The following is a 142,258-nucleotide window of genomic DNA, read 5'->3' as shown; positions in this document are numbered from 1 at the left end:
GGGGGGGGGTAATATAAAACTAGAGGGGAAGGGTAATGAAATTGAGGTTCATGGAAAGAGGGGGCTGATGGAACCCTGAAGAGGACCACGCCGCACCGCAACACTTTGTTGCAGATCTCACTTGTGGATTTGTATCACTACTGAAATCTGGGCATTTGGCATACTTTTGTTTGTGTGGCGTGTCATTTCAGTTGCACCATGCGAGCGACAGCTTCCTGGTCCTTACCACAGACGGCATCAACTTCATGGTGAACAGCCAAGAAATCTGTGACTTCGTTAGCCAGTGTCACGATCCCACGGAAGCAGCTCACCTTGTAACCGAGCAGGTAGGCGTTTCTGCCTTTCCAATGGAGAAAACACCACCACTGTCCAGTTTTGAGCAAAGCCAGTTAAGTCTGCTTGATTCTTTTTGGGTGGAACAACCTCCTACAAACTACCGTATTTTTTTCATCCCATAGGACGCTCCGTCCCATAGGATGCACCTAGTTTTTTTGGGTGGAAATAAAGGAAACCCCCCCCTTTATTCCCCCCCCCAAAAAAACCTCCCTGCTGTCCCCCGAGCTTGTGGGGCTGGCCGATGTCTGCCCGGCGCACGGGGCGCTCTGCTTTAGGGTGTGCAGGGCGGCAGGCTGCTATCCGCAGCGTGGGGAGCCCTGCGGTGAACTCCTGCAGGGCTCCCCACGCTGCGGATGTCTGCCCAGCGCGAGGGGCGCTCTGCTTGAGGGCGCCCCTTGCGCCGGGCGGCAGGCTGCTATCCGCAGCATGGGGAGCCCTGCGGGGAACTCCTGCAGGGCCCCCCACACTGCGGATGTCTGCCCGCGCGAGGGACACTCTGCTTCAGGGCGCCCCTCGCGCTGGGCGGCAGGCTGCTATCTGCAGCCTAGACAGCCCTGCGGGAACTCCTGCAGGGTTGCCTAGGCTGCGGATGTGTTCCCTAAGCGCTGGGCGCTCTGCTTTCAGCGTGCCCAGCGCTCCGGGAAGCAGGCTGCTATCCGCAGCCTAGACAGCCCCGCAGGAACTCCCTCAGGGCTGTTTTCCTGAAGCCTGGAGAGTGAGAGGGGTCGGTGTGCACCAACCCCTCTCGCGCTCCAAGCTTCAGCAAAAGCCTGCATTCGCCCCATAGGACACACCCAGATTTCCCCTTCATTTCTGGAGGGGAAAAAGTGCGTCCTATAGGGCAAAAAATACGGTAGTGATGAGACAGCGCAGTTTGTTAAAAGTATATGGCGGTTGTGTTCCTGCAAGGAAAATTCTCCCATTCGATTTTATTGTCTTCAACAGCTAATTGGAAGTTGCTGGTGTAACTCAGATACAGCACTTTCCTTTCAGTTGTGCCCTTGCTCAAGGACAGCAGGGACCCATAGTCTTGCTTCACTGTCAGATATAAAGAGTTGCTTTTGGAAAGCAAATGCTGAAAAAGTCAACAGAACTGCTGCTGCAAATGTTTACGTGCTGGGAACTGTTCTCTTACTCAAACCGAGAAGATACTAATTTTGAGCAACGCAGGCAGTCAATGGATGTATTTTCTACCATATCTAGTCAGCTGGAATCCAAAAAAATAAATCCATACACGACTGTCTGCATTGTTTTATTTTATTTTTTTGTAATATTTTTATTAATTTTAGCACACAAAAATTTTAAGACATACCACACAAATTATTATACATATATCCTTATTTGGACTTCCTTCAGCATCTCTGATACCCTTCCGTCTTAATTATTTCTCCTGCAATTCTTAACTTAATATTGCCTTTACATTTTCTAACAAATCTTTTCTTTCTTTCCATTTTTATAATATTTCTTAAATTACTCCTCACAGAACTTCTTGTAGTCCTACAAACGTAATCTGATCATCGCAAATACTTTTCAGATAGTAAATTTAGTCCAGTCTTCGGCAAACCTCTGGTCCCGCCGATCTCGGATCCTTCCTGTTAGCTTGTCTAATTCTGCGTAGTCCAATGTCTGCATTGTTTTATTTCCCCCCAAAATCTGAAGATCACTGTTCCCCACATTTATTGATAGCGTAACTTAGGAGTAACTGGTGTGGGGCTCCCTTGGTTGCTAATGGACTCCAGTTCCCATCAGCCCTAGCCAGCAATGCCCAATGGTTAGAGGTTGTAGGAACTGCAGCTGTTTTTACCTAGTGGCATCCAGATGATGGTGAACAAAATTGTGATCCCCCCCCCCCATTATGATGATTGTTATTAAACAGTATCCACCCCGTGTTAAAACTTCTGTGGGCTATTTTCTATCCTCCCACACCACCCTGTGATGCTATTGCCCCATGTTGAAATGCGCAGACTTCTAAAAGGGTTCAACATGCAGAAATGTACAGAATGGCTGAAACTGGTGGGTAGCTTTTGTACCAACCCCCATTATCAATCCGTTCCTGTTTATTAATAGTCACAGACTTCAGTTTCTAGAAAGTATATACTGATAACAAGATTAGGTTCAGATCCTGATTTTAGTAGTTTGTGAAACAGACCACCTCAGCGCAAGGTACTTTATGGATTGTCCAGTTTGACTGATCCATCTAAGTCCATTTTATTTCTCTCCTGCTCGTCATTCACAATTGGGAAACTTGTGTATATATGCATACATTTCCTCTTTTGACAGAAGTGGATAAAATTTGAAGGCGGGGTAAGTCCTCAAGTGTAGGCAAAGCCTGCCAAATCACAGGCAATGAAGTCCAATTGTTTTTGCTCCTTTGGGAGGTGCTTGGAATGGGAGGTTATAATGTAGCCACAATTTGGGGGGTGGAACTTCCTTTGAATTTGAATTATCTGTGGAATACATTAAATGCTTGTGGACACCAGTTCCCATCAGCCTCAGGCAACATGGCCAACGATTGGGGTGATGGGAATTGTATTCCAGCAGCATTGGGCAGGTCACAGTTTCCCCCCATCTCTGATTTTGGTAGGATTTCAAAACTCCAGATTACCTGCATCAATCTGTAGTTGAAAGAATACAGCAGAACAGGGTGAAGGGCTAAAGCTTTGTGCCTTTTGCAATCTCTCCCTCAGGCCATACAGTATGGAGCGGAAGATAACAGCACTGCCATCGTCGTGCCGTTTGGAGCCTGGGGCAAATACAAGAACTCTGAGGTCAACTTCTCATTCAGCCGGAGCTTCGCCTCGAGCGGGAGATGGGCCTGAGTCGCTGCTGCTACGAGGAGATGTGGACTGGACTGTCCTGTAGGAGGCCTCGCAAGGCAGAGAGCAGATCTGTAGATAGTTGCGTCCATCTCTCTCTCTCCCAGCACCTTGTGCTTTCTGCCTGGGTAGAAAACCATCGTTAACTTGATGTTGCCTCTTTAACAAACACGTCTGCTACTGCTTAATCTCAGAGCCAGCGATTTTCGCCCCCTTGGTTCAACGTAGATAATTCTGTCCGGTTCTTTGGCACAGACAAGATGCTGGCTCTTTGCACCTGGGCGACACACCCTCTCAAGGGGTTTTTAACCAAGTGTTTCTTATGCACAGCGTATGTTTTTAGAGGATGAGAGAGAGAGCGAAGAGGCTAAAGGGGCTCTCTTAATTTGCACAGTGCGAAAGGGAGCAAGCGCACAAGGAGAGAAAAGGTGGTATTTCATCTTCTCCGCTCTCACAAGTCTTTCCTTCCCTATTTGAACAGAAGTAAGAGAAAGCCGGGAGATTCAGAGGCAGTGTGGCTGGCTGTGCTTGGCTTTGCTCAGCCTGCTGGCAGCAGGTTAACCACCAAAGCTGACTTTGGTTTTGGTTAGTCCAGTTCTGGAGAGAAAGGGATCTTGGTCTCAGGGCTAAGACTCCGTGCAGTGGAAGTCAAACAGCAAATATCAGCTGTGTGTATGTGTGTAATGTCCTGTCCTTAAGTCCAATTTCTCATAAGCAGAATGTGGCTTTTACACTTGGGCTGAAGCCCATGTCTATTCCTCTGTCTGCGGGTTTATAATTGGAGAACCACGCCATATCCCTCAAGGCAGAAGTGGACACAACACTAACAGGGATTGTGGCAATCGTCACATTTCTTCCGAAAGGCGGAAGCAATGTAGGTTTTCTGTATTTGTTTTTTCTTTAAATATACCAATACTACGAAATCCCCCTTTAAAAAACAAACAAACTGCTTTTCAGGAGCTAAACCCTTTCAAAGAACATCTTGTTCTTCAGTTCTTTTTTAGATGTTACTTCTCTTTCAGAGCCACTGAAAAATGCTGTCCGAGACGCACAGAGTTAACTTGGATGGGGACATGTTGCCCAGTGGGTATTCAGTGTTCAGTTGCACAACGGTTGAAGTTCCTAAGGGATTTCTCTCCCTCTCCCCAAGTTAGCAAGAAGTTGAGAATACACTTCGGAAGGGAGATTTTTGTAAGGGAACGGGTAGGGTTATATTTGGACTTGCCACTCGTCTTAATCAGAATTTCACTTTAGAAGCAAATGGTGGAGGGAAGCAAAAGGTTTAAATGAGGTAAATAGAGTTTCTCCAGGAAATTCTACACTCCCCCACTTCAAATGTACCACGGGGGGACCAAGGGAACAATCAGCATTCCTTGGCAGGACTTCAATAAGTCGCATGTAATCGAGGAATTCCACAGGCCAAGAATATGATCCAGAGTGTAGTGTCACAGAGACCATTCACACCTCTGGATCATGGGTAAACAACATGGCAGCTGCAGGTATTGTGGACTGCAGATCCCATAATCCTGACAGTTGGCCATGTTGGCTGGGACTGCTGGAAGATGGAGCCCCAGAACACCTGGTATATACTGCTATATATACTGTCAGTACTAGAGGCTGTCCACAATTGTTCTTCATTTCTGACGTAGATACTTTGAACATAAATACTTGGAATTGAAAATGACCACCCCAAAACAGTAAGAGCTGTTTCACAGTGGGACGTTCTCCCTGCAAAGGTGGTGGACTCTCCTTCATTGAAGGTTTTTCAAGCAGAGGTTGTATGGGCCTTCAGACATGGGTGCTTTAGTTGAGATTCCTGCATTGCAGGGGTTTGGACTATAGATGACCCACAAGGCCACTTCCAACTCTACAATTCTGTGATTCAATGAAAACCCAGAATTAAGCCGCTATAAAGTTACCTGGCACTGAGGTGTAGCAGTGCTGAGCTCTTTTAGCTGAACCCTGATCGCAATGTGAACCCGTGGACTTGCTGCTTGATGCCAGTACTATAATTAGAGCCACGCCTTTTGCATAAATCATTCCAGTTTCACTTCTGCACAGCTGTTCACAAAGCTTCCTTTGGCCATGTACCTGTTGAAAACCACAAAGTACTTTGGAAACGGTGCCCTGGGTCCTGTTCTGGTGTGATCTTGTGTGTATTCTACATGTTTGTATATATGATATATAGAGAGAAATGATATATCTACTTTATAAGTAAAAGAATATGTTAAAATATTTGCATCCAGTGCTGTTTTGCTTAGTCCCTGCAACGGCACATATGAAAACGGTTTCCTCCTTTGCTACTTCCCAGATTGTTAGGACCTGGGCTGAGAAAGGGCTAAAGTGTATGTCCCTATAGAGTCAGGGTGATGTATTATCCCATATATGAGGAGAATATTGACCTCTCTCTCAGTTGGGGTTTGTTGCCCTTGGAGATCTTGTTGTATAAAAACAGCAACCTTTTTGTGTGCGTCCAATTGATGCACAGCTGCTGAAGCGTGGGTCATTTGGGATCCGGAAGGGTGGGCTCATGCTTGCTCCATTGACATGCATGGGGGCTAGGAACAGAGAGCCCCCCCCCAAATGGTCACTGCCCGGCGACCTAGTTCTGTGGCCTTGTGTTAATACGATGATCCCTCATTGGCTGGGATTGTTCCATTGGCTCAAAGGCTGCATTAGAAGAAACATTTGTCACAGTCCCAACAAAGCTTCTGCCACCAGCACTTAACAGTCTTCTAGCGCACTAATGTGTACCAACACAACAACAAACATACCTATGGTCACGTAAAGTATACTCAGTAAACACACAAGATGTAACCGGCTATGTTCTTAGATGAATAAGGTATACCATTCATTGTATCAAATCATAAAATTCAACAAATGAACAAAGCAGAAGACCCAGTAGATCAGATCATTCTCTAATCAGTTTTTGCATAAGGTCCATCTGTGTAATTGTGTCTTTTCCACCTGTCTGTTCATAAGGTCCAAACAGTCCACATGAAAGGTTATTACAGTTCCACAGAATCCTTTCACAGAGTCTAAAGACAAGGATTTCCGGAATATTGACCTTGTTTTGCCATCCTGGGCTTCATCAGTAGTTAAAGCTCTAAGTAATACAAATAAATACAATATCGTGATCTCACACATTTTTCAGCAAAAATAATATAAAACCATAAATAACTGTACATACCATATGTGATATTACAGGACAGTGGATCTTATGGCATAGTAGTAGCTGCGGTAAGCAGCAACTATTACAAAGTAGGGTTATATGGAGAAGCACAATATTGATTTACAGGTGTTGGCAATCCACAGGTATAGAATATCTGTGTTAAAGTGACCCATATGGCACAGCAAAAGTAAAACAAACTTAATCCATGTTCAGATGTTATACATATAAACATTAATACAAACTCATACATCAATGTAAACAATTTTTGGATCTAAAGTAATAGCAATCCACAAATGCACAATTTTGTACTCAAAATTTTATACAATGAATAGTATACCTTATTTTTATCTAGGAACGTAGCCAGTTACGTCTTGTGTGTTTATTGATGATTCACTAATGTGTACCGGCATGTCATGGAATAAATGCAACAGTCGCATTTCCCAAACTGCTTGCGCAGAAATAACCACTAGTGGCTACCTGCAGAGAGGCATTGACTGTGCTGTATGCAAACTGCGCCTCGGGCTTTGTTTTTGTTGGATGAAAATGCCTTTTCTTTCATTGTGTGCCGGAAGAACGTTGCCTGTATTTTGCACAGAACTTGGAGCTTTGGTGTATGCAAATGGGTGGTTGATTTGGTTACAAGAGATTTGATCAAACTAAATGTTGGCAGTGGGGAGCAAACTTATTCAACCAAACTGAATTAATAGGTGCTAGTTTTTAGGGTGGGTGAGTGGGTTTCTGAGATTGGGGATGGGGGAAGTTCAGTTGCTTTTGATATTACTAAACCATAGATCCTTTTATCACGTTGCTGAATGTACTGGAGAGAGGGAGACCCTCTCCTGGGGTGTCAAAGTTGGGAGGTTGCAACAGTGGCGTAGCGTGGGTTGTCAGCACCCGGGGCAAGGCAAGTAATTTGCGCCCCCCCCCCCGCTGCACTGTCCCTCCCCCAGATAGTCCCTCGCTCTCTCTCCGCACCGCACCGCACGCCTGGCACCCTCCCCTCCACAGTGGGCGGCGACCCGGTGGCTCGGATCGGATTCGCACAGCCAGCACTGCAGTGAGAGAGAGAGAGTGAGCCAGGTAGGGGCAGAGAGCTGCGAGTGCGAGAGCCCCCCCCAGATGTTGCGCCCGGTGCGGCTGGCCCCCCCTGCACCCTCCATGCTACGCCACTGGGTTGCAATGCCTCCCCAAAGGCGAGATGACAATGTAAGGAAATTCCTGGATATGTAGAGTGTGACTTGGCAGCTTCATGCATCGTAACTGACTTGTACTGAAGTGCACTTGTGTAAATTGTGTTGCGTGAGAATGTAGATATTTGAATGTTGATTGTACAGGTTCTTGGGGGGGGGGAGCATGCAGACTTGTTGGGTGGTCCAAATGCAGGTTCCCCCCTGTTGCATTTTTGCAGAGGCTGTTGGCAGACCATGGTTAACTGTTTCCGCACTGGGGCTTAATGAGAAACGCAGCGACTCCCTTGCTCTCTGTCAGGAATGTCTGCCGAAGGCAACAGCACGGTCTGCTAGCACATATGTTTAAAACAACAACAGCAGTGTGTACGATTATTAAAGTTTCTTAATGGTCGCTGTGATTGGATGTGGACATTTCTATTGTGGATTCTGTGGCCCAGCTGCTGCATCATTCTAAACAGTTGCTTTGTTTAAAAAAATTATGTGGAAGCAGGTTGGAGATGGAAGAGTATTTTAATAAACAGCTTGCTCCTAAGGGGATTTGTCTCCTTTCGTTTTTTTCACCTGCATGTCCTTTGATTCGAATTACACGGAATGGTAGGATTATTATTCTTTTGTATTTTTTAGATTTTTCATCATACAATTTAATTAAAAAAAGAGAAATAATACACAACAGAAAAGAAACATTAAATCATTATACATTAAATCATTATACAATATCCAAAAAGGAAAAAACATAAACAAAATAAAATAAACCCACCACCCTTTTTAACTTCCCTCCACTGCTACTCGTCTTCTTGAAAATCAATTTTACCCTTATCATTGCATTCTGATTGTTTTTATTTTCTCTATATACATACATACAAGGGATGCGGGTGGCGCTGTGGGTAAAAGCCTCAGCGCCTAGGACTTGCCGATCGAAAGGTTGATGGTTCGAATCCCCGCAGCGGGGTGCACTCCCGTCGCTCGGTCCCAGCGCCTGCCAACCTAGCAGTTCGAAAACACCCCCGGGTGCAAGTAGATAAATAGGGACCGCTTACCAGCGGGAAGGTAAACGGCGTTCCGTGTGCTGCGCCGGCTCGCCAGATGCAGCTTGTCACGCTGGCCACATGACCCGGAAGTGTCTCCGGACAGCGCTGGCCCCGGCCTCTTGAGTGAGATGAGCGCACAACCCTAGAGTCTGGCAAGACTGTCCCGTACAGGCAGGGGTACCTTTACCTTTACCTTTTATATACATACATATGTCATTGATAATTTATTGTTTTGATGCATTTACATTATTAATCTAAGCATATTAGCATGTCTTTTTTAGAGCAATGTTTTGTCATATAATCATCAAAGCGTTGTGAGGAATGGTAGGATTTTTGTGGGGCTTTGCCATCTGGGAGTTGGGCTGGTGTGCCCATTGGACCTTTCAGGGAAAGACAAAACAGCCTACGCAAGCTCCTGGAGAATGTATTCACATGTCTTTTTAGGGTGCCAAGCAATGGGTGGAAGGCACAGTTGGTTGTGGGTTCTTGTAGGCCTTGGGCTACTTTCCCTTCTAGCTGTCAGAATGGAAGACGTTTAATGGAAGCTAATAATGTCATGTAGGCCAGTATGAGCCAGTTTCATTCCTAGGGTACTTGTGTGCTTGGAATAAAGCTCTTGAGGGCCTCATTGCGATGCTGAGTGGAAGATTTCCCAAATATTTAGCCTGATCTTTTATTTCCCTTCTCTTCCCTTCCCTCCCCTCTCCCCTTTTATGAAGATTACCCAGTCTGAGACCCCACAGCTAATTCTCCCCTGGCCTCTCTGGCCCAAGTAGGACTAATTCAGCCAGCTAGCCCTTGGGATTATCTAATGCTTATTAGATGGATTTCCCCTAAATTGATTTCTGAACATTCAATTTTATTGTTATTCATCTTTTTATACTGTATTTTATGCTGCTTTTACAATTAAGTGTTTTAATTTTTTTGTTAGCCACCCTGAGCCTGGTTTTTGAACCGGGAAGGGTGGGGTATAAATAAAATTTATTATTATTATTTATTATTATTATTATTTATTATTTATAGGAAGGGTGCCATATCTTAGTTGTGGAGCATGCAGAAATCTCCAATTAAAAAAGATTGGTGGAATCTGCCCCTTGCCTGAAGTCTTCGTGATCTGCTTGGGAGATTTATAGAAAATTCTGGACTTTGTTTATTAGATTTATAATCGTAAGATCTCAGGATGGTTCACAGAATTAAATACAGAATAAAAACAAGTAAATGAGTAGAACAAAACAGTAACCCCTCACCCTTCCCACAGACACATTTAAAATGCTGTAGAATATTAATCAGCCCAAGTCCTGGCTGAAGAGGAACATTTTCGCCTGGCTCCTAAAAATATATAATGAAGGCGAACCTCCCTGGGGAGGGCATTCCACAAAAAGGGAGCCACTACAGGAAAACGGCCTGTTATCGAGTTGCCACCCTCTGGACCTCACATAGAGGAGACACACAAGGAAGGGCCTCAGAGGATGAACGCACAGTCTGGGACAATTTATATATGGGGAGAGGCAGTCCTTCAGGCTAGGTGGACCAAGTCAAACGATTGGCTCAAGTCTGGTTCCGATGACATTGGATACCTTTTGAGTAAATCAAGGAGTGTGGTGGAGTCTCCTTCTTTGGAGATCTTTAAGCAGAGGCTTGACAACCATATGTCAGGAGTGCTCTGATGGTGTTTCCTGCTTGGCAGGGGGTTGGACTCGATGGCCCTTGTGGTCTCTTCCAACTCTATGATTCTATGAAATCATGTGTCTTCAGTTAAATCCTTTTGGGAAAGTCTGGCAGAACTGTGCAAGTTTCTTTTTTTTTTTTAATATAATTTTTATTCAGTTTACAAGAAAGACAAATTAATACAATTCAAACAATTTATAAAACCATTCTCTCATTTTTTGACTTCCCTCAACTTGACTGATACTCCTTCCCTTCTCAATTTTCCACACATTTCTTAGTTCTTATCTACTTCTTAAATTAAATCTGCTTTCAATCCATAGTTTTAACTTTCTTTTTTACAAAGCTTCGCTAAACGTTACAAGCGTTATTTGTTTTTCACCTAAATTATGCATATATTCTGAAAATTTTTCCCATTCTTCAATAAATCTCTGATCTCGTCGATTCCTAATTCTTCCTGTCATTCTATCCAGTTCTGCAAAGTCCATCATTTTCATTCTCCATTCTTCCAGTGTTGGCAGTTCTTCTTGTTTCCATTTCTGGGCTAACAATATTCTCGCTGCTGTTACTGCGTACAAAAATAATTTCCTATCTTTCTTGTTTATCTCATTTCTCACAATACCTAGCAGGAATGCTTCTGGCTTCTTAACAAATGTATACTTAAACATTTTCTTCAATTCATTATATATCATTTCCCAATAATTTTTAATTTTCTTACATTCCCACCACATATGATAAAATGTACCTTCTTTATCTTTACATTTCCAACATTTGTTACATCCCTTGTACATCTTAGCTAGTTTCACTGGTGTTAAGTACCACCGATACATCATTTTCATCACATTTTCTTTTATAGTTGTACAAGCAGTAAATCTTAATCCTTCTCTCCACAATTTCTCCCAATCCTCCATATATATGTTATATCCAAAGTCTTTCGCCCAGTCAATCATAACTGATTTTATCTCTTCATCTTTTGTGTGCCATTCTAACAATATGTTGTACATTTTAGCCAGAATTTTATAGTCACTGTTTATTATTTCTTTCTGGAATTTCGACTCTTTCTCCGCAAAACCATTTAACTTAAGCTCTTTTCTAAACATTTCATTAATTTGGTAATAGTGCAGCCAGTCATTCACATATCTTTTCACTTCTTCATATGGCTTCAACGTCCATTTACCGTCTATTTTCCTTATTAGTTCTCGGTATGTTACCCATTCCCCACTCATATTCGTCTTTTTCACACATAATACCTCCAATGGTGACAACCACCATGGTGTTTTTGTCTCCAACAGATTTTTATATCTTTCCCAGACTTCTATCAATGAGCCTCTTATGGTGTGGTTTCCAAACCCTCTATGTACTCGCTTTTTATCATACCATAGATACGCATGCCACCCAAATCTATTGTCAAATCCTTCCAAATCCAACAAATCAGTATTTTCCAATTTTATCCATTCCTTTAACCAGCAGAGGCAGGATGCTTCATAGTATAATTTCAGGTCCGGCAGGGCGAAGCCTCCTCTTTCCTTCGCATCAGTCAATATCTTAAACTTTATTCTCGGCTTCTTACCCTGCCATATGAACCTTGAAATTTCTCTTTGCCAATTTTTAAAAATCGCTGCCCCCCTGATTACTGGGATGGTTTGAAACAGAAATAACATCTTTGGTAGCACATTCATTTTAATTATTGCGATTCTACCCCAAAATGAAAATTTCATTCTTCCCCACACCTCTAAGTCTTTTTTAATCTTACTCCATGTTGGAATATAGTTATTTTGGTATAAATCTATACCTCTTGGGGTTAACCAAACTCCCAGGTATTTAACTTTCTTAACCACTTCTATTTCTAACTGTTGCTGCACTTCCTCAATGACTTTTAAGTCCATGTTTCTGCACATCATTTTTGTCTTTTTTTTGTTTAGGCGGAAACCCGCCAATTGTCCAAATTGCTCTATTTCCTTCCAAACTTCCCTTGTAGTGTCCGTCGAATTTTCCAGAGTTAAAACCAGGTCATCGGCAAATGCTTTAGTCTTATACTGCTTGCTTCCTAACGTTATCCCTTTTATCTGTTGGTTATTTCTTATCGCTCTTAACAAAACTTCCAGGACCGTGATGAATAACAGTGGTGAAAGCGGACATCCTTGTCTTGTACCCTTCGTTATTTTTATACTTTCTGTCACCACGTTGTTAACTATTAATTTTGCTCTTTGGTCTTTATATATTGACCCTATCCCATTCAATAGGTTTTGTCCAATGTCCATCATTTCAAAGTTTTTTAACATAAATTCCCAAGAAATATTATCGAAGGCTTTTTCCGCATCTACAAATATTAACATTGCTTGCTTATCAATCCTGTCATTCAAATATTCCAAAATATTGATTATGTTCCTAATATTGTCTTTCATTTGTCTGCCAGAAAGAAAGCCTGCTTGGTCTTCATGTATCAACTCCATTAACAATTTTTTCATTCTATTTGCCAATATATTAGCAAATAATTTATAATCATTATTTAAAAGCGAAATCGGCCTGTAATTCTTAACCTGGGTTAAATCTGAATCCTGTGCAACTGTTTCAGCCTGCAGGAGAAGAGAAGACAGAATATGCTCACAGTCTTCTCAGCAAGAGGATCCACTATCTAGAGGGGTGGTAGGTTGAACAGCTGAGGCAAATAGAGTCCATTGCGAGTCTGCAGTAAATGTTATACTGGATGTTTAACCACAAATCCCTTGCCAGGATCTTTTTTCTGCAGCAGCCAGAAGCGTCAGCCAAATGGGCCTGTAATTGAAGTCAACAGTCTTCAAAAGCATGTCATGGTGACCTGTATCACCCATGGGACACAGCCAGAGAAATGGGCTGCAGGTCATTGCTTTCGGAATGAACTCAAGTTTATGCAACGTGGGTTTCAGGAGTTGCAGTGAAAAGTTCAGACCAGTGGCATTGGCGAGGAAGCCAAATTGCTCTTGCTCTCGTGGCAGGTGCAGTGACCCATAAATGGATCTGTATCCTTTCCAAAATGCTCCTGTCAGAAGATACCACTGGCTATGACACACTTGGGAAAGCACCTGCCCCATCTTGTCACACGTACTTTAGTAAGGCGGTTTTTCCAGGCAAGGCTGAAGGCAACCATTTATTTCAATGTGGATTTATTGGCTGAACTTGAATAAGGGGTCTTACTGTATGCGCCATGAGTGCAAAAGGGATATGTCATTTCTGCTCTGGAAGTGCAAAATACCAAAGCACAGGCATATAATAATAGTTGTCTACTGTACTCAGTAGGGACGCGGGTGGCACTGTGGGTTAAACCACAGAGCCTAGGACTTGCTGATCAGAAGGTCGGCGGTTCAAATCCCCGAGACGGGGTGAGCTCCCGTTGCCCGGTCCCTGCAAGGCTTCATGAGGTAAGATGGTCAACCTGCATTTGGGCTACACCACTGGACTGCAGGAAGGCTCTCACATTTTAAAAATACACTTTAAAAAGCTCTCACTTTTTAAAAATACAGGACTTTTTTCTGACGAAAGCAGCTCCTAGGCATCCTTGAAACTTCATCGTGCCGTGTGAGGAACAAAAGTATTGCAGCGAGCACCCTTGTTTCCATATAAATAATAGCCCACGAGGGCTTTATTTTGGGTAAACAGACTGCTTAGTAAAATACCAAATCCTTAAACAACCCATATATTCGGAGCACGACAGAAGTGAGAAGAGAAGTCTCGAATGTAAGAATATTTTTATTTGTTTGCAAACAAGCGCTTGTATTGTTGTGTGCACTTTAGGGGAAAGGGACTGTGGCTCTGTGGTAGAAGCATCTCTTCTGCACACTCTCCATGCTCATAAGCGCACTGGCCTGGGTCATGTGAGCCGGCAGGGAAAAGTTGGAGGACAGATAACTGTTTTCTAAGCACTGGAGAGCTGGAACAGATGGCCCTTCCCTCTGGGCATTGACAAGCATTCCTCTCAGAATACTCTTTCTATCTTGCTCCTACACAGCAGCTGAGGTGGAACAGAGCCAAATGCAAACAGACCACCAGTGGGGACTCTTTAAGTATACTTATCTGACTGTCAACACTATGCTCAGCCACCACCACTCTCCTGTCCAGTCAGAGCTTTTGCCGCCTGCCCTGCCTCTTTCCTGCCTCCCAGGCTTTGGGTGCCAAGCAAATATGGCTGCCTCAAGCCAAAATATACTTGAGAGGAAGAATGATGGAGCACACATCGTCTCCACATTAGCACCCATGGCCCTTTATTCTTTTTTTAAAAAATCCATAGGATTCCTTTAAACTTTTTATCTCTTAGGAGAGTAAAGGGAAAGGGATGTATTTGCTAATTCATCTAATAATAATCATTATTTATTTACAGGCAACTCCCAATTTATTCAGAGGTTACGTTCCAAGGCACCGTGTGTTTAAGTGAAATTATGTATAGCTGAAACACCATGGAAAAGGCCAAATCCACAGTGTGATCAGCTCCGGCCCAGAAACCAATGTCCCCACGTGTGGATCCAGAATTGGTCTCCACAGTCACTTACGGACTCATTGTTAAAACTGTGTTTATGGAAGACAATCTTACTTGGCTACGGGTGATCGCCGCCGAAGAAGAAGAAGATTATTATTAATTAAGATTTGTATACTGCCCTTCATTCATAGATCTCAGGGTGGTTCACAACATAAAAATAAAACACGAGTAGCAACAGCACACAGTTCCAACAGGAGATAAAGCCTGCATGTAGTGGAAATGTGGTTTATCCAGAGAAAGTTAAGTCACAGATATGTTACACAGAAAGCAGTCAAATTCCTACGCATTTTATAAAGGTAAAGGTACCCCTGACCATTAGGTCCAGTCGCGGACGACTCTGGGGTTGCGCACTCATCTCGCTCTATAGGCCGCGGGAGCCGGAGTTTGTCCACAGACAGCTTCCGGGTTATGTGGCCAGCATGGCGAACCAGAGCAGCGCATGGAAACGCCGTTTACCTTCCCGACGGAGTGTTACCTATTTATCTACTTGCACTTTGACGTGCTTTAGAACTGCTAGGTTGGCAGGAGCAGGGACTGAGCAACGGGAGCTCACCCCGTCTCGGGGATTCGAACCACCAACCTTCTGATCGGCAAGCTCTAGGCTCTGTGGTTTAGATCACAGCACTACCCGTGTCCCATACGCATTTTATAACCACCTTTAATTCTTTTAATTTCATTGGGACCAAGGGAGAGTTATCTTTTCATTCACATGGATATAGCTCCCTTCAATAGGAAACATACCTTCTCTTGTGCTAGGGATCGGTACTAAGCAATAGTGTAGAAGGGAGGGGAAACCCCATCCCTTGTTCATAATTCTCATGATACAGCACAGTAATCTTTCAACGCCCAGCAATATAAGAATAGATGCTTCCATCTAGCGGCTATAATGGGAACTGGGAGTTTTGAGTTTCAGCCTTCAGCAGCAGCAGGTGATGATAACATCAGGCTTTCCGACTGGTGAGGGTCACGATCCCTGTGTATACACTGGGTGGTATTCAACTCAGTGTTACTCAGAGTAGACCGACCAATGAAATGAAAGGGCCTAACTTAGCCATGCACATAATTTTTTTTAAAAAAAAAGTTTTTATATTTTTCAAATTTATACATTTCATTAATTTTACAATCATTTTAACATTTCAAAGCTTGACATCTTTCCCCCTCTTTCTGTAGTTCCTTAAATTTATTTTTTAATATCTTCTGCATATCCAAATTCATTTAATTATCTAATTTAAATACAAACTGTTATGCAGGTTATTACAATAATCCTGCCAATGTTTTTTTATCTGATTGTACTTTATCTGAAAATTTTCAATAAACCGTTTTCATCATATTATAAAAGGTTTTGTTATCTTGATTTCTCATTCTTCCGGTGAGTTCCGCCATTTCTGCATGTTCCATAAGTTTTCGTATACATTCTTCCTTTCCTGGGACTTCTGCTTCTTTCTATTTTGGGGCGAGTAGCATTCTTGCTGCTGTACGTAGTAGCATACCTAACTAAATTTCTATACAATTTAGGTACTTCTGTCCCTATAATTCCCAAAAACATATGTGTGATGGGATGAAGAGCTGCTTGTGTGTAAATTGCAATCCCTCAGAGTTTGAACCGCTTCTCAAACCTCTGCCTGTGACGGAGCCCCTCCAGCATGGCTGCGTCAGTCGCTAGCAGAATCCGAAAGTGGCTGCTTTCGGAAACGTTTCCAACATAAAAGCTCCTTAACGGAAACACGTCTTCTGGACTCTCTGCGTGACAGTTTCCGCCGAGGAACGGGTGTTCCTATAGGGGGCCCTGAGACTTCCCCACTGTTTTCACTGGAAGCATCTCTGAGCCATTCCTCCGACTCCCCTTCCCTTGACGTTCCTGTTCGCCCCCTACTGGTTCCCTCTTCAGGTGTCAAGTCTCTCTCTACCTCAGAGAGCCTTGGCACCTCCTGACCTGCCGATGGCAGTTCCCTGACATCCACCTCCCCTCCAGGGCCCCCTTCACCCCCTCCCGTCTCCTCCCCTACGGGTTGTGAGGAGGTAAAACCCCGGAAGGAACCTTCCTCATCGTCTGAAGTTTCGAACACCTTTCTCCACTCGTTGTGGTTCCTAGTCTCTCGGTACTCCTCGTCATCTGAGTCCGTTCCTTCTTCCAACTCCGACTCCGCGAATCCTTCCAGTTCCTCTTCCTCGTCTGTGGTGCCGAAATACTCCCTTCTAAACCTTGCTACCGGCTGTGGTTTCCGCGGGAATCTTTGGTGGAACGTTTCTGTTAAAACCTCGTCATTGACCTCCTCTGCAGTCACCCAGGTGTTTTCTGACTCCGGTTCCCCTTCCCACGCCACTAAATACTCCACCTGATTGCCCTTCCACCTGGAATCGAGGATTTCCGCTACATGGTTACTGCTTTCCCTCTCCTCCAAGACCGGTCCCCTGGTGTGCTCCTCTTCACCTCCCCCCTTGTACGGTGACAGTAATGACCTGTGGAACACTGGATGCAATTTCATGTGGTTGGGTAACCGGAGTTTGAAAGCCACTGGGTTGACCTGCTGAATGACCTCAAAGGGTCCCAATCTCTTGGGTCTTAATTTCTTACAACCCCCTTTGAACGGCAACCCTTGGGTGGACAACCACACCTGATCCCCCACCCTTATGGTTTCACCTTCCCTCCTGCTCTTGTCTGCCTGCTTCTTATATTGAGCCTTGGCCCTTTCTAAGTTGAGCTGAAGCTGACGATGGATCGCTTCCATCTCTTCTACAAACTGTTCGGCCGCTGGGACGCTCCATCTCTCGCCCCCCTCCCCCGGGAATGCCCTGGGGTGACACCCGTAATTGGCCAAAAAGGGGCTCATCCCTGTGGACACATGCTCCGCATTGTTGTAGGCAAATTCTGCCAGCGCCAGCTTTTCGACCCAATCATTCCCTCTGTCATTGACATAGCACCTCAGATATTGTTGGAGGATGCCATTTGCTCTTTCCGCCTGCCCATTGGTTTCAGGATGCCGGGCCGTCGAAAAATTGACTTCCACGTGTAGCAAGCTCATGAGCTTCCTCCAGAACCTGGAAGTAAATTGTTTCCCGCGGTCCGAGACAACCCTCAAGGGGGCGCCATGCAGCCGGAAGACGTGTTCTACAAACAACTTCGCTGTTTCTTCCGCTGTGACTGCATGTGAACATGCTACAAAGTGGCACATCTTAGTTAACAGGTCCACTACTACCATGATGGCCGTCTTCCCTTTGGATTTGGGCAGATCCGTCATAAAATCTATTGATACCGCCTCCCAAGGCCGTTCTGGCGTGGGTAGTGGTTCCAATAACCCTGCCGGCGCCCTTCTTTCCCCCTTGGCCCTCTGGCATTGGTCACACCCTCTTACATACTCCTTTACATCTTCCCTCACCTTGGGCCACCAAAACTCCCTGGTGACCATCCACATGGTCTTGTGTTGTCCAAAATGTCCCGCCGTGGGACTATCATGCAACTGCTTGAGTACCCTCCCTCTCAATTCACCTTCTGGTATATACAGTGCCCCTTTGTAATACAATGCCCCATTTCTTTCTTCAAAACCCTCCGGGCTCTCACCCTCTCCCCTGAGGCCTCTGAGCTTATTTTGGGCATATTCGTCAGTTTCCGTTTCTTCTACCAGCTCTCGTCTCCCCACCAGCGCCGCCCCACACACCCAGCGGTCCTCAGGAATGACATGTCTTTCTTCGCTTGCCCCCTCCCCTTCCAAGTACTCTGGTTTGCGTGAGAGAGCGTCCGCCCTGACGTTCTCTGGGCCTGGTACATAACAAATCTCAAAGTGGAATTTGGAAAATTCCTGTGCCCATCTCACTTGCCGTTGGTTGAGTACTCGAGCTGTTCTCCAATACTCCAAATTCTTGTGGTCGGTGCACACTTGCACCTTGTGTTGTGCCCCAATCAATAAATGTCTCCACCTCCGGAACGCTTCGTGAATGGCAAGTAGTTCCCTGTCATACACCGTGTAGTTCCGCTCGGACTTATTCAGCTTCCTCGAGAAAAAGGCACACGGTCTCCACCCTGACGTATTTCTTCCCGGCTGAAGGAGCACCGCCCCCACCGCTCTGTCTGACGCGTCTGTCTCCACCCTCATGGGCTTCTGTAGGTCCACATGCAGAAGTTGTTCTTCCGAAGCGAAAGCCCTTTTCAGTTCTTCAAAAGCTCTCTCCGCCTCCGCCGTCCAAACAAATTTCTTCTTGCTACTGAGGCAGTCGGTGATGGGCGCCGTCAAGTGTGCAAAATTCTTGATGAACTTCCGATAAAAGTTCCCAAACCCCAGGAATCTTTGCACATCCTTCTTGGTTTTCGGTGTCTTCCATTCCAGCACCGCCTGGACCTTGCCTGGATCCATGGCCAATCCTTGGTCTGACAGGCGGTACCCCAGGAATTCCACCTCCTTGGCATGAAACTGGCACTTCTCCAGTTTCACCCACAGCTGATTGGCTTGCAGCCGGCCCAACACTTCTCTCACGTCCCTCACATGCTGCTCTTCATTTTCCGAATACACCAACACATCATCCAAAAAGGCCACACAATTCTTGTAGAGCAACGGCCCCAGGACGTGGTTGATGAAAGCTTGAAAACATGCGGAGCCGGCTTGGAGACCGAAGGGCATTACGAGGTATTCAAATGCTCCCAAAGGGGTGAACATGGTGGTCTTCCATTCATCCCCCTTCCTTATTCGTATCAGATTATACGCCCCCCGCAGGTCCAGTTTTGTAAAAATCTTCCCCTTCCTCACCCTGGTCAGAATGTCATCAATTCGGGGCATAGGAAAGGCCAGGGGTTCCGACACGGCGTTCAGGGCCCTGAAATCCACTACAAGTCTCGGCTTATCTGTGTTTTTTTTGTCCACAAAAAACACTGGGCTGCCCCCCACCGCTCGGGACTCTCTGATGAAACCCCTCTTCAGGTTTTTGTCAATGAACTCCCTCAGCTCCTGCATCTCCCTGTCTGACATGGCGTACAGCTTGCCCACTGGGAGTTGAGCCCCCGGGAGTAGGTTGATTTGACAGTCAAAGGGTCTATGCGGCGGCAGTTTGTCCGCTTCTCTTTCGCTGAATACGTTGCTCAGATCTGCATATTGCAGAGGCACCTCCCCTTGCTTCATTACCTCCATCCCAGCTAAGGTGATCTTGGCTCCCCCTGGATCCTTCCCCTGCTTGCAGTGTTCCAGGCAATGCGCCGACCCAAAGGAGACCACCCTCTGGTGCCATCCCACTAGAGGATCGTGAAGTGCCAGCCAGCTCATCCCCAAAATAATGGGAGCTCCTCCCAATGTGGCCACATTGAACGCTATCCTCTCGGTGTGTCTTGCCACCCTCATTATCATGGGAACAGTCTGTTGGTTCACTTCTCCTCCCAACAGCTCTCTGCCGTCAATCGTGGTTACCTGCAGGGGTTTACTTAAGGGGAGGGTTTGTATCTGGTGCTCAGCTGCGAACTCCTTACTCATGAAATTACAGGAGCTGCCTGAATCCAGCAGGGCTTTGATCTGTAGGGGGTGTCCATTTGGCAGCTCTAGCAACACCTCTATCACTAGAGCAGGCCTGGGAGGTTCTGGTGCGGGCACTCTCACTGCTTTTGAGCCTGGCTGCTGTGCCCCGACGGCAGCCAGGCGTTGGCTTTTACCTGCTCTGTGCTTTCCTCCTCCTCTCCCCCAACAGCTCCTGCCATGCCTTGCCATTCCTTTCTCCGTGGACAGACTCTGGCAAAGTGTCCTGGCTGTTGGCAGAGATAGCATTTTTTCCCGCCCTTTCCCTCTTTCTTCCGCCCTTCACCGATGTTTGAAACTGTGCGCGCACGCGCTGTTCCCACTTCCATCGGCTCTGCCGGCGGGAAAGGCTGCTCTGGAATGTCTGGAATGCGGAGCTCCCTCCAACGTTCTCCTTTCCCCTCCCGCTTCTCCAAAGCCCTCGCCTCCTGGCGCGCTCCAATGGCTAGCGCGGCTTTAGTCAGCTGGTCCATAGACTCTGCTCTGGGGTTCCGGGAAAGTTCATCTTTCAAGGACGAAGACAGACCCTCTTCAAAAGGCATTTGAATGGGCTCAGAAGCCAAGTCCCACCCCAATCGATGAATCAACATAGTGAACTCAGTCCAGTACTCACGGACAGTCCGGTTTCCCTGTTTGCAAGCCATTAACTGCCTTCGCACTCCTCCCTGCTCAATGTCACTGGAAAACATCAGGTCCATGGCACGAAAAAACTTCATCGCGTCCTTTAGGATCTCATTATTTGCTGCCATCAAGGGTCTAACCCAGTCCTTCGCCCCTGATTCGAGGTGGCTAATTACAAAAGCCACTCGCGATTCCTCATCAGGAAAGTCATCAAATTGCAGATTGAGAGCATATTGCATCTCTGTCCTAAAGGCATGGTAATTCCTGGGGTCCCCCCCAAATTTCTGCACCAATCCTGGCATCTTTCTGTTGAGTGGGGTGGCTTTCTCCCTCCCCCTCTCTGCATCCTGAGCCCTCCTTTCTTCCAGCCTCGCCGTCTGCAAGGCAAGCTGGATTTCCAACGTCCTATACCTTTCCTCCAGGCTTGGACCTCCAGCTGCCCCTCCGGTTCCTGCTGGTTCGCTCATGATGCCTCTCCCTGGCACAAGCTAGCTGTCGATGACTTTCGGATTGCTGTGATGGGATGAAGAGCTGCTTGTGTGTAAATTGCAATCCCTCAGAGTTTGAACCGCTTCTCAAACCTCTGCCTGTGACGGAGCCCCTCCAGCATGGCTGCGTCAGTCGCTAGCAGAATCCGAAAGTGGCTGCTTTCGGAAACGTTTCCAACATAAAAGCTCCTTAACGGAAACACGTCTTCTGGACTCTCTGCGTGACAGTTTCCGCCGAGGAACGGGTGTTCCTATAGGGGGCCCTGAGACTTCCCCACTGTTTTCACTGGAAGCATCTCTGAGCCATTCCTCCGACTCCCCTTCCCTTGACGTTCCTGTTCGCCCCCTACTGGTTCCCTCTTCAGGTGTCAAGTCTCTCTCTACCTCAGAGAGCCTTGGCACCTCCTGACCTGCCGATGGCAGTTCCCTGACAATATGTTATAAGAAAAATACTGCTCCCTTTCCCTTATGGGGTATCTAAGAGCCTGTAAAGAAGGCTGATTGCCAAAGAATTGGTGCTTTTGAATTATGGTCCTGGAGGAGACTCTTGAGAGTCCCATGGACTGCAAGAAGATCAAACCACTCCATTCTGAAGGAAATCAGCCCTGAGTGCTCACAGGAAGGACAGATCCTGAAGCTGAGGCTCCAATACTTTAGCCACCTCATGAGAAGAGAAGACTCCCTGGAAAAGATCCTGATGTTGGAAAAGATGGAGGGCACAAGGAGAAGGGGACGACAGAGGACGAGATGGTTGGACAGTGTTCTCGAAGCTACCAACATGAGTTTGACCAAACCGCGGGAGGCAGTGGAAGACAGGAGTGCCTGTAACAACTAAACAACAACAACAAGAGCCCGTACAGAGTCCTTGAGTAGTTTTTCTATTGGTAGGAGAAAAGAACAGAGGCCAACCAGAGAAAATTGAGAAGCAAGGCAGCTAGTAAGCCTGATCTTTATTAACTGTTGCAACAGGGTGTTCACAACCACATGCAGGAGGCAGGAGGGACCCAGAACAGTGGTGCACAAACCCTAATATAGACTTTTGAAGTTGCCCACCCTTTAGCCAGAGACCACCCTCCAAAACATCACACATACATCACAGAAGGAGGCGGGCTACAGTAGAAATACATCACAAGGGGCCGTCTACAATACAAATCCTGTCTGGCAGGATACTGATAATGGTCACTTGATTGCTTCACCTGGGCAGCCTGGCCATTCCTCTTGAGATGCTAAATAGCTCACCCTATTCATATACCCTTAAGACAGGTAAGCAAAAGACAATGGAGAGTCTTTCCCATTACCTTCCTCCTTGCAGAGAAATATCTTAAGTCAGTTTGGGAGAGCCAAAATGGTTTCAGGACTGCTCTCCAGTACTATTTCAGACCTGCGGTTCGTTTACTCATGTATGTGTTTGCCTTGTAGATTTTTGAACATAGGATTTTTATATATGAGACCTTGGAATTCCTATAACACCTAATTTCTCTTTGTCTGCTCTGAGTAAAACTCAGCTGAATACCAGCCACTATACTTTGGAAACTAATGGTTCGTTATGTGCCCAAAAGGTACTTAGGCCTTGTCCACACAATACCTCTGAAGCACATTTAAAGCACATTATTTCCTGCAAAGCATTCTGGGCGCTGTAGTGTACACCTCATGGCTTCCTGCAAATCTCCCCTCTCACCTCCCGCAACTCACCATGTTGTAGCTGCATCTGCTGTAGGTATTCCTCTCACAGACATGGTGGACCTTGATTGCTGGTCCCCACTGGAACTCATGGTGTGAATGATGAAGGTAACTGATTGGGGCATTTTAGTGATTTTCACCTGGACACTGTTTCTGACCGCTGTCACATCAATGATGAGAAAAACTTCTAGCCTGAGCTTCTGTGTGTATATTTGGAAGCAAGTCTGGGATAGCTCAGCTGGTAGAGCATGGGAGTCATGGGTTTGAGCCCAACATCGGGCAAAAGATCTCTTCATTGCAGGGGGTTGGACTAGATGACCCTTGTGACCCTTCTGATTCTATGTCCCACTGTGATCAAGAGGCTTTACTCCCTAGAGCAACCTTCCCCTACCTGGTGCCTTCCAGATGTTTTGGATACAAATCTCATTGTCCTGCCAATCTGAGGGCTTACCCTTATCACTTTACCTATTGCCCTGCTCTTTCCAGGCATAGGTAAAGGTAAAGGGACCCCTGACCATTATGTCCAGTCACGGACGACTCTGGGGTTGCAGCGCTCATCTCGCTTTATTGCCCGAGGGGGCCGGCGTACAGGTTCTGGGTCATGTGGCCAGCATGACTAAGCCGCTTCTGGCGAACCAGAGCAGCACACAGATACGCTGTTTACCTTCCAAACAGAGCGGTACCTATTTATCTACTTGCGCTTTGACATGCTTTCAAACTGCTAGGTTGGCAGGAGCAGGGACCGATCAACGGGAGCTCACCCCATCGCGGGGATTCGAACCTCCAACCTTCTGATCAGCAAGTCCTAGGCTCTGTGGTTTAACCCACAGCGCCACCCGTGTCCCTTTCCAGGCATAGGCTCCTGCATAAAAGTTCTGTGTTGGTGTTTTTTTGCCTCCAAGCTTTCCTACCCCCACCCCCTATTTAGCGCTGAATCGTGGTTTTCTGCAGATTGCCATTTGCTCCAACTGAGCTTTAGAGAGTGGATTTTTGCAGGGGAAAAGCTCTGGAGTGAAAAGGGGGAAAGGGACATGGAGATTTAAAGTGTGGACTGTGCTTGGAAAGAGTGGAGGAAAGGAAGTGTGGATAAGCCCTAAGTCTATAAAACATTTTACACCAGCTGTAGCTTCTGAACACTCTTCAAGGGCAGCCCCACGCGGAACACATTGTGGTAATCTAAAAGGGAAGTGGGTGGCACTGTGGGTTAAACCACAGAGTCTAGTGCTTGCCGATCAGAAGGTCGGCGGTTCGAATCCCCGCGACAGGGTGAGCTCCTGTTGCTCGGTCCCTCCTCCTGCCAACCAACAGTTTGAAAGCACGTCAAAGTCCAAGTAGATAAATAGGTACCGCTCCAGCGGGAAGGTAAACGGAGCTGCTCTGGTTCACCAGAAGCAGCTTAGTCCTGCTGGCCACATGACCCAGAAGCTGTACTGGCTCCCTTGGCCAATAAAGTGAGATGAGCGCCGCAACCCGAGAATCGGTCATGACTAGACCTAATGGTCAGGGGTCCCTTTACCTTTACCTTTAAATGGGAAGTGACTTTGGCATGCCTCAGGCTAGCTGGTACATAGGCACTTCATCCTCATCCTGACTCTCAGATTGTTTTTCTTACTCATTGCTAACACCCAGTGTTCACTTTCATAAGATACTCAATATTTTTCCCCCAGTGAGTGTAATGGATTAAAGCTGCAGTCCTGGGAGCAGTTCCGACTGAACTCATTGGAGCTTACTTCTGAGTAGACATGTGTAATACAGTGGTACCTCTGGTTATGAACTTAATTCGTTCCGGAGGTCTTAACTCAAAACCGTTCTTAACATGAGGTGCACTTTCGCTAATGGGGTCTCCCACTGCCGCAGCACGACTCCCACTCACATCCTGGGGCAAAGTTCACAACCAGGAGCATCTACTTCCGGGTTAGCGTTCGTAAGGAGGATGGTACGTAACCCGAGGTTCCACTGTATAGTATTGCACTGTAAGGAGTCACTAATCTCTTAAAGGAACTTTATACTAAATAGTGGAGCCCGATATGATTCTATACCTCCTATGTTAGGTTGGCCGACTTTTAAGAGCACTATCTTGGCTTCAAATCTTATGCATTACATGAAATTAGCATTTCATATAATGCTAATTGGTTGGCACTCAGAACAGTTTTCATAGCTCAGTCATGCCTTTCGAGGGAAAAAGCTGTTATACAACGGACAAATCATCATAAATGCCTGATGCAAAAGGTCAAACTTATATAACTAGCTATTGATGGGCACAATCCATTTTTATTACATGGCTGTATAGTTATGGTTATACAAGTGGCTGTCATGCATATCTAGCAGAAAAGAATGCTGCTTTATTAACAGGGAGAAGACTATCTTCAGTTCTTTTACAGAAAACCGTGCCTCTTTGTGACACATAAATGAAACTGGAATAACTGTTACTAATTCCATGAAGTAGTCATAACTGAGGAGGGGATTTGATTATGTTCAAAACAATATGAAAACCGAAATGCATTCATTCTTCAAAAGTCACGCTTCTCTGAATTTTGCAATCTAGTTCTCCAACCAGTGTTTGCAGAACGGCATATGTCAGGCTGTAAATGTGCATTAAAATGATGATAGTGAAGCTAACATGCAAAAAACCATGATGTCAGGAGAAATTGCTTGCACAAATTTGTGACATTAGGAGAAAATTGCCTCTGATGTGGGACTACAATTCCCATCATCCATGCTGGCCGAGAGTTGTAGTCCAAAACGTTTGGAGGAGCCCAGGTTGCTTTGTGCATTCTGGAGGCCAGAGGCCTAGTTCATTTACTTCCATATGTTCCGGGTTCTGTCAATCCTATAATTGGCACAGACTTCTTGGGATTGCAAAATTCCTTATTCATATGGTCCTGGTCCTCTTACCTGCTCTGGGACACCCTGCTAGGTCCTCCTCCTGCATGGAGGAATGTTGGGATCTGTCGTTTTTGAGAGAGCATGTCCCTCTTCTCTCTTGTCTCTCAAACCACCAACTCCATCTTGCAGAAGCTCCATTGTAGCATTTGGGGAACACCCAGCTCACTGTTCAAAGCATTGCTTATTCTCATCTTGCTTGTGTTGGGCTCTAGCCCAATCACACGGGATCTGGACACAGAGATGCAGGGAAAGAAGTCTGCATAAGCATCCTGAAGGAGGATGGTTATACATTCAGCCTTAATTTCCCCTTCACAGTTGCTGCCTTCCAGCCTGAGGACCTTCAGGCCATGTCCTGCTGGGGTCCTCCTGGCTTAGCAACAGGATGGAATTGGGTGTGTGATTGAATACCAGTAAGTTCTTCCACGCATCCTGGGCTACTCCTGCGGCACTATCAGCTCTCAGACAAGAGAAAGTGTGCCTCTGGGCTCGCCCTTCCCTAAGCAGACCTTTCACCCCTCCCTTAATTGCAGCTGGAAAGGGGAGGGGTGAGCTGCCTCCTTTACAAGGCCCTACAATAGGACTTGCCTGGGAGACAGAGAGAGGAAGTGGGAGAACCTAGCTGGCTCTGTGGATTAGCGCTTTATGCCACAGAAAGTGGTCCCTTGGGTGCCCCAGTCAGGGGGAAGACTTTGCCTTCTTGCAAGCTGTTCAAAAGACTAGAATTGAAGCTTCACCGGACAGCGTTTCTTCAACCTTCTCTAGCTTTTAATATCCTTATCTGCTGCTGCCTCTTACGCACAAAAGGTAAGCCCAAAGTTGACTTCTGAGAACAGTTCTCCAAAAAAGCTTTCTTGCTTTTTAAAATTTTATTTTAAATGTGGGGCTTTTCTCCCTCAAGCACACCATGGGTGAAGAAGGGAGAATATTAACTATGCGCTATAGTTACACGACCGAAACAGAACTGGTGTGTTTCACAGCTGCTCCAAGCTGATAGCAAGGCAGAAATTGGGGCGATTTGGACCTGTTGCCTATTGCCTTTGCAGATTATTCCGACTCAAAGGTAGCTTTTAATCTGAGAATGGGATTCACAGATTGAGGTTAAAAGGAAACCGAGACTTAAAACCAGCCTCTAAGGCGGAAAGTGGCAAATACAGGAGGGATCCACTACGTTACTCAGAATGATGGGAATATATAATTGGGTGCAAATGAGTGTAATCTGGGCAGAAACAGAAGTCTTGGTGATTGAAACCTATTTAGAAGTAATATGAGCATTAGATGGATTCTGAATTTTTAAAATCTTGGATGCAAATGCTCCTGTGTTAGGGGACTAAGAAATAGAATCATAACAGAAACTCTTGAATTGTCAATTCACAGTTCTTCAAAAAAAATATGAGCCAAACAACAGCTATCCTTCAAAATCTGCAGTACTGTGAATTTTATGGTGCCCTTGTTCACCCAACGAAGAACTTATTACATGTAGGGTAAAATGTGCGTAGAAATGCATATGCTGCTGACAACGGCAAAGAGAAATGTATTACGTTGCTGTAAATTCCTTGCAAAATGTGCACAGTAGGCAAGATTGCTTCAAAATTTACTTTAAGAGAAATGTGCCCTAAAACGCTGATTTATTTTTTGGTGAGGACTTTTCACATGAGAAATATGACAAAGAGTGGGGAAATCAGAGAAACAGAAATCGACAGGATTTACATATTCTTTTAAGTATAGGAAAGATTAGTATTTTTCTTTTTAATGGACTGGTTCCAATTTCTTTAATGTCAGAAAGAATTAAGCAACTTCCCTTATCTTAAGCGCTTATCTAATGTATCTTAAAAATAAAATCAATGGGAGGGCAGCTAAGCAGCATAAGAGATATTATTCCCCCTGCTCCCCTGAATTAGTTTAAGAATTTTTTGGCTAAATTATATCTGGTATATTGCGAGGGAAACAACTTGGATTTTCTTGGAAATGCAGGCTGCTTTCTCAATATATATATATATATATATATTTGTTGCTTAAATAATGTAGACATTAAGTGTAGTTTTAACTAGCTACCAGGAGTGTCATTTAAATGAGCTTTTGCATTTTTAAAAGTTGGTAATTCAAACATAAACATTTCAGGGACTTTAAATGTATATTGAATTTGAAAACGACCCTTCTGTTTTCAATTCCCTGTAAACAACATTCAAAAGTAACACACACAAAACTAACAGCAATGCTCATGAACTGTTTGTAGGTTTCCCAAAGGAAAGTGTTTGGCTGCTGGGAGAAGACAATGCTAGATTGGATGGGCCATTGGGCTCATCCAGTGGTTCTTGAACTTTTTTTCCTGGGTCATGCTTTCAGAATAAAAAATTGCTTACCACACTGAATTTTTTTATTGATAAGAAATACATGGGAAAACAAAAACAAACAGCTCTTCCCAGTCATTGATTCATAACATAGAACACAACTACTTTGTAATATGATCGTGGGACACCCAGAAAGCATAAAACGATTATTTTTGAACTGCGCTACACTGAAATGTTTAAATATTTCTTTGTTTGCTCCTGCCGCACCATTTGAGAACAGCTTCCTTATATCCTATGCATGTTGACCCACATGTACTGTATTTTTTGCTCTATAAGACTCACTTTTCCCCTCCTAAAAAGTAAGGGGAAATGTGTGTATGTCTTATGAAGCGAATGCAGGCAGCGCAGCTATCCCAGAAGCCAGAACAGCAAGAGGGATTGCTGTGCAGCGATCCCTCTTGTTGTTCTGGCTTCTGAGATTCAGAATAATTTTTCCCCTTGTTTTCCTCCTCCAAAAACTATGTGCTTCTTATGGTCAGGTGCGTCTTATGGAGCGGAAAATATGGTAAGTCCCACTGTTTTCAACGGGGCTTTCTCCCAAGAAAGTGTACACAAGGTTTCAGCCTGAAAAGCATTCTTAGTATTATATGAGAAAACTCCATTTAGCATTGCTCCCCACACCTCCAATATTACATCAAAATGTATCTGTAGTTTGGGCAGGTGTAGCAGTTTTTAATAGGCCATTTAAAATAGCTGAGAGCAGGACCTGTCTTGCCTGCTGCTTCTGTATATTTTCAAAGGGAGAGGTGCTATATGCTGTTGAAATCTGATGTGCTTTATGCACACATCATTCTTCTAAATACTTGCATTACGATTAATGCAAAAAAGGTATGTGGCCCTTAGTTATGCAGGCTGCAGTCTTTTACTGTTTTGTCTAAGGGCAACCAAAGCAGTGCCTTCTCCAATATGCTGATTCTGGTCTCTGATATCCTCTGTTGAGGTTCTGCTGTTGACTTATAGTGGCGACAGTGAAGGCCTTTTCTGTGGAACCATCATTTCCCAAGGCTTCCAAGGCTTTATATGTCATTGACTAAGCCTTGAATTCAGACTAAAAACAAATGGGCAGCTGCTGATGACTGAGGGATAGAAGGGACTGTCAGTCTTGGTTCTCTTAGTTCTGTATTTTTGTCCCGTTATTAAATTAAGTTATCCACATTTTGCAGCAATTTGCGATCGGAAAAATCCTTATGGAAATTCACCTGCATTTTAGTGCAAATTTCTCCTTTAACAGCAGTTTTCACTAATGTACACATTTCATCATTTTTTTTTGCACACCTTCTCCTAATAATACTCATTTCCTCCTAAAAAAAATGTTTGGTTGGAGCGCTGCATAGCAAATTTGGACAAGTGTAAATTTCGAAACTTTGTTTTGGTTGGATAGCTGTGTTTTGCTTGTCATCTTCATGAGTAGCCCTACATAGTGTCTGTTGAAATAACTGGGCATTTTCTCACTGATCCGCCACTCCCATTTCTATACTCATTTATTTCATTCACCCTAATTTCAGTCACCTTTAGGCAGCAAACTTGCAGGCAGTGTCTATATTTCATATCTTACATAAAGCGCTTCAGTGCCTTCACTACAATAAATGAATAATACTAGGGTACAGCATATTTTCTCAGTATTGGCACTATCCAGTAAACATTAGACAATGAAAGCAGCAGACTAACATCTCTCAATGAGCTTAGTGGGACTGATTATCACTATTTTGTGGGATTCGATTGTGTTCCTACTGGAAATCTATGCTTCTGCAACTAAAATGGATTTAAGTGCCCTGATGAAACAAATCCATGTTTTAAAAATGACCTTTTTGCAAGAAGGAGAGTGATGGGGAAATACACTTAAGAAGTGTGGGATACGCACTGATTTGCAAAAACTTGTATAAGCTTTGTGCAAACAAATTGGGATGAATGCTCGCTGCCATATAACCTCCCTGTTATTTCTTCCCTGGAATTCCTATGGAGAAATAACATTCACTGCATCAATATGACAAACTCTCTGGTTACAAAAGCTATAGCAAGTCAGAATCGATGGGATAAACCTCTAGGATAGCACCCACATAAATAAATATCAAAGACAGAGGAACTAAATCAGTAAAATGTCTAGGGATATGGCACAAATGATTCAATAGAAATTATGAAAATCAACCAAGAGCTATTATATATTAAAAAACTGAGAAATATTTGGAATGTTGGAAATCTCTCTGTATATCCTGGATTGATAGGATATCAGTAATTAAAATGAATATGCATCCCTAAACCCTGTTTTTGCCCATAAATATTCCTCTATTCAAGGAATATTTATAAGCAAAACCAATATTTCCCCCTTCTTTTATTTTCTAAAATTTGCAGATAAAAATAGATTAAAGTGAAAACACATTCCTGTTATCGTTTTCTTTAATAATTTTAGATAAATAGCAAAAGCGCTTATTGAACTTTATATAGTCAAAGAACCCACATAGAATAGCAGCAAAAATCATATTCCTTAAAAAAAGTAGAAAGAGGAGTGGTTGTTCCTAATACTGTATTCTGTTACCAAGCAGCAAAATATAGCTTCTCTTTAGGATTCGTTATTTCCAGTAAAACAACAGAAGCAGAAAAACAATTCTCCTGAATAAAGAATTTAAAAGTCTGTTAATGAGGGGCACCTTGGAGCCACCTGAATTTTGTTGCTTATATTGTCGGTGTTCATCTTGTGGTTCACAGGGATAAAGCACCTCTGGAAAGATGTCTCAGAACCCACAAGTTGGCATCCCCATGTCCGAGACCAGTACAAATGGCATCCCAGGCAAGAAGCAGATGAAAGCCAGCACAGTCACTTTTCACAACATCTGGTACAGAGTGAAGACAAAGTCTGGCTTCATAGGTTGCCGAAAAACAGTTGAGAAAGACATTTTGAGAGACATCAAGTACGTATTTCTCAGCCAGAATGTGCACTCACTTTCCATATGTGTGTATACTTTGAGAGGGTCCCCTGTGTTTCTCCTACATTATCTTAGTAATCCTTACAACAGCCCTGTTTTGTAGGCCAGTATTATTATCCCCATATTACAGATCAAGGGCAGTGCCTGAGTTCATGAAGGATGGGTGCCAAATATTCTGATAAACCAGCCACAACCAAGTTCCTTATCTGCTGGCCTAGCGTCAGCGAAGACCAGACCCTGCGAAATCCACTGAGAACTTGGGTGATATAAGTTAGGAAGAGGAGACGGAAACGGTTTCAGAGTTCATTGCACTATCCAAAGCCCTTTCAGTGGACAATTTTTGCCTTAGAAAGCATAGGTGGAGGAAGGGTGGCCATTTGGCAGGTACGTGATGGCAGTGCTAACAGATCTTCTGCCTAAGATGGCATGGCAAACTTTCTGTGGGAATCGCTGGATCTAAAATGGCAGCCACCGCTGTGGAAATCTGCCAATGCTCGCTTATTGACCTGTGTCGGGAACAAAAATTGATCAAGCAAACACGGCTGTGGTTGCAAATGGTGCGTAATTGACTGTGAAGTTCAATGCTACATGAGAACAGACAGTAATACGACTATGAATAATTAACCGAATTATATTGTTCCCTGTGTGAAAGGTAACAGGGGGCCACACCCTACAGAATATTTGGTAGCTTGCCCTTAGATAAACTGAAATAATGTGTTATGAAAGCAGTCGTTATTAACCCTAGGGACCCATAGGCTTGATTTGTAAGTTTCAGGGATGCCCCATGGATCCGTGATCAGTGCTGGATTAACTCTAGGCACCCCCCTCCCACAACATGCGTGTGATTGACTCGCGCATGACCACATATGCATGCAGTGCTGGGAATAAATAAATCGATTCAGACTTGGAATTGGCAGCAGAGCGCTGGAGAGTCCTTGTGGAGCCCGAAGAGTACTTCAGCGAGGGCAGAAGAAGCCTTGAAAAGACCGGAGGCACAGCTGGAGGGAGAGAACTTAATTATACCACATTGTGCTCCTTGAAGTAAAGGTGCAATACAACTGTAATAATAATAAAGTATGTATGTATGCTATCTTGAAGGACAGCTTGTCCAGATTGCCGCTGTAATGTTAACTCGCAGGGGCATTTTTGAGACTATTGTACGGATGCACTTTTTAAGGCCTTCAGCCTTTTCAAACCCAGGCTTCGAATCAATCTGCAGCTTGCGTTTGACCAATAGATGCAATGTACTGAAGGCGAAACAACTCACAAGAAATGTGCTGTTTTTGTGTTGCAGCGGTATAATGCGGCCTGGACTGAACGCAATCCTGGGGCCAACCGGCTGCGGCAAGTCTTCGTAAGTTTCGTGGCAGTGAGCAAAAGCAGCTACATGTTAACTTGGCTCCAATTCCTACCCTTGACTAAAAGAAAGCCCTCCAGGCAGAAAACATGGCTTCATATATTGAAGCCCAGAAGGGGTTCATAGTCTGGTCTAAAATAATTTTGCTGGAGGATCAGCCTCTTTCCTGCAATTCTGGTATAATGTTGTGAGCATGTCCTCAGTTACGTTTCTCAGTGGGACTAGCTAAACGATGCTGATTATGCTATTATGGTCTTGACAGAGGCAGACAGAGGAGCAGAGCAGTCTATAAACTGAGTCAAGACATCTGTGTGAACAAACTGCAAGTTATGTCTAACACACAGGGCTGGATTCATCTACTCTGTTCTGCTAGCAGAAGCCGGCAGAATGACTCCGGCTAAAATAATGGGGATTCTTTTCTTCCCCGTACGCCTCCTATACACACACACACACACACACACACTTACTCATGGAGGACTGGGAGACTGCCCAGAACAGCACTGGAGGGAGGAGAGATCATCCCATTGGTTAATAGGGTGTGTTAAAATTTTCAGCTTTCAATTTCCCCAAATGAGTGGTGCTAAAAAGTTGTAACGTGGCTTGGGAATTCAAAAGATATTTTGGTTAAATGAATAGAAATTAGTTTTTTTTCTTGGGAAGTAGAATGATAGGTTTCAGGAGCCAACACCATCGGCAGAGCATGAGGCTCTTAATCTCAAGTTCGTGGGTTCAAGCCTCACGTTGGGCGAAAGATTCCTGTGTTGCAGGGGGCTGAATTAAATGACCCTCGTGGTCTCTTCTAAGTCTACAATTCTATGGTTCTATGAATTTGGTGATCTGTGCTTTTTAAAATAAAACTCTTAAATGGCAGCCACACCAGGGAAAAGCACAATCAGATCAGAACCATGGGGGGGGGGGATTTTACTCCTTTCCCTCCATACCTTGGGCCTGATAAAAATCCTCCCCAGCTACACTTTTGCACTGGAGAGAAACTTTCCTCTTGTCCACATAGCTGCTTTTGGAAAGGGTTGGGATGAGTTATTTCCACTAAAATTGTGCACAATCAAATCCAGTTTGACTCCCAGTGTGCTTTAACAACAACAAAAAGTTGTGTGGGTGGGTGGGGGGAGTCCTGTGTGATGTAGTTCTGCCTTTTTCTTTTAGACTACTGGATATTTTAGCCGCAAGGAAAGATCCCCGTGGCTTGAGTGGAGACGTTCTAATCAATGGAGCCCCTCAACCTGCCAATTTTAAATGTATCTCTGGATATGTTGTGCAGGTAAGCCACCGATAGTCTCTGACTCTGTTTATTTTACCCTTTACAAAATTCAGTGTTAAAATCAGGATTGCCCAGTGTGACAGTGGCGTAGCGTGGGGGGTGCAGGGGGGGCCGGTCGCACCGGGCGCAACATCTGGGGGGGGGCGCGCTCGTGCTCGCAGCTCTCTGCCCCCTGCTAAAATCCACGGGTTAGGGGGCGCAAATTACTTGCCTTGCCCCGGGTGCTGACAACCCACGCTACGCCACTGCAGTGTGATGCATAGTCCCAGTTTGCTTTATGCAAATGTTGCAGAGCATGAAATAGAGAAGGTTTGCCTGGAGCTCTGCATGTGATTTGTGGCTTTGGTATGTGAACTGGAGCTCCTGATTTGAGGTGCGTATCTATCTGTTTCCTTTGGATTTGTCCAGGATGATGTGGTCATGGGGACCTTGACTGTGAGGGAGAACTTCCAGTTCTCAGCTGCCCTCCGATTACCGAAGACTGTGAGGGAGCAGGAAAAGGAGGATAGGATCAACCAGATCCTCAAGGAGCTGGGCTTGACAAAAGTGGCAGACTCAAAGGTATCATCATTGCTTCTCCAAAACTATGTCCCACACTTACTAAATTATGGGAGAAAAACTATATAAGACACTACAGAAAAAAATTAAGATTTTCAGAGGTGAATAGTCTTTTGGACAATATACCGATTGCATTGAAATTGACAACAGGACAGTGAAAATGGATTCTACATGCCCCAATGCTGGCCAAGAGATTGATACTGATGGATTAGAAGAATAGAGATACGATTCCTCTTAATCAATAATAATAATAATAATAATAATAATAATAATATATCTTTATTGTCATTGCCCCCTTCGGGGACAACGAAATTACTTGACTGCTCCATAAAAACACTAATTAAACAATACAGTATGATACAGCAAGGGAGATTAGTTGACTTTCAAAGTCCGGGCTTCCCATTCAGGGCCGATATCGCTCTGGAGAAGAAGCTGTTCTTAAGACGGCTTGTTCTTGTCTTCATCGTCCTGTATCTCCGTTCCGACGGCAAAAGCTCGAAGAGACAGTGACCAGGATGCAATGGATCTTTTATTATGTCCAGTGCCTTCCTATGGCACCTTGTGGTATAAATCTGCTCTAAGGTGGAGAGTGGGCAGCCAACAATGCTCTCTGCTGCCTTAACAACCCTGCACAACCCCATCCTGTCCTGGGTAGTACAGCTTCCGTACCACACACATAAGCCATAAGTGAGCACGCTCTCAATGGCACAGTGATAGAAGGCAAGCAGCAGTTTCTGTGGAATATGGTTTTTCCTTAGTATTCTCAGAAAGTACAGTCTCTGCTGCGCCTTCTTCACAAGCCCCCTTGTGTTGACACTCCAGGACAGATCCTCTTGTAATTCAATGCCCAAAAATCTGAACGTTGTTACCCTCTCCACACAGACCCCATCAATCAAAAGTGGCTGGACATTGCTCTTCTGTCTCCTAAAGTCCACCACAAGTTCCTTTGTCTTCCTTGTGTTTATGAGCAAATTGTTAGCTCTGCACCACTCTGTCATGGCTTGACAACATGATAACACTTGCAAAATATGGATAGCTTATAGATGCAGACTATCTTTGAATGCAATATTGAAATGAGTTTACACAGAATATATTAGATTATTGACAATTATATGTATATTAGGATAATAAGAATATACACATTTGTATATCAATGTATGGTAATGTAAGGGTTTTTTCGTTCTCACTTTCTTTTCCCCTTCTCTATCATCATAAATGAAATTCTTCTAATGAAATATTAATCTTTATTATTTTAAACGTTTATTTATATGGCACCATCGACGTACACAATATCGCTCAAGTTCTCGTTTTGCATTAGGTTGGAACCCAGTTCATTCGTGGCATATCGGGGGGAGAGAGGAAACGGACCAATATCGGCATGGAACTGATTACCGATCCTGCAATCTTGTTCTTAGATGAGCCAACCACTGGACTGGATGCCAGCACAGCCAATGCTGTCCTGCTACTCCTGAAAAGGTAATTGCTAGAAAAGGTACTGCGTGTCTTTGGCTGTGCATGGGATGAAATAATAGCGCTTTCTTCAGCATCGGTGCAATGAACTGTGATGCCCAAAGTATGGTTCTTGTGTGAGCCACTGGGATTTAGTGGATAAGGCTGGGATTGGGATGGAGAGACCACCTGTGTCCAGAGTTTTACTTAGACATGTTATTTATGCTAGGAAACAACAATGCTTGCAATAAGTTACCTGAACCGGGGTAGGTGACGTAGACGGAAAGGCAACCTATTCTTCCCTTCCTGATTCCTTCTTAACGAACAGCTTGTTGATATGTAGATTGTTTCTCATGCTTTACTTCTTCAAATCAGTTATTGTTAACTCTTTGATTCCATGTTGGCCACATGTAAGCTTGAGCTGACATGTGGCTTTGTTTGCCATAAGTAATAAACCTTGCTTTTGTCTTTCAACCAGCCATCAGTCTTACTTGACTATTAAATTCTGCACTTCACTGCAATATATACCAGACACCACAATTTATTTAAAATTATTTATGTGCCACTGTACATACAATGTATTGCAGGGATTTCCAAATGTAATAATAATAATAATAATAATAATAATAATAATAATAATAATAATAATAATTAATACCCCGCTCATCTGGCTGGGTTTCCCCAGCCACTCTGGGCGGCTTCCAACAAAATATTAAAATACAATAGTGCAAAATATTAAAACACAACAGTAAACCAATACTTCTCTAAAACCAGTCAAAAAAGTAAAAACAATATAGCAAAACAGCCAGAAAACAGAGGATGTGGTAGTCAGCTTCAGCTTTAAAAGGCCAGATGGGACAAATAGTTTTCTGCAGAAAAGTGGCAAGAACTTCTCTTGGAAGGTGCAATTGCAAAAACGAGGGCCGAACCTAGCTTCCCCGTGAGATGGTATCCTGAGCAGGGCATCATTGGAAGATTTTAAGTGCTGGGAAGTTTTGTATGGAAGGAGGCATTCCCCCTAGATAATCGAGACCCAAACTGGTTAGACTTGCATGGTGAATTTGGGTCAATCACTCCCTCTGAGCCTGCCCCACCTCACAGGTTTTTGTTGAGCTAGGGGAACCCATTTGTGCTTTCCAGAGGTACTTTGGGGGAAAGTCAGATACCGTACAGTAAATAAACAAAGTTTTGTTAAATAGGTTTAGTGTTTTTCAGAGAATCAATCTTGGATAAAGTAACAGCACTTGATTTTTTATTTTGATTTTTTTTGGAATGTTATAGTTCTTTGATGGGACTTACAATACTCCCAGCCTCATAACAAGACAAATGGGGAAAGTACGGTGATAATAAATGCAAACTGTGTAGCTGCTGAAAGAGTGGACTAGGCCTCGTGGACTAGGTCCCCTTTTTCTCCCCTGCGGCTCACCGGACATTAGGGAATTGTAGCCAGCCTTTAACAAGCCTCCTTTTCCTGGAGGTGTGCAATGCATTCATAATCTCTTCCTTCACAGGTATGCAGTTGAGCAGGTATTATGGAAGTGCAGAAGCAGGCACACTTCAAGAAGTACTAGCAACCTAACAATATAAAAAACCCTAACCCCACTCCCATGCCGTTTCTGACAGCCTACTCCCAGGTTTACCTTGCCATGCAGCAGAACCAGGGTTAGAAACTGAGATATGAAAGCTAGGAGCTAAACGGCACCTTAAACCTAGGTTATGGGAGCAACAACGAAATGTCTAGGGGCGCTTTTTAATAAGAATACAAAGCTGAAAATGAATGAGCTGCAGCTAAAATTTTATGTCCTTTTTTCACATGGTCTAGTCCTTCCCCTGCCCACTCCCCTAATATTCTTAAGAGGGGTCTCTTCTCTAGCCTTCAGAGAGCAGCTGGGAGGCAGGAAAAGGTCTTCTTTTCCTTCCACTCTGCAGTTTTAATCTGAAATCATAGGCACAGTACTGCACCCAGAGCTCAGAAACCACTCGTGCTCATGAAATTCCCTGTCACAAAATGCGCCTAGAACAAAGGGAGTTTCAAACACTCAGCAGAGCTGGAAAAAAGGCAGAAGCTATCTGCTGGGCCAAATGGGGAAGTGAAATCAGCTTCTCAGGTAGCTAGAACATCAGTTCAGTGCCCATTATGCAAGTAGTCATAGCTACTGGGCTACGGAGAAGCAGTGGCGTAGCGTGGGTTGTCAGCACCCGGGGCAAGGCAAGTAATTTGCGCCCCCTAACCCGGGGCAAGGCAAGTAATTTGCGCCCCCCCCCGCTGCACTGTCCCTCCCCCAGATAGTCCCTCGCTCTCTCTCCGCACCGCACCACACGCCTGGCACCCTCCCCTCCACAGTGGGCAGCAACCCGGCGGCTCGGATCGGATTCGCACAGCCAGCACTGCAGTGAGAGAGAGTGAGTGAGCCAGGTAGGGGCAGAGAGCTGCAAGTGCGAGCGCGCCCCCCCCCAGATGTTGCTGCCAGTGCGGCCGCGCCCCCCTGCACCCCCCACGCTATGCCACAGCGGAGAAGAGAAGAGGTGGGGCAGCACACAGAGAGGTGGTCTCTTCACTTTGAACAGCCGTATGTTGAGAATTTTGGCCTATGATGAATTGCAGGGGGGTTTTTTTAGCTTGCAGATTTTGAATGAGTAACACTATGTTTTACAAAACCTTAAGCCGGTTGACACCTTTCTTACTGCCTACTCTGTTCAGGATGGCCAGGCAAGGGAAAACAATCATCTTTTCCATCCACCAACCTCGCTACTCCATATTCCGACTGTTTGATAAATTGACCTTACTGGCAGCAGGAAGGATGCTTTATCATGGACCAGCTCAGAACGCCATAGAATTTTTCAAATCCAGTGGTAAGGTTTCAGAAGACTCTCTACTGAACATAGCGGGGACTGCTATATGTGAGCATATATCCCCGTTGTTGTTTTGTTAAAGTCAGCTCAATTTGGCTTTGCCACAGGGGAGCCGGTTGATGTATTTATTACAATACCCTAGTCTTGAAATTACCAAAGCATGGACAGCTGCAGGCTGTTTGATAATCTGGAGACATTTTTTTTTTTTGGGGGGGGGGAACAGTTCTGAAGATTTTGAATACACGATCCCAAGTACTTTGCAATACATTTTCACCACCTGCTTATTGAAAGACCTGCAAGCATTTTATTTCTTTGTAGGTTATGAGTGCGAACCGTACAACAACCCTGCTGACTTCTTTCTGGATGTCATTAATGGAGACTCGACGGCTGTGGCTGCAAACAAGACTGGTGAAATTGAAATAGGTATGCAAAACACAGTTTCTTTGTTAGAGTCACTGCCCGGTGTTCTGTATGAAGAGATGCATTCTGCGTTGATTAGCTTTGACATAGAGAAATCACACCTGTACGATACCATACAGACCACTGGTTTGTATAGTGCCGGTGCCAGCACAACAATCTATTCAGAGATCATACCCATCTGTTGTGCAGATTATGGCATTCAGCTGTGCATCAGTGTGCATTCAACGTACCACCTACCTCCCACTGGTACTGACACACGGTGAAGTCTCAGCACCTACAATCCGACAGAGCATAAGACCCTTAATCTCAGGGTCGTGGGTTAGAGCCCCACGCTGGATGAAAGATTCCTGCATTGCAGGGCATTGGACTAGACCCTTGTGATCGCTTCCAGCTCTGCAGTTCTATGATTCTATAAATAACTGTTGGAATCAGAGCAACAAAGGGCTGGTTTCAAACCAGCCTGACAAGGAAGCTCAAACCCTGCCCAGGCAGCAGTGAAGTGTTGCTGAGCTACCACTGCATCCAGACCCGTCACTCATGCTAGCAGGGGCATAAGTAGGCATAAATCCCTGTGGGAGCCTGGAGTTGGTGCAGCAATTGGACCTGATGCTGTCAAATGATGGCAGTTGGGTTGGCTGGGGAGCTAGCACATCCTGAGCCTGCTTAGCTGGTCCCTGCCTCATTTTGGTGCTTTCTGTATGCTGCTGCTGGTGATGTGGACCTGCTAATAGTTCTTCTGCCCACTCACATGCTTGGAAAGGGGGAAATGCCCTTATAGAGTGACTCTGGTGTTACTTTGTGGTTGGAAGACACCAAAGGCCTCCACTCAATCCAAAACCACCTCATCCTGGCACAAAGAGGGTTGGGATTGCAATTGAATGGCTTAGGACCAGGATACCTGGAGGACTGGCTCCTATCATACAACTCTGGTCATTCCTTTAGGGCAGTGGTGGCCAAACTCGGCCCTTGGACTACAATTCCCATCATCCCTGACCACTGGTTCTGTTAGCTAGGGATGATGGGAGTTGTAGTCCCAAAACATCTGGAGGGCTGAGTTTGGCCACCACTGCTTTAGGGTCAGGCTGAACATGGGACAGGGTCTTCTTCTCTGTCACCATGTCCCAACTTCAGGATATCACCTGAGAGATCAAGTACATGTGAAAAGTATCTCGGTGTCTTAGTTGACCACAAAATGACCATGGGCCACCAATGCAACATGGCTGCAAAAAGAAGTTATTCCAGTCTTAGGCTGCATTAGCCGACAAATTCATGGAAGATCTACTTATCAACAGCTACTAGGCATGATGGCCATGCTCTGCTTCCACAGTAATGCTTCTGAATGCCAGTTGCTGGAAATTGCAGGAGGGAAGAGTGCTCTTGTGCTTGAGTCCTACTTGTGGGTTTCCCATGGGTATCTGCTGAGAACAGGATGTTGGACTAGGTGGGCAATTGAGGCTCTTCCTGTGTCCATTTCATTCAAACAGTGGACCAAACTGAAAGTGAAGAGCAAAGCGCCTCTTTGGATGGTATGAACCCTAGTCCACAAAAGCTTATGTCATATAAAGTAAAGGTAAAGGGACCCCTGACCGTTCAGTCCAGTTGCGAACGACTCTAGGGTTGCGGAGCTCATCTCGCTTTATTGGCCGAGGGAGCCAGCGTACAGCTTCCGTGTCATGTGGCCAGCATGACTAAGCTGCTTCTGGTGAACCAGAGCAGCGCATGGAAACGCCGTTTACCTTCCCGCCAGAGCGGTACCTATTTATCTACTTGTACTTTCGAACTGCTAGGTTGGCAGGAGCAGGGACCGGGAGCTCACCCTGTTGCAGGGATTCGAACCGCCAACCTTCTGATCGGCAAGCCCTAGGCTTTGTGGTTTAAACCACAGCGCTACCTGCGTCATATAAAGTACTCAGCCTTTATGTTATGCTACATTTTGTGTTTTGTGCTCTAGCTCAACTCCGATAGATCCAGAAGACCATGCTAAATGTATTTCTCCATCTCTCCAAAGATAACATTGACGAACACATCAGTCGTGATCAGACACTGGCAGAGAAACTGGCAGAAAAGTATTCCAGTTCCACTTACTACCAAGAAACCAAAGCAGAATTAGAGAGGCTGTCTTTGGGGAGCCAGAGGGAGACCTCATTCCGAGAAATCACCTACTCCACTCCCTTCTTTCACCAGCTCAAGTGGGTCTCTAAACGCACATTCAAAAATCTGCTAGGCAACCCTCAAGCCTCCATAGCACAGGTAATACCAGTCATTTAAAATGCTTTCTTCATTAATCTACACCCCAGTGATACAATACTTGCATTGACCTGTGCAGCTAGTGAGTTACTGCTGTGCACATGTTGATTGCACAAGAAATAACCTTAAGCTGTTGGGGGCTTCCAGGTGTAGAGAATGGCAGAAATAACAAATGGATACCAGAATGCACCAGTGTTTTTCCATAGATGCTGGAATATTTCACCCGGAGCCATGATGACCACCCACATTTTGTTTTGGGGATGGTAGTTTGCATGACTATATTGGAAGATGCTCACCTAAACCATTTCTTTATTTATGAGATTTGTTTCCCTCTCTTTCCATTAAATATTGCAATGGAATTAAAAGACAGAACCAATAAAATGAAGCGGTTAAAATAACCAGCATCTAAACCAGTAAAAACCAGCAGCAGAAACAAGAGGTTCCATGACATTCACACAAGCCACTAAAATTCGTAGGGGAACGGGTATGTTTTGAGTTGCCGCTGAAACAACAGTAGTGTAGGCGCAGTGCTATTTTTCTAGAAAAAGAGGCGGCAGAACTCACCACGAACGCCTCACTTGTTTTCTTATAATGGCAATGGGGCCTACCTGAGTGGTGCCAGAATTGAGTTCCAGTGGGAAAAAGCCCTGTGTAGGTGTCATCCATACCTCTGGGGGAAGAGCATGCCGAAGCCTGGGGGGCAAACACAGAGAAGGCCCTATCTTGTTTTACCTTTGTCTGTGTTATTTTGAATAACCAGAAGTCTCTCTCTTAAGTTTCTTGTTTTCTGTCTCCTTCCACCTTGCCACAAGGTTTTCTGTTCATAGACTTTAGAATAATAATAATAAATTAATTAATTACTAAATACAGTGGTACCTCAGGTTAAGTACTTAATTCGTTCCGGAGGTCCGTTCTTAACCTGAAACTGTTCTTAACCTGAAGCACCACTTTAGCTAATGGGGCCTCCCCCTGCGGCCGTGCCGCTGGAGCATGATTTCTGTTCTCATCCTGAAGCAAAGTTCTTAACCTGAAGCACTATTTCTGGGTTAGCGGAGTCTGTAACCTGAAGCGCATGTAACCTGAAGCGTATGTAACCTGAGGTACCACTGTAGTAGCTATCCTGGTCTCCAGCTCCATATTGGGAAGCAACACCCATTTCACTGAAGAGACCTGCGTATTGGGCCAAAAATACATACTGTGTCCCATGATTGGCGCCTACACAGAGGGCAGGGAAAGAGGGCGTTGGCAAAAGCAGGGGATACAAGGATGCCTTAGGGCAGTGGTTCTCAACCTGTGGGTCCCCAGATGTTGTTGAACTACAACTCCCATCACCCCTAGCTAGCAAGGCCAGAGCTCAGGGATGATGGGCGTTGTAGTCCAACAACATCTAGGGACCCACAGGTTGAGAAAGGCTGCCTTAGGGGAACAGGAGACTGGCTCTGAGGGCGAGGATCACCTGGAAGAGTTCAGTGGGAAAGTGACAGGGAGGACGAAGACTGCCGGAGGTTGGGGGGGCCTTGCAGAGAGCAGCAGCAGGGACTTGGTGGAATGAATATGGGACCGGTGGAAGAATTGATCGAAGCAAAAAAGGAGCTCAAATGCCCCCCTCCCCACCACTACTGTCACCTCAGCCCGTAGGCAGGCAAGGAGGGAAGAAGGAGGGCATTGTTCGGCTGTGTGCACATAGCAGCTTGGAGAGAATGACAGCTAAACACAGGTGGGGGATGTCTGAGGGAATGCCGGGGAGAGTGACAGCTGAACCTAGGTGGAGAACGCCTGAGGTAATGTTCACAGCTGTGCCTGGCCAGGCTAAGATGGGGCTGGAAGCAAAGAGCATGTGATCTCTGCACCTGCTAGTTGACTCAGCTGACTGGAGCTCTCGCCCATCACTCCTCCCTGGAAGAGTACTTTGAAGAGAAAGCGTCCCTCAGGCTGAAAAAAAAGTTCCCCACTTGGTTTTAACCACATACGCCCGAGCTTTTAAACTGGTATGATGAATTGACATGCTTTACTGCCACTTCTCTTTTCCCTTCATTGTTTATACAGTGGTACCTCAGGTTACATACGCTTCAGGTTACATACGCTTCAGGTTACAGACTCCGCTAACCCAGAATTAGTGCTTCAGGCTAAGAACTTTGCTTCAGGATAAGAACAAAAATCGTGCTCCGGCGGCGCGGCAGCAGCAGGAGGCCCCATTAACTAAAGTGGTGCTTCAGGTTAAGAACAGTTTCAGGTTAAGAACGGACCTCCGGAGCGAATTAAGTACTTAACCCGAGGTACCACTGTATAAAGCTATGCATAAAAAAGAAGAAAATAAAAAGGTTCCCTGCTCCTGGTCAAGAAAGTGGCTGAGGTGGGATATGATTTGAAGTGGTGAACAAGGGAATGTTGCTTATCCCAAATCAGCTTTGGGCCTGTATTTTCCCCAGCTGCATTTATTCTGAGCCCCAACAAATATGCATCTGGGTGTCCTGAAAGAGGAAGATTATCTTGGGGAGGGGAGCGCAGGAGGAAGGCCACGAGAAGGCTTAAGTTTCTCCCACCTTTGCGCTTCAGATGTTCAGCAAACCTATTTGGCCCTTAGAGGCTGGGGCTCTATAAAACATCTAATTAGATCCATTTGATTCCTTCTTAACCTTTTGCTGTCCACAAGCCAAAAATCTCCTCAGAATCCTAGAATTACGGCCTTTGATTCCATGTGTATGTTGATATTATGGAGATCTCTCTTAATTGCTTTGTAAAAGCTTGACCTTGTGACAAGAATAATGCCCTTTTAGAGCTTTTTAATCTTCCAGGGTTAACAGTCCTGACTCCCCAGCCCCTCCAATCGTTTTGATCTCCCTAACCTCATTAGGAATGGATTTGAAATGCGGTCTCCAAATGCCCTACAGTTCTTTTTTAATCTTCTCAATTGGGCCTTGCTATGATCCTTGTTTTCTACTACAATTGGCTTAGTGCTTGGATTATCCCTGACATTTGGTCCTTTCGGCAGGTTCTTAACATCACGGTACCATGTATGGAGGGCCCTCTGTTACGTTTGAGGGCTGCTCTTGCCAAACTGCCTGATACCATCACATTGGCCGCGGTTTTAATCATTCATACTTAATGCTTGATATGCGGTCTTAACCATTCTGGCAGTACCAGCCCAATACATTCTGAGTCCAAACGGTGCCCTACCCACGATGGTCGACACTTTAAAGCATCCTTCGTCAATCTGGTGCACCTCCAACCTCCCATCAGCCCCAGCCAGCATGACCAATGGCCAGGAATGATGGGAGTTGTAATAATAAGAATAATAAATTTTATTTATATCCCGCCCTCCCCAGCCGAAGCCAGGCTCAGGGCGGCTAACAACAATAAAACAGTACAAAAGTACAGCACGAACAACACTCTAAAATCATTCATTATAAAATTAATTAATTCAAGCCACTGGCAACCATTGGGCCAGAGCTCTGCGGAGATTGCCGATGGAGGGAGTCAGGCTGTGCCCTGGGCAAAGGCCTGGTGGAACAGCTCTGTCTTGCAGGCCCTGCGGAAAGATGTCAAGTCCAACAACATTAGGGTGGCAGGTTAGAGAAGCCTTCATGGAGTCATTCGGTCATTCAAACACTAATCCTTTGCTTCAGCTGTCACTTCCGCCCCTGGTATAGCCTTGTGTGCTCCAAGTACATTAGTATACCAGTAGATACTTCATCAGCTAAAAAGAGAAAAAATGCTTACCATATATCACACTTTATAATACAGGAGTACCTTGTGTTACAAACTAAGGTTACCAGACGTCCCCGTTTCCCAGGGACAGTCTCAGATTTATAAATCAGTCCCTCTCATTCCTACTGAAGTTGAAAAGTTTCCCCGGATTCATTGAAAAAAATCTGGTAACCTTATTACAAACACCTTGGGTTGCAAACACTTCGGGTTATAGACTCTGCTAGCCCGGAAATAGTACCTCGGGTTAAGAACTTTATCTCAGGATGAGAACAGAAATCGCGCAGTAGCGGTGTGACGGCAGCGGGAGGCCCCATTAGTGGTACCTCAGGTTAAGAGTGGTTTTAGGTTAAGAACAGACCTCCAGAACGAATTAAGTTCGTAATCAGAGGTACCACTTTAATAATAAAAAACCCTTCTCAACCAGGGTTTCCCAAACTTGGACTACAACTCCCATCATCCCTAGCTAGCAGGGCCAGTGGTCAAGGATGAAGGGAATTGTAGTCCAAAAAAAAGGCTGGAGACTCAAGTTTGGGAAACCCTATTCTGAACCTATTTGGGCTGCCTTGAGTCAACATCCTTCTTCAAAGTTTGCTGCATACATCATCACAGGCCACTGCCAGTTATGATACTTATTTTATCATTAATATTATTTTATTAATGATATCAATATTATTTTATTTCAAATGTAGATTATGCTAAGAAACCAAATAATAAAAACACGCTGGGGCTGCAATTCTATGTCCCAGGCTTGGGAGGAAGCCCCTTTGCATTCTGGGAACTTACTTCCGAGTAGATATGAATAGAATTCTATTGCACTGTAAAAAAAAGAATACCAAAAAACACACACCAAAACAATTGTGCACCCACAAAATACATAGCAGCAGATGAGACCTCAGTAAAACAGCCATAATCCGAAAAATAAAAGTCAATTGCAAAATATAAACAGCTTGAGCTGATTTCAAATGCCTCCTTAAAGAAAAAGGCACGTGTCTGGTATGCCGTTTCTCAGGCTGCAGCAGGTTTAACCTGCTAAATTCCAAAGTTCTATATGAAACCATGATAACTTAATATGGTGCTTGCGGTGGTTTTTAGCTGCTGGAGGGTGTTTCGCTGCTAACGACATGTCCAATTTTCAGAAGGAATTTGATTTGTATTTGTCTTCAATTTTGTAGTTGACAGCTAGTGATTTTTGCACTCGACTGTATGCGATATAACACTGCTATATATTTCGTTTATGTTTCAGCTCTGTGTTACCGTTTTCCTGGCAGCAGTCGTAGGTGCCATATTCTTTGGGGTAACGAATGATACTACTGGTTTGCAGAACAGGTGAGGAATCCGGGGGCTGTGTGACGAGAAAATGCTGGCAGTTTTTGATTCTAGAGAAATCTTCAGACTTCTTAAGAAGATAAGATCAGGCTGGATCAGGCCCATGGCCCATCTCATACCAGCATCACAGTCGCCTGTGGGAAACCAGCAAGCAGAATCTAAGCCCAAGAGCCCATTTTCCCCTCCTGTGGTTTCCTGCAACTGGAAGCATTCAGAAGCATTGATGCCTCCCATTTTGAAGGTTGAAATTTAGCACCTGTCAATTGACAGGTTACAGACTCTGCTAACCCTGAAATAGTACCTCAGGTTAAGAACTTTGCTTCAGAATGAGAACAGAAATCGTGCTCCGGCGGCGCGGCAGCAGGAGGCCCCATTAGCCAAAGTGGTACCTCAGGTTAAGAACAGTTTCAGGTTAAGAACGGACCTCCGGAAAGAATTAAGTATTTAACCCGAGGTACCACTGTAGTGCTTTTTAAAAATACATTGGGAAAAGGATTCCAGGCCTAGTCAACAAAATTTTAAACAAATGGCCACATCTTCATCAATTTTTCATCATTTTCAAAAGAAATTTTAGCGATAAGAAAGCCAACACACTTATCTTTAAGGTACGTGTGGTTTTAATTTTTGGCAAACAATATATATATTTTTTTAAAAAACCACCAACTTTTAATAGCATGAAAAACATGGTCCACCATCACAATGTTCACGGTGCGCTGGCTGCTGGAGCCTTGGTAGCCTCCACCCAACCGGGGCCCGTTCCGTACTCCTCTGCGGAGCCGATCACAGGACAGGGAAGCTTTTCTCGGGCGCTGCCAGCCATGGCCCCAGGGAATCCGCCCACCGCTGCTGCACCTCCGTGTTTGCCCCAGCGCATCCCCTGCAATTGTGAATATGCTGACCAAGGCCCCCTTTGAAGAAGAAGAAGAAGAAGAAGAGTTTGGACTTGATATCCTGCCTTTCACTCCCCTTAAGGAGTCTCAAAGCGGCTAACAATCTCCTTTCCCTTCCTCCCCCACAACAAACACTCTGTGAGGTGAGTGGGGCTGAGAGACTTCAGAGAAGTGTGACTGGCCCAAGGTCACCCAGCAGCTGCATGTGGAGGAGCGGGGAATCGAACCCGGTTCACCAGATTACGAGTCCACTGCTCTTAACCACTACACCACGCTGGCTCTTGGAATCGGAGGCCCGGGCCAAGTGGCCCATATGGCTCCTCCCCTCTGTCTGGGCCTGGGTACTGGCCCCTCCCATTCTGCCTCGACTCACCTCCCAAGGGGCTAGTATCTTTAACATAAACTGGCAGCTGCCCAAGGGCATACACTGTAAATGCCTGTTTTTTTTACCAGAAATGGAGGTTATAGCTCTTTTCCCAGTGGGTGAGGCAGTGGTGAAGATGAGAACATGGGATCGTCCAAGGATGAGCTTGCTAAAAAAGTGGGTTTCGGGGAAGAAAGAGGATCCTTGTTGTGAATATCAAATATTTTTTCAAAGGCTTTACGGTGACAATCCGTATTTCCTCCCCATAGAATTGGTGCTATGTTCTTTATGACCACCAACCAGTGTTTCAGCAGCATTTCCGCTATTGAACTTTTTGTTGTGGAGAAGAAGATATTTATGTAAGTAGAACACTGCTGAACAGGCAACACTGTATACTATTATTATTATTATTATTATTATTATTATTATTACTACTACTACTACTACTATTATTATTATTATTATTTACCTTATTTATTTGTTTGTTTATTTTATTTATTTATTTCAAGAATCATCTTTCTTACCCACCCTTCACCATAAGGTCCCAAGGCAGGTTGCAATTTAAAAACGCAATATTAAAAAGAGTTCAAAACATATTAAGAGTCACAGGAATAGGGTGGGTCCTAATATATAAGGCCAGGAAAAGAGGGTGCATCTTCAGCATGAGACAGAAAGGTCCCAGAAACATCTCTGTGGAGAGGTAATTTTACAGCATAGGGAGGGTTTTTTAATGTTTGATGTCTTATTATGTTTTTATATCTTTTGGAAGTCACAGAGTGGCTGGGGCAACCCTGCCTGGTGGGTGGGGTACAAATAATAAAATTATTATTACAGCATAGGGTCCACCCTCTTCCAGGCCGCTCCCTCAAAAAAAAATATTCTGAGGGAGGTGAAATACCAAGAGTTCTACCCTATGCTGATCTTAATACCCAAGAAGTTCTAAAGGGAGGGAGACAGTCTTACAGTCTAACTACAAACTACAATTTCCAGCCTCCTCAGAGAAGAGGAAGTAACTGTTTTACATCTCTGGTCTGCATGAACCCAATGTATATTTTTATTGTAGATTTTTTTTTAAAAATGATTTAATCCCTAGCATAACATTTTCTTAAAAGACTGATAAATAAGATTGAACAGATGTACATTTTTTTGGGGGGGGGGATGATTTTATTATGGCAACTTCAAAGTTTTGCCAAACTGCATACAATGTATCTCGGTTGTTTACTGTGTGAAATTATTTGAGTACTTTAAAACTTTACCTGGTAATATTGTACTGTTTATATTCATAGACATGAGTACATCAGTGGATACTACAGAATTTCTGCATATTTCTTCTCAAAGCTAATGGCTGATTTAATACCCATGAGGACTTTACCAAGCATTATCTTCACCAGCATTGTTTATTTCATGTTAGGTAAGTATGTTGTCCTTGAAGCTATACAAGAGAGCTTGCCAAGTGGATCCTGCAACAAAATTTTGTCGTGTGCAAATGCTCGTGCCCGTCAACCCTACACACTAGGATATTCCATCCCTCCGTCACCAGCTAGAACTTGCCAGAACTCGCACCTCTCAGGTGGGCGCTATTGCCATTATAACAGAACAAGGGAGGAGTTCATGGTGAGTTTCAGCTCCTCTTTTTCTAGAAAAATAGCACTCTGTGGCACCCAAATCACATAGGCATCATTTCATGACCGCTGCCATGCTTCGTCCTCATTGAAGTGTTTTGGAGCTTTGTCTTGAATTTAGTCCTTTTTGTTTCTCCCACTCCCCTACTTTTCCATATTTCTGCAAGCCTGAGATGTATGAGGGCAGAGTGGGATGGCGGTTTCACCCAGCGGTTTGACAGTAAGAGCTGTTCGACGGTGGAATTTGCTGCCAAGAAGTGTGGTGGAGTCTCCTTCTTTGGAGGTCTTTAAGCAGAGGCTTGACAACCATATGTCAGGAGTGCTCTGATGGTGTTTCCTGCTTGGCAGGGGATTGGACTCAATGGCCCTTGTGGTCTCTTCCAACTCTATGATTCTATGATACTGCGGCCGCTCTGCTTCCAGTGCCCATCAGCAGCTTGTTACACCCTCAGTGCGCTAGGCGCTGGTTGCAGAGGGATTCTGGAGGCAGCGGTTTTACCCGCAATAGACCTCTGAGTGAAGCTGTCATCGCGGGTTGCCCCTTATATTGGTCCAGGACGATATATCGCCCAGGCCTATCCCAAAGGCCATGTAATGTCTGAATGGGCCATTGGCAAGTCATGCTCTTTCAGCTTTCCACCTAAAACTAGAATAATATGAGCAACCTCATATTATTCGTTGTAAAGCTGCACAAGGAGTAGAAAGCATTTCGCCCATGCATTAAATATAAGGATGCAACATCATGAAAATAAAGTGTATGCAAAGTTTAGGATGCATAATAAACTAGTAACATGGTACAATATTTGACTGTATATTCTTTGTCAAACACGCTTTTTCTTTTCAATCTCTAAGGTCTAAAGCCAACAGCAGAGGCCTTCTTTATCATGATGTTTACTCTGATGATGGTATCTTACACAGCGACTTCTATGGCGCTCGCAATTGCCGCAGGACAGAGTGTCGTGGCTGTAGCAAATCTACTCATGACCATCGCCTTTGTTTTTATGATTGTGAGTATCCTTAAATGGTTGCTAGGAAGTTGCTGGCATTGCAGCAGCTAGGAAACTGAATCAGGTGGGTGCCCCCTTTTTTTAATAACTAAAACTTTATTGCCGGAATCGCTTTTTATTGAGTTTTATAAACAAGGACCACAGGAATAGTAAACAGTACAAATAAACAGACCAAGTTTTCTCATGTCATTTGTCTATCACAAAATTAGCATAATAAATTTGCAGTACGATCTACAACATAGGGTTCATTATTAGTGGTCAGCGTGTAAGTTCTTGGTTCCTGAATTGGTTTAAACAAAGACAGCGGGGAAACAGGATAAAACAGAGTTAACAGATAACATTCAACATCACATAACTAAACGCCTAATCAGGAGCCCTTGTGGTTGTGCTTAGATTAAGTATGAGTAATGGTCATTTTAACTCTTACGTTACCTATGAAACAATAGAAAGTGTTGGTAAATTGATGGACGTGAGAGGGGGTTTCAAAGTGAAGCTAATACTTTATGTTTAAATTTAGATCAATCAGATTGAGCCAAATGCTAGGATGGTTCGGGGATGGTTCGCTGGAATGGGTGGGATGGTTCGTTTTCTGGAATACAGTGGTACCTCGGTTTAAGAACAGTCCTGTTTACGAACGATTTGGTTTACGAACTCCGCAAAACTGGAAGTAGTGTCCCGGTTTGCGAACTTTACCTCGGTCCATGAACGGAATCTGAAGCCTCATTAGGGAAAGCGAGCCTCAGTTTAAGAACCGTTTCGGTTTAAGAACGGACTTCCAGAACGGATTAAGTTCGTAAACCGAGGTACCACTGTACTGGCATATGTTATGAAATTAAACCACACTCGAGTGAAGCCATCTTTCTTGATCTGTCCGTGTGTCAACTGCAATTTATTTGTTAAATCTTTCAAGAAGGGCTGGTTCCCAAACAGTTTTGTACCAGTTGTACAAGGTCTTTCAATTGTCTGGTTATGCTGCATCTCACTCCTTATAATAAAATGACTAATTAATGCTTTATTATGTAAATCCAGATTGTTGACTACAAAGCGTCATTGGATTAAATTTTTAATTATGGTTTTGTCTGCAGATTTTCTCTGGATTGTTGGTGAATCTCACCAGTATACTGCCTTGGCTTGCCTGGCTCCAATACTTCAGTATACCTCGATATGGGATGACAGTAAGTGCTTCATGCGAAGAATCATTTCCTCCCAAAAAGTAACTATTCTACCTATAATGGTGAAAGACAAACTAATCAGCTCAAGCCCTTGGAAATTCTGCCCCATAATTAGACATATATATTTGTTGCTTTTTGAGTTTTATAGGCTTTGCCCCCAATCCAGCTAAAGTGAGTTGTGACTAAGGTTACAGCCGTAAACATACTTGCTGGAGAGTCTACCCACTGAATCTAGGTCATACTCCTGAATAAACATGCATAGAATTGTGTTGTAAGATCCACTGAAAGCAAAAGGACATATCACTTTCAACGTAATCCTGAAGCCGTCTGCAATGCCTCGGTTAACAGCTGCTCCTAAAGTCGACCTGGGATGAAGCACTTCATGGATTGCTGGAGCATTTGCATACTAAGTCATTTAGAATCATAGAATCAAAAGAGTTGAAAGGGACCGCAAGGGTCATCTATCCCAACCCTCTGCAATGCAAGAATCTTTTGCCCAATGTGGGGTTTGAACCCTGAGATTAAGAGCCCCATGAGCTACTGATTCAGCTGTTCCAGCTGTAGTAATCTGGGCTGAAGAATAGCTTCCTTTATACTCACCACTACAAAAAAGTCTACAGTCTGGGAGCCACCAATTTCAAATAAACCTTACCCCCATTATATGGTTGTAAATAACGTGCAAATATATATGACACTCTCCCCAAATGCTCAGAGCATTTCACATACAACCTTTGTGTTCCTTACAACAATATTAATCCCATATTGCAAATGGAAGAGGGGATGTTGAATGACAATGGCTTGTCTGATATCACCCAACAAATGTCATAGCTGAAGTGAGGACTAAATCAGCAAAACAAACTCACAGCTCATTTTCTATCCTATACTAGCTAGAAAAGAGTAGTCTGCACACTACAACATTTTTTACATGAAACTACACTGCAACAACTCTCTTGCTGCTACTATGCCTTTATATCATTTTTTCTTCTTACTTTCAAAGGCACTGCAGGTTAATGAACTTGCTGATCTCAATTTCTGCAATGTGAGCATGAATGAAAATTGGAGCAACTGTACAGATCTCAGCAAATTACAGATGTAAGTAAAATATATTTTCATTCTAACTAGATCTAACCCAATTAGCGGGAGGCATCTACAAACCCCCACAAGAGTGCTGTTCACATTAATATGACGACTGCATTCAGACATACTGAATCATAGTTTAATGCAATGTGAATGGACCTAGGTGAGCCCTGGGTTTCATTTGCTTCCCTGTCCCCTCAAAAAATGGTCACTGTTTTGGATGCCTCCTAGAGGAAGAAAGGCATTAGAAAGAAATTGCTATGTTACTGTTTTGACACTACACTATTTATTAAAGCAGTGATACTATGAATTTAATCCCTTTAAATGAGGAATTCTGGAAACCCCTGAGCCAAATCAGGTCAGAGGGACATTTCACTACACTGTATACATCTTATTTCATTAAGTACATACAAAAAACAGCTGTCTTAATTGCAAGTTAATTCATAACCATGAAACCAGGATCATGTTTACTGCCCACTCGTAGGCATATGGAAAATCCATGCATAGTCTGTAAGCTTTTCTGTGCTGAATTTAATCTCGGCCATGCTGGATGGCCCGATGGAACATAGGAAGTTGATTTATACCTGGGGGGTGGGTGGGGCTGATGTGGTCTCACCACCACTGCCCAAGCAGATCCCTTCCCCTAAATGATCCTACTAATTTTGCAGTAATGTCAAAAAAGAAGTTAAAATTATACATCACTGGGGTTAGGTGGAGAAGTTTTTAAATCTGCCAAACCCAGTACAGTGGTACCTCGGGTTACATACGCTTCAGATTACAGACTCCGCTAACCCAGAAATATTACCTCAGGTTAAGAACTTTGCTTCAGGATGAGAACAGAAATCGTGCTCCAGCAGCATGGCAGCAGCGGGAGGCACCATTAGCTAAAGTGGTGGTTCAGGTTAAGAACAGTTTCAAGTTAAGAACGGACTTCCGGAACGAATTAAGTTCTTAATCCGAGGTACCACTCTACCCTGATGGGAAGTCAAATTGCCTATTCCTTGGGTATCAGACCGATTAGCTGTGGAGTGCAGAGGGGTCAGTATCCCTCCTCTTCAGCTGACCAGATGAGGATGGAGGTTGTATACTGTGTGGTGTCTACCCTCATTCTTAGCCCAAACTACTGTTGCCATGTGGTCCCCAGAGCATTGACTAAGGATAGATGCACCCTTAGGCCAAAAAGCTTAGCTATCCTTGTTTTATAATGAATCAGACCAGTGGTCCAGCTAGCTCAGTGCTGTCTACACTGATGGCAGTGGCTCTTCAGTTTAAGATAGGGAATCTTTTCCTGCTCCACTATAGTAGATGCCCAGGACTGAAACTGGGACCTTCTAGGGTGGCGCTGTGGGTTAAACCACAGAGCCTAGGACTTGCCGATCAGAAGGTCGGCGGTTCGAATCCCTGCGACGGAGTGAGCTCCTGTTGCTCAGTCCCTCCTCCTGCCAACCTAGCAGTTCGAAAGCACGTCAAAGTGCAAGTAGATAAATAGGTACTGCTCCGGCGGGAAGGTAAACAGCGTTTCCGTGTGCTGCTCTGGTTCGCCAGAAGCGGCTTAGTCATGCTGGCCACTTAGCTGTACGCCGGCTCCCTCGGCCTATAGAGCGAGATGAGCGCCGCAATCCCAGAGTCGGTCACGACTGGACCTAATGGTCAGGGGTCCCTTTACCTTTACCATTGGGAAAGGGCTACGTGCTCTTTCTGTGCTAAGCTGTAAAGTCGCTCGCTACTTCTGGAGTCTGAGAGGGGAACACTTTTAACACGTTGCAATTCTAGGACTAATTCTCAAAACCTCTACTTGTACTTCTTTGTAGGTGCACTGGAGAACAGTATCTCAAAAGCCAAGGGATCGAACCAACTGCATGGGGCCTGTGGCAGAACCATGTTGCACTTGCTTGCATGACCGTAACTTTCCTTACGATTTCATACATGAAGCTGCGTTTTATGAAAAAGTTCTCTTAAAAAGCAACAGCTTGGAAAACAGATCTATGATCTAGGCTGCCCTGGAGGTGTCATAAGTAGCAGAGCTAAAGGCATGACTATTCTCTTCTGCTGACAGTCTTATTTCTTTCTTAGAACACATAATGGAGAAAAACATTGCCAAACGTCTGCATTTGTAGCACACCAAAATATTCTCTTTCAATATTGCTATACTTATTTAGTGGCACCTCCAACTGCAAGCAGGCAAATGCCTGAACAGTTATTTGCAACTAACATGATCCAATCAAGACTGACCACTTGTAAGCTCTGTAAATTTCAGTGGGTGAGAGTTCATCATGTGTTTAATTCTCCAACAGAAACCAATAGGGTATAAAGTATTTAAGTTTGGAAGGATGAATATTTATTAGAACTCAGAATAGTTTTTGAGAGGTTTGCCCTCACATTTTGAAGTGTGTAAAGGCAAACAGATTCAACTTAGGAAGAAACTTGGGTTTTTAAAATGAAGCCCTTTTCGTTCACAGGGCTTTGGAATACAACTTCTGCTACTGCTTTGATAGCACTTTTGGTGTGTTTGGAGCATGTCACACAGATTAGCATTACACCCATGAACCTTCCCTTATGTTCGGTGCATGAATGGAAGGAGGAAAGAACATGATCGAAATTTCACCCCCCAAATCCCCTTTCTGGCCCTGTCCCCCTGGTGTCCATGCAGTTAGCGTGGTGTTTGGAAAGTAGAGGCTGTCATGCATACTGTTGCACACAGACACAGACACACACACAGAGAGAGACCTTCCTTTTCAGACACTGCACAAAACATTGACTTCGGGGTGGAGGACTTCATGCGTTTATTGAACGTGGTGCTAGAGTGTCATGTGAAAACCTGTTAAGCCAGTGTATCAGATACACAAAGCAGCATATACTAGGATCTCAACAAGGTCTGCTTCATATTTTTCTTAAAAAAAGCAGCTTTGGGAGATAGGGTAAATGTGTGTAGAGATTAAGGGGGGCAGGGAGCTGGGAGAAAGGATGCTCCTTATTTTCCTCACTGCAGGTTACGCCCCCCGCCACAATGGCTTCTCATCGACAGTGTTTGGAATCAGTTTGCCCACTTTCATTTAAATCAGAATTCAAGCTATTATTTCATTGCATGTAGTTTGTGAAATATCTTCTTTCTCTCCCCCCTGCCTCAAATAGGAACTAGTCAAGGAATCAGCGTATCTCAAATTTAATTTAGAAATGATTTAGGGCATCCTATGAATGGGAAAGTTTTGCATATGAATTGTAACTAAATAGTTGAAAAATAACTGCTTATTATACACTTTATGAAAAGGATCGTGTTCCTTGAAGTGCAATCGGTTACAGATAACCTAGTATTATGGTTAATGATTTTTTAAAAAATGTTAAATATTTCATTTCTGTTATGTAGCCTCTTTGCCCCATTCTGAGTTTAGGTTAGGCGGCAGAACCTCATGAGCGGAGTTGGACCCTGAATGGCTTACAGCTTTATCACTTCAACTCACCCTCAATCTACTTCCATCTCTGCTGTGTGCTGATATTCTTACTGATGAATGTGGGCCTTAGGAAACAAGGCCAGACTATCATCTTACACTTGTACAGCATTTTGTTTCTGTAGGTACCCTGAAAATAAACAAACAAATAATATCAGATACAGTGAATGTGTTTTGGCTTCAACCTTTTCAGACACAGGACCCACCTTTTACACATACATGCATTTGGGGACCCATTTCTTAATCTTAAACCATATATGGTGGTAAGTGCTCCTGTTGCGATCCACCTTGGATCAGGTTATGTATGACCCAGTAGCTGGTCCTGACCCAGCAGCTAAAGACCAGTGAATGACTGCAAACTGCTGCTCCATAAATCAGTGGTTTTGCAAGCTCTGGCCATTTGGGTGGACGTTCAGGGCTTCCCACTCATCAAAATGAGCAAGAGTACTACCAAAAAGGACCAGGTTGGGTTTACCACATTTTGAAGTACCATTCAAAGAGCAGTCACCACCATGTAAGCTTGACTGGAGGTCGTCTTGTAGTGTTAGCTTCTATGTGCTGACTGATTTTGTCCTTGGTTTAGCATGGATAGATAGATAGATAAAGATATAGATATAATAATAACAATAATTTATTAAATGTACCCCCCGATAAAGATATAGATATAATAATAATAATAATAATAATTTATTATTTGTACCCCGCCCACTCTGGGCGGCTTTCAATAAAGATTAAAAATACATTAAAATGTCACACATTAAAAACTTCCCTAAACAGGGCTGCCTTCAGATGCCTTCTAAAGTTGTTTATCTCTTTGACATCTGATGGGAGGGCGTTCCACAGGGCGGGCGCCACTACCGAGAAGGCCCTCTGCCTGGTTCCCTGTAGCTTAACTCTCTCTTTATGTACTGTGAGAGCAAACAGAACACATTTTAATTAATGCTGCAGTAACATACCTAATCGACACTGCTGGATATCATATTATTTTGATCTTTCCTCCTTTCGGATAAAATAAACTCAATAAATAATAACTAATTCTGTTACTTGTGAAAAAGAACAATGCACGGGGGGTGGGGTGGGCAGAGCTGGCACAAGCCATTTTGGTGCCTGAGGCAAACCACAAAATACTACCTCCCCGACCGGTTCCCACCTCACGGGAGAAGAAAGGGTGAGTGAAGACCTAAACCAGAAACAAAGGAGGGAGAGCCAGTGGTGGTGCAGTGGTTAGAGCATTGAACTTGGACCTTGGAGACGAAGGTTCGATTCCCCACTGAACCTTGAAGCTGACCTTGAGGGCTAGCCACTACCTCTCAGCCTAGCCTGCCTCACAGGGTTGTTGTGGAGATTAAATGAGGGGCAGGAGAACTAGGCAAGTCCCCGTGGAGCTGCATGGAGAAAAATAGTGGGGATATAAATGCAGAAAACACTCTGGTACCTCGGGTTAAGAACTTAATTTGTTCTGGAGGTCCGTTCTTAACCTGAAACTGTTCTTAACCTGAGGTACCACTTTAGCTAATGGGGCCACCCGCTGCCGCTGTGCCACCGGAGCACAATTTCTGTTCTCATGCTGAAGCAACGTTCTTAACCCGAGGTACTATTTCTGGGTTCGCGGAGTCTGTAACCTGAAGCGTCTGTAACCCGAGGTACCACTGTATTTGCTGCTTACTTTGGAATCAGACGCTCTTTTAATTCTCCAGTGCCCAGCTGTCCAAAAGCTCCAGCTCCCCACGAGAAAACTCTCCCGTTGTTGCAAACAGCCAGTGAGTGCTCCTTCCCACCAGTGGCGTAGCGTGGGGGGTGCAGGGGGGGCCGGCCGCACCGGGCGCAACATCTGGGGGATAGGGTTAGGGGGCGCAAATCCACGGGTTAGGGGGCACAAATTACTTGCCTTGCCCCGGGTGCTGACAACTCACGCTACGCCACTGCTTCCCACAGCTTACGTGGACAATGGTTTGTGTTTCCAGCGCTTGGATTTGCTCTTTCAGAGACGGACACATAAAAAAGAATATTCATTTGTATAGCCAGAGGGGTCATTGACATATTTAAACCATCTAGAAAGGCAAATGGTGATGACTTGGGTTCATGAACTGCAACCTGACGTACCACTGTAAAAAGATCCCCTTGACCCTGGGGATCCTGTCACTTCACCTTTTCCAATGGGGGCGGGGGCAGCCCATATAACCCAGAAACAGGAGCCCCCCCTCCCATTGGTTTAGCCAAGTGGGAGGGGCTGCCTCCCAATCAAATAAATCAATTTTTTAAAAAACTTAATTGAGATTCTGCCCACCCAACCCCCAACATGAAGCCTGCCCCCCCCAACATAAATCCTAGCTTAATTCCCCCCCCCCGTCCATGACGTCTATTTTTTGTGCCCCCCCCCCCCCCATTTTGCCTCCTCCCACGCTCGGGCCACACACGCCACCGCCGCCGCCGCGCGGTGGAGGGAGGGCGAATGGGCCGCGATGGAACGTCCCCGGCGGAGCCGTTATTTCCTGGCTTGCGGTGAGATGGGGAAGGGAGAAGAAGCCGGAGCGGGACCTCAGCGCGCGCGCTCTCTCTTTCTCCCGCCTTCACCTGCCGAGGCGCTCACCTGGGCCCCCTTCGGCCCGTCGGAGTGGAGGGACTGCTGCTAGCGCATGCGCGGCACTTCGCCCGCCCCGGCGCCTTCATGAATGGGTAACAAAACAAAACAAAAAAGGGACGGAGGGTGTGGCTGGAAAAGGTTTTGAAAAAGAGGGGAAGTGTGTGAGTTGAGGGGAGGCTGCCCTCTAGTAATCCCGTGGTTTTGAGGGGGGGAAGTGAATCTTCATGAGGGGTGGGGTTGGGGTTGGGTGGAATCCCTCAGGAAAACAGCAAAAGGGCGCTCTTCAAAATGGGTTGAATTTCTAAATATCGTTCATCATCATCATCATCACCACCACCACTTTTAATTTGTATACCGTCTTTCTATCTTACAATACCCTAGGCGGTTTACAAGCTGAAGAAACAAAGAATGTAGACCTTATAACAATCTAATGCAATACAAAAACGTGACAATAAAACATAACTTTAAAATACGCAACCTACATCAAATAATATAGAATAATATTAAATATCAGCATATAAAAATTAACAGAAATCCACTTAAGAAGTACAATAGTTTCTAAACTACAATCGATAAAACAACGGCAAGCCACAGTGCATAAAAGAATACAGTACAAATTGAGAAGCAGAGACTGGAGGGTGGGGCAATGCAGGTTCAGTGGCTTTGAAATGCCTCTAGGCCTGATGATGGTGATGGGTATAATACCCTGCCCATCTCACTGTGTTGCCCCAGTCACTCTGGGCGGCTTTCCAACACATAAAAAACATAATGATGGGGCATACCACTAAACATTTTGTGAATGTTTTGCTTGGCCTCATTGAGGGGCAGTATTTCAATATGAGTAGCAAAATGAGAGTATCCCTAAACATTTTTAAAGGAAAAAAAGCACTGAATAAAATATTCAGATGTTTTGGTTTTGGGATGCTACATGCACCCTGAATCCAGAACTTGGGGTCACTGGCGGAGGAAGAGGAGTGTGTGTGGGGGGAGCGCACCACCCCTGGCAGCGTGATCCCAGCAGGGCGCCATCGCAGTCCCCCCCCCGCGCTGGGTACCACGCCCCCAAGATGCGCGCCACGCCCCGGCGGGCGGCCAGCCCCCCCGCTCTCTGCCTCCCCCCTGGTGCTGGAGCATGAAGCTCCGCCACTACTTGGGGTGGGTGGGCAGAAGAAGGGCTCTGGTGTTTGAAGAAAAAAAATAAGGGGGGGGGGGCATAAATTCTAACCATGGCACTTCTCTGCTCGTTGTAGCTTTAAAAACTAAAACTAAGACCATTTATAAACTGCCGATGCATTAAAACTATAGTGGCAGTGTGCAATAAGATCATTTGCATGTAAGATGTTTCCTAAAAACACATGCTCACCTCAGAGGGAGAGACAATTATATATGTATGTATTTTCTCATAACTACGCCCCAAATAATTGTGCACTTAGGGTGATGCTGTCAAGGGTGTGCCTTTAGGAGGTGCTCTGTGGTGACTGGTTGCACAGGTCTTTTTTTGTTCTTATTTTGCGTTTTTAATAGCTACAACTGGCTCGGGTTGTTTATTTTGTCAAAATGTTTCTATTCCAGAGTACATAAGTTGCCTAACAAAACACAAACAATTTAAGTTGCATTTGTTACTCCAAATCCCTGTCATTCTCTCTCTGTTAAATGCATGAGGGGAACACAGTTGCAAAATGGAAATGGGTGTTTTGTACACTGGTGCCAGTTTTGCTGTGGGATAAATGGGCAACCTAGTTATTTCCTTTAGCCATTGTTTTAAAGATCTGGGTAAATGGGCATTCCTGTGTGGGCGTTGTGAAGTGGGAAGTACATAGCTCCCTAAAGAATTTAAAAGAATAAAATTAAAGGATTGTACAGAGGGCAGAAAATGCCGACATGATTCAGCAGGTGCTCATGATATCCATGCAGCCATAGTCCACAGAGCAATGATAATAGCAATGAATTCTGTGCCTGTAGGAAGAGCTATATTTTCCCAAAAACAAAACTAATTCACACAGGGGTTATGTTTCGAGGCACTGTACGCGCCAGTGAAATTGTGTATATTTGAAGCACCATTGGAAAAACCTGCAAACACACCCTTGAAACCTCTGTAAACCCTTTAGAAAGCCAACAGTGCTTACCCAATGCCAAACTCTACCACAATTATTCCCTACAAACCTTCTCAAACTTCACATGCCTCAATGGTCAGCACAAGGGCTCCTAGGATTCCTCTTACAAGGCTCCTGGGATAGATAGGCGCTGTTTTCACTCCTTTTTCCCATTTCTGGCCTCTTCTAGAGCCGTTTTTGCAATTATTAAATTCACTTTTGGTTCGGCATGATGTTTGTGTGTACACTTGTGTATCCGTTGGACGCTCATAAATAACTGGAAGATTCCCTAGAATATTCTGAATGGAGAAATCCAACAGAGCTTAGGGACATTGACACACACCCCACCCACTCCCCAAGCACAGCTGGATCTTAAGTTGTTTGTAAGAGACAACTTCATTTTTGAGACAGAGTCTGCATATACACCATACATTTAAAGCACATGACTGCCCCCAAATAATTATGTGAGCTGTAGTTTACCACCTCACATAGCTACAGTTCCCAGCATGCTTAACAAACTGCAGTTGCCAGGATTATTTGGGGAAAGTCAGGTGCTTTAAATGTATGGTGTGAACATAGGCCAAGATAGAGAGGCAGACAGCTACCAGAAGGCTGAAAGGCATAAGATAATGGAACGCCTCTCTAGGGATCTGATGGGGCAGTGTTTCTTAAGTTAAACAAATATTACAGAAACACCATAAGCCCTCTCTATCAAAGGAAGCCAAACCCTGATAACTGGTGCTCTTGGAAATCCCCACGGGCCACGGAAATAGAGAGAGTGTAACAGAAAATTAATTTAGAAAGCTTGGATGCCTTGCCCTTATTCTGTTTCCTTTAAATTGCCTTCGTAAAATTTTTATTGCTGGTGGTGTTAGATTAGAATTGGGCTCACGATATACTTCTGCTACCTGTTGCTACTGGTTCCCCGTTTGTTACAAACCTACAGTGACTTTTCTGACCACTCATTTCTTTATTGCCATCACCAGCATTTGCATCAAAAATCAGACAAATTGAAAAGCATGTAAGCATATGTGATGACGAAGATGCAGGTTTCCTACGGAAGAAGAAAATCAATTTTCTAGGATCCGGGTTTGCTGAAGGAAGCACAATGACCTTTCATCACATCAGCTACAGAGTGCATTTGAAGACTGGCCACTACGGCTTTCGAAAAGTGGTTAAAAAAGATATCTTGACGGATGTCAGGTATGCTTAATTGCCATTGCTTACTTATTTTGGGGTGCAATTCCTGCTTGTTCCATGTACGGAAAGCAAGGTGGGGAGTGGCTTCACTGGAGGGAAAGTTGCTGCAGCTCATTGGTAGAGCATCTACTTTGCATTCAGAAGGTTTCAGGTTCAAACCCTGGCATCTCCAGGTAGGGTTGGGAAAGATTCCCCACCTGAAGCCCTAGTGAGCTACTACTACCAGTCGACATAGACAATACAGTGGTACCTCAGGTTACAGACGCTTCAGGTTACAGATGCTTCAGGTTACAGACTCCGCTAACCCAGAAATGGTACCTCGGGTTAAGAACTTTGCTTCAGGATGAGAACAGAAATCGTGCTCTGGCGGCGCGGCAGCAGCAGGAGGCCCCATTAGCTAAAGTGGTGCTTCAGGTTAAGAACAGTTTCAGGTTAAGAACGGACCTCCAGAACGAATTAAGTTCTTAACCCGAGGTAACACTGTACTGAGCAAATAGATCCACAGTATCATGTGGTATGAGGCAGCATTCTATGTTCCTTACCAGTCCTTTCCTGCCCCTGGTATTGTTTTACATGCGTTCTACTCTGCAGCTGGAATATTCATTGTCAAGAGATGCCCTCCTGAACCCATCTCTCAGTGTTACAGAGGCCAGGCTTGTTTCACCTAGAGGCAGTGCTTTTTTTCTTCTTCTAAAAAAATGTTTAGGGATACTCTCATTTTCCTACTCATATTGAAATACTGCCCCTCAATTAGGCCAAACTTAGATTCACAAAATGTTTAGGGGTATGCGTACCCCCTGCGTACCCCCAGGAAAAAAACCACTGCCTAGAGGGTTTCCCAAACTTGGGTCTGCAGCTGCTTTTGGACTACAACTCCCATCATCCCTAGCTAGGAACCTTTTAGGCCCCTCCATGAACAAAAGGATCCCATCTGTTAAGAATAGGGACAATCTGGATCTAACCCATACAGAGAAACTAAACCCAAATGTAAGATGAATATTTATGGCATATAACCCATAATCTTGTAGAAAAGGAGTAAGGAACCTGTCACCTACCAGATGTTGCTAAATTGCAACTCCCATCATCCCTGACTGTTGGTCATGCTGGCTAAGGCTGATGAAAATTGCAGGATATTTCCTGTTGTACTGATAATAAATGCTGGAAATGTAAAGAAACTGAAGGCACATTCTTTCACCTTTGGTGGACGTGCCCAAGGATTAAGGCTTTCTGGGAGATGATTTATAATGAAATGAAAAAGGTATTTAAATATACCTTTGTGAAGAAACCAGAGGCATTTCTCCTGGGCATGGTTGGCCAATTGGTGTTAAAGAAGGATAGAACTTTATGTATGCTACAACAGCAGCAAGAATACTTATTGCGAAGTATTGGAAGACACAAGAATTACTCACTCTGGAAGAATGGCAGATGAAGGTGATGGACTATATGGAATTGGCGGAAATGACTGGCAAAATCCGAGACCTGGGAGAAGAGTCAGTGGAAGAAGATTGGAAGAAATTTAAAGATTATTTACAGAAACACTGCAAAATTAATGAATGTTAGAATGATGCTGGATTGAACTTAAGTGGGGTTTTTTAGCAGCAATGTTAAGGAATATGTAAAAATGGATTGTTAACAGGTGATAATTTAAAGCTATAATATATTAAGATAAAAGATTAAGATAAAATTAAAGAGGGAAAGGATTTGCTGAATTAACCAACTGAACTGGAATACAAGAAGGGGAGGTGTGAGGAGGTCAGGGAAACAAGTAAATGAAAGATAAGATATGGAAAGACTGATTTGTTTTTAACTGTTTTTTTGTATTTTCTTTTTCTCTTTATTTTTTTCTCTTTTTTCTAAATTTTGTAATATGTTGAAATGTCAATAAATATCTTATATAAAAAGGGATATTTCTTGTTGTAGAACATTTTCTGCCTCTTGTACACTGATATTTAAAGGGGTGGGGGGAAAGATGCTTAGTTTTCAAATTATGAAGAAAGTACTTGTTTTCAAACTATGAAGAAAGAACTAGTTTATTTTTGTGCAAAAGTGAACCATTTTACCAAAGATGTCATTTTATTGGAATGGCTTTACACATTAAACAACTGACTACTGACAAATTGCTTTTTCTTTACAGTGGTGTCATGAAACCTGGTCTCAACGCAATCTTAGGACCTACAGGCTGCGGCAAATCTTCGTAAGTGTTAACATATGGGTAAAGATCTATTTTCTGATAATATTAAACGTAACATTGTTACAGTTTTTTTTTTTACATTCACAACCAGTAAGTGAGGTTCTGCAATGAACGTGCATATTTGATCAGAACAAAATGGCATCAGTCAAAACCAGAGAAGTGCAAGGTAAAAAGATTCAGTATGGTGTGCAGAAAATGGGAAAAAGAAGTGTTTTTTCCTCCTCTTATAATACCATAGCTTGGGTTATCCAACATGGCTGGATATTGGAAAATGCAGGGCAGATAAAAGGAAGATCTGCTGCACACAGCACATAGTTCAACTCTGGAATTTTCAACCACAGGGTGCATTGAAGGTAACCCAACTTGGATAGCTTTAAAAGGGGATTAAGCAAATTCATTAAAAGATAATGCTAGACTAATAATGGAGATGGCAGGACTTTGAATACCAGTTGCAGGGGGCCATGAGTAGGGAGTGTGGTTGTGCTCATGTCTTGCTTGAGCACATCTGGTCAGCTAGCATGAGAAGAGGCACCAAATTGCCCCCAAGATTGAGGGGGCCTGATGCGTAACTCGCATGTGTGATATCACATGTGTGACGTCACACTGTCCGGAGAATGGTGAGCACTCTGGAGGAGCTGGCCACTGAAGCAGTGCTGCTCTCAGCTCCACAGTCAGCCTCCTCCACCCCCTCAACATTGAGGGGGCTTGACTCCCTTCCAGCAAGTATTGAGGGGGCAAAAGATACCTTGGCCCCCTAGAGTTAGTGTACCTGGCTAGACATGTTTTTGGTGTGATCCAGCAGGGCTCTTCTTAAGTTTGCAACAGTATGATCTTCAGATGTTGGCACAAGTAACTTTTCTTGAGTCCTTTTGGTTTTCCTTATAGGCTCCTGGACATTTTAGCTACAAGGAAAAATCCTAAAGGCCTGACAGGAGACATTTTGATCAATGGCTTCCCTTTGCCTCCAAATTTTAAATGCATTTCCGGATATGTAGTTCAGGTAAATAAAGTCTGTAGTGGATCTTTTATCACGGTACATGTGTGATAGCTATTATTCTATTTAGACAAATGATTTTTATGATACTTCATGTGTTGATTGTCTGCCAGTGCAATAGCAGGATGCCAGTGCTATCAGTGTCTCCTTTTCTGTGTATGATCACTGTTAATCATGTAAATCCACTCACCTTCTCTGGTGGGCACCATTGCGTGCCAGCATTCCCCACCCACCCCACCTGCTGGATTCCACCCATGGATCCCACCCATCTGCTCAATCAGAGAATCGTGAGTGGGCATGGGGGGGTGAGCCACCAGGCAGCAGGCTCAGCCACCCCCGGCATATAGCAGAGGCTGCAAAGCTAGAGTTTTCTCTTGCACTGGCTGTTTCCCAACTGATTTCATTCTAGCTTGTACCTGGACATATGGAGAGGGCCATAGCTATTAGCCACCTGTCATCAATGCTCATTAAATAATCATCTTCTGAGCAGGCGACTTAATGTCAACTGACCTTCAGTGCCCTTTAGCGATCAATCAATACATAAAACAAAAAATAGCAGCCTCTTCTCTTGACACAGCACAGTAGCACTTTCTTTACTACGTTAATGCATACAGTGGTACCTCGTTTTACAAGCAGCCCTGTTAACAAACTATTTAGTTTATGAACTCCGCAAAACCAGAAGTAGTGTTCCGGTTTGTGAACTTTACCTCGGTCTACGAACGGAAGCTGAATGGTGGAAGGGCACCGGTGGTGGGAGGCCTCATTAGGGAAAGCGTGCCTCAGTTTAAGAACGGATTTGGTTAAAGAACAGACTTCAGGAATGGATTAAGTTCGTAAACCGAGGTACCATTGTATTAACAATTGTGCAGCAGTGATAAAACCTAGTATAATGTTCAATTGAAAACTTTTTTTTAATCAATAAGGATGACATAGTGATGGGAACATTGACAGTCAGAGAAAATTTAGAGTTCTCAGCGGCCCTTCGGCTACCATTGTCTATGAGCAAAAAGGAAAAGCAAGAGAGAGTGGAAACTGTTCTCAAGGACCTGGATTTGTCTAAAGTTGCAGACTCCAAGGTATCTGTGTAGTGGCATTTAATACAACCAAACATTAATTGTTGATGTCAGAACTTGTGTTATAAATACTGGCAGATTATGCAGCCCTTCTGGCCATCTGCCATAGAGGCTTTAGTCGATTCCTGCATTGCAGGGGGCTGGACTGGATGACTCTCGGGACCCAACTCTACAATTCCATGATTCTCCCCGCCTACCTCTGCAGGGAGTCTAAGTGCCCATTGTTTGCTACTTGATCATGAGACTATCTCAGCCCCTTTCTTATGGGATGCCGGTAGCACGGGAGCTATTGCAGCACATCTCCCTTCTATGTCACTGGAGTAAGCTGAGGAGCTCTGGGCTGGGGAGAGAAGCCTCACCACTTTGGCATTGTCCCATTGTGGAGATGGGAAGCCCCAGCCCTGGTGACCAAATGCAGCCCTGCAGATTGCTCTGTCTGGTCTTTGGGGCTCTCCCAGGCCACGCCCCCTCTTTGGACCACACACTCTCACCAGTCCTGCACCATGCCTTCCTTAAGTGCTAGAATGTGTCTTTGAACTATACTCATGCCTCTGGCTTGCCTGCCTGGATTGCTGGATGGAAGATAGAGAGGATGAGTGTGTATAGAAAACCTTAGGCTTTTGCTGGAAGGTAGCATAGAGTACAAAGATAAAAGACCCAGAGTGGGTTACATTGAAATCAAACACATAATACCAAGGTTGACTGGTCTATAACAGCAACTAGTTTCCCTACCCTCCCTCTGACCAGAGTTTGAGCAGCAGTGCGGAGAGAGAGAGAGAGAGAGAGAGAGAAAGAAAGAAAGAAAGAAAGGGTTATGGGTTGAGTTCCAGAAAGACCTGTGGCTTGGAAATGGAGGTGTTATAAACAAGAGTGGAGTTTGGTAAAATGGTGCCCCGAGTAAGGACAAAATTTGACACCCCCCCTTGAATATCTCTTATTTTCACGCCACCTCCCTCTTGCCTTCTGTTCTGTGCATACTCTCAAGCGCACTATGTCATAGTTGTGTCATATTTTGTGCCCCCTTGGCTCAGAGCCCCAAGAGAGGAACTGCCCTAAAAAAGCTGCTGGTTGTAAGAGAGGTACCTGAAAGATAGGGGTGATGAAATCTTATGGTGGGGGGGGGGGGAGAGAGAGAGGTCCAGAGATTTTTCCTGTGTGCTAACTGAAACATTTTCATAGTTTTGAGGATCCTCATTTTGAAACTTCATTTCCTGTACCTAGATTGGCACCCATTTTATACGTGGAGTTTCCGGGGGAGAGAGGAAAAGAACCAGCATTGGACTAGAGCTCATTACACACCCTACAGTATTGTTCTTAGATGAGCCGACAACTGGACTGGATGCCAGCACAGCTAATGCCGTCCTGCTTCTCTTAAAAAAGTAAATTGTGCTAGACTCTTGGAGACTGCACCTTATGGCTAATGATGTACTCTCTAGATTGAAGCAAGAGACAGACAGACGGGGGTGGGTGGGTGAGTGAAAACCTGTGCCATGGCTGGAATATTGACAGTCTGATGTTCCTTGGCCTGGTTTGTTTTTCAACAAGGCAATTATTTTTAAAGACAGCATTCCTTTTTTTGGTTTTTTGTCACAGCTTTTATATTCACTTTCTTATGCAATAGTTTCCCCATGCCTCCAACTCTGGTACGATCCCACAAGACAGCACTTACGTTATGGTTATGTTGTGAGTTGTGTGACATGCTAAGTGGATATGGGTAAATGAAGATGGGTTGAGTTAGAAGACTATCAGTTTTGGTAATAATTTTGCTTACAGTGCTGCTTAATGCAAGAGCCCAGTGTTGTTATCTAAAGTTATGTCCATTTGTGTTGTGAATGGTTTGGAACATTAAAACAACAGGTAATTACAGTAGTTGACGGTCTTTCCTGTGTTGCATTCAGGATGGCGGTACAAGGGAGAACAATAATTTTCTCAATCCATCAGCCCCGGTACTCTATTTACAAATTGTTTGACACCCTGACGCTACTTGCTGCTGGAAGACTTCTTTATCATGGCCCGTGTGAAAATGCTCTTCCATACTTCAAAGGTCTTGGTGAGTTTTCATGTGGTATGTTAAATTTAGACCCAGAATTGAACATGAGTCTTTTCAAATTCCTGGATCCAGCAAGAGTTAAAATCTAATGGAGGATCCCATGTTGAATTAGCCAAGCAGGGGCCATAATGGCTGCTTACCCAGTCCAGGGGTGGGCAGCGGTTGCAGTTCATTATGTCCGGTGAGTGGGACCGCAGTGGCCCCTAAGTATGGGTCATTAGTTTTGTTGGCATCCCTCTGTCTTGGGAGACAATGGAAGAGTGCAGAATGTGGAGAACTGAATTTAAGACTGAAAACATGAGAAACGGAGAGAACCGAAATTGACAGTTCGTTCCATCACTACCTGTAAATGTGTTTTCATTAAAGCTGCCTCAGCTGCCGGCTATGTAAAAATAAACCATCTTTTATTCACAGGTTATTTGTGCGAACCATATAACAACCCTGCTGATTTTTTTCTGGACATCATTAATGAAGATTCAACTGCTGTTGGAATGAGTAAAATGACCATCATTACTATACGTATGTATTCTGAAAGTCTTCAGAGTTACCGTACCTTGATGAATCTGTGTGTATCAGCACCAAACCACTTCTCTCTGTGGTTTTTTTAAAGTACATTTCCATTTGGCCCTAAAATGTGATAGGAGGTTCTACTTTTTTGTCAAAATCCCACCCATCCCCACCCATAGAACTGGCAGAGTTACTAGACCACATTTAAGTAGCTTCTGGTCCAATCAATCACAACCCTAAGACAATATTGGGCTGCATGCACACTGTTCATTTATATTACATTTTAAGCACATCACTTCCCCCAACAAATTGTGGGTCATACAGTTTACCTCTCACAGAGCTATGATTCTCATCTCCCTTAACAAACGGAAGTTCCCAGGATTCTTTGGGGGAAGTCATGTATGTTAAATGTGCCTTAAAAGTATGGTATGTATGCAGCCTTATAGAGTATTCCTAACTGTCCAGATCCTCTGGCTGGAGTGCTTTCAGTTTGGGGCAGAGGTGCTTCTCCACCTGTGTGGAGCAGCTCTGCTAGCAACAGGGGGACTGGGGAAACAATTATGCCTATAGAAAGATCTGTGGGCATAGAACTACCACCAGCAGTATTTTTGCTAGCCGTAGACTATGAAACGCAGCATTTCAGTGTTCACCCAGAAGTAGCTTTGGATCTGTTGCAAGGTGATCAGTCTGTACACCTAAGATAGTTCAGAGTACACAAACTGTGATTTAATTTGCACCTGTTGCTCATTTGCAAAGGAGTAACCTCAGTTTTCATTATCATCCAAAACAGCCATTGATGAAGACAATGACATGGAAGACACTGACAGCATTGCATTAGGATTAGCCATACGCTTTACCAGAAGTACTTACTACAAACAAATGATGGCAGACCTCGATGCACTATCTTCGGACGATAAAAAGAAGACGACAGCTTATAAAGGAATTCCGTACACCACACCCTTTCTTCATCAGCTCAAATGGGTGTCCAAACGCACATTCAAAAATCTGATTGGAAATCCTCAAAATTCCACTGCCCAGGTATCCCAAATTAACCTCTTTTTTGGCGGGGGAGATCAATGTTACTAGGAAGCTATGCGGGCTATTTAAAAATGAATTTAATTTAAATAACAAAGAGCTATAGGAATCGTTACATTTTATATACTGTGGGATGATGTCAGGGTGGGTGTTGGGAGCAGGACAAACATAACTTACATGGTGTCAGTGAAGTGAACCATTCAAAGAAACAAAATAGCTCAGGCCTAGTGAGCACAGCAACACTTCCCAGCAGATCTTGCCCCAAGCAGGCAGTTGTGAGGACTGAAGGTCCCTTCCTTTCCATAGCTCTCTAAGTCTCCTTCTCCCTTGGCTCCTTCCCAAGCACTCTGAGACTCCTTTGTCTTGACTGTCTTGGCTCCGCCCTCTTCATACCTCTGGGTTCTGGGAGACCAGTGGAGAAGGGAGCTGGTCACAGCAGAGGGAGAGACTCCCCGGCTTCTTCAGCAGCCTGCCTCATCTCTGCCTCTTGGCCTCCATCCTCTGCTTCTGCCTCTGGTTCTGGACTGCTCTCTGCCACAGCCCCTTCCTGCTCACTAAACCCTGTTACCTCTTCGGCTTCCGACTCCTCCTCCCAGTCAGCTCCCTTTTCTCCCTCTGACCACTCATTGTTGTCCCACCATCAATGCCCGGGCTCCCAGCCTTCTTCCCTTGGGGGTTCCCCAGCTGGTGGCTCCCGCCGCTCCTCTGCGTCCAACCACTCTGTCCAACCACCTGAACCGTATGTGTCCTCTTCTTCCCCTGGGAAGCACATTTCAAGCACACGCCTGTACTAGAAACATCCACAAGTTGAATGTGACAGAAAAGATGAGGGACAGGCATGGGCAGAGCTAAAATTGTCGTCCCTGCTGTCCTCCTCATTGATTTTCTGAACACTGGGTCATGATGTCTGAAGAGAGCCGTAGAAAACAGCAAACAACAATGTATTGCTGTTCCAGCAGGTATTCTGTCCAAAGGGCTCTTTGAGTTTTCCTCTCAGACAGTGTGCCCATTCCTTTCGCTATGACCTCCACTTCTGCTGCAAATTTGTCAAGAATTCTGTAGCGGTTTTCAAAGATACATAGTGATTGCTAATCATCTGTTCAGAGGCCGTGAAGTTAAAAGCTTTGTGTGTGTATGTTGATATTATGGGGATCCCTATTAATTGCTTTGTAAAAGCTTGACCTTGTGACAAGAATTAGGATTTTAAGAACCTATAATCTTCCAGGGTTAATGGGCCTGACTTTTTTCTCACAATCATTTCTATCTCCCTAACCTCATTAGGGATGGATTTTGAATGCATTCTTAAAAAGACTCCACATTTCATTAAGCCTTTTTTTTCTTTTTTGGTAATCTTCTTAAATTGGTCTTGATATGATCTTTGTTTCCCACTTCAACTGGCTTAGCAGTAGAATTATCCCTGACATTTGGTCCTTTCAACAAGTCCTTAGCACTACGGTACCATGTATCAAGTGCACTTTTAGTGTTAAGGCTCAGGCAATCCCTCCTGCTTAAACACGACTGAACAGGCTGTTACCGTCATCTTGGCTGAGATTTTCATCACTTTTGCTTGTTCTTAAGAAAGCAAAGCATAGTTTTTAATCAGTTTGATCATTGTCCTCTCCCTCCTTCTCTCTGTATATTTCATATAGAGAGAGATACAAATAAATATATGTGTGCATGTGTGTAAATTTGCTGGGCAATTTTATTGCTCTGTATAAATGTGTTTAAAGGGACATGGGTGGCGCTGTGGTCCAAACCACTGAGCTTCTTGGGTTTGCCGATCAGAAGGTTGGCAGTTCGAATCCCCGTGACGGGTTGAGTTCCTGTTGCTTGGTCCCAGCTCCTGCCAACCTAGCAGTTTGAAAGCATGCCAAAAAAGTGCAAGTAGATAAATAGGTACCGCTCTGGTGGGGAGGTCAATGGCGTTTCCGTGCGCTGCTCTGTTTTCGGTATTCCGTTGTGCCAGAAGTGGCTTAGTCATGCTGGCCACATGACCTGGAAAAACTGCCTGCGGACAAATGCCAGCTCCCTCAGCCTGTAAAGTGAAATGAGTGCCGCAACCCCAGAGGCGTCTGCGACTGGACTTAACTGTCAGGGGTCCTTTACCTTTATAAATGTGTGTAACAATACCTGGTTTGTTCCAAAATCTGGCAGAGTTTAAACACATCTCTGTTGGATTTTACCTTGTAAACATTTAGTAGGATGTTTTCTTTTCAAATTCAATTTGAGTCGTTCAAGTTGTTATTATTTCTAATAGCATTTTAAAGCAAACATTATTTTACAAAAGGGGGGGGGGTTGCATAGAATTCAAGAAATAAAAGAAAGAATAAAATTCAGTTAAAGAACCAGTATTAATATTTAATGCAGTGGATGTGCTTTCTCTTGTTTTCAATCCCAAATCCATAGACATGCTGTGGCCCATGTGAATGAAAAGTGGGCCACTGGTGGTCTACAGACCACAGTCTGGGAACCCTGTTCTATGTTACAGTGAAGGTCCAAAGCCCATTTTTATAAGTTACCTACAGTGATATGGTTACTTCTTCTTTTGTGGTTTCTCCTATGCCAAAGTATGATTTGTATCCACCATTTACCGGTACCTAGAAAAGACTGATTGAAATGAATGGGAATTATTAACTTGGGTCTGATTTCTGTGGATCTGCTCAGCTGGATACTTAGTTGGATACAACCCTATGTTCTAGGACTAGTATTGCCAGGCATGGCCAGTGTGGTATATCAACACACATCCTTCCCTAACAAAGTGCAGTGCTCATCATCACAGCAGGAGAGCAACTTAATAGATAACAGTTATTATACTTTCACGAAGTCCACTATTTTTCAAAAGTTTCCTTCTGCTCCTCACTCCTCCCTGCCCAAGACAGCATGTTTTCAATATGCAATATTCTTTCCCCACACTAGATATGTATTGCCACTTTTCTGGGACTAATAGTAGGATCCGTATTCGCTGGAGTTAAAAATGATGCCACTGGCATTCAAAATAGGTGAGTAAACGCTTCAAAAAAAGAGAGTGCAATGTAGCATCATCTTCAGCTAGTATTTATGTGCAGAAAAGTTTAGGTAACAAATTACTTTAGGACATATTTTATGCAGCAGTCTCCAATATATTTGCTTAAAGTTTTATTTAACCATGGGACAGGGGAAGGTAATTTCCCCAAGCTCTACCCAAGGCTTTTTTCCCTTTTAGAAAAAGTCTGTTGTTGCCTGATTCTCTCTGAGAAGGGCTTCCTAGAGTTCACAAATCTTTAGCAAAGCTGAGTCACCCAATTCAAAGAATTTGTTTCTCCCATCTAAGGATGAGGGAGAAATTTGTTTTTTTATGCATTTTCTTGTGAAACTACCTAATCTGCACCTAAACCAGAAAGCCAACTGAAGGACGGTTGTCTTTCAAAATTTGCCACTTCTCCAAATTTTGCAGTGCAGTTCTAAAGCTGCAGTTCAGTTTTGCTCCGACTAAACAGTGTGCACAAAAATATATTAGAAGAAATAACGTACGAAACTAAATTATATCGGGAAATTGCTTGCAGAGATGCATATTTTAGAAGAAATCCACACAAAAATATGTAAGGCTTTTTGCACAATTTTTTTTTAATTGTAGATTGATGCAGAAATTAATCTGTGCCTTGGTATCTCTAATTCTGTCTTTTTTGGGTTCCCTTGTAGAGTTGGTGCTTTGTTCTTCTTGACAACCAATCAGTGTTTGAATAGTATTACGACTGTTGAACTTTTTATCACAGAAAAAAGGATATTTATGTAGGTAAAACTGTGTGCATTGGAAAACCAAGCTTACTCTTCTGCTAGTAGCCTTATTTGCTTACCTGTTCTTTGGTTGAGTAACTCATCAGTCAGTTCCACCTATGGAGCCCATGCTCACGGCCATTTTGCCACACATATCAGCCCCTGGTTATGATAAAAGCCTTCTCTTCACTTGGTAAGGAGATACAGATGGCCAAGCTGTCCTGGCTGAGAGTGCTCAGTCTGAATTAAAGTTTGGCTGTCTGTATGGGAGAAAGAATTCTCTAAAATAAGGGTGAGAAGCTTTTTCCAATCCAAGGACCACATTCTCTTCTGGGCAACCATGCAAGTGTCACATATGCATGGTGAGTAGGGCCTGGGCAAAAGTGGGAGGAGCAAGAATTTGACCATTGTAAACATAGACTAGTTTCTACACACCTTTCTCTGTCCTCCAACCAGACAAGCAAGAGGCATCATCACAATTCAAAGACACATTTCAGCCAGGAAGAACCAGATATTGCCTGAGAAGAGGGTGTGTGACCTGGAGAAAGTATTAAGGGCCAGAAAAAGGAGCCTCGAGGGCCGCCACATCCAGCCCTGCTCTATAGCATCAGTTTTGGCACCTAAGGAATATGTGAATGTTGAGCCCATATTCCATTTCATCGAATACTAGTTCAGTAGTTGCATGCTGGATGCATTGTGGACCTGGGTAGAGCAAGCACACTTTCATTAAAGCTTCAGGGGCCCTAGCTAAGTGGCAGAATATGTGCTTTGCATGTTGCAGAGTAGTGACCTCATATAATCATAGAGCTGTAGAGTTGGAAGGAATCCCGAGGATCATCTAGTCCAATCCCCTGCAATGATAGAATCTTGCCCTTGGTGGGCTAGAACCACCAACCTCCTGGTTAACAGCCAGACACACTGATCCATTGTGCCACAGGGAAGACCAAGGACAGGACATGTTGCCTGAATAATCCTGGCACCATCTGGACACCATGCTCTTTCTGTTCTTGACAGTAAAGCCGAATGTGATTATATTGGGTAAATCTTTCATAAAGCACTTTTGACACCCTCACAAGTCTATAAAGCAGGACATAACTGTTTTAAATAAGCTTCTGGGAAATGTCTGGTACTAGTTTGAAAACTGGATTGAAAACTGCTGCCATTTATGAATCCATTTGTTGGTTGTGCAAGTCCTGAATGTGTGTATTTTGTGTTGCAGACATGAATATATAAGTGGCTACTATAGAGTTTCTGCATATTTCTTCTCAAAGATATTAGCTGATATGGTGCCCATGAGGACTTTACCTGGCATCATCCTCACTTCCTTAAATTATTTCTTGATAGGCAAGTATACTACAAAAGTCATGTTTCTTTTTTCCTTAATTTAGATATTAGATGGTGGCAGGCAGATTGCTTGTTGCATATCACTGTTGTTGGAAAGCACAATATGCTTATTTCGCCACTTAAAACCATGTGTGTATTCAGACACACCCTCCCGTGCCAGCAACTGGGGAAGTGGATTTGATACTAGAAATGTTTATGCCATAAAAAAATGTAGTTAGTCTTTAAGGTGCCACAAATGCATTGGTTGTTTTGCCGTAGGAGACTAACATGTATGTTCCTCTGAAAATAAATAGTAAAGTTATTGTTTTCCTTTTGTCGACCAAATCTCACTTTTGATGTAAAATATATAATAGGTTGATTCTAAATTAGCAATAATATAAAACACATACCCAATGCTTGAGGTGGGGTAGGAGAGACCTGCTAACTCCTATATCTTGGCAGCCGCCTTAAGCACTGTGTATGGGCTTGTGGATTTCATTAAGACCCACTCACCCCAGAATTAGGGTGGTTAAAGCAGAAAGGGATAGCAAAAAGCTCCAAAAAGTTCTCCTGAGCTAGGGGACTGAGCATTGAAAGGTTAAACACAGCTCTTATGCATTTATGAAAGTGATGCACACTGGACTCCAAATACAAATGTCACGTATACATAGATGTGATCTGAGTGGACAGTGATTGACCTGGCTATCAGTCTTGGGGTTGTGGTGGAGAGCTGGATGAAAATGTTGACCCAAAGTGCAGCTGCTGCAAAAAAGGCAAATTCTTGGCTTTTCAGGTAACAAGATCATAGAACATTGTATTCTGTGTTCTGTTTACAATACATGCAAGGACCAAAAGCATCACAGTCAACAATGCTCTTTATTGACAAATAAAACCAGCTCTGATATTAAGGCTGACATGCTAGTGCAAAGCTGTGTACAGTTTTGCTCATGGGGAAGCCTGCATTGCAAAATTTTGATGCCGAGTATGTACATCTACAGTGGTACCTTGGTTCTCAAATTTAATCCATTCTGGGAGTCTGTTTGACTCCCGAAACACTTTGAAAACCAAGGCGTGGCTTCTGATTGGTTGCAGGAGCTTCCTGCACTCAATCAGAAACTGCGGAATCCACATTGGACATTCGGCTTCCAAAAAACGTTTGCAAATCGGAACACTCATTTCCGGATTTGCAGTGTTTGGGAGCCGATTTGTTCGGGGGCCAAGCCGTTCGACTACCAAGGTACCACTGTGTTAACATTTTTAATTTGTTTCAGGTTTCAAGCCAACTGTGGTAGCCTTCTTTACCATGATGATTACTGTTATATTAGTCGCCTACGCAGCCAGTTCCATGTCTCTGGCTATAGCAACAGGGCAAAACGTCACGTCGGTTGCAAACCTCATCATAAATATTTGCTTTGTTTTTATGATTGTGAGTTTTGGTTGTTTCTTCTCTTTCCCCTCCTCCTTTGGTGGGTGGGGGTGGGAATGTTTAGACAGATATTATGCAAAAAGGCCACATTGCCACATTTCAGCCACTGCCCAAAGTTCTATCACATGAACGGGATGATTCATAGGGGAGCAAGTTTGCCTTCAGGGACGCGGGTGGTGCTGTGGTCTAAACCACTGAGCCTAGGGCTTGCCGATCAGAAGGTTCAGATCCCTGCGACGGAGTGAGCTCCCGTTGCTCGGTTCCAGCTCCTGCCAACCTAGCAGTTCGAAAGCACGTCAAAGTGCAAGTAGATAAATAGGTACTGCTCCAGCAGGAAGGTAAACGGCATTTCTGTGCGCTGCTCTGGTTTCGCCAGAAGCGGCTTAGTCATGCTGGCCACATGACCCGGAAAAACTGTCTGCGGACAAATGTCGGCTCTCTCGGCCAGTAAAGCGAGATGAGTGCCGCAACCCCAGTCGTTCATGACTGGACTTAACTGTCAGGGGTCCTTTACCTTTTTAAGTTTGCCTTCAATGGCTGTAAGACTCCTAGATAGTGCCCGTTTGGCGTGAAGTCAAACTGTGAAAAGTTAGAGCACTTGCTGTGGCTGTTGAGACAGGTATGAGAGACATGGTTTTTTGCAGCTGTGGCAGATGAAGGCATCCAGTTGTGCTGCTGCAGATGCACCACAGAGTTTCTTATCTCTGCTATCCTCCCAGTGGTCATTCCTGTTCTGGCCACTGCTATGGATGTGCAACCTGTCTGTCTGTCTCCGGGCTCTGTGGTCGTCTGCAAGGGATTCCCACACAGTGGGGTTGATGTTGCCAGCCTTCATGCCATGTTTACAGACATAATGGGAGTTGCAAAGATGGTGCCCTATCTAAGACTCTTTATCCCATAGAAAACGAATAGCCATTCATTCCCGCAGGAAAAATGTCTGCCCTTAAACTAATTTATGATGCACCCCTGAAATGGGGGCGGTGAATAAAAAACACACACAGTTTGCTGAACTTCAAAAAGTACATGCTTACTGATGATGGGTGCTCCAGAGGAATAACGTCTCGGTAAACATGACATCCACAAAACCACTTTGTATATTTCACGGCGATGAGAATGAATTCTGGAAATGGCTGAAATCCTTTAAGAGCTCTGGGTGAATTTTTTTTCTGTCCATTTGACTTTTCCCTGTCTTTTAAAACTACTATTACCATTTGTAGGTTTTCTCTGGCTTGCTGGTGAACATCACAACCATTTCACCTTGGTTGCTGTGGCTGAAGTATTTCAGTATCCCGCGCTATGGCCTGAATGTAGGTATCAGCCTTTCCCCCTTTCTTCTTTAGAAATGGTTCTGGAAGTTTCGAACTCACCACCATCTATCATAACCCTGGCTACAAATTCATATAACTGACCAGAGAAGGCTATCCTTCCCCTCAACATTGACTCTGGTTTTTTTAATTTTAAATACTTCTTAAACACCCAAACTTCTAAGCAGTTTACATAAAATACGGTATGATAAGTTCTCTTAAGGCTGCACCATATGTGCAGGTGTTTAATAAAAACATGTTTGCTCGCTTAGCAAACACATTTTAATTAAACACCACATGTTACTTTCGCTAATTTTAAATGCAAGCATTAAAATGCCATTGTGTGGGACCAATCTGGATTAGGACCCTAGTGTGGCAGGTGGGTTTTTTAAAAACATCAACAACAATGGCACTGATGTACCTTCAGTGATTTCTGCTCTTGGAGAAATATTAAGAGTCCCTTCTCATTTCATCAAGCAACTGCCTGGATGATGGCTCTGTTATACCTGGTTTGGGAATGGACGAAGGCTGATTCTGATGGTGGAAGTGCAGGCCTGCCCCCTTTCTGATTTACTACAAAGAAGACCCCACATATTAAGCATTTGCCATACACTGGTTACTGAATGTGTGAACTGGGCACAAGCACACTTTCCACGTCCTTTTCTTTTAAATGAGAGGGTGAATTATGTGAATTGGACACCACTACATGATGAACGGTGGGAACGAGAAACACCCCACCCCTTTTGGACCTGTGACTTGAGATCACAAGACAAAACGAAAGTGTGGAAAAGTGATCTCACAGTGACATCTAGTGATATAGGCTGTGAACTGCACAGTGCTGCCTGTTAACTCTCTTATGTATTGGCGTACATTAATTAGAATCAAATATCCCTCTCCCCCGCCCACATTGTTAGTTTGATGTGAATGATTTTTGGACTAGGGGGAGATTGAGATTTTGTTCATTTTTGTTCATTTGTTAATTAGTGGGTCTGAGTATTGCTTTATTCTTTGAGCATGGCTTTTTTATAAAAGGATTTTATACGAAATATTATTATTTGATTCCCCCCACTTCCCCCCATGGTAATATATACTGTATATCTTCCTTTTTTTGCTGTAAATCACTTGGAGAACTTCAATAAATCCAATAAATGAAATTAAATGCATATAAAACTTCAGGTGAAATAGCGTTTTCTGCTACAAAGGGTGTGTGTGAATTGCAGGATTTCTTATGCAACATTTTCCAGTTATGTTCTTAAAAGCACCAATTGATCCTTGGTATACTAACTTGTGGCAAAAAATAGTGCTTGAAAGCATGTGAGGCTGTTCAGACAGGTTGACTCTTAATGCGCACAGCGACCGACAGCCAAACTGAGAAACCTCAGCTACTTTTGGGATCTCTACCAATCTTGGATATTGAGAAGTAAATAAAATGTGTAATGTTTTCATATCCTTAACAAGACTGAAATTCTTCTTGTCATTTTGCCTCTTCCTGTAGGTGTGAAAATATGGAAGTCTTCTTAGGTAACAACAGTAGAAACAAGCAAGTAATTCAGTTTTGTTTGTCTTTAAAGGCTTTGCAAGTAAATGAATTTACCGGGCTTAAGTTTTGCTCAGAACTTGAACAAGGGGTCAACGTAACCTGCATCGCTCCTAGTCCATTTACTATGTAAGTACTTGGCATTTTGCAAAGAGTTGAGCTATACAGTAAGCTTAAAAAAAAGATACCGGAGTTTATTTAACAGTTACTCAGAGCTGATTTCTTGCACATTAGAATTAACCAGGGATGCAGGTGGCACTGTGGTCTAAACCACTGAGCCTCTTGGGCTTGCCGATCAGAAGGTCGTCGGTTCGAACCCCCATGACGGGATGAGCTCCCGTTGCTCTGTCCCAGCTCCTGCCGTCCTAGCAGTTCGAAAGTACACCAGTACAAGTAGATAAATAGGTACTGCTGTGGCGGGAAGGTAAACGGCATTTCCATGTGCTCTGGTTTCTGTCACGGTGTTCCATTGCACCAGAAGTGGTTTAGTCATACTGGCCACAAGACCCGGAAAGCTGTCTGTGTACAAACGCTGGCTCCCTCGGCGTGAAAGCGAATGAGCGCCGCAACCCCATAGTCGCCTTTGACTGGACTTAACTGTCCAGGGGTCCTTTACCTTTTTAACCAGAATTAAACCAAGAAGAGCCCACTGGATCTGGCCAATGGCTCTTCTAGCAATCTCCTCCTCTGGTTTTCAGCAACTTGTATTCAGAAGCATACTGCCTCGAACAGTGTAACACACTCACTAAATAGAGCCTAAGCATAACCTCCCCAACCCCCATTCCTGAATATTTGACCCTTTGCAAAAAGCAACAAATAGCAAGAGGCAACTGCTCTTCTGCCCTTACCTCACCTCCCAACTTCAAGCCTTAAAAAATAAATAAATCATTCTTTGAAGACTGCTTGCTCCTTTCTCTATTGGTGGAGTGCACAATACTATGCCTTATTTAAAAAACAACTATCTCCTATAGTATTATTTCCTCAGCCCACCTCCATTTACAAGGGAGTTGGAGAGCACAATACAGTGCTACCTTGGGTTAAGAACTTAATTCATTCTGGAGGTCTGTTCTTAACCTGAAACTGTTCTTAACCTGAAGCACCACTTTAGCTAACGGGGCCTCCTGCCGCCACTGCACAATTTCTGTTCTCATCCTGAAGCAAAGTTCTTAACCCGAGGTAATATTTCTGGGTTAGCAGAGTCTGTAACCTGAAGTGTATGTGCCAGGGGTTCAGGAGCAGAGGCACAGGGAAGGAAGGAAATGGAGAGCGAGGGGGAGGAGTCCGAAGGAAATGTCAGCGATGACAGCGGTCCGAGGTCTCTGAGTCTTTCCAGTGAATCGGATGATTCACAGAAAGGGGCGCCCATGGTCAGGGCAAGGGGGGTGCCCAGGGGGACACCCCAGGAAGAAGGGGCCAGAGGGGACTCAGAGAGCAGCAGTTGGAAATCCGGACCAGCGTCCACACCAGAGTGCAGTAGGGGGGAGGAGTCCCAGGCATCGGGATCAGGCGGCGCGCTGCCAGCGGGAGAACATGAGGGAGGATTGACCACGCCTCCGTCGGGGAGCGAGGAAACGGTCAAGAGGAAGGTTGAAGGCTGCGCGCGCGCGCCAAGTTCAAATGTACAGGAGGGCGGCACAGTTGGCAGCCCGGATAGGGAGCCAGGTCCTAAAGCCCGCTGAAGAGAGAGGGAGGAGTCAGGGGGGTCAACGTCTGCGTCGGAAGAGTCCAGGAAGGAAGGAACCCCGGGGGGTAGCAGGACCCAGAGGAGAAAGGAGAGACGGAAGAGGTGGAGTAAGGCTAGAGTCTTAAACTGGTGTACAGGGGGCGGAGATTCAGATGGAGCTTCGCCGGTCTAAACCCTAGACGTAGAGCTGGGGCGCTGTGGCTTGGAAATGGAAACTGTACTTCAATAAAGACTTTTGTACATTACCACCGGCTAGCGTTGGTCCTCTGTGAGCTGGGACCAGGAGCCAGCTCTGACAGTAAGCTCCATCTCCAGAAAAGTTGTGCACCAAGAACCTCGCAACGTGAGTCGACGCAGCGAGGGAAGAGGATTGGTGCTTTGCGAGCTCACACAAATCAGGCAAGATGACTACAGAACAGCAACTAACAGAACTGCGAAATGCAGTGAGTCAACTCAACGCGGAGGTACTTGCATCCAGGAAAAGGGAAGAGGAAATGGATACCGCCTACAGGGATCTCCAAGCCAGGTTGGAAGTGCTTTCTAAACAGGGGCAACCGGGACCCAAACCAGAGGGCATTGGGCTGGGAAGAAGAGGGGGCAGCCTGGTATCTCATTTCGACTGGAGTTTACAGCAGTACCCTAACTTCCGAGCAGACCTGCTGTTTGCGCTGGGTCTGCTGGAAAAAGACTTTAGAGATGAGCGAGAGAAAGTGGGGTTTATATTGTCCCATTTGCATGGGGAAGCCAAAGCGTGGCTGAGGAATTTGTGGAGAGATAATGATCCGGCGCTCCAAGATGCGGATGCTTTCATTAAAGCGATGGATTCGTGTTTTTCATCAAAGATAGACATCGATATTGCCAGAAGAGACATACATGGGCTCAAACAAGGCAGAGCCAGTGTGAGGCAGTACCATTCCCGCTTTTTTGGATTAGTTCATGCGCTGGGATGGGAGAAGGATTCTGCTCCAGTCAGAGACCTTTTTTGGGAAGGCTTGAATGCAAATGTGAAAGACGAGATTGCAAGGGGGGAGAGACCAAAGAGCACTCAGCAAGTGGTCCATCGGGCGCTGGAGATTGGGGTGCGTCTGGAAGAACGTCCATGGAACAGAGAAGAAGGACATTGGGGACGTACGCCAACGAGAGCACCTCCCCTCTTTCCCAAAGATGCAGCGCGTGCGCAATCCACACCCTCGCAGGGAGGGGGAGAAGAACCGATGGAGATTGGAGGTGCCAGGGCTCAGTCAGCTACCAGAGCCCTAACACCGGGAGCAGTCAAAGCGAAGCTTCCTAGAGGGAACAGGAAGTGCTACATCTGCGACAGTGCTCAGCACATGGCGAAAGAGTGTCCCCAGAGGCTCCACAAGCACACTGCAGCCTCTGCAACAGTCACAGACGCAACTCAGCAGAGAGAACCACAGCAGGGAAACGACAGAGTCTGGCTGGAGGAAGAGGCACTGGGGTCCAGCCAGACAAGTCAATGAAGCAATCCCCAGAAATTTTGCAGCCCACAGACCCCCTCCCACCCAAACCAGTGGTGCAGCTTACAGCGTTGCTCCAACTGCCCAATGGACTCACTATGGAAGTGCCAATTACCATTGACTCTGGTAGTAACGCAGACTTTATAGGACTGGATTTCATTCAACAGCACAACGTAGCGCTACTGCCAGCCACGCGGCCTCTGCAGGTTGTCACGGTGGATGGCAGGGAATTGCTGGGGGGGCAAGTGGTGCAGCAAACGCCTCCCATGGTGATGCAAATTGGGAATCACCGAGAAGTCATCAGCTTCAATGTCACCCGCCTGTCGGAAACGCCTGTAGTATTGGGCATGAGTTGGCTGCACAGGCACAGCCCAGCTTTGGCGTGGTACCAGCGCCAACTGACATTCGGCTCCTCCTACTGTGCGGAACATTGCATTCTGCCTAGCCCGGAAGGGGAAGAGGATGACCCGCAGCTACAATTAGGCACGCTGCAAGCAGTGCCTCTCAAGTATGCAGCGTTTTTGGAGGTTTTCTGCGAGAAAGAAGCGGACAAGCTGCCTCCCCACAGGCCCTATGACTGCAAGATTGACCTCCTGCCAGGGGCGATGCTGCCAACCGGGAAACTGTATTCCATGTCTGAAGATGAGCTGCAGGAACTCAGGGAGTTCATAGACCTCAACTTGAAGCGCGGTTTCATCCGGGAGTCGAAGGCAGTGGGGGGCAGTCCTGTATTCTTTGTGAAGAAGAAGGACACGCCCCAAAAGAGGCTTGTAGTGGACTTCAGGATCTTAAATTCCAAGACCAAGCCCACGGCCTTTCCTATGCCCAAAATAGACGACCTGCTCGCAACGGTGAGGAAAGGACGCATTTTCACAAAGTTGGATCTGCGAGGGGCGTACAACCTTATTCGCATATGGGAGGGCGACGAGTGGAAGACTGCCATGTTCACGCCCCTGGGCACCTATGAATACAGAGTTATGCCCTTTGGATTACAAAATGGCTCCCACTGTTTTCAAGCCTTCATGCATCACGTACTGGCGGGTCTCCTCTACAAGAAATGCGTCTGCTTCTTGGACGACATCCTGATATTCTCAGAATCAGAGGAGACCCACGAGGGAGACGTCAAGGAAGTTCTGCAGAGACTGCAGGAGCATAGGCTGTACGCCAAGCTGGAAAAGTGCCAGTTCGACAGGAAGGAGGTAGATTTCCTGGGCTACAAGTTGTCGGACAAGGGGCTTGCCATGGACAGCGCCAAGGTTCGCGCAGTGTTGGACTGGAAGAGCCCGCGCAATCGGAAGGAGGTCCAGCGGTTTGTGGGTTTCGCCAACTTTTACCGCAAGTTCATCAAGGGGTTCGCGATGCAGACAGCGGCCATTACCGACACGCTCAGCTCCAAGAAGAAGAAGTTCATCTGGACGGAGCCAGCGGAGCAGTCCTTTCAGAACCTCAAGCGTCTCTTCTCGTCCGAAGAGCAGCTACTGCACGTGAATCCCAGCAGACCGATGAGAGTTGAAACGGACGCCTCAGACAGAGCCGTGGGAGCAGTACTGTTGCAGCAGGACCCGCATGGGGACTGGAGACCGTGTGCCTTCTACTCTCGAAAGCTCAGCAAGTCAGAGCAGAACTACACCATCTGGGACAGGGAGTTGCTGGCCATTCATGCAGCATTCAAGGCGTGGCGGCACTTCCTCATCGGAGCCAAACACACGGTGCAGGTTCGCACGGACCATAAGAACCTGGAGTACTGGCACACGGCAAGGTTCCTGAACCAGCGGCACATACGATGGGCGGAGTTCTTTGCAGATTTCGACTTCAGGATAGAGTACATCCCAGGCGACAACAACATCATGGCAGATGCACTGTCCAGAAAGCGCAATACCTCGAAGAGGCGGCACCAACAGCGGCCAAGCACATTTTCGCACCGGAAGCGTGGGCGTGCGCTTCAGCAACCGTGGATCTGGAAGCTGTCCGTCGAGCACTTCAGGAAGACCCCTTTGCACAAGCCAAGATGGAGGAGGTGCACAAGGGCACGGCGAAGAACGACGAGTTCCAGATACGCAACGGATTGCTCATCCGCAGAGGGGCCCTCTACGTACCGGGAGACGACCTCCGCGCGAAAGTACTGCAGCAGTTGCACGACGCACCCACCGCCGGGCACTTTGGCAAAGAGAAGACGGCATAATTAGTAGCCAGAGATTTTTGGTGGCCCAAGATGCGGGTGGAAGTCGCGGATTATGTCTCGAGGTGCGACACCTGCCAAAGGGCCAAGTCAGTGCACAAACCTCCGGCGGGACTGCTCGAACCGCTGCAAACACCGAGCGAACCGTGGGAGAGGGTGGCCCTGGACTTTGTCACGGATTTACCCAGCTCGAGAGGCAAGACGGCAGTGCTAGTGGTGGTGGACATGTTCACCAAAATGGCCCACTTCATTCCGTGCGCGAAGGTGGCCACGGCGGAACAGACCGCCAAACTGTTCATAGACCACGTCTTCAGGGTTCACGGTCTGCCACGGTCTATCTTGTCCGACCGGGGGCGACAGTTCATCTTGAACTTCTGGCAGAAGCTGATGGGTTTCCTGAACGTCAAGATCAACCTAGCGTCGGCGAGACACCCGCAGACCAACGGACAAGCGGAGCGGGTCAACGCCATCATGCAACAGTACCTGAGATGCTACGCAAATCAGCAGCCGGCAACATGGGTGGACTACCTGCCGCTCGCTGAGTTCGCCTACAACAACACGAAGCACGTGTCCACGGGGGTGACACCGTTCTTCGCCAACAATGGGAGGCATCCTAGAACCTTCCCGGGATTAGAGAGACTGGGGGAGGGGGAGCCACAGGCAGCGGAAGTCTTAGCGTCAGAATTGCAGGAAGTGCACGAACAGCTTCGGAGGCAGTTAGAACTAGCAAAGCACGCATACAAACTGCAGGCTGACAAGCACAGAAGGGTGGGGGAAGACATACAGGTGGGAGACTGGGTTTGGTTAGCAGCCCAGGCAGTGCCGACCAGATCGTTAGCGAAGAAGAAACTCGGACATAAGCAGCTAGGACCTTACCAAGTCGAGGCACAGATCAATCCAGTGGCCTTCCGGTTGACACTTCCGGAGGGATCCAGAATGCACCCAGTCTTCCATAGATCAGTGCTCACGCCCTACAAAGCACCTCACAGATTTCAGGTGCCGGGCACGGCACCAGACCCGTGTAGGGAGACGCCCACAAGGAGGGGGTCGCCAAGAGGGGAACCCATCAACCAGATCACAGAGATTTTAGACTCAAGATGGGGGGAAGAGGGAGTAGAATATTTTCTCGCCAGCGAAGGTACCCCGGCCAGCGCCAACCGTTGGGTGCCGGACTATGCCTTGGAAGAGCCTCTTCTCAAGGAAGAGTTTCATGCCTTGTTCCCGCACAGGCCCATGCCAGCTGCGTATTTCGACGACTGGCTTTTCACACCCACGCTTTCAACCAGCACGTTCCAGGGGTTCACCTCGGACGAAGAACCGGCACTAGACACACGTTCCCCGGAGGGATCGCCCTCGGGGTCTGCCTCAGACCGCTCTTATTGGTGGGACGATCGACCAGAGGAGCGGTGGAGCAGGAGGTGGCTGGGGGGTCCTTGGCAGGCAACGGCCCCAGAGGTGACCGGGGGAGAGACGGACATGGACGTGTTGGGGGAGGACCTTGGGTTCGAGCATGGCGGCACAGAGATGGAAGCAGAGGAAATCGAGGTCGACGAGAGCACGGAGGACGAGCCGGACTTATCCGGCTGGAGGCACGCCAAGGGGGACGAACTGTATCCGCCATTCACCCCCACAACGACGGAGCACCCAGCACCCACACCTGAAGGAGGGGAGGGGGGAAGGGGGGGCTTCGAGGGGGGGATGGATGTCAGGGGTTCAGGAGCAGAGGCACAGGGAAGGAAGGAAATGGAGAGCGAGGGGGAGGAGTCCGAAGGAAATGTCAGCGATGACAGCGGTCCGAGGTCTCTGAGTCTTTCCAGTGAATCGGATGATTCACAGAAAGGGGCGCCCATGGTCAGGGCAAGGGGGGTGCCCAGGGGGACACCCCAGGAAGAAGGGGCCAGAGGGGACTCAGAGAGCAGCAGTTGGAAATCCGGACCAGCGTCCACACCAGAGTGCAGTAGGGGGGAGGAGTCCCAGGCATCGGGATCAGGCGGCGCGCTGCCAGCGGGAGAACATGAGGGAGGATTGACCACGCCTCCGTCGGGGAGTGAGGAAACGGTCAAGAGGAAGGTTGAAGGCTGCGCGCGCGCGCCAAGTTCAAATGTACAGGAGGGCGGCACAGTTGGCAGCCCGGATAGGGAGCCAGGTCCTAAAGCCCGCCGAAGAGAGAGGGAGGAGTCAGGGGGGTCAACGTCTGTGTCGGAAGAGTCCAGGAAGGAAGGAACCCCGGGGGGTAGCAGGACCCAGAGGAGAAAGGAGAGACGGAAGAGGTGGAGTAAGGCTAGAGTCTTAAACTGGTGTACAGGGGGCGGAGATTCAGATGGAGCTTCGCCGGTCTAAACCCTAGACGTAGAGCTGGGGCGCTGTGGCTTGGAAATGGAAACTGTACTTCAATAAAGACTTTTGTACATTACCACCGGCTAGCGTTGGTCCTCTGTGAGCTGGGACCAGGAGCCAGCTCTGACAGTATGTAACCCAAGGTACCACTGTATTGGCATTTGGCTCGGAACTCAGCCACTAAAGCACCAAGGATGAGATGGGTTTACAAACTGGGTTGCATACAGCTCTGTTCCTCTGCTCACGGAAGGCTCTTCACTCCAGTGGAAGCTTGTGAACAGAAGATTTTTGCCACCTTCCTCTGCAGGGATGCTTTGGAACAGCATGGCAGAGCCTGTGCAAAGAACTGCAGGAGAAAGATGAAATTTGTAAACGTTGCCTGCTCCCTTTCCACCCATGGAGCCATGCATGAACAGAGGAGGCACAGCTGGATATAACCCAGCATCTATTAAAGTCCAAAGGTGAAAGGTGATGTGGCCAGTTATGGGAGAGAAGAGATCCTAGAAGTGGGCTGTGGTGGAGTGGAGAGGAAGGCTTCACTGTATTAGTCTTAAGAGTAGGGTGTGTGTGTGTGTGTATGTGTGGAGTGTCTGTGTCATCCTCTATCAACTAATAGCAGCGTCTTCTTTGTATTCATCTTTTGTTGTCATACGTCTGACTTATACAGTGGTACCTCTGGTTGCGAACGGGATCTATTCTGGAGGCCCGTTTGCAACCTGAAAAGAACGCAACCTGTGTCTGTGCGGGTCGCGATTCGCCGTGTCTGTGCATGCACGTGACGTCATTTTGCGCATCTACGCATGCACGAGTGGCAAAACCCGGAAGTAACCCTTTCCGGTACTTCCAGGTCGCCACGGGACGCAACCTGAAGCAAACGTAACATGAGGTATGACTGTATTAAGAAACAGCATTGAGAGTAAAACAAGAAAACTAGGTAAAATTAGGGACAATGCATTTCTAACAAAACTTCTGCCTTTAACCTGTGTTTTCTAGATGCACTGGAGAAGAATATCTGAAGATGCAAGGCATTGACATGACTTTCTTGGGCATGGTGAAGAATTACGTGGCTCTTATATGCATGACAATCATTTTCCTCTCTATTGCGTATCTGAAATTGAGATTTATTAAGAAGTATACTTAATCGAGCAAGGCACGCATGCCTACTGAACACTACAGTGTATTTTTATGGTAAACATGTAATATATGTAAAGTATACTGCTGATTTATAAAACTTTTCTTTCTTTCTTTTCTTTCTTTCAAGAGAGAGAGTGGAAGGAAAGTGGTCATTGTGCCAATTGGAACTTTCCTCCCGTTAGCAATTAGCAAATAGCCAGGGATTCTGAATGGGGAAATGGGTGTGGCAAAGCACCCTCCCCCATGGTCCTAACCTGGCCTGTGACCTCCCCCACCAGTGCCATCTACATATAAAACTATATGTGTTCATCATCTACAATGTCACATTTAAATTGGCCTTGTCCTTCCAAACAGTGGTTAAGGTGGTCAATGTCTTGCCCATACAAAATCAAACCAGAGGTGGGAGCTCACATGGTGGGATATAAATCTGCTCCTTACGCAAACAGAGACGATTGCTTTAGTTCAAGATCCATGGATTGAGTTGAACTGGGTCAAGGGACCATCTATTCCTACAACCGGCCCACAGAACTAAATTGAAACCCAGCCTGTTTCCCCCCACCTAATAACACACACAAACTACTGCAAACCATATAAAGTCTTTATTTAAAGTGGGGAGGTGGTCACTATTAAACCAATACATCTTTGACCACTATGGAAGACTTGGATAACTAATAACTTTCCAACACACCTTTGCTATTAAGACATTAACCTAAAAACAGGGGGTAACTCACGCTTCCATTGTGTGAAACAAAAGGGATACAAAAACAGGTAGCTTCGCTGTCATACACTAAATGTATGTACGTTGTCAGTATGCATGGATAACCCATGAAATCTTATTGCACTTCAAAATGAAGTTTGTTATTAAGTAACAACATGTTACAACAATATATATAAACATATATATTAATATATATAAACAAATATGATTATGAATGCAAACATTTTGGTTTTTATAGCAACGCTGCAAATGTAAGATATAATGATTGTGATGGCTGTAAATACAAACAGGAAGACACAACTTTTGAAACAAGCACGCCAAGGCGTGTTGCAATGGCAGCTTCCCACTCTGCGGCTTGGCATCTGCGACAGCATGGCACGAAAGATCTGGGATGCCATTAGCACTACTGTGAGAAATCCCTGTGGACTGAAGCACCCTCTTGAAGACATCTAGCCCCCAGCAACAAAGCCAACTGAATGTGTCCCTATGAGTCATACTGTCACACAGGTTGTTGTTTTGGAAATGCACCACATAAAATCTTTCAGAAATCTAAAAGACTCTGACTTGCTGACTTTTGTGCTCTTGCTACATCACTAAACGACCTTTCAGGGTTTTTAAAAAAATTTCATGTCTAATTTAAGCCACAACCCAACCACAATCAGTGCCTAAGAATAGAATATTGTAAATTTCCTACCAAAAAAGAGAACTCTGGGTCCCTCTTGTGGTCCCTTTAATTTTCAATTAATGCAAGGTGCATTGCTAATACTGTTCAATTGAAAGGCATGAGCTGCCAGTCTGGCACCTCACAAAAGCTGCTTCCACAGTGGAATTTTACTGTAGGATAGACATACTTTCTGCATTATGTTCTGAGCAAAACATCCTCCCCCTGCAAGTATCCCTCCTTCAGCTTTGGGGCAATATCCTCAAGTGTAGGTGACCTGTAATCTAGCTGTTCACTCCCCCCATTTTTGCCAGTTATGACCTGCATAGATTCCTCCAGCCATTTCCTTCTCTATGGTTAATACTCCTCTCTAGGAATCAACTCTTTATCATTTTAGCCCTTCCCTTCCCAAATTTCATTAATCAGTTTCTTATCCCATCCCAAAACTCTAGAAACAAGATGGGGGGAACACTTATTATCTGGGATGCAACCCAGAGGTGTGGGAGGGTGTAGTTAACCCTTTCACCCTCATGCTGCAGCTTTAATTGAAATTGCTTCACCCTCTCAACGTTTGGGGCTGGGGACACTGCCTACCAGGCTAAAAGAATGTCATTTGAATTTCAGAGGTCTGGAAACAGAGCTGCTATTCTGCTTATAGCTTGAAGCAGAGCTATTAAACAGGGTGTTATTAAACAGTACTTTTTTTCTGGGGGTACTCAAAGATATGCAATACTGACACCTTATTTTCTTAGAAGAAAAGCACTGGTTAAAAATGTGGCACTTACTGTAACAACTTCATGGCGAGTACCAGCACCTTTTTTTCTAGAAGAAAAGCACTGCTATTAAATCACCCACGTTTAGAGGCACACTGTGTGAAAATAGCAGCATTTTAAGAACCAGAGGGGACTTTGCCTTCACTTGCCATTTGAGAACTACCACTTGCTTGAGTAACAGAAAATTCCTGTGCCATTCCTTGTAGAAAAACAGAAGAAAAAAAAGAGCATACCATCCCAGCCACATTATTCTGGACATTGTGTGATTTCATTTCTCTCTGGTGAATGAAATGCAGAGGTTACTTTTTTGGCAAGTAGTTAGGATAAACTACTGTAATACCCATTTCTCTTGAAAGCAGACAACAGCTATTTATCCTTTGATTTGGACAGTTTCTTTGCAATACTATTAAGAGTACAGGATTTCCAGAATCCTGCTATCTTTAAGAACATACAGATAAGATTTGCAATAAAAATCGGTGTGTTTTATACTTTATATAGCAAATTGAAACTTGATAGTTTAGGGGTCGTCGTCCCCCACTCTAGAGGGCTAATTGCATTTTTGAAGGGAATAGAGTCCGGAGGGGAAGCCTCAATGCATCTGTATGAAAACATGTAAAACAACTACTAACAGTGCAATCCTATGCATATTTACTAATGTGTTCAATTGTGCTGACTTTCAGGTAAGCGTGTATAGGACTGCAGCCTTAGTTATTGAGCTGACAGTTCACTATATGAGCTTACTCATTTTCTATGGAAAGCAGAGAAATCTGACATTTCTGTAGATTCTTAAGTACCTGGAACTGAGTCCAAGGCTGAATCGGTTCTCTGGTAGTGAAAGGGTTCTTGCACTAGCAGATGCGAAGGTTTTGCTATTTCACAACAGAGAAATCCAATACAACAGCTGTGCTGGTGGAAACTTGGTGCGCAACCTACTGTACAATCTATCGTGCGACAAAGTTACCTGCAACCTACTTTTACATTACTCTGTGAAACAGCGTTTTGCCAACAAAAATGTATCGCTAAGTGATTTTAATTGAGTGCTGCATTAGAGACAACCCCAAATTAACTTTTCTTTTTAAAACACTTCTTAGTCTCCCATTTTATATTTAAAAAAGCATCAACAGCTCGGCTGTTTCTCTGCTTACTGAATCTGCATATCTTAGAGCTTCCTGTGACTTAGCCAAATCACTAACTGTGCGCAATACTCATAATTTTGTAGGCAAAGGAAAAAGCCTACTAGACATGGACATTGTTGCCACTGTTCCCACCTCCTCCGGCATCAATGCCTTCTGTGGACTGTGAGGAAGAAGGGCGGGAACTCCTAGCCCGGGACTGGCCATTGAGCCCCATTGGAGTTCCCAGTCTGTGGCTCACTTGGGATGCCGTGTCATCCGATTCCCATCGCTCCAGCTCTTCTCGTACAAGTCTCTCCATCTGATCCCTGTGGACTTCATTATCACGGCCCAGCCTGTCGTCCTAGGCACAAATATCATAGTGTCCGATCATACAAAGATTGCAAAGAAAGATACACTGGAGTATGAATTCTTAAACTGGGAAGAAACACTTATGTGGTTTAAATGGTTAAAAAATTACTAACACAGCTAACAGAAACAATACTTTGTCTTAAGAAAACAGGAATAGAGTGAAACAGCAAATTTGCAAGAACTGTTTGCCTTTTTCTGGCACATGTGAGTTACCTCTGTGACCCCATCAAGCAGCCTTCCCAGCACCTCTTTCCTTTTCAGTTTTGCTCTCTCCATGGCTTCCAACTTCACAATGACAGCGTCAATCTTAGAAACAATGCTGCCTATGGAATGCTCCATGCGATCCACTCGCCGCACCAACCTAGAGCCAAACATATTTTTTTTTATAAAATATGGTTTTTACTTAAACAATGCGTATTTTATTTTGACTAGAGATTTAATGATCAAGCAATTCATGTAATACTTGTTAGGAAAAAGCCCCTTTGCCCTAGTGGTATATTATCATGTACTTTTGCACAGATCAGTCTCTTGCATCTCCAATGAAAAAGTAGTGTAAGAACAGGGAGAAACCCCGAGGAGCCGCGGCCAAGCGAAGTGGTCAGTACTGAAGCAGCATCTGAATCAGGGAAGCCTCACTTTGAATTTTGCCTCTGACATGGACCTATGAAGTGGCCTTAGGAATGCCGCTCCCATTCAACCTCCCATTTTCAGTAATGGTAAGAATAGTAGCCAACCTTGCAGGGCTGTTATATGGATTTCAACAGTTTAATGCATGTGAAGTACCTTGATAAATAAATCCACAACAAAGCATAAATACATGGTTATTTTATTATGGGGTGTGTGAAATGCTGCAAGCAACACTCCACAGACCATAGCAATGGGAGCCACAGCTTCTTTGCATGGCAACTGTCTTCCGGAGCACACAAGAGGTGCCACTTTAAATTGAGAAAAACAGCCGAGAGCTCATGTTCTCTGGCAATTGTATAGTTCTACCGCTGAATGTACAATAGCTTTGATTAAAAGGGAGGAAAGGCACCATGCAATGCTCTTTCAACATTCATAATCAAGTAGAATTCCCCTATATCTGGACATCTCAGAAGACAATCGAGCAGTCCACACGTACTACTGTGGAAGGACACTAACAGCAGCAACCCAAGAACCTTTCAGCACCTCACTCAGAATGCCTAGGCAACAGAATCAGCAACAATCACCTCCTATGCTTGCTGGCTGCTCATATAGCTACAACCCTATGCAAGGCTTTGCAACACACAACAGAAAGACATCAAGATTAGAGAGTGGTCAGGATACTCAAGTGTTTTAGCTTATTCTAGCAGGATGACAGCATAAATGCACAGCTGTCCAGAAACAACAGTCCCACATTCCTTTGCTGACTTAGTCACAGGACGGCTTGTTGTTACTACCCATCTGTATTTAGTGTTATTCCCCCTTCTGTTTTCCACTGGAACAGAAGCATTTTCCCTCAGATATTTTTTCAGCTGGATTCCTTCACATTATGTTCCCAGACTGAAGTTTCCAGAGGCAATACAGAACATTCATAAATCAGAGATGGGAAGAAGGTAGACAGTGATCCACCAATGGAACTCTGAGCAATTTCTGGCAGCTGCCTTCTCCCTGTACCTTCTCCCAAGACAAATCCAGCACTCCACTGCAAGCAGAAGCCTCATGCCCCGCTGGTTTGAATGCAGGCTGTTTTATACATATATAAATGCTGAAAACAAACAAACGCAAAACCCATGAAGATCCTGGTTATAGCAGGAGCTCTTGCCTTTGATAAAAGGGACGCGGGTGGCGCTGTGGGTTAAACCACAGAGCCTAGGACTTGCCAGTCAGAAGGTTGGTGGTTCGAATCCCCGCGACGGGGTGAGCTCCTGTTCCTCGGTCCCTGCTCTTGCCAACCTAGCAGTTCAAAAGCACGTCAAAGTGCAAGTAGATAAATAGGTACCGCTCCAGCGGGAAGGTAAACGGCGTTTCCGTGTGCTGCTCTGGTTCGCCAGAAGCGGCTTAGACATGCTGGCCACATGACCCGGAACGCCAGCTCCGTCGGCCAATAAAGCAAGATGAGCGCCGCAACCCCAGAGTCGGCCACGACTGGACCTAATGGTCAGGGGTCTCTTTACCTTTTACTTGCCTTTGATGCTAATGCCCACCCCCAAGTAACAGATTCAAGTCTCTCTCACACACTCACACGAGGGATACAAGCAACATGTTGTTGCAGGGCTCTGCTTGTAAGTGATGGAGCACCACAGTTCAATGTTAAAGCATCTGTTTTGCATTCAAAGGTCCCAGGATTTAGTTCCCAGCATCTCCGTGTAGGGCTGGGAATATCCCCTGCCTGAAATCTTGGAGGCTGCTGTCAGTCAGTGTAGACAAGACTGAACCTGATGGACGACCAGTGGCCTGGTTCAGATTGAGGTCGTTTCCTAGGATGCATATCAAAAGGAATATCCAGAACTGTGTTGGACAATGACATTGTTTTAAAATCCCAAAAATTCCAAATACTAACACTTGAAATTCTTCAAACGAAACCCCACTTGAGCTGCTGCCTCTCCTCCGGGAGCTGTGTCCGCTGTCGTCATCGTCGTCCTCTTCAGAGTCATCCAGGCTTCGTGGGAAGCTACGGCCGCTCAGCGGACGATTCAGAGAGCTTCTGTCTAACTCTAAGTCCTCCTTGGTGAAAATAACAAAGGCTATAAGGTTCGTAGGGCAGGCACAATATCAGAAATACACAAAGCTCTCTTTCCTCCCGAGCTTGTTACAACCAGGGACCCATGCTTGCCACAAACTGAAATCCAAAATTCTGCCTAAGTGATTATTTGAGACAGCTTCCTGCAGCATTATTCCACGTGTACTTTGTGTCTTGCCATTTTTACCTTCTTTATTCTGAAACTAACAATGGCATTTGTGGCTCGGCAAGGCCAAACATAAGGCATCGTTCTACTCTGCCTTGCACTGGTCCAAGATCTGCACAAGCAGAATACAGTACAAATGGAGCAAGCCAAAATAAGATAAAACTGCTTCGCTGAAAGCAAAAGCAGCAGCTTGGATCATATAATCCAGACTTCTAATAGTGAATACTGCTAAAAACAGTATTTGTTCATTTCAAGAAGTCGTCCCGTGGTATTTAAACCGTAACTCACCCTCTCTTTTTCCAAATCATCTCTCATTTGCTGATGCTCCAGCTCAGTCAATTCCTGATCTCCATCTTGGTCATACTTTGTAAAGATGGCTTCAATCTCGGCATCAGTGTGTCCCCTTCTGGAAATAAAACACACACACACACAAGCTTCAACAAAAGGCTGCCAAAGGATACAGGGGTAGGAGAAGTTAAAACATTATGCATGAACAGACACAAATCAGCAAATATAACTGCTCCTTGGATCCATGATGTTATTTTGTTATCGTTAGTATGTCTAAAATTGGCATTCCATACAAAAAGATCCATTGAAAAAGATCAAAATCCACCCATCGCACCAAAAAAGGTTGGTGAAATTAATTACTCCTTAATGCACCATGTGGAAAGCAAGTTCAGGATGCTGAAAAGGCTACTCACCACCATTGTTCTTGAACTATGGTCACCAAGAGCCTTTTGCTGGGAGAGTACAGTGGGCCCTCTGGATACAAACTTAATTCATTCCGGGGGTCCGTCTGCAACCTGAAAAGTCCACATCCAAAGGCACCGCTTCCGTGCATGCGACGAAACCCAGCAGTATACACTTCCGGGTTTGCCGCATTCGCAAGTCAAAGTTTACATATCCGGAGGGATACATAAGCAGAGGTACAACTGTTTTACAGAGGACGACAGTTAAACTTACCCCTTCAGGTCTTGCCGCAGTTCATCAAAGTTTAATTTGCCTCCGCTTTGTCGCAGACTCTCTGAAATGTCATCAACTGGCGTTTTTTTAAGTTTTAATTTCACCATGGCTTTAGTGTAACCCTGAAATAGGAAATACAGTCTGTATATATAGTCAAAGCTATAAAACTTAGCAGCATATGCTAGAACTGTGTGTTTTTATGGATGCTTTCCTCTCACATTACCTTTGGTATGAATGCACTGAGCTTCCTACTCCCACATCAGAGGATTAACTTGGGAATGGTTTATGTGGCAAAATGCTTTCTAACTGACCTGTGACCTGTACACTGCTGCTTTCTAACTGCTAAAGAGATCAGCGTCAATCTTCTTCAGCCGTTAAGTTTACTCACATGAAGATACAGTGGTGCCCCGCAAGACGAATGCCTCGCAAGACGGAAAACCCGCTAGACGAAAGGGTTTTCCGTTTTGGAGGTGCTTCGCAGGACGAATTTGCTATGGGCTTGCTTCGCAAGACGAAAATGTCTTGCGATTCCTGGGGTGTTTTTTTCCGCTCCCCACCCCCTTTATCTAAGGCACTAAGCTGCTAATAGCCTTTTAGCAGCTAATCCGCTAATCCCTTAAGCCTTTAATAGCCGCTAATAGCCGCTAAACCGCTAATAGCGCTAATCCGTTAATCCGCTAATGGGCTTGCTTCGCAAGACGAAAAAACTGCTAGACAAAGAGACTCACAGAACGGATTCGTCTTGCAAGGCACCACTGTATTGACTTTCCAGGGTTCTAACATGCAGGGAGGGCCTCCTCACTTCAGAAACTTGCTCTCCCACCTGTGGAGGACTGTAAAGGAGAGAGTGATGCACTGGGTGGGGAAGAGACTGTCAGCTCTCCCTGCCAGAGATGGAAACCTTGGACCTTCCAGATGATGGACAGCTTCCATCAGCCTTGATGGCTATACAGGTTGGAGTTGATGGGAGTTGCGAGTCCAACTGCTGAATGCCTACAAGTTCCTTATCCCTGACATGTCCTGGGAGCTGCATTCAGGTACCTTCCTAAAATACCAGCTGAAGCTCCATGTTTAAATATGATTAATAAAAGGAACTGGTAAATTAATTTGCCAATCAGGAATTGTGAATTAATTTGCTAACCATTCTGAAGGGGCTCTGAGCCCCTTGCTTGTGCCGTAAGGTCAAGGCAGCAAAGATACCTGTAAAAGGCTTTTACCTTTCTTATAAGATCCGACAGTTCCATTTCAGATTTCTGCTGCGCCATATCCGATTTGACTTCAGAGTATGTATCGTTGATGATGGCCAAAAACATGTTCTGTTTAAGACAAAGCATTTTAAAATGCAGCTTGAAAAACAAACAAGCCCAAAGCCTTTGACTTCATTAAAATATAGTTACTGAGCGTATGCTAAGATTAAGTTTTGTAACTTTCAAAGAAAAGGGCAGGCTCTGTCCAAGTGAGAGGAAGAGGGACCTAGAATAATGAGGGTAATTTGCAACAGCTCCACCAGAACTAGTTGTTCATTATCCTGTCCTCTCAAAAAGAGTGAACATGCCTCGGTCCTGTATACCTGAAGGAGCGTCTCCACCCCCATCATTCTGCCCGGACACTGAGATCCAGTGCTGAGGGCCTTCTGGCGGTTCCCTCATTGCGAGAGGTGAGGTTACAGGGAACCAGACAGAGGGCCTTCTCGGTAGTGGTGCCCACCCTGTGGAACACCCTCCCTATCCTATCTTCAAAAGACATCTGAAGGCAGCCCTGCTCAGGGAAGTTTTTAATATTTAATGCTGTATTGTGTTTAACACTTGATTGGGAGCTGCCTGGAGTGGCTGGGGAAACTCAGCCAGATGGGCGGGGTTTAAATAATATATTATTATTATTATTATTATTATTATTATTATTATTATTACTACTACTACTACTACTACTATTATTATTAGGATATAATGTATAACCCTCTGGGGTCAAATGCAAAAGAAAAATAAAATTAGGCCAGGCTTGGTGCTCTCCCTCCCCCTTTCAGCATCACGCACTCTGACAAGAGTGGTAGATGTATACTGTAAATGGCCCCGTGATCCTTGGATAAAGCATGGTGTATAAATATAGTAGATATAACAACAACGATGGGCAACAACAACAACATGCAGTTGCATTCATAGCCATAACTCATTTCCATAAGGCTTTGTCTCAAAATAACAGCTCCTGAACTGATTTTAGTTTAGTTTAGGTTTATTTAGAGTTCAAACTGAGCTTGGGAAGAATGAAGGCCTCTTGATCCACCTCAATTGAAAAATGCAAGAAGGACATGGACAATAGGGAGAGGCTGCCATCTCTACGAAGTGTATTTCACAATTTAAGAATGGAACGCAAAGCAGTCACAGTCTCACATTCCAGAAACTGAGTAACCTCGTAACAGATTGGGGCAGGATACTTGTGCCTGCACTTCCCCAGGGCCCCATGCACATACTGTCAAACTATACAACTGTTACTTTTTTATAATGAGGAGTGGACATTATCATGTGGACACACACAACTCATAAACTGCACACTGTTAAGGCCCTTTGAGTATTAGTCGTATTGAAGCCCAGCAAAGATAATAAAACAAAACAAAACAAATTCAACTTAAGAGGATGATGACAATAAAACAAAAATGGTTACATACCAAAAGAATGAAGAACATAAAGAACACAAATGTAGTGAAATAAACTGGTCCCAAAACTCTGTTAGCTTCTTCAATCTCTGTAAAGTCAAAATCTCCCAACAGGATGCGGAACTGAGTAAAACTTTAAAGAGAACAATGCAGTTTTAGCCAATAGCTGAGTAAGTCTCATAAAACTGATCCCACCTCCCTTTGTATTCTGGCAGTGGTCTACAACATTCTTTTCAACACAAAGATAGGTGGCTGCTAGCAACTGCCTAAACAAGTCCAGCCGCAATGCACATATATCTGCAAAAATTAAAGTATTTTATCGATTCTAAAAGTTCAGTTGGTTACAGCATGGTGCTGATAATGCCAAGATTGCAGGTCTGCTCCCCATATGGAGCAGCTGCGTATTCCTGCATTGCAGAGGGTTGGACTACATGAGCCCCAGGTCCCTTCCAACTCTACAATCATATGGTTCTAAGTTTTGCGTAACGTCAGAGAAATTTATTTGATGCTAGAATTTTGAAAATCCACAAGAACTTCACTAAAACAGACAGAATTTTAACAATGAATTTGATGCGATCTTCTGTGTCCGATGAGGACATTGGCTAAGCCACTGGCAGCCTTTTAAAGATTCTGTTGTTGTACTTACACACTGTCCTGGAAGGTACTGAAGTCGTCAACTTGTGCACCAAACACAAGGTAAGCTAGCTGAGCATAGGCTATGAAAATGATGAAAAACATAATGGCAAACCCAAGAACATCTTTGGCACATCGTGACATCGTGGTAGATAACTGGTTCATTGTTCGGTTGAAGCTGATAAATTTAAAGAGCTGTCAAAGAACAGAAAAAATATTTCATGAGCTGGGTAATTGAGTGAGAGTAGGAAACAGGGAGAAGAATTAGGCTGCTAAATACTGTAAACCACAAAAGAAGGAATATTAAACAATTCTGTAGACTTGTTCAGACATATTGCCAAGCCACGGTTTGTACTAATCATAGACGGACTCCAATTCACAATGTGTGCTCCAGGCAAACACATGGAAGCCATGGTTTTTGTGGTTTTCTTCTTCTCCTGCCTTCTCTGTGATTCTCTGGATTCTATTCTAAACAAAAGAAGCCAGCCAAACTTTGCAAACTATGGAGTGGTGCAGAGGCTACACCAAATCCTTGTTTGCTGAACCTTTAAATCATGGATTCAGGTCCTGGTTTGGCAGACACTCACAAACCACAGTGGATTAGAGCGTATTGGTTCAAAAATTATGAAAAATGGTATCTGGCTCTTACAGCTGAACTATTTCAGAGTGTAGTATGCTGGTACTGGCAAAACAAAGCTCAAAGGAACTCTCTCTGCTAAGTAGCACAAGTCACCAAGGATGACACGAGTCGCAGAAAACAGTGTTGTAATAAGTCACTTGGAAATGAAATTTACATTTAAATCTAATTTTCTAATATTTTAATCATTCTTTCAAGGCAAAAAGCAGGTGGTCTAGCCAACTGAGTTTTCTCTTCCTTTCTAGCAACAGCTTTCTTGGATCAACATTAGCTCTTAAAATATAAAGAGTTTCTAAAGCAACTTTGGATTTGATGGATTTTGCCCTTGGTTTGGAATGTTCTCTTTCCTGCTATGAGTCTTTATGGCAGGGTAAGGCACAACACATATTTAAAGGAATAAAATCATGAACAGATTTGGATGTAAATTGATTTATCGAAATAACAAATACAAATTCCCTTAAAAAGATATTAATATATGGGATGAAATGCCTTCATTCACCTGAGTATCAGTTAAGCATGAATTACCTTAATCCAGACGAAAAACATGGTGACAGCTGCAATATTGTTGAACTGTGTTTGCCAGTATGCTAAAGGTTCAAAATTTGGGAAGTTATTTTGATTTTCCAGCAGCTCCTTCAGTAACCTATCCACAGTAGATGTTCGATATATATTAATTCCAATAGCTGCCACCGATAGCTGAGTGCAGAGAAAGAGTACATAAATAAGATGGAACATGCATCTTAAAAGAGCATAAGAAGAATCTGTAACTCTTGTCCAGAAATCTTGTGAGACACAGAACTGCCTAGTCTTGCAATATCTCTCCCTCTCCATTTCTATGGGATAACTGAGAACTCAACCATCATGACAACTCACCTAGAGGTTTTCTTTCCCAGCAAGAGGCAGCTGGGGGCAGCTACAAAACCAGTGCAGAACCACTGGAAGAGCAGATAGGCACACTGCCTCCTCATGCACAGGGAACTCACGAGACACATTACCCAAGGTCTGTGCCCATTAGAACTAGTGAGTCAGTCCACTCTTCACATCAATCCACAAGCACTTCTCTCAAAAGACAGCAGTGACACTACTGAAAGATTTGTAGTCCTTAGATCTCACTTACCACGATAATGAGAACATCAAGACAATTCCAAAGACTCCTGAAATAAAAGAGTCTGTGTATGTGAATTTCCAGGATTTCTTCCACCACGTAATAAAGAACAAAAAGACAAAAGACAATTTCGCAGGCAGCCAGGAAGAAGTCAAAAGTGGAAATGTAGTGGATCAACTTTACAGGCTGGAATTGCCAAGATGTAAGGAGGCCTCCTGTTGGTGGGAACTCCACCAATAACCTGCATTTCAAAAAATAAATGCATGTATAATTAATTCACCTTGTTAATAGCATTTTTTGCTCAATAAGACACACTTTCCCCCTCCTAAAAAGTAAGGGGAAATGTGTGTACGTCTTATGCAGCGAATGAAGGCGGGAGGCTCTGCTCAGCACTCCCTTTAAAGAGCCGCGTGTGTGCGGCTCTTGGGGGCTTTTTTCCTCGGGGAAAAGCCCCCAAGAGCCGCACACACCCTCCACGTGCTCTTTAGAGGGAGCGCGGCTCTTGGGATAGCCTTAGCCGCGTGCAGCCGGGGATGAGGGCTCCCCTTGCCCAGGAAAGGCTGCTCGTGGCTAAAGAAGAAGCCAGGACAGCGAGCGGGATCCTGCTGGCTGTTCTAGATTCTGGCTTAGCCACGGGATGAAGCCTCCACAGGGGAGTGGGGAGCCTTCATCCCGCTCCCCTGCGGAGGTTTTGTGCGGCTACCCCTGGCTTTTGTGGGAGGTGGGGGAAGGGACAGAGTGCGCAGCTCTGTCCCTTCCCCCATCTCCCAGAAAAGCCACCAAGAGCTCTGCTCCCTTTAAAGAGCGTGCAGCTCTTGCGGGAGGAAAGCCAGTAGGCTTGCTTTTGCTGAAGCCAGGAGGGCAAGAGGGATCGGTGTGCACCGATCCCGCTTGCTCTCCCGGCTTCAACGGCAGCCCCGCAAAGCCTCCTGAGCGAAGATGGAGGAGCGCTCCCTCTTAGCTCAGGATGCTTTGCACTCCTTTCTTATTTCTTGTTTTCCTCCCCTAAAAACGATGTGCGTCCAATCGTCCAGTGTGTCTAATAGAGCAAAAAATACGCTATATAGTTTGGCTCTAGTTTTCATTGATTTCAATGTTAATTACTTCTGAATAAATACGCACAGATGCTTTAAATCAAGCTTCCTCATCCTCGGGCCTCCATATGTTTTTGACCTATAACTCCCATGATCCCTGGCTAGCAGGACCAGTGGTCAGGGCCAATGGAATTGTAGTCTTAAAACATCTGGAGGGCAGAGGTTGAGGAAGCCTGCTCTAAATCTACACAGTGAAAGGAGACACTATCATCTGCTTCATAAAGGCTGTGTTCCATCATCCAATAATTCCAGACTTACCTGATAATGCAGAAGAGATTGATGTTTGCATTGTACACTGAAAAATCTATAAATGCTGCCCGTGTGCCTCTGTCAAGCCACAAGCTGTTCTTAAGGCCAAGAATTAAAGCAGATGTCTCCTCTCTGCTTCTGGACAGATCCTGGTAATAGCCAGCTCCACTGTAAGTTGCAAGCAACCCCCAATGGCTGCTTCCATTCAGATCTTTTTCATTGGTATAAATCCAACTGAAATGCAACCGGAAAAGACACATTGAAGAAATTCTTTTCATGCATGTCTACTACTTTGCAGGAAAACCTAACTGTAAACTCTTAGGGTTAACAATTCTGACACAGATGGAGGAAATTCCCTCTCAGCCTTTTCTCTCTCCATCAAAATTAAACTGTTGTGGCAGACATGGATGCATCTGAACTATTCAAGAAAACAGTTTTTTTTTTTCAAATTTACACAGACTGTTTATGTTAGCAGAAACAAATTAGTGGTTATGGGATCTCAGGTAAAATACAGTGGACGCTCGGTTTGCAAACGTGATCCGTGTGGGATGCACGTTCGCAACCCGCAGCGTTTGAAACCCGGGTCGGCGCGTCTGTGGACACACGGGTTGCGATTTGGCACTTCTGCACAAAGTGTGATTTAGCACTTCTGCGCAACCACCGAAACCCAGAAGTAACCCGTTCCGGTACTTCCGGGTTTCGGCGGTTCGTAACCCTAAAAAACGCAACGTGAAGCGGCTGTAACCCAAGGTATTACTGTAGTGCTTTTATAGGGACTACAGCACAGATTGAATGAAATCTAACGAAGTCCCCACACCAGAAGAACAGCCCCCACTTGTGAGATGGATTCCCCCTTCACCCTACAGGCTCCTGCATTCCCCTCAAATCTGCTCCAGATTGCTAGAGTTGGCTATATTTATGTGAGTTAAATACATACGCGGTTCCATTGCGAGGCCCAAACGGTGCAGTGTCCTCATTACTCACAGAGTAAACATCGTAACAGTCTTTAATTTCATCTTTTAAATCTTCAGGTATTGAACACGTGCCATTCCTCACTTTCAGCTGTCGAATGCGAGGCACTCCCAAAAGCAGGTTCTCATGGTAGATAAAACTCCTGTTCTCTGCCACGGTTCTGTTGTTGTACCACATCTCCCAGTACAGGCCATCTAGCAAAGGACCCTCAGTGAACTGAAACAGAATGCAGTTTCAAGGAAATTAACTCTTGCTAAGATTCTGCAGGTTGTTTTTTTTTTTAAAGATACAATTTTATCACTGAATAATGTTTTAGAATAGGCATGGTGTAACAATTTCTACTATTACAGCATAATCCTCTGTTCATACTATAGAAAACTAGTCCTGTTGATGGCAAGAACTGTTTCCAGGCAATCCAAAGAGAAACTTTTGTATACAGTGGTACCTCGGGTTACATACGCTTCAGGTTACATACGCTTCAGGTTACAGACTCCACTAACCCAGAAATAGTGCTTCAGGTTAAGAACTTTGCTTCAGGATGAGAACAGAAATCGTGCTCCGGCGGTGCGGCAGCAGCAGCAGGAGACCCCATTAGCTAAAGTGGTGCTTCAGGTTAAGAACAGTTTCAGGTTAAGTACGGAGCTCCGGAACGAATTAAGTACTTAACGCGAGGTACCACTGTACTGGAGAGAAGTTGGTTTTATCCTAACTAACCCCACCCCACCCTCCCACTATATGTAAGGGTCTGGTGACTTTTGTTTCAGTGTATCTGAAGAAGTGTGCATGCACACGAAAGCTTATACCCGGAACAAACTTAGTTGGTCTGTAAGGTGCTACTGGACAATTTATTTTTTTATTTTTTTACTGCGTCAGACCAACATGGCTACCTACCTAAATCTTTTTCCAATTAAGTCATCATTGCACCACAAGAAATAAGAAGGTGAGGTAGTAGTAGTTTCATTAACTGGCTTCTTTGAAAGACTGGATTAAATCGTACCATTAACTCCTGCCAAATCATACATACTTTTTAACACTGCAATAGACTAAAATTGCCTTAATATTTTTTCTGATAACACATCTTGTACATATTATTTGAACATATTCCTGCTCAAAAACCAAATGCCACAGTACCTTCCAGAAGTCTTCCATTGTAGATAACGTTTTAAAATTGGTCTTCTCCATTTTTGACACTGGTGTGTCTAGAAAGAGCTGTGACATCACCCTTGTGTAGTAGTACATATTCGAACTCACCATCCCATATGACACTGTAAACGCAAGTTGGGGGGGGGAGTCAAAATGTCTTTTTTTAAAAAACAACAACATACAACCCATACAAGCATCAAACAATATTTTTTTTAGGCTGTGTTATGAACCCAGTAGGTAAATAAACTTTTGATTCAAACAGTCTACGATTTATCTAGCAGACTCCAATGGGGGTCTGGGACTGATCCTATACTGATTCAGGAATAGGGGGGAGAGAATGCCCACAATCTTGTTGGAACCTGCCTGATTTCATGCTCCACCCAAATAAATGTGCTGTAGCATCAGTGGCCCCGTTACAGAAAGACCTAAAATATTGTATATCTTAACAGTAGCTTTCATCCTTTTTGACCCACCTTTGAACTCAACCCTCATCATGGCATCTACCTTTGACTATTTTTCTGCGCAAGTCCATCTTTGTCCTTCTCTTTCTAGTACTCTCCTCTTTCTCCTGTCCTTTAAAACATTTAAACAAAAGAAAGAAAATGGTGGCGCTGCTGCTTATGTAACCCATTTTAGATCATGTCACAACCAAGTTTTGAGCACCTAACTGCTGGCTGGAGGAATACATATTTGATTCCTCCAAATATCTGAACCATAAGCAAATCTAAAAATTGTTCTAATAATTCAAACAAAATGGTCCATACGATCCAAAAGTGTTTCTTGCATATGTATCTTTTTAAAAAGGGAAAAGATGGCAACTTCGCAATTTCAATGAAACCACATTAGACAGCAATGCATTTCACACAAATTCACATCTGGTTAATCAGCTGCCTAAGCTGCTGATATGGATAGCCTCTAACAGCAATAAACTTCACAGAAAGCCTGCACTGCAGAACAGCAGAATGCTCTCAGAATATTTTATGTTTCTTTAGGAAGCAACGCTACTGGCATAAGCACAAATGAGCTTGCACCAGCCGTGCTCCGAAAGGGAAGAGACTAATAACTTGTCAGTAGCATCTTCTTCACTTTACTCATATGCTCTGTTTGTTGATTTCCACTAGTGAAGAGAGGATTATGAAATATTGTTCTTGACACTCAAAATTATTCCTTTACCCACCCCCACCCCAAAAAAACCCACCTTAGCACAGGTAAGGAACTGAACCAAATACAGAACTTCAATTTTGTGAGTGGCAGTGTTGCTTTTGCAAAATCATAATTGAATTTTGATAGCATAATGTAAGGCTCTCTTTTTCCATAAAAGATGGACGTTCATGAATTGTCAAGACAGGTTAGCACATGTGCTATTTCTTTTCTAGGACTATTAACCATGTAGAGACACACTGAATCAGAGAAAATGTATAACCATTACAGCTGAATAACTAATTTTAGGAACAATGCCAGTCCGTAGTCTTGAAAGAGGAATGCTTTAAAAACAACAACCCACTAGAACTATACTGAATTACCTGTTAAGAATAACTAGTGGCATTATTAGTTATCATGTTAAAGTGATAGCAAGAGTCTACTTACAGAAAGACAAGACCAGGAGAAAAATCAAGTACGTGATCAGTTCTCGTAAAACACTTTTCAGATATCTCTCTCTGGTTGTGGTTTCTTCCATTAGGCTAGTACCCCACAGACCTTGAAAAGGAAGCATTAACAGAAAAAAACATAAGAAATGTAACATACTGACATGTTTAACTGTGCCTATACAATCAGGTCAAAGTGTGCATTTGATTTTAATTTGGTATATAAGCTCTGGCATTCATTTCCCTCCTACACAAACTACCAGATCTACCATATACAGTGGTGCCTCGCAAGACGAAAAGAATCCGTTCCGTGAGTCTCTTCGTCTAGCGGTTTTTTCGTCTTGCGAAGCAAGCCCATTAGCGGATTAGCGCTATTAGCGGTTTAGCGGCTATTAAAGGCTTAAGGGATTAGCGGATTAGCTGCTAAAAGGCTATTAGCATCTTAGTGCCTTAGAAAAAGGGGGTGGGGAGTGGAAAAAAACCCCCAGGAATCGCAAGACATTTTCGTCTTGCGAAGCAAGCCCATAGAAAAATTCGTCCTGCGAAGCACCTCCAAAACGGAAAACCCTTTCATCTAGCGGGTTTTCCGTCTTGCGAGGCATTCGTCTTGCGGGACACCACTGTATTGCTTTAACATTTTGGGCTTTAACATTCTGGGGCAAGGAGCTATGAGTATGCTGAGGACGCTCCACTCTGTTTCTCCAAAACATCTGAATTGGTGGATCTGTTGAGACTTAAGCATTACACATTACACATAACTGATTGCTGTGTGTTTTAGGTAACGTTATCTTTTTAAGCAACTACTGCTGGATCTCCTGTAAATATTTTCCATTCATTTAAAATATTGGGACGTTTTGAACAGTACAGATTTTGAGATTAATACATCAGCAACAATGGAAGGTTAAAAAAACAACAACAATGAAGTAAGTATTTAGCACCATGTGCTGCCAGAAGTATCTCTAAGATTTAGTACATATGCCAAAACATGACATAAAATCAAAGCGTCAGTAAATACTATACATTCTCTTCACCAAGAAGAAGTGCTTCAGTATGTGACTGTAAAAAAGATTAGCCGGCATATTACCTAGTCACAAGAAGGTAATAGAAAACTACTCAATGCCGGGGCTTTTTTGGGGAGGGGTTGAAATTATACAAAGCGGTTGGGAATATTTTGCAGGAAAATACTCAACACAAAAAAAGCTTAACCTGAATGTCCCACAACTTGCTATAATTAAGCTTGTAACCAAGTCTTGTTTACCTGTCTACCCCTGACTCTACCTTCCAGTGGCTCAATGTCAAATTTTAGTTTGTAAGTTCCTCTGAACAAGGCCCTTTCCCCTTTCATACTCTGTAAAGCGCCCAGTCCACAGAGGACTATGCAAAGAATACACTAACCCAAACAAAAATGGGAGCGAGTGAAACATGGAAAAAATTGCTTATGCAAGCTCATATCACAACAAACCAGCAAATATCTGTCACAGCACTGTTTGCTTTTTTGCTGCTATGGGCTAAGATGGCTCTCCTTCTGGAATTTGTAGCTAGATGGTTATCCTGAACTGGAACAAATGAGCAAATACTGGTTGACTAGGCAACAGAAAGCTTGAAATGTACTCTGACGGAGCTGCAATTCGCAAAACTTGGCAGGGTGCAGGTTTTTATATATATATAATCAAACACATTGCATTTCTGCTGTTTCCCCCCTCCAAAAAGTCTCCTGGTCAAAACAGCAACAACTTAACAATAGTGTATACAACAACTTAACAATATTGTATAAACCATATTGCATGTGGTTTTTAAAGGGATACTGATTCCTGAGGATTTGGAAAACATGCAGTCTATGCCACTGCAATTCTGCATGTACGTTTGCCAGCTTGGAGTCCAAAGTAAAGTGTCTACATTTTTTGAGGAGGCTCCCATATAACATCTTTACTGTTAGCTTTGGATTTTCTCTTAGGAACTTGAACAACTTCAATATTTTCTTTTAAAGTAGCCTAGTCTGCAAGAAGTCATCAGCACTGGGCGAGAAATCTTTTTCATCCCAAACCCGTGTGCTTTTCTAGTCAAATACGTATTACCTACTGGTTTGCATGAAATGGTAAAAAACTTTGTTTGAAAACAGTACACGCAATGTATCCCACATCAGATGCAAACAAAAGTGAACTACTTTGCTTGGTTTTCCCCATTATAACTAGTTTGGCTCAAAGCGTTACAACTTTTTGAGATAGATTAGCTAGATGGATGAAGGAAAGGTCGGACTGGATAGAAAGTAGCTTCCTGGGCTCTTAATAAAAAAGCATTAGTAGCAGGAGAGGAGACAATGAGGTGGTAGGGCAGTGGTGTCCAAACTTTTTTCAAGGAGGGCCAGATTTGATGAAGGGAAGGGCCGTGAGGGCCAACCAAAGTTGTTGCGCTGTTTTTAGGATTGAAATTATTGAGCTTTTTTTTAGGGTTGAAGTTGTTGTGCTTTATTTAGGGTTGAAGTTGTTGGGTTTTTTTTAGGATTTTACCCCATAAACTGCCGAAGGGGCCCCCAAAACGGACTTTGGACATGCCTGTGGTAGAGCCTTTGGCCAACAAGGGAATCAAAGGTGTGCTAAAGGTGTGCAAGGAGATTGCAGAGGAGCTGAATGGGTTATTTGACTCGCGAGAAACATAAAAGTAATAAGGTGAGGCAGGGGAGATGCGAGCCGGGAAGCGCGACAGAAGGGCCCGGCCGGGCGGTCACTCACCTCGCAGGCGGTGCGCCATCCCTTTGGCCCAGGCGAGCCGGCGAGGCGGCGGCGGCTGCTCGGCGACCTCCTCGCCCGTCTCCTCGTGAGGGAAACGCGGCGTCGGGGCGCCTCCGGCGGAGCAAGGCCGCTGGCCTTCGCCTTCCCCTCCGCCCTCGCCCTCTTCGCCGCGCCGCCTGCGCCTCCGCTGCCTCCCGCTCTCGGCGGGCCCTCCCGGGCGCCGGGCGTCGGGCTCCGAGGGCGAAGGCGCCCCTCCTCGGCCCCACTCCACCACGCCCATCTGCAGCACGGGCCCCGCCGCCACCGCCGCCGCGCTCCCGCCAGCCGCCCTGGCCGCTTCGCCCGCCTCCTCCTCGGGCTCGAAGCCCGGGTTGTCCCGGCTCCAGGCCTGCCTCGAGCAAGACGAGAGCGGCGGCGACGGCGAGCAAGAAGAAGGAGGAGGCGAAGGAGAAGAAGCGCCGACGACTCCGCCGCTGCTGCCCGGCGGGTCCCGCAGCCGGCCCAGCTCCAGGTGCTCCAGGCCGCCGGGAGGGCAAAGTCCCGCCATGGCCCCCCGACCCTGGACGAAGGCCGCCGCCTCCGCCTCAGAAATTTTCTCTGAGGCCAACCGAGTAACGGCGCGGGAAGGGAGCGCCTTCGCCTTCTCCACCGCCCGCCTTCCAGGCCCCCATCCCCGCCCACAGCGCGCCGCCTCGCAGGGGGAAGCGGGCAGGCCGGGCTGCGTGTGTCTCTTGGCCGGGAAGCTACGGGGAGGGGAAGAGCTGCGCTCCCCAGGCAGCCCGGAGTTCCTGCGGCTCCTTCCGAATCTAATAGGAGTTTTGTTTTTGTCTCTCTTTTTCTGCCATTTGAGCTGCTGACACAGCCCCGTCCTCGCCTCCGATGAGGATTACCCCGGGGGATCCCTTTCCAAGGTCCCTCTAGTCCAGGGATTTTTCAGTTTCCAAGAGACTGCGATCTACTCCTACTAAAAAACAGCAACAGTGATCTACCCATTGTATTGACCAAAGTTGTTGAGATTTTTTTGGGAGAGGAAGACCCAAAGTTGTTGAGTTTTTGCTTTGTTTTTTGGGGTGACCGAGCAGGATCACACGGTCGACCAGGGACGCCCCGCAATCAACCGGTAGATCGCAATAGACCTGCTGGACATCCCTGCTCTAGTCTGTTATAGAATTCTCAGATACAGAATTAAGTTTTGATAATTGCACAATGTGAACACACACACATAGGTATATAAACCACATTAAAACAGTACAGGAGAGCAATTCAAAAGCCATCTTGGCTCTCCCTAAAGACTCTAAATCAGTGGTTCCCAACCTTTATTTGGCTGTGCCCCACCTAAGCATCTCTAAAATCCTGATGTCCCCATCTGTGGCATATAATTCTTATTATTCAAAAAGTGAACTCCTGTTCACGTGGAGGAAGGCCATTAACTGTTAATAATTCATTCTTGAATTGTCCCCCTTAAAAATCGAATTGCTCCTCTGTGGGGTGTGTGCCCCATGTTGGAAACCACACTCTCAATATTTCCTCTGCCTTCTTAATCCCCCTTGCCAGAGAGCAGGTAGGCAGATAGCAATCAGGGAAGTTCCTGAAGGTTATTCCTCTCTTATATCTATGCAGTGGCGTAGTGTGGGGGGTGCAGGGGGGGGGGCGGCTGCACCGGGCACAACATCTGGGGGGGGGGGCGCACTCGCAGCTCTCTGCCCCTACCTGGCTCACTCACTCTCTCTCACTGCCGTGCTGGCTGTGCAAATCCGATCCGAGCCGCCAGGTCGCCGCCCACTGTGGAGGGGGGGTGTGTGCCAGGCATGCGGTGTGGTGCGGAGAGAGAGCGAGGGACTATCTGGGGGAGGGACAGTGCAGCGGGGGGTGCAAATTACTTGCCTTGCCCCGGGTTAGGGGGCGCAAATTACTTGCCTTGCCCCGGGTGCTGACAACCCACGCAACGCCACTGTATCTATGAAGCTCCTTTGTACGAATTGTCATTGTTTGCCCAGATGCTCTGCACTGAGGGATGTCTGACAGGCCTCCTGATTATCTTATCAAATGCTAATGTTTTGTGTAAACTGTGTCTGGAACTAAGTAAAGCTTGTTAAATCCTCAGGAATATCACATCTTGGCTTGCCTGAGCCACAGTAACCCCACCTTACGTGTGATATAATTTCTGACTGTACAGTACAGGGGGTGTCCTTCTTCTCCGTGCCAAAACGCAAACCCTTAAAAGAGATGTTTCTTCTTGGTTCTGGGTCTCTCATGCCTCCTTCCTAGGAGGGGAGGAAACTCTGTCGCAACAGAAAAATAAAGATCTGCCTTGCTTTCCCTGCATCCTGCCTCCATCCATTCATCTCTGACCGATCATGGACTTAGGGGACTCAGTCCCTTGGGCAGCAAAAGCCAACCATCCCTATTTTTTCTATATCAAGTCCAACCCCTGCAATGCGGGGTTCTCAGCTAAAGTATCCATAGCAGATGGCCATCCAACCTCTGCTTTAAATCCTCCAAAGGAGAGTCCACAACCTCCCGAGGGAGAGACTGTTAATAAAAAAGGGTCCAATTTAACTAACTTCCTTTCATGTTTCTTATGTGTTTTCCGTTAGTGCCAAGTCTCACATTCTTTGGTCCCCAGTTTCAATAGATGGTTGTTGGCCTGCTGGTTGGTGCTTTTTGTGTTTTTAAACAGATCAACATGCCTGAGTGTGTTTTGGTGTACTTTGGAAAATAGACAACACTGCTCATTTAGACAACATTTATTTCAAGTGTTAAAATCATTAAACGTGAATCACATAGAAGACTCTCTGGGTTTTTCTTTTACTTTTCCATGATGAAAATGAGAATGAGCTACACAGAAAGGCTTGCATTGCTTTAGTGGAAATGAGAACTAAAGGCATCAATTTGTTTATATAACAAAGCCTGTTGTATTTGGATCTTTACTAACTGAAATCAAACTCATTCTTGAAAATAAATGTTGACATGAAAACAAGTTTCCCATCTGCCTAGCTGAGAAAAAGAATATTACTGATTTGTGTCCACATTTTAACGTTAATCTTCCTTGCTTTGAAAGCAGAAATTTCATTGTCAATGCTAGGCAGTTTCAAGGACCTCTGATGATTGTGGTTATTTTAGAGGCACAGGTTTCATATTAGACTTCTACACTTCAAACTTCAGCTTCCTCACTGTCCTGGAAATCCCCGAGGACATCTGCTGATGGTTCACTTTCATCAAAGACCTGTCAAAAATGTAATAAAATTACGGTATTGGCCTGAATATAAACTGCACTCTCCCCCCCCCCCAATAAAAATTCTGACCGTGAAAAGTTAAAGAATTTATAGAATTCTATTATTCTATGAAATCCTCAAATAGTGACTTACACATACAATCATGCAATCAATAAAAACTGCTGTGATGGCACACAAGGCAAGAAATGAGCATCTCTCCTAAAACCAAAGGTTGAACTACTAGAATGCATTTACTGCTAATAAATTAAACAGTTAAAATGAAGAGCATGACGACTTAGAAGCCGTGACCCACCAGTTGAAGCCTGATGGGCTAAAATCTACCTGTAGTTGTGATCATTAAGGTGCACCTCTGGAGGAAAGTAAGCTAAGAATATTCTATTGCCTAGAATTTCTAAATTTGCCTTATTTGTTATAGCAGTTATCACTGAGCTACCCAGTGTGTGTGTATGCTTAAAGCAGTCATTTAAAATCTTAGGATACTTAAATTTGTGCTTCTACAGGTAATAATACTTTATCTCAAAAAACTAAAACCAGCAGAGGGCTAAACTTTAGCCATGCTGACTATTGGCATTCTCACAGCCAATGCCAAAGTGATGCTTATAATGAACTAACTGAAGCAGAGTTAGATTTCTATGTTTAATTTTTACCTGTTGCTCAGCAACGTTATTGTTTTCTTCTGTTAAAAAGGATACCTGTAACAAAACAACAACAACCCAGTATATTACTGTTATATCTGTAGAATTCTCCAGATGCAAAACTTTGGTGCTGCCCTTTTTAAAGCAACTCCATTTCTCTTGTCAGGAAAGAGGGTTAAAGGTGGTTTAGAGTTCCAAGGACACTATAGTTAATGTGAATCGCTTTTTGTTGTAATCACGGTTGCAAACTAATTTCAAACCATTAGGGAAGGACTGGAGTTCATTAGTAGAGTATTGGTTTTGCATAGGGGGATGCAGGGGTACGCATACCCCTAAACATTTTGTGAATCTAAGTTTGGCCTCATTGAGGGGCAATATTTTAATATGAGTAGGAAAATGAGAGTACCCCTAAGCATTTTATTTTTAGAAAAAAGCACTGAATATAAGCATTTTTAAGCACACTGTATATGCATTTTTATATACCTTAGTTGGCTGGGGTCACAAAATTCAGAGAAGTGTGAATTTCAAAAGATTGCTGTTTTAGGTCATGTATTGTGTTGGAAAGTATGAATGAAGGAGGCTTGCCTTTAAATGTGAATGTGACTGGATTTCTCCACAAGCTCTAGTGCCAGATTCAATTCTAGGCATCTCCAGGTAGGGCTGAGAGAAAGAGCTATCCAAAATTTTGGAGAGCCACTACTAGTCATTGTAGACAATAGTGTGCTAGGTTGACCAATGATCTGACACTGTACAAAGCAACTTTCTGGGCTCCAAAATCTCTCTGTGTGTATGTGCTTATGTGTTTCTAAGGGAACCATGGTTAGTGTTAAACCTGGTTAGCATTGGTGCACCAGCAGTAATCAGCAAAGGCAAGGAAGGGAATTTTTATTTAGGGGAGAAGGAGAGAAAAAGGAGTGCACATGCACAAGGTTAGTTCCCAATTTGTAAACCATGGTCTGCTCTGTTTTGTATCTGCTAAAGACCTTGACAACTAATCCTGTAAGTTACTCATGAACAAGTTATTCAAGCATCACACACTCACTGTACAATTCTCTATAAGAAAGCTTACTTGTGGTTCAATCTTCTCTATAGCTTCATCCGAAGAAGGAGCACTCTGAAAAAGCAAAATGGATAATGTCAAAAGCTATGTCTATGACAAGGCTGCCTGAAACATAGTGAAAAGGTCAAACAATACATTGGTTAAGTTGGAAAAACCCAAATACAGTCGTACCTTGGTTGACTAACACCTGGTGAGTCAAATGTTTTGGCTCCCAAGCACCGCAAACCCGGAAGTGACTGTTCCAGTTTGCGAACTATTTTTGGAAGCCAAATATTTGATGGGGCTTCCAATTGGCTGCACGAAGCCCCTGCAGCCAATCAGAAGCCGCACTTTGGTTTTTGAACATTTTGGAAATCGAATGGACTTCCGGAACGGATTCCATTTGACTTCCAAGTTACGACTGTATACTGAATGTTACATTTGTGTATGGGTGCCAGCCCTGACATCAAAGCGAGAACTCTGAAATAAACCAAATACATTCTTGTATGTGTGGCATCGTATATTCACTGATAGAAACATAATAAAACCTTTGAACAAAAATGTGTTCATGTCAAGTTGATTGTTTGTAGTAGTTAATTGAAGCAACTTAACCATAGTCCATTCTGTAAAAACTCAGTGTGATAAGTTACTAGATAAGATGTTAGATTTCAACTGACATCAGGAGAAGCATCGCCATCAGTGGTCAAGGCAGATGGGAACTGTAGTCCAACAACAGCTGGGGGGCAAAAAACTCCCCATCCCTGATCTAGATGGAAGCATTCCTACTGCCATTTTACTTCAAAAAATGGAAGGAGAAGAAGGGTTTGGAAAAGTGACCCTGAAGTGTCTCCGGACAGCGCTGGCCCCCGGCCTCTTAAGTGAGATGGGCGCACAACCCTAGAGTTGGACACGACTGGCCCGTATGGGCAGGGGTACCTTTACCTTAAATGATAATACTGAAAGCAGTGTCTCGCCTAAAACCAATCTAAGCATAATGCAAGCTTCTTATAATTAAATACTAAAAGGGAAAGTCCCAACTTCATTAAATGTTGCCGTATTACCTCTTTGTCAACCTGTGTCAAGTCCAAAGCAGATGAGCTCAGAAAATCAAGAGAGTGGATTTTAACAGCACAATTGTCTTGTTAAAAATGATTTGTATGGCTTACTCCCAGGTCAATGGGGTCAGGACTGCAGCCTTTGTAGCTATCACATCAGCAAATAACTCCTATCCATAATAATAATAATAATAATAATAATAATTTTTTATTTATACCCTGCCCTCCCCAGCCAAGGCCGGGCTCAGAGCGGCTTACAAGCAATAATAAAAACAAGATGAATGATTACAACTTAAAAACAAAAGTAAAATACAACATCCATAGCAAAGAAAGGTATTGCCATATTTCCTCATATCGCTGGTCATGTTATTGCTCCCAATATATATATGCTTTGTATCATGTTAGAAGTCATAATCCTACATAATACATAGGGGTTTCTCAAACCACATTATTAGAGGAGCGTTGCTGGAGGTATGGGACAGAAATAAAAGGTTTCTAGAAAAAAGCACCCCATGGTGGTTATCACCCATTGATATTATAACGATTAAAAAACCAAATATGGAAGAGCAAAGATGGACCTATGAAGACCTCCTGGTTAGATCGGGTAAAGGTTGGAAGATTAGAACATATGAAGATTTAAAAGATAGGTTAGTAAGTTGGTTACAATTCCATCAAATAAATGCTCTATGGAACGAACATAAAAAGATAGGAATAAATGAGAAAAAATCGAAATTTCAGGTGGAAATAGTAGAAGGAAACACCAAACTTTTATCCAAAATGTACGATCAACTATTGGAATGGGATACCAAAGATGAGGAGGTGAAGGAGGTTATGATTAAATGGGCTATAGACTTGGGCTATAACCTAGAATACGACAGATGGGTACAACTTTGGAAAATAGATATGAAATTTACAGCATGTGTGGGGCTCCGAGAGAATATGGAAAAAATGATGTATCGTTGGTACATCACTCCAGTAAAATTGGAAAAAATGTATAAGACTGGGGACAAGAAATGCTGGAAGTGTAAAATAAAAGAGGGTGATTTCTACCATATGTGGTGGACTTGTGTAGAGGTGAAAAGGTTCTGGGGACTTATTTATGAGGAACTAAAAAAGATCTTGAAATACACTTTTCCCAAGAAACCTGAAGCTTTTTTGTTAGGCATGGTCGGTGAGGAAATTAAAAAAGAGGATAAGACAATGTTCCAATATGCAATGGTAGCAGCCAGAATACTGTTGGCGCAGAACTGGAAAACCACCAATATTCCAACAATCAAAGAATGGCAGATTAAAGTATTTGAATATATAGAATTAGCTAAGATGACACAAAGAATCAGGCATCAAAAAAGTAAAAAATTTATTAATGATTGGAATAAATTCTTAACATATACAGAAACAAATTTAGGTAATATTAAAAGATACAGAGAGAGAATGGAGACCGCTGAAAGATAGGATGGTTAAATAACCTAGACCGAGATGAAGGGAAGTACTTTTTCTTTTTCACCTTTTCTTTTTCTTTTTCTTTTTTGGCACTACTTGTATGTTATGATCTCTTTTTGGATTTTTTATGATGTATGTATGATTTGTTTGAAAACTCATTAAAAAATTTATTAAAAAAAAAAAGAAGAAGTCATAATTCTACCAATGATGGCACTGAACCTTGTGGATACTTTTTTGCTATATTTCTCCGGAGAGTTCAACAGCAAAGAAACTTTACATACCTGATAATCTTCTGCTGGAGATTGCAGTTGTTTGACAGCAGGATGGTTTTCAGCATCCTGGGCATAGAAAAAGAACCAAAACCTGTATTTTTTCCACCACATCAGTACAGAACTTAATAAAAGCAACAGAGGGTCATGGTTTATCTAACCACAGCTGTGAGAGCACAGGTCCTGTCCCTGCTCTGCGGGGAACCATTCTTACAACCAGTGTCATTTTTCTAGAAAAAGGGGTGCCGGAATTCACCATGAATGCCTCCCTTGTTATCTCACAAGGGCAATCGTGGCCACCAGAGAACTCTGTGCCAGTGAATTCTGGCTGGAAAAACCCCCTGCTTACAACTCAGATAGGAACCTTTTTACTTCAAAAAAGATGATAAAATACATCATTAGAAGAAACATAAATGGCAGTATTTAACGGGGTATCCAACCTAAAACCGATGGAAGCATAATTAAAGCTGCTAATATATAAGGAAAGGGAAACTTTATTAAATGCTGCCATTTTACCTCTTGGTCATCCTCTCTGGTGTCCGAAGCAGGTGAATTCTGAAAATCAGGAGTGCCGAAGAAAGTCAGTTTCTCCTCGCAAAAGCACAATTTTCTGATTAAAAATGATTTATGTGGAAAGGGCCCCTATTTTGATTGATTGCATCACTGCTTAGATGACAAATGTGTCCATACATCTAGTTCGGTGTGCAGTGTAGTAACAAACAGCACAATCCTATAAGACTTCCTGTGAAGTGCCAAAATCTTCATTTGTCATCAAGTGGTCCATAAGGCTGATCTATTAGATGTTGTAAATTCTTGATAAGGGGGAACCTGTGGTCTTCCAGAAGTTGTTGGATTCCAATTCCCATCAGACCCAACAACAAGGTCGATGGTCAAGGATGATGGAAATTGTAGTCCAACAGCAGCAGGAGGACCACAGATTTCCCATCCTGGCTCTAGATGGAAACATTCCTACAACTATTTTACTGCAAAAAAATATTTATTTAATAAGGTGCTGGAAGAAATGTAAATGAAAATACTGAAAGTAGTGTCCCGCCTAAAGACAATCAAAGCATAATGGAAGCTGCATCTAATTAACTATGAAAGGGGAAAGTTCCAAATTTATTAAATGCTGCCATCATACCTCTTGGTCAATCTCTGTCAAGTCTGAAGCAGGTGAGTTCTGAAAATGAAGAGTGTGGAAAGTCATATTTCTCCTGACAAGTGCACAATTTTCTGATTAAAAAAGATTTATGTGAAAAGGGCCCCCATTTGCGCTGATTTCTCTTAGATTTCTGCATCACTGCTTAGATATGGTCCACATCAGCGAGTCTTAAGATCACAGCAAGGAAAAGTCTTGCCATAGCTATTGCTTCGAATATTTGTTTGTTTGTTTGTTTGTTATCATGTTAGAAGTCATAACTCCACCACTGATGACCCTGAAGACTTTGTGGTTACTTTCTGAAATATACTCAGAGTCGAGAGTGGATTTCATGCTCTTTATTCAGCTCATAGTGGTGAGGAAGAATGAAAGTCCTCTCAAAGTATCTACTTTATATACATTATTTACACAATGGGCTGCCCGTGATTGGCTAATTCCGGAATTCTCCTGTAGGCCAATCAGGTTGTGGATTCACTTCCATCTGGAGCCGGATTGGGTGGCTCCTGCAGACCAATCATACTGCTGCATTGTTCTAGGACCAATCCGACTGCTGCATTCTGAATCCTATTGTTCTAGGACCAATCAGACTGCTGCATTATGGATCCTATTGTTCTAGGACCAATCAGACTGCTGCATTTTGGATCCTATTCAACTCAGTACATAACACTTTCCTGCTGCATTTCTCCGGATAGTTCACTGGCAAAGAAACTTTCCATACCTGAGAAGCTTCTGCAGGAGACTGCAGTTCTTTGAAAACTGGTTGACTTTCAGCATCCTCAGCCAAAGAAAAAAAAAGGAACAAAAATCCATATTCCAAATGAAAGTTTTCCATTTGTAATGTTCTCCCCACCACACAAATGGGCAACTTCATAAAAGCAACAGAGAGCTGTCCCACTCATAATGTGTTTTATCTTATACTTGTCCTCATGTAAAGTGTGAACTGTCTCATAAGATTGGCGTATTAACTATTCTGGACTCTAGATAAGGAATGGGGAACCTGTGGCTCTCCAGATGTTGCTGGATTTCAGCTCCCATCAGGCCCAATGGTGAAGGATGATGGGAATTGTGGTCCAATCACAGCATGAGGGCAACAGGTTCTCATCCCTGCCATAGATGAAAACATTCTGACAACTCATGACCAAACATTTAAAATTCAAAAATGTGATTTAAAAAGACCATCAGAAGAAACATAAAGGTAAAGGGACCCCTGACCATTAGCTCCAGCCGTGACCGACTCTGGGGTTGCGGCGCTCATCTCACTTTACTGGCCGAGGGAGCCAGCGGACAGCTTCCAGGTCATATGGCCAGCCTGACTAAGCCGCTTCTGGTGAACCAGAACGGCACGGAAACGCCGTTTACCTTCCCACCAGAGCGGTACCTATTTATCTACTTGCACTTTGACGTGCTTTCGAACTGCTAGGTTGGCAGGAGCTGGGACTGAGCTCACCCCGTCGTGGGGATTCGAACCGCCAAGCTTCTGATTGGCAAATCCTAGGCTCTGTGGTTTAACCCACAGCGCCACCCTTAGAAGAAACATAAATAATTTATTGGAAGAGGGTCTTACCTAAAAACAATCAAAACATAATGGAAGCTGCTTATAATTAACTATGAAAGGGGAAAGTTCCAACTTTATTAAATGTTGCCATCCTACCTCTTGGTCAACCTCTGTCAAGTCAAAAGCAGGTGAGTTCTGAAAATCAAAAGAGTGTGGAAAGTCACATTTTTACCATTCAGCTGTGGATTGCTGCCTTGATGCAGTGAACTGTTTTGCCATTGTCAATGAAATTTACACCTTCTTTTCATCCTCCACAAAGAGATGGGCAGACCTGAGTCTAAAGTGCCTAAATATTTGTCAGACACTAGGTGGGACGCACACACAAAATCCACAGAAGCTGTTTTGGAACGTTACAGTGCTATCACTAATGCCCTCAGTCATTTGTACTCTGACGTTAAAGGGTATTCTGCTCTGGTCAGACCTCACCTGGAGTACTGTGTCCAGTTCTGGGCACCACAGTTCAAGAAGGACACTGACAAACTGGAACGTGTCCAGAGGAGGGCAACCAAAATGGTCAAAGGCCTGGAAACGATGCCTTATGAGGAACGGCTAAGGGAGCTGGGCATGTTTAGCCTGGAGAAGAGGAGGTTAAGGGGTGATATGATAGCCATGTTCAAATATATAAAAGGATGTCACATAGAGGAGGGAGAAAGGTTGTTTTCTGCTGCTCCAGAGAAGCGGACACGGAGCAATGGATCCAAACTACAAGAAAGAAGATTCCACCTAAGCATTAGGAAGAACTTCCTGACAGTAAGAGCCGTTCGACAGTGGAATTTGCTGCCAAGGAGTGTGGTGGAGTCTCCTTCTTTGGAGGTCTTTAAGCAGAGGATTGACAACCATATGTCAGGAGTGCTCTGATGGTGTTTCCTGCTTGGCAGGGGGTTGGACTCGATGGCCCGTGTGGTCTCTTCCAACTCTATGATTGTATGATTGTATGATTCTATGATTCTATGGAAGGGGGAGACCAGGCTTCAAGCTAATAATCTTTTGCAGAAGATGGAAGAAATGGAATTTGTGTTTATGCTGCATTTTTGGGCCCGTGTGCTAGGTCATTTTCACAAGGTCAGCAAAGCTGTTCAGAAATCAGACCTGTTAATGAGTTCTTGTGCAAATTTGTACAGTTCAATTCTGGATTTTATAAGGGAAATTAGAGAAGATTTTGATGAGCTTGAGAAACAAGCAAAGGCCACCTTGCCAAATGTTAACTACAAAACAAAGAGACAAAGAGTGAGGAAATGGCAAAAAAAAGTGCACTTGATGCCTTAGATGCACTTTCTTCAAGAGAGAAGTTTAGGATAAAATCCTTAATTCCTATATTAGATGCGCTTGAAGCCAATTTAAAATAAGAAGTACTGTGTACAGTGATGTTGCACAATTGTTTTCCATTCTTGCTAATCTGACAGCATCTCAGCAAGAAATTGAGCAAGGTGTTGAACTGTTAATGGAAGCATCAGTGGCGTAGCGTGGGGGGTGCAGGGGAGGCCGGCAGCACCGGGCGCAACATCTGAGGGGCGCTCGCTCGCACTCGCGGCTCTCTGGCCCTACCTGGCTCACTCACTCTCTCTCACTGCAGTGCTGGCTGTGCGAATCCGATCCGAGCCGCCGGGTCGCCGCCCACTGTGGAGGGGAGGGTGCCAGGCATGCGGTGCGGTGCGGAGAGAGAGTGAGGGACTATCTGGGGGAGGGACAGTGCAGCGGGGGGGGGGGGCGCAAATTACTTGCCTTGCCCCGGGTGCTGACAACCCACGCTACGCCACTGGGAAGCATACCCAGAAGATACTGACCTGAAACTTATTGATGAACTCTTGCACTTTCACCTGTACGTGAGACAAAGCCATGGGCTTACAGCAGAGCATTCTCTGTCTCATACAGATCTTTCTCAAATTATATACAAGGGAAAAATTCAGCTGGCCTTTGCTAATGTGGAAACAATCTTGCAGCTATTTCTTAGCTTTATGGTCACTAACTGCTCGGGAGAGAGGAGTTTTTCAAGACGCAAAAGAATTAAAAATGAATTAAGGGCCACAATGTCTCAAGAGAGGTTGTCTGCACTGAGCATTTTGTACATTGAAAGTGACAAACTTAGACAAACAAATTTTGATGAAGTTTTGGATGATTTTGCTATGAGGAAGGCTAGAAAAAAACATTTTTAGTCTTACTGTATTTGATGGTTGTAGTTTACTTCTTAATATGTATTTTAAAACTGACTGTTTAATGAAAACATAAAGTAGATTCTAAAAGTGCCACACTGTCAGGTAACCATGATCATATGACCGTATTTTTCTGTGTATAAGACTATATTTTTTCCTAAATTTTTGAAGTTTAAAATAAGGGGTCACCTTATACACGTGTTATACACGGAAAAATATGGTATTTACACTTCCCAGGCAATATAATATGTAAACTCAGATTTTTTTTTAAAGAATAACATTACAACTTCATTTTCCTAAAAAATAATGCTTATTCCATAAAAGGTTTACAAAGTTCAGCTGCTGCAATAGTTTTTCAGTGTTAATTTTAACATTTATGCATTTTTTAAAACCACCATGGTATTTAACAATAGTATCTTATGTCCTTTAGAGGAGAAATTGTGAATTGCAGAATTTTAAATACCCTTCACATCCTTGGATTCAATCAATTTTGTTTATAGCACTCTTCCATTTTCTTCTAGTCGTGAGGGTAGGGGATTGGGAGGGGCATCACAAGTAGAGTAGCCTAGGGCCCCTCTTTGTCTAAATCTGGCCCTGGTTTTCGTGTCAGAAGACATAATTCTACCAATGATGACCCTGAACCTTGTGGATACTTCCTTGCTATATTTCTCCAGAGAGTTCAACAGCAAAGAAACTTTACATACCTGAGAATGTTTCGTTGGAGCTTGCAGTTGTTTGACAGCAGGACGGTTTTCAGCATCCTGAGCACATAAAAAGAACCAAAAATACAGAGAAAACCTGTAGCATGGAAAGTCTTATTTCTCCTGACAACGGCACAATTGTCTGATTGAAAATGATTTATGTGAAAAGGCTCCATTTGGACTGAAACCTATCCATTCTGAAGGAAATCAGCCCTGAGTGCTCACTGGAAGGACAGATCGTGAAGCTGAGGCTCCAATACTTTGGCCACCTTATGAGAAGATAAGACTCCCTGGAAAGGACCCTGAGTACAAGGAGAAGGGGACGACAGAGGATGAGATGGTTGGACAGTGTTTCTCAAAGCTACCAGCATGAGTTTGACCAAACTGCAGGAGGCAGTGGAAGACAGGAGTGCCTGGCGTGCTCTGGTCCATGGGGTCACGAAGAGTCGGAGACGACTAAACGACTAAACAACAACAACCTTTAGATTTCTGCATCAGTGCTTAGGTGGTGCGAGAGGGCAGGAGTGTCTACACTTCTAGTTCAGAATGTAGTATAGTAACAAACAGCACAATTCTAAGACTGCCCACTCAGACGTAAGCTCTACTGAATGCAGTGTAACTTAATCCCAGGTTAATGGTGTCAGGATTGGAGCCTTCGTAGTTGTCACATATGGGCCACACCAGGAATTAAATCCTACCTATAGCAAGGAAGCCTGCCAACCTAGCAGTTTGAAAGCACCCCCGGGTGCAAGTAGAAGGTAAACGGCATTCCGTGTGCTGCGCTGGCTTGCCAGATGCAGCTTTGTCACGCTGGCCACATGACCCGGAAGTGTCTGCGGACAGCGCTGGCTCCCGGCCTATAGAGTGAGATGAGCGCACAACCCTAGAGTCTGGCAAGACTGGCCTGTAAGGGTAGGGGTACCTTTACCTTTACCTATAGCAAGGAAAAATCTGGCTATATTTCCTCATATTAATGGTCAAGTTATTGCTCCAATTTTATTATATTTTTTGTTATCATCTTAGGAGTCATAATTCCTGACCCTGAACCTTGTGGATACTTTCCTGCTATATTTCTCCGGAGAATTCAACATCAAAGATACTTTACATACCTGAAAATCTTCTAATAGAGCTTGAAGTTGTCTGGCAGCAGGATAGTTTTCAGCATCCTGAGCCTAAAAAAAGAACCAGAAACTGTATTCAGAATGAAACTTTCCCATTCATAATGTTCTCTCCGCCACATAAGAGTGAAACTTTCTAAAAGCAACAGAGGGTCATGATTTATCCAACAACATCTGGAGGATGTCAGGTTCCTATTCCTGCTCTGGGGGGAACATGCTTACAACACAGATAGGAACTATTCTACTTCAAAAAATGCAAAGAAAAAAAAAATTAGAAGAAACATACCGTATTTTTTGCTCTATAAGACGCACCTTTCCCCCTCCTTAAAAGTAAGGGGAAATGTGTGTGAGTCTTATGGTGCGAATGCAGGCTGCGCAGCTATCCCAGAAGCCAGAACAGCAAGAGGGATCGTGAAAGCAGTGATCCCTCTTGCTGTTCTGACTTCACTTCGCTGGAGAGGCGCTGCACAGCTTTCTCTCTCTGTGTAGCGCCTCTTCAGTGCTGGAAAGGCGCTGCACAGAGAGGGAGAGAATATTTTTTTCTTGTTCTCCTCCTCTAAAACTAGGTGCGTCTTATGGTCGGGTGTGTCTTATAGTGCAAAAAATACGGTAAATGGTAATATTGAAAGGGGTATCCGACCTAAAACTGATGAATGCATAATGAAAGCTGCTACTGTAATAATTAAACAAGAAAAGGCAAACGTTTGACTTTATTGAATTCTGCCATCTCACCTCCTGGTCATCTTCTCTCACGTCCAAAGCAAATGATTTCTGAAAATCAAGAATGTGGAAAGTCATGTATCTCCCGATGAAAGCACAATATTCTCATTGGAACATTATTTATGGGCCCCTGTTTGCACTGATTGCTCTTAGTTTTCTGCATCACTGCTTAGGTGGTGAAAGATTCCACACTTCTTGTTCCATATGCAGTGTAGCAACAAACAGCACAATCCTAACCATGTTCACTCAGAAGTAAGCCCAAATGAATTCAACGGGGCTTACTCTCAGGTAAGTGGGGTCAGGGTTGCAGTGTTATTAGCTATCACATATGGCCCACATCAACAATAAAATCGCATCCATAGCAAGGAAAAGTCTAGCCATAATTCCTCAGATGGTTGGTCAAGTGATTGTTCCAAATAATATTTGTTTTGTTAGCAAGTTAGAATTCATAATTCCACCAATAACGACACTTTCCTGCTACAATTCTTTGGGCAGTTTAATGACCATGATGCTTTACATACCAGACCAACTTTTTCCAGATTCTGGAAATCAGGTTGATTTTCAGCATCCTGAGCCACAGAAAGAGAACCAAAATCAGTATTCAGAAATCAAACTTTTCAGCTGCTAAGGTTCTCTCCACCACACAAGACTGTAACTTCATTACAGAAACAAAGGGCTCTCCCAGTCATAATTTATCTTTTCTGCAGCAGGTTGTATTTCCCATTGTAGTTCACTAGGGAGGAAGCGTTCTATGCTAGTTTACAGTGTATGTTTTGAGGTTCTGCATTATACTGCTGAATGTAGGGCTAAATCTCAGCAGTTCATTGAACAAATTACTTTGGTCAGAAAATAGAGATAGAGTCGAAAGACTAAAATTTGGCTAATTAAAACACAGTTAAATATGCTTTTGATAGAACTGATAAGGAGTTTAAGTTGTTTCAAACATTTAGTTTGGGGCGGGATATTATATTCCATGAATTCCATGGTATTAAATATTAAGAGCCCTTCTGAGTTGGATCAAGAGTCTTAGGGCGGATCTACACTCGTCGTTTATAATGTTAAACATAAAGGTAAAGGGACCCCTGAGCAATAGGTCCAGTCATGGCCGACTCTGGGGTTGCGGCGCTCATCTCGCTTTATTGGCGAGGGAGCTGGCCTACAGCTTCTGGGTCATGTGGCCAGCATGACTAAGCCACTTCTGGCGAACCAGAGCAGCGCACGGAAACACCGTTTACCTTCCCACCAGAGCGGTACCTATTTATCTACTTGGACTTTGACGTGCTTTCAAACTGCTAGGTTGGCAGGAGCAGGGACCGAGCAACAGGAGCTCACCCCGTCACGGGGATTTGAACTGCCGACCTTCTGATCGGCAAGTCCTAGGCTCTGTGGCCATAATAATAATAATAATTATTATTTATTCATTCATTCATTCATTCATTCATTCATTCATTCATTCCCTGCCCATCTGGCTGGGCTTCCGACAAAATATTAAAAAGACATTAAAACATCAGTCATTAAAAACTTCCCTAAACAGGGCTGCCTTCAGATGTCTTCTAAAAGTCAGACAGTTGTTTATTTCCTTGACATCTGATGGGAGGGCGTTCCACAGGCCGGGCGCCACTACCGAGAAGGCCCTCTGCCTGTTTCCCTGTAACTTCGCTTCTCGCAGAGAGGGAACTGCCAGAAGGTCCTCGGTGCTGGCCTACCAGATATTGTTGCACTGCAACTCCCATCACGCCTGACTGCTGGCCATTTTGGCTGTGCTGCGTAGGAACTCAGCTCCCAACAGCATGTGGCTGGACACAGGTTCTCCATCCCTGTTCTAAGCCAGCAACCCACCTGATAGAGCTCATTTCATATGCTTCTTCTGTGCAGTGCACATAACTTTGTTTTGACCATCCTGAGTCTACCACCTGCATTTCCAGTACTTGTGTGAATGAGAGGGAAAGGGGGAAATGTCTCTATTTCAGTGGAGGGGAGATTTCACACACCGGTGTTTTCAGCGCCCGCGTGCTCTTGGAAGTAGGCTTATCTTCAGAATCCTTCAACTACAGAAAAAAAACAACAACCAAATATCAGCAATACTTCAAAATGAAACTGCCATGCCCTAATATTTCATTCACAACCAGGGACGGATTTAGGCTATAGCTTGTTTAGCTTATACGTAAATCTGGCACTGTTCACAACACAAAGCTGTGTTTTAGTAAAAAGCTTTTTGGTGGAAACGCAAGAATATTGATGGCCCAGAAGTGGAAGCAAGAGGAGCTACCTACGTTAGAAGAATGGAGAATGAAAATGATGGATTACGCAGAACTTGATAGATTGACTGGAAGGATCCGAAATCGATGAGATCAGAGATTCACAGAAGATTGGAAAAAAATTACAGAATATATGCAAAAATTAAGTGATAATCAGATAACGTTTGTAAGTTTTAACGAAGCTCTGTGAGAAGAAACGTTAGAATATTATTAAAAATAAGGTTTAATATATAACAATAATAGAAGTATAATTTCAGAAATGTGTAAGAAGTATGAAGGAGTTTCAGTCAAGTTGAGGGAAGTCAAAAAAGAGAAAGGGGATATAATTAAGATGTATGAACTGTATAAATTTGTATTGGAAAATGAAAAAAAATATTATTAAAAAAAAGCTTTTTGGTGGAAACAGAAACGATTTGGTGGCTGGAACACCTGTTTTATTGATTATAGGCCTGTTCAGTTTGCTAATTTCAAAGGCTGAAGTGGCCCATAAGGTAAAGGTAAAGGGACCCCTGACCATTAGGTCCAGTCGTGACTGACTCTGAAGTTGAGGTGCTCATCTCGCTTTATTGGCCAAGGGAGCCGGCGTACAGCTTCCGGGTCATGTGGCCAGGAAGACTAAGCCGCTTCTGGCAAACCAGAACAGCGCACGGAAATGCCATTTACTTTCCCGCCGGAGCGGTACCTGTTTATCTACTTGCACTTTGACGTGCTTTCGAACTGCTAGGTAGGCAGGAGCTGGGACGGAGCAACGGGAGATCACCCCTTCACGGGGATTTGAACCGCCGACCTTCCAATCGGCAAGTCCTAGGCTATGTGGTTTAACCCACAATATAGGTTGCAGTAGTTATCATTGGCCTGCTTTGGACTAATTATGAAGTGCCGAGAGCTTGGAGCTTGACAGAGTACATCTGTAACTGAGACAGTCAAACCATTCTGAAATATTGCAGTTATAAACCGCTTAGAGGAGGAATGTCCCAGTTGTCGTGAAATAGAATCCTTTTCGTTTTCTTGCCTTATCTTCCTTGGTTTTCCCACTCCCAACATTAGAAGGATGGTCCTGAAAACAAATATCAAAAACTAGTACAGTATGTGAAAAATCGTATCACACAATATGATGTTTTCTTTCTCATATTAGCTCAGTGTGTTATAGGTTTAGGGGAGACACTCTGAATGATAGCTGTGGGTCTGTTCCTAACCTGTGACCCTGTATTTGTGAGTTTAGCATCTAGTAGAAGAAACCTGTTAAAGCAGTTCCTTTGTGAAATAGTAATTCTCTTGGTTCCTTACCTTTTCTTCCTTGGGTTTGTCGCCTTCAGCTTTAGAAGAATGCTCCTGAAAATAAAAATCAAACACTAGTGTGTGTGGGGAAAATGCATCTCACAATATGACGTCGTCTTTCAGAGAGACAGAAATATGGCTGATCTGTGCTGGACTTAAAATGGTGGTTCCTGCAAACCAACTGGGGAAGGAAGATCTGTTGGGGTGTTCATGCTGTGAGCCCCTCCATCTTATGCTCAGGTTGTATAGATGTGTATATATGAAACCATATGCCCTAAGGACACCACAGTCTCCATTGACCTCCACTCCAAGGAATCGAAACCTTGGCTATGTACAGGGTCCCATGGAATCTCTTGCTGCTTGGAGACTGGGGTGTGTGCCACGGGGTCCTTTTAGGTTCCTTACCTTTTTTTCTTCAGCTTTGTCACTTACAGCTGAAGTCAAATGGTCCTGAAAACAAATACCAAATATTAACATGTAAAAAATACAGTCGTACCTTGGTTCTCAAATGCCTTGGTTCTCAAACAACTTGGAACCCAAACTCTGCAAACCTGGAAGTAAATGTTCCAGTTTGCAATCTTTTTTCGGAAGTCTAATGTGCTCCTTTTTGAGTGTTACCCTTCCGATTTGAGTGCCACACTTCTGTTTCGAGCCCCACACTTCCGTTTAGAGTGTTACGCTGAGGTCTGTCTGTTTTTGCTACTTATTTTGCGGTTTTGTGGCTCTTTTTTTTTGGTATGTGACTGTGTGGAGCCCAGTTCAGCTACTGATTGATTGTGTGACTGTAGTACATTGTTTATTGCTTTCATTTTATGGATCAATGGTCTTGTTAGATAGGAAAATTCATGTTAAACTGCTGTTTTGGGGTTATTGCTTTAAAAAGTCTGGAATAGATTAATCCATTTTGCATTACTCGCTATGGGAAAGCGTGCCTTGGTTTTGGAACGCTTTGGTTTTGGAACGGACTTCCGGAATGGATTAAGTTTGAGAACCAAGGTAGTACTGTAAATAAATCACATCTCACAATAGGATGTTGTCTTTCCCAGATCTATTCAGCAGAAAGGAAGCTTTGCATACCTTTTCAGTTTTCCCTTTTTCTGCTTTAGCTTCTTTCTCCTGGTGATCATCATGCTTAAAGCAAAGAAAAAGTGTCAATATCAGTATTTCATTTGGCACTTACTTCATGCCTCATGACTGTCAGATAGGAACTTCTCTGAAGTGAGAAGTCTTCATATGATCCTTGATCATAGCTGAATCCTGTTTATTTTATGGTGCAGTTTACATACACACACCGGTTCAGTTTTCCATCAGTGGACTGGATCTGTTTTGCACCAGCGCCTTAGTGCCTGAAGTTCTCGATTTTCCTCCAAAACCACTTTTCAAAACAACAGCAACCCACTATTTTTTTTAACCTTGGTGCTATCGCTTGTAGCTAGACCAGGATGATCCTGAAAACAAAAATCATATCTCACAATGTGATGCTGCCCTCCCTATATTGGGGTGTGTGTTTATTTTGATTGGGTGTGTGTGTGTTTTATTTTGATAATATATTTCGTGGTTTTATATTTTGATTTGTTCTGTGAACCACCCTGAGACTTCCGGGTATAGGGCAGTATATAAATTCAATAATAATAATAATAATAATAATAATAATAATAGCAGCGGAGACCAAGATTTGCATACTTTTTCACTTTTTAGAGCCTGGGGTGTGCGCAACAGCATTTCCTACCTTTTCTTCCTTGGTTTTATCGCTATCTGCTGGAGATGAATGGTCCTGAAAACAAATATCAAATCTAAATGTGATATATAGACACACACACACACACACACACTGACATTGTCTTTCCCACAAATACTCAATGTGTTTGGGGATGGGAGGGTCAGTCTGGATTCTACCTGTGGGTGCCTTCCAAACCTGTGATCCTGTGTTTGTGAGGTTTAGAATCTAGTATAATAAGCCTGTTAAAGCTTCACTTTAACACTTCTCTTAACTTCACTTCTCGCAGTGAGTGAACCGCCAGAAGGTCCTTGGCGCTGGCCTACTAGATATTGTTGCCCTTCAACTCCCATCATGCCTGAGTGCTGTCTCTGAACTTCAGGCCCTCCTCACACCTGCGCAACCGGGGATCCAAAGACAGGGATGTATAACTGGGCCTGCTAAAGCATTTTTGGGGAAAATACAGTTACAAACTGGTTAGTGCAAAGTCCTTTTTACCTCTTGTTTATCAATCTTTTCACTTTCATCTGAAAAAACATCGCCCTGCAAACAAATATCAAATGTTAGTGCATGGAAAACCATTTCCCTCCCTTTCTATATGATGTTGTCTTTCCCTTCTCAGTTCAGCGGGGAGGAAATTTTACATACCTCTTCTGTCGCTTGAGTGTCTATGTCCTGGTTATCGTTATGAATCTCAGCCTGCTTAAAACACAGAGAAAGGGACCAATGAGAGTTTCGCACTTGCGAACTTCTTTTTAACTTTTTTCTTCCCAACTGTTGTGAAATAGTAACTCATTTTGGTTTCTTACCTTTTCTTTCTTGGCTTTGTCGCTTTCAGATTCAGAAGAATGCTCCTGAAAATAAATACCAAACAGAAGTAGCGTGTGTGTGTGTGTGGGGGGGGGAATTGTGTCTCAAATTATGATGTCATCTTTCCCATAACTGTTCGGTGTGTTTGGAGACTGGGGTGTGCGCTACAGCATTTCCTACCTTTTCTTCCTTGGTTTTATCGCTATCTGCTGGAGATGAATGGTCCTGAAAACAAATATCAAATATAAATGTGATATATAGACACACACACACACACACTGACACTGCCTTTCCCATAACTACTCAATGTGTTTGCGGATATGGGGGGTCAGTCTGGATTCTACCTGTGGGTGCCTTCCAAACCTGTGATCCTGTGTTTGTGAGGTTTAGAATCTAGTAGAATAAACCCTTATACAGGGGTACCTCAGGTTACATACGCTTCAGGTTACACACTCCGCTAACCCAGAAATAGTGCTTCAGGTTAAGAACTTTGCTTCAGGATAAGAACAGAAATCATGCTCTGGCAGCAGGAGGCCCCATTAGCTAAAGTGGTGCTTCAGGTTAATAACAGTTTCAGGTTAAGAACGGACCTCCGGAACGAATTAAGTACTTAACCCGAGGTACCACTGTAAAGCAGTACTGGCTTTGGCTTGCCAGTTAAGTACCCTCATCAGCATCCAAAAGAGTGAGCTCTGTTGCCATAGAGACAAACTTCAACTGCCTGGATGCCACACCATTTTAAGATAGAGAACAATAGACGGTGGTGGGAGACCTATATGTGAGAGTTTTTGCTGATGCTGGAAGCTGGAGAGACAGAGACATGTCTGCTCTGTGCTGGAACTAAAATGGTGACTTGGGACTTTTCTGTAAACATAATAGGGAAAGAAGAGCTGTTGGGGTGTTAATGCTGTGAGCCCCTCCATCTTACACTCAGGTTGTATATATGTGTATATGAAACCATATGCCCTAAGGACACCACAGTCTCCATTGTCCTTCACTACAAGGAAACTGAACATTGAGTACGCGCAGGCTCCCCTGAAATCTCTTGTTGCTTGGAGACTGGGGTGTGCGCAACAGGATTTCCTACCTTTTCTTCCTTGGTTTTATCGCTTTCTGCTGGAGACGAATGGTCCTAAAAACAAATACCAAATATTAATGTTGGTTAACACACACACACACAGAGAGAGAGAGAGAGAGAGAGAGAGAGAGAGAGATTGTATTTCCAATAACTACTCAATGTGTTTGGGGATGGGATTGTGTGTCAGTCTGGATTATAAAACCGTGATCCTATGTTTGTGAGGTTTAGAATCTAGTAGAAGAAAACCTGTTAAATCAGTTCCTTTGTTAAGGTACTGATTTTGCCTGGCCAATTAAGTGCCCTCATCAGCATCAAAAAGAGTGAGCTCTGTTGCCATAGAGACAAATGGGTGGATGATTTCACACTTCACCTGACTGGATGCCACACCATCTTAGGATGGAGAACAATACACAGGCAGGGGGTAAGGGTGGCACTGTGTGTGAGAGTTTTTGCTGATGCTGGAAGCTGGAGAGATAGAGACATGTCTGTTGCACCTGGGAAACACTGGCTTGTGAGCGCTCCAACTGGAGAACAGCCTTTACCTAAGGTGTCCTGGGTTCTGAAGATGCTGGAACTCAGGATGAAAGGGAGAAACGTGCTAAGAGGAAGGCATACTTGGCAAACCCTCACCATGATCAGCTCCCACCCAGAAACCTATGTCCCCACTGTAGAAGGACGTGTGGATCCAGAATTGGCCTCCACAGTCACTTACGGACTCACTTTTAAAACCGTGTTTATGGAAGACAGTCTTACCCGGCTACAAGTGATTGCCGAAGAAGAAGAAGAAGAAGAAGAAGAAGAAGAAGAAGAAGAAGTGGTGTTGTACCTGAAATGGTAACTTGGGACTTTTCTTAAAACATAATGAGGAAAGAAGAGCTGTTGGGGTGTTAATGCTGTGAACCCCTGAATCTTAACGCTCAGGTTGTATACATGTGCATATGAAACCATACGTCCTAAGGACACCACAGCCTGCATTGACCTTCACTCCAAGGAAGCTGAACATTGAGTACGCACAGTGTTCATTGGAATCTCTTGCTGCTTGGAGACTGGGGTGTGTGCAAGATGGGGGGGTCAGTCTGGATTCTACCTGTGGGTGCCTTCCAAAACTGTGATCCTGTGCTTGTGAGGTTTAGAATCTAGTAGAGCAAAACCTGTTAAAGCAGTTCCTTTGTTAAGGAGACCAGAATGTGTGCAACAGGGTTTTACCTTTCCTTCCTTAGTTTTATCGCTTCCTTCTAGAAACCAATGTTCCTGAAATCAAATACCAAATATTAATGTGCAAATAAAAATAAATCTCACAATATGACGTTGTCTTTCCCATATTTGTTCAGCACGAAGGAAGCTTTACATACCTTTTCAGTTTTTTCTTTGGCTGCCTCAGCTTCTTTGCCGTGGTGATCAGAATTAACCTCAGCACTCTTAAAACACAGAAAAGGTACTAATATGAGTATTCCATTTCACACTTACGATATGCCTGAGGTGAGTAATCTTCATGTTATCAGTGGCCCTAATTAAAACCTGTGGATTGTTTGGTGATGTTTACATACACACAAGTTCAGTTTTCCATCAGTGGATGGGACATGTTTCGCACCAGCCTCTTAAGTGCCTAAAGTTCTGGGTTTTCAATGAGAAGACTGACCTCCAAAATACTTCTAAAATATAATCCTTACGTGATAAAATCAATACCAGTAATAATAAAAAATGAAACCTTGTCAGCATGGAACATGAGCGGGTATGGGATGTTCTTAATTACAGAGTTCCTTTTGAATAGATTAATGTCCTCACAGCAACGGCAGTTTCCACTGAGCTGGCTGCATTATTTTGTTCCTTGGGTTGTAGAACTGCTCACAAAATCAACAGAACAGGAACTGCCACTCACACAATGTGGAAATTGTGTCTACCAAGAAGTAAGAAACACCTTACCTTAAGCTGCAACATGGCTGCTTTACACAGTCTCCACACACAGAAAAAGGGGCAAAGCTAAATTTTACACAGGGTGCTGTGTGTTATTTGCCTGTGTGTGCAATTCATCTGACACGCAACAGGGATGGATCTAAAGGGCAGGTACTAGCATGTGTTGAGCATTCTGCACATGTGGTGGGCATGTGTGAGCCTGAGCGCCACTCCTGTGTCCCTCAGTGTATGGGCTCTACGTGCCACTGAGTTCTTATGGACTGATTCTGTAGATCAGTGGATTATCAAAGATGGAGGCCGTAATGAAAGGTTTGCCAAGAAGTAGCATAGGGATGTGAGTCTTTCTGGTGTGCCAGAGGCTCCTTTAGAAGCAGTAAAAACTACAGTGTGCTGGTGCAGCATAGTGTCTAAGAGATCGAACTATGAATCAGGAAGTCCCCTGATTTGAACAACATCTCCATCAACACCTCCCTATGTTGCCTTAGGCTGTTGTCTGTGGGCATCAGTTCCCACCACATCTAATAAGACTGATTTTCGTCATAGGGTTGTTATATGGATTACAACTACAAAGTGTATGCTAAGCACTTTGAACTCCCGAAAATGCTTTGCCTTAGTGGTGTAAACTGGATCTACTGGATTAGGGTGATCATACACCTGGCCTGTGCTTCATTTTCCACAGGAGGCAAATGAGGGGATGCATTACGTACCTTCTTTATTTCCTGGTCCCTCTCAACATGGCCATCTTTTTCATGGTGAATCTTGGAAGGAGAGAAAGTAGAAAAAAGAGATGATGGGGCTGGATCTCCTGCTGTCAAGCCATTAAGACAAATTTACAATTCTTGGCTTTTTGCTTTTTTGCAAATGTACTTACTGGCAAAGCCAAGGCAATGCTGAAAAGGCACCAGCAGATCACAGCAGTCTTCATTGTGGAAGATCCCCTGAAGAAGATGTTCTAATGGTCAGTTGATAGGTTACATGTAGAAAAGAAGAAAAGCTGAAGAGCTGATTGCAAACTTGCTAGAACTTTTCTAAGTGGCAACACGATCACGCTCTTTCACTTTGTGGTCTACATTCCCAATGCACACTGCTCATCAGTGCCGAACCATCATCAACGCAAGGGAACAGTGGATAGACTGAAGCAAAGAGGCACAAGGTGGCTTCCTGAGAGTGGTACCTTGAAAGCAGATGAGTGTGACAGCATTGCCCACTATGGCATTTACATTTGTTCCTTTATTGCCCCGGTAAATCAGTTTTGCTGCAGGTGTTGTGAGGGTATGTAGCACTTCAACAACCTACAGAACTCGATTAATCTGAAATAATAGCAGGACAAAAGAAATGCTTGTGTGTGTGTAGACTAAGGATGTCAGAGAAATTTAATTCAATTCGCCTTTAAAGGAAAACTTATGTCATTTGCATTTCCCAAAACAATACATGAACTGAAACTCATCCATCCTGAGAAAAACCACATTTTTTCCCCTGAATTTTGTAATGCAGTTCTTCAAATGAGTAATGTGTACAAAAATGCATATACTCTGGTAAAGTGTGCATATAGAAACTCAGATATTGGTGGAAATGGCCTCCAAAAACGCATTGCATTAGAGAAAATTGCTGTACAAAAATGTATGGGAAATGGCATACAAATATGTATATAGTGGTAACTCGGGTTACAAACACCTCAGGTTACAAACACTTCGGGATACAGACTCCACTAACCCGCAAGTAGTACCTCAGGTTAAGAACTTTACCTCAGGATGAGAACAGAAATTGCACGGCGGCAGCAGCGAGAGGCCCCATTAGCTATAGTGGTACCTCAGGTTAAGAACAGTTTCAGGTTAAGAACAGACCTCCGGAATGAATTAAGTTCATAACCAGAGGTAACACTGTATTAGAAGGAATCCACTCTAAAATGCTGATGAATTCTCATGAGGACTTTTGAAAATATATATCTATAAATGGATGTGGAAAATGAGAAATTCAGAGAAACCAAAACTGACAGATTCGTCTAAGAGTAGTCATTCCAAAATTTACTTACATCTGAGAGTGGAGCTTGGAGCAATCTTGGCTTACTCAGTCTCTTCCTTTCTTCTTCTGCTGCTGGATGCCTACAGCCCCCTAGCATTTAAACCCTTCCCAAGAAATCAACCCACCAGTTGTCACCCATGAGGTCGAAAGGGGGAGGCCATTAGCTTTCTTATCACCATATCCCCCCCCCCCCATTCAATGACTTTCAGAACAGACAAAAGCTACTGGTTGAAGTGTTCCTTATCGTGATCAAGCATTTGTGTTCAGTGCTCGTTTTTTCGTCTCAGGTGGGAGGATTTAAGGGGCACAGAGTATTTCATCCAGCCCATGTAGGAGATTCTGAGGGGCGTGTTGTCTTTTGCAAACTGCGTGGAAGAGGAAAACCAGTTCTCTCTTCAGAGATCAACTGATAATTGCTCTTAGATTTCTCATGGATGAAGATATGTTTGGTGTGCTTCTTTCTGTGTGCATGAGTGGTTCATTAAAAGGACAAGGTAATCATTCATTGGCATTTGGTTTCGGTGCAGAAAAGGGAGGATGGATTTTGGATCCCATATGGAGGATGAAGTAAGAGGGCTGTACAGTGTAGTGCAATGTATCCACAGTGTACTGATTACATTTTTTTAAAAAAATCCCACACTTTTTCAGGGCATCTCATGGTGGCATACAATAGTCTTTTCTTTCCTCATTTTTTAACCTTCACAACAACCCTGTAAGGTAGGAGGGACTGAGAGATGGCAATAGACTTAAGGTCCACTTGTAAGCATCACGGCTGAAAGATTCAATTGATCCTGTTGTCTCTGTAGCTCTCATATAACATAGTACAGTGGCTCATCTAATATATATTTTGAAAAGTGGTTTGTCTGTCCATAAGTTTGGCCACCTCTTGTCAAACTCAGCACGGGGGTTCCTGAGTTGGGGTGTGTGGTCGTTTTAAACATTTGGGCATCCACCACCATTTTAAATCAAGATGGCAGTCTGAAATGTGCCTTTGGCCTGACTTTGCCTATTTTTTTGGCCATAGGTGAGGCTGCCTCTTGAGATATTACACTATCCATGTAAAAAGTCACAAAGTGCTTTTGGTTTCTACAAATTCCCGGGCAGTGCCAGGCACTCCCTGCTAATATAATATAAAGGTAAAGGGACCCCTGACCATTAGGTCCAGTCGTGACCGACTCTGGGGTTGCGGTGCTCATCTTGCTTTACTGGCCGAGGGAGCCGGCGTACAGCTTCTGGCTCATGTGGCCAGCATGAATAAGCCACTTCTGATGAACCAGAGCAGCGCACCGAAATGCTGTTTACCTTCCCGCCAGAGCGGTACCTATTTATCTACTTGCACTTTGATGTGCTTTCAAACTGCTAGGTTGGCAGGAGCTGGGACAGAGCAACTGGAGCTCACCCCATCATGGGGATTCGAACCACCGACCTTCCGATTGGCAAGTCCTAGGCTCTGTGGTTTGGACCACAGAACCACCCATGTCCCTCTGTTATACCTAGGTAAAGGTAAAAGGTAAAGAACCCCTGGATGATTAAGTCCAGTCAAAGGTATACAAATAAAATGGTGATGAGATTATGATGATGACAATGACTATGGGGTTCGAACCGCCAACCTTCTGATCGGCAAGTCCTAGGCTCTGTGGTTTAACCCACAGCGCCACCTTCGTCCCATAATATAATATCGATCGAGGCGTAATGACAGAGTTCCATACTAGCTGAGATGCTGGAGGCAAAAAAAGTGTCTTTGATTTTAATGTTTGGAAGGTCATTTAGCTCAAGGCAAGGGTCCATATCTCCTTGGTAGAGCATCTGCTTTTCATGCTGCAGAAAGTCCTAGGTCCAATCCCCATCATCTCTAGGTAGGGCTGGACCTGGGACAGACCCCATCTGAAATCCTGGAGATTCTCTGCCAGTCAGAATAGACAGCACTGAACTGCACTGACCAATGTTCCTATAGTGCAGGGTTTTTAAAAAATAAAGACATAGCATCAGTTTGGGTAGTGTGTGTAATGATTATTAGGCCTACAGGAGGTGAGAGGTTGAATTTAAACAATTCCTCCACTGCTGTAGCCCTGAAAAGCAATCTTCTGAAGTTGTCCCCTGAGCCACAGTCCCTTCTCATTTCCCCATCTGATGCAGGTGGAAAAATGATCAGAAGAACATCTGGGTTTATGCACTTTAATTTTTAACTCAGTGGCAGGGAGGGGGAAGTAAAGGAATCTTTAAAAAGCTCTCACATCTATATTAAGTCTCTCCCTCCCATGTATCTAAATATAGATACTGATTTGCCAAACTCGTTCCCCCGTCGGCTTAGCTCTCAGATGAGCTTAAGGAGTACAGATTGTACTTGCAAAATGGGCCAGGGAGCATTTTACCACAAAACTGACAAAGCAACACACACCATATATATAGAGATAGTCTAGTTGTGGATATTTTTGGATACAGTACTTTCGGTATGGATTGAAGAGAAAGCAGCAGAGAGGGCGTTTAAAGGCTGCTCCCCGCTTTACACGATTTCAAGCCCAGAACATAACCCCTGTGTAAGTGGGGAGTCAACAGCACAGAGTATCACTTTCAAGCCCATTGCTGGCTTTCCCCACTAGGTGGGGTTTGCTGCATTCCCAGGTTTGACATTAGTTCAATTAGCTGGAGTATTTGAGCAATTTTTGTTTTGTAATTTCATGGGCTACAGGGCTGGCACAAGGTTGCTGAATAGCAGAGGCATTTTGAGAGGGAGAAGGTGGATTTCATTTAGTTTGGTGGGTAACAACTGCTGTGGAGCTGCAATCAGTACCACATTGTTCCCTGTACAATAGCCGAAGGGGAATGGTGCTGTGCAAAGTGATTTTCCCCCATTACACGGGACACAAGGCTGGCTGACAATTGCACTGCTGCGCTCATTCCAAGCCACCTCAAGTCAGCTGTGTGAGAGAAGAGCTGTCCTGTCCTCTTAGGCTTGGATGTTGCTCCTGGATCTGCTCTGAGATCTATTCTGGAGGCGGGTGGAACGTTTCAAGTGGGGACCACTCTTTATTCGAAGAAGAAGAAGTTTGGATTTGATAACCCACTTTATCACTACCCGAAGGAGTCTCAAAGCGGTTAACATTCTCCTTTCCCTTCCTCCCCCACAACAAACACTTTCTGAGGTGAGTGGGGCTGAGAGACTTCAAAGAAGTGTGACTAGCCCAAGGTCACCCAGCAGCTGCATGTGGAGGAGTGGAGACGCGAACCCAGTTCACCAGATTACGAGTCCACCGCTCTTAACCACTACACCACACTGGCAAGACACTCAGAATGACCACTGACATTGGTGAGGAGTTGCTGCTCTTAACTTGGCTGTTAGAACTGTGACTTAAGAGGTTGCTTTGTCCTCCTCCCTCCCATTCCTTTTTCCTTGTGCCTTTTTAGAACGTAAGCCTGAGGGTCGTCTTAATACTGATCTTTGTAAGCTGCTCTGAAAGCCTTTTTTGGATAAAGGGTGGGGTATCGATGCAATGGTGATAATGGTTAAGTCCACACTCTCAAAAGTTAAAAGAATTCACCTTCCACTTGAAAGTTGGGAAAATTTCCCCTCTTTCGCAACTACATGAATGTCCCGGTGAAAGTATGTGTGTGAACTTCAGCCAAGCACTACTTTAAACCAATGATTTATCCGTAACAAATTTCCTCATACCCAAATGAGTTGGCCAACAGAGTTATAGAAGCTTCATGTGTTTATGTGCATTCTAGACTCCATGCTTAGTTTATATCAGAAGTATATAAATTAAATATGAACTATCCGAGCCAGGTTAGCCTTTTAGACCTTCGGTTTTTTTAGACTCTTGGTTTCCAAGCTCAGCTGAGAAGCTCACTTGGTGAGCTTAGGTCTGCCACTTACTCTTGTCTTCCTTACAGGGTTGTTGCTATGATGATGGCAGAATGGAAATCCATGCATGTATGCCCCCTTGGATGATTGACATAGCCAAAGTAAGGAAATAATGTTTGTTTGCCTGAAGCAATTATAGCAGAAATTAGTGTACTGAATGGTCTTTGAAGATTTAATTGTTGCTTTCAAAATGTGTTTTCTTCAAAATTAGACTATGGGTGGATCTACATTCATGGTTTATAACATTAAGGAAGGGTTAAAGAACGGTTATCACAACGGATTTGGACATACTATGTTTTGCCTGTAACATTAATAATACGTTATTAAAACGCCAGACGGAATTGCAGAGCAACCAGGGAAACTGCGTTGTTACGGAGGAAACAGGTAAGGAACGTTTTTGTTTTAACAGTATGCCCTGTGATGTTTAAGAAAGATATCTTTAATATCGTTCTAATAACGATAAAAAAGTCAGTGTAGATCCAGCTTCTGTTACAGTGTGGGATTGAAGATCCGTTACTGCTTTTTTCTTTAATTTATGCATTTGCCATGTTTCTATTTACACATCATACTTTCCCATCATACCTTGTTTTTGGACATACTTAATGTTGGCAGTACAGAAGAGTTCTGCAAGTAATTTTAAAAGATGGAACCAACACAGGAGGTCTGGTGAGAAGACCACACTGGTCTCTTAGCATATAGCTCAGCGACAGAGTATCTGCTTTGCTGGCAGAAGACCTCAGGTTCAATCCCTGGTATCTCTAGGTAGGGCTGGGAGAGACCTCAGTCTGATATCCGGAAAGCATCTACACTCAGTATACACAATACTGAGCTAGATGAACCAATGGTAGAAGGCAACTTCCTATACAGTCATATCTTGGAAGTCGAATGGAATCCGTTCCGGAAGTCCGTTCGACTTCCAAAACGTTTGGAAACCAAAGTGCTGCCAATCAGAAGCTGTGGAAGCCCCGTCGGACATTTGGCTTCCAAAAATAGTTCGCAAACCGGAATAGTCACTTCCAGGTTTGCGGCGTTCGGGAGCCAAAACGTTCGAGAACTAAGCTGTTCGAAAACCAGGTATTCCTATGATAAGAACGCATGCTGAGTCCTAGGCATATAAGGTTTTGTCTTTTTATTTAATTCACAATTGTCAACAAAATATACATTGCAACAGTAAATCCTTTGGTACTACAGTATCATGAGATGCAACATTCACTCTGATTGTAAAGCTAGATTTCTCTCTCTCTCTCTCTTTCTCTCTCTCTCCTCCATCACAACCCCCTATGAGACAGAGCAGGAAAAATATGCAGCAAGAAGGGCTTACAGTTCTATAATGGACAGGACAGCTAGTACATTTAAGGTTGACATCCTCAGCATGTTTACCTAGCAGTAAGCATGCACCAAAATCAGTGGGACTTACTTCCAAGTAAACATGTGTTGGATCAGGCTCTGCATTTGCCTGGTTAACACTGCTGCCGATAACTGCTATGATTGCTGAAATCAAACGTGTGATATGCATAGAATTGGGAGCAAACATTCAAGTAGAAATTGCATTGCCTTTCTCACACTTCTCTCCTTCACGCACTCAGCAAAACAAATTTAAAAAAAAATTCCCAGAAAAAGCCACCTGTTATGAATTTGGGCTCCAATCCTAGCTGCACCCACACATGCGAAAAATCTGGGGAGTGCTCTTAGATAGGTGTGGAGACAGGAGCCTGCCTGTTTATCCACTTAGAGGGTGACCTCATTGTCCTCAATGCTGTGGTGGTCCTCAGCGCTGTGGTGATGATCCTCAGTGCTGTGGTGGTGATCTTCAGTGCTGAGGTCGTGCTCTTCAGTGCTGTGGTGGTGATCCTCGGCGCTGTGGTGGTGGTCCTCAGCGCTGCGGTGATCCTCAGCACTGTGGTGATCCTCAGCGCTTTCGAAAGTTTGGTTGCTGACACTGTCAGCATCATGGCCGTGATGTACCTCTTGGAGTACCCCACTGAGGGCCTTCTTATACTCTCTGCTGTCATGGCTTTCCCTGGATACGTGGCTGTCATCGTGGTCACTGTCGTCATGGGGTTCCTCAGCGCTCTCAAGTTTCTGGCGGCTGTCATTCTCCGTGCTTTTATCGTGGACCTCTTGGCTGTCTCTCAGGTGACTTGCATCATCACTTTCAAGGCTTGTGTCGTGGCTTTCGAGAGAATGTGACTTGGCGGAATGGGATTCGCGGCTCTCCACGTCTGGGGTGCTGTCCACGTCATCCGAAACATCACGCGAATCAAACTGCAAGGCCCACAAATGGAAGACAATAAATGGCCACCCAGAAACAGGAGGGATAGCTACAGTGTTGACTAACAGAACAACTGTCCTCTCCAACTACGTTTTACTCATAGCAGACCCACTGAATGAACCCAAGTTAGCCATGTCTATTAATTTCAATGGGACAACTCTGAGTAGGACAAACATTGGCTACAATGCTTGGCAGTAAACCCCATGACATTCACAGGGACTTTACTCTCAGGTACGTGTGCAGCCTTAAACAGGTTTAGCAGTCATCCTCTTTCTTTAGGAAGCTGTAGGAATAGACAGAGCAGCCTAATTTCACCCTGTTTCTGGCTGCATACTCACCACGCCTTTAAAGCACCCCTCCACAAGGAATATTATCTATCTATCTATCTATCTATCTATCTATCTATCTATCTATCTATCCACAAATTTTATTACGGTCCCAGACAAGTTTTACATACCATACTAGACAAGCATAAAACACAATAGAATTAAATTTGGATTAACAATCAAATATAATAATAAACAATACGAATATGGCAGCCGTTGGAAAGGTGGTTTAGGTTGTAATCTCTAAAATATTATCTAGAGTTTGCATCTGAGGTCTTAGTCTTTGCAGTTGCATAGCTTGTTCCCTGGGTTTTACGGCAGCTACGCAAAATTTGGCCACCCTTAGTGTGAACTCTGAATCCTTGCCCTCTAACAGAAGACAATAAATCTCGATCACCTCCACGACTGAGTCGCAAAGAATATTGGTAGCTCTGTGAGGGATAAACTAAAGTTCCCATGATGCTTTGTGGAAGGGGCTGTATGCATTTGATGTATGATGTGTATACAGTTATCAGTGCCTCTGGTGCTCAGGCAAAGGTCTGTCCCTTTCAGTTCTCATTTTTTGAAAGAATGCATGAAAGGTCCACACATAAATTGTACATATTTTTGTATGTGCTTTTTATGTAACCCCCCTCCCCACACTTTTAAGAAGATAAAATATGTGCTTTTCAGTCCTCTCGTTTGAAATATATATGCATTTCTGTGTGCAGGTTTTAGGTTATAATACATATTGTATGCGCACATTTTGTGTGCCAAAACTGCACCAGAAAATCTGCTGTGAAAATAGAACAAATTGCTCCCCATCCCTAGGAGAACACACACCTAGGAATCTCTAGCAGAACATTCTTAGCAGTTCAGTTTGTTGCTTCTACCCCGGAGTACCCAGGGTGGCTTCCTAACAAAGGATAAACTACGTTATAAAATAAAATCAGTGTTTAAAAATAAATAAATAGACACAATCAACAATCCAAACTACCTTCACCAGACTACAACACCTAAATTTATTATGCCCAGATAGTTATAGTGGCAAAGAACAGGGCTGGGTAGGTCAGATAACTTTATAGCGACCTTACGTTTTATTGCTAATTGAACTCTGAATTGGGGAACCTGGCAAAATTTCTTTTCCTTCTGGAGCTTTCATGCTTCCAAACAAAAACAAACATGTCTTGGTTAACTAAATTTTAAGACTGGGAATCCCAGAGATTTTGCTTTTCTTTCCTGGGATTGCTAGGACTTTTGTGAAGTCTACCCACCAGATTTTTATTATTTTTATTTTGGCAGGGAGTTTCCTAAAAGAGGATTACTACTTTTCCTTCCAAGCCTTCTTTGCAACATCTTGCTTCCTGTTTCAACTGGCACCTTCACAGCGACCACAAGCGATGCTTTTCAAATATGCAATGTTTTGAATATCTCTGCCTCGCAGAAGCTTCTGTGAGGCAGATGGACTTTTAAAACAGAACATTTGCTTCCTCTTATGCGGTTAGGGAAGATGAATGGAAGGAGAATGAGTTGCTTAGGGTTCTAAAAAACCCACCCAGATGTACTATAGCATTGCTGCCCCAGGGGA

The 142,258-nt window shown here is 44.2% G+C and overlaps 6 protein-coding genes and 1 long non-coding RNA gene across 17 annotated transcripts in view; 3 read left to right on the top strand and 4 right to left on the bottom strand.

The window, feature by feature from the left end:
• PPM1K (protein phosphatase, Mg2+/Mn2+ dependent 1K) overlaps positions 1–5,385 on the top strand; it is a 22,537-nt gene extending 17,152 nt beyond the window's left edge. For all 4 annotated transcript variants that reach the window (XM_083398564.1, XM_083398565.1, XM_083398562.1 and 1 more), the window contains 2 exons: positions 192–326; positions 3,024–5,385. In XM_083398564.1, the coding sequence (XP_083254690.1) occupies positions 192–326; positions 3,024–3,155 (267 nt within the window). In that variant the 3' untranslated portion in view covers positions 3,156–5,385. The remainder of the gene's footprint in view (positions 1–191; positions 327–3,023) is intronic.
• Positions 5,386–22,454: 17,069 nt separating this feature from the next.
• Positions 22,455–55,371, top strand: LOC310657562 (broad substrate specificity ATP-binding cassette transporter ABCG2-like). Of its 4 annotated transcripts, none has more exons than XM_083398397.1 (16): positions 22,455–22,581; positions 30,936–31,138; positions 32,448–32,507; positions 33,675–33,789; positions 34,198–34,350; positions 35,666–35,823; positions 38,498–38,649; positions 38,968–39,072; positions 41,078–41,319; positions 46,268–46,350; positions 47,874–47,963; positions 48,891–49,015; positions 50,079–50,233; positions 51,319–51,408; positions 52,403–52,497; positions 54,294–55,371. In XM_083398397.1, exons 2-16 carry the CDS (start codon positions 30,957–30,959, stop codon positions 54,439–54,441), a joined length of 1,953 nt encoding a protein of 650 aa, XP_083254523.1. In that variant the 5' UTR covers positions 22,455–22,581; positions 30,936–30,956; the 3' UTR covers positions 54,442–55,371. The 4 variants fall into 4 exon arrangements, with proteins under 4 accessions (XP_083254523.1, XP_083254526.1, XP_083254524.1 ...); XM_083398398.1 differs by lacking the exon at positions 22,455–22,581 and adding an exon at positions 26,465–26,688; XM_083398399.1 differs by lacking the exon at positions 22,455–22,581 and adding an exon at positions 27,933–28,484.
• On the bottom strand, positions 50,329–57,706 carry LOC310657745. The gene is made up of 3 exons (XR_014501888.1): positions 57,595–57,706; positions 55,941–56,058; positions 50,329–51,459 (listed from the first exon to the last, which is right to left on the bottom strand). It is a non-coding gene; the product is annotated as an uncharacterized lncRNA (long non-coding RNA).
• Positions 57,707–58,359: 653 nt separating this feature from the next.
• Positions 58,360–89,083, top strand: LOC310657559 (broad substrate specificity ATP-binding cassette transporter ABCG2-like). 3 transcript variants are annotated; one of them, XM_083398378.1, is made up of 16 exons: positions 58,360–58,430; positions 61,592–61,808; positions 63,940–63,999; positions 64,882–64,996; positions 65,914–66,066; positions 67,285–67,442; positions 67,962–68,113; positions 68,528–68,632; positions 69,411–69,658; positions 72,572–72,654; positions 73,334–73,423; positions 74,628–74,752; positions 76,003–76,157; positions 77,375–77,464; positions 79,033–79,127; positions 87,670–89,083. In XM_083398378.1, the coding sequence occupies exons 1-16, from the start codon at positions 58,391–58,393 to the stop codon at positions 87,815–87,817; spliced, it is 2,034 nt and encodes a 677-aa protein (XP_083254504.1). In that variant the 5' UTR covers positions 58,360–58,390; the 3' UTR covers positions 87,818–89,083. The 3 variants fall into 3 exon arrangements, with proteins under 3 accessions (XP_083254504.1, XP_083254505.1, XP_083254506.1); XM_083398379.1 differs by having other exon boundaries at positions 58,426–58,604; XM_083398380.1 differs by lacking the exon at positions 58,360–58,430 and adding an exon at positions 58,611–58,673.
• Positions 89,084–89,148: 65 nt separating this feature from the next.
• PKD2 (polycystin 2, transient receptor potential cation channel) lies at positions 89,149–109,691 on the bottom strand. Of its 3 annotated transcripts, XM_083398292.1 has the most exons (16): positions 108,718–108,775; positions 108,078–108,218; positions 105,350–105,460; positions 103,751–103,884; positions 102,585–102,835; positions 101,657–101,881; positions 100,317–100,545; positions 99,725–99,895; positions 98,576–98,757; positions 97,942–98,062; positions 96,497–96,595; positions 95,280–95,401; positions 94,605–94,722; positions 93,971–94,134; positions 91,660–91,807; positions 89,149–91,438 (listed from the first exon to the last, which is right to left on the bottom strand). In XM_083398292.1, the coding sequence occupies exons 1-16, from the start codon at positions 108,746–108,748 to the stop codon at positions 91,199–91,201; spliced, it is 2,487 nt and encodes an 828-aa protein (XP_083254418.1). In that variant the 5' UTR covers positions 108,749–108,775; the 3' UTR covers positions 89,149–91,198. The 3 variants fall into 3 exon arrangements, with proteins under 3 accessions (XP_083254418.1, XP_083254416.1, XP_083254417.1); XM_083398290.1 differs by having other exon boundaries at positions 108,078–109,691; XM_083398291.1 differs by having other exon boundaries at positions 93,971–94,131; positions 108,078–109,691.
• Positions 109,692–110,809: 1,118 nt separating this feature from the next.
• On the bottom strand, positions 110,810–134,356 carry LOC310657739 (uncharacterized protein). The gene is made up of 21 exons (XM_083398859.1): positions 134,242–134,356; positions 133,081–133,161; positions 132,917–132,967; positions 131,648–131,713; positions 131,502–131,546; positions 128,420–128,464; positions 126,700–126,744; positions 125,146–125,196; positions 123,676–123,723; positions 123,167–123,205; positions 122,426–122,488; positions 121,320–121,376; positions 120,250–120,282; positions 118,562–118,600; positions 117,629–117,685; positions 116,893–116,931; positions 116,268–116,306; positions 115,764–115,820; positions 113,018–113,062; positions 111,961–112,005; positions 110,810–111,303 (listed from the first exon to the last, which is right to left on the bottom strand). Exons 1-21 carry the CDS (start codon positions 134,326–134,328, stop codon positions 111,232–111,234), a joined length of 1,104 nt encoding a protein of 367 aa, XP_083254985.1. The 5' UTR covers positions 134,329–134,356; the 3' UTR covers positions 110,810–111,231.
• A 4,851-nt stretch (positions 134,357–139,207) lies between these two features.
• The window catches only part of LOC310657638 (uncharacterized protein), a 16,253-nt gene continuing 13,202 nt past the window's right edge, over positions 139,208–142,258 (bottom strand). The window contains exon 9 of the mRNA XM_083398599.1: positions 139,208–140,358. Within this exon, the coding sequence (XP_083254725.1) occupies positions 139,822–140,358 (537 nt within the window). The 3' untranslated portion in view covers positions 139,208–139,821. The remainder of the gene's footprint in view (positions 140,359–142,258) is intronic.

This window comes from Podarcis tiliguerta (assembly GCF_965153285.1).
Source record: "Podarcis tiliguerta genome assembly, chromosome: 9".
In the NCBI taxonomy this organism is placed as follows: domain Eukaryota; kingdom Metazoa; phylum Chordata; class Lepidosauria; order Squamata; family Lacertidae; genus Podarcis; species Podarcis tiliguerta.
The sequence above is the reverse complement of the archived record's forward strand: the minus strand, read 5'-3'. Positions and strand labels throughout refer to the sequence as shown.

What these genes read in the sequence shown, in the direction of transcription:
- LOC310657562 (XM_083398397.1), top strand. Translation starts at nt 30,957, where the DNA reads ATGTCTCAGAACCCACAAGTTGGCATCCCCATGTCCGAGACCAGTACA. An exon ending in GACTGGTGAAATTGAAATAG is followed by an intron (nt 39,073 to 41,077) that starts GTATGCAAAACA and finishes ATCTCTCCAAAG; the next exon opens with ATAACATTGACGAACACATC. An exon ending in GTGGAGAAGAAGATATTTAT is followed by an intron (nt 47,964 to 48,890) that starts GTAAGTAGAACA and finishes TTATATTCATAG; the next exon opens with ACATGAGTACATCAGTGGAT.
- LOC310657559 (XM_083398378.1), top strand. Translation starts at nt 58,391, where the DNA reads ATGGAACGTCCCCGGCGGAGCCGTTATTTCCTGGCTTGCG. An exon ending in TTTCCGGATATGTAGTTCAG is followed by an intron (nt 64,997 to 65,913) that starts GTAAATAAAGTC and finishes TTAATCAATAAG; the next exon opens with GATGACATAGTGATGGGAAC. An exon ending in TTTGCTTTGTTTTTATGATT is followed by an intron (nt 76,158 to 77,374) that starts GTGAGTTTTGGT and finishes TACCATTTGTAG; the next exon opens with GTTTTCTCTGGCTTGCTGGT.
- PKD2 (XM_083398290.1), bottom strand. Translation starts at nt 108,624, where the DNA reads ATGGCGGGACTTTGCCCTCCCGGCGGCCTGGAGCACCTGGAGCTGGGC. An exon ending in CTGCGGCAAGACCTGAAGGG is followed by an intron (nt 94,723 to 95,279) that starts GTAAGTTTAACT and finishes TTTTATTTCCAG; the next exon opens with AAGGGGACACACTGATGCCG. An exon ending in TCGTTTGAAGAATTTCAAGT is followed by an intron (nt 91,808 to 93,970) that starts GTTAGTATTTGG and finishes GTTTGGCTCTAG; the next exon opens with GTTGGTGCGGCGAGTGGATC.
- LOC310657739 (XM_083398859.1), bottom strand. Translation starts at nt 134,328, where the DNA reads ATGCTAGGGGGCTGTAGGCATCCAGCAGCAGAAGAAGAAAGGAAGAGA. An exon ending in ATAAAACCAAGGAAGAAAAG is followed by an intron (nt 126,745 to 128,419) that starts GTAGGAAATGCT and finishes TTTTATTTTCAG; the next exon opens with GAGCATTCTTCTAAAGCTGA. An exon ending in CGCGGGCGCTGAAAACACCG is followed by an intron (nt 123,724 to 125,145) that starts GTGTGTGAAATC and finishes TCTGTGGCTCAG; the next exon opens with GATGCTGAAAATCAACCTGA.